At 44.3% G+C, this 135,000-nt stretch overlaps 9 protein-coding genes across 24 annotated transcripts; 3 read left to right on the top strand and 6 right to left on the bottom strand.

The window, feature by feature from the left end:
* Window positions 1-1,017: 1,017 nt before the first annotated feature.
* On the bottom strand, window positions 1,018-16,989 carry gata2a (GATA binding protein 2a). 4 transcript variants are annotated; one of them, XM_027020494.2, is made up of 6 exons: window positions 16,811-16,989; window positions 10,932-11,407; window positions 9,162-9,734; window positions 6,132-6,289; window positions 3,246-3,371; window positions 1,018-2,351 (listed from the first exon to the last, which is right to left on the bottom strand). In XM_027020494.2, the coding sequence occupies exons 2-6, from the start codon at window positions 11,155-11,157 to the stop codon at window positions 2,049-2,051; spliced, it is 1,386 nt and encodes a 461-aa protein (XP_026876295.1). In that variant the 5' UTR covers window positions 11,158-11,407; window positions 16,811-16,989; the 3' UTR covers window positions 1,018-2,048. The 4 variants fall into 4 exon arrangements, with proteins under 4 accessions (XP_026876295.1, XP_026876294.1, XP_026876296.1 ...); XM_027020493.2 differs by lacking the exon at window positions 16,811-16,989 and adding an exon at window positions 11,629-11,826; XM_027020495.2 differs by lacking the exon at window positions 16,811-16,989 and adding an exon at window positions 11,629-11,826 and having other exon boundaries at window positions 6,132-6,277.
* A 12,726-nt stretch (window positions 16,990-29,715) lies between these two features.
* Window positions 29,716-35,381, bottom strand: rpn1 (ribophorin I). Its single transcript, XM_027020515.2, has 10 exons — window positions 35,006-35,381; window positions 34,230-34,294; window positions 33,525-33,831; window positions 32,939-33,148; window positions 32,431-32,623; window positions 32,081-32,180; window positions 31,713-31,851; window positions 31,302-31,421; window positions 30,459-30,704; window positions 29,716-30,021 (listed from the first exon to the last, which is right to left on the bottom strand). Exons 1-10 carry the CDS (start codon window positions 35,249-35,251, stop codon window positions 29,839-29,841), a joined length of 1,809 nt encoding a protein of 602 aa, XP_026876316.2. The 5' UTR covers window positions 35,252-35,381; the 3' UTR covers window positions 29,716-29,838.
* A 117-nt stretch (window positions 35,382-35,498) lies between these two features.
* pbrm1 (polybromo 1) lies at window positions 35,499-50,768 on the bottom strand. 3 transcript variants are annotated; one of them, XM_027020497.2, is made up of 30 exons: window positions 50,685-50,768; window positions 49,760-49,908; window positions 49,385-49,482; window positions 48,901-49,048; window positions 48,664-48,813; window positions 48,412-48,522; window positions 48,260-48,328; window positions 48,077-48,175; window positions 47,912-47,997; window positions 47,302-47,393; window positions 46,598-46,814; window positions 46,196-46,337; window positions 45,920-46,014; window positions 45,386-45,665; window positions 45,026-45,128; window positions 43,966-44,605; window positions 43,525-43,736; window positions 42,813-42,998; window positions 42,280-42,437; window positions 41,811-42,065; window positions 41,308-41,453; window positions 41,003-41,160; window positions 40,465-40,648; window positions 39,810-40,014; window positions 39,091-39,292; window positions 38,510-38,665; window positions 37,906-38,043; window positions 37,274-37,323; window positions 36,391-36,604; window positions 35,499-36,299 (listed from the first exon to the last, which is right to left on the bottom strand). In XM_027020497.2, exons 2-30 carry the CDS (start codon window positions 49,895-49,897, stop codon window positions 36,127-36,129), a joined length of 4,905 nt encoding a protein of 1,634 aa, XP_026876298.2. In that variant the 5' UTR covers window positions 49,898-49,908; window positions 50,685-50,768; the 3' UTR covers window positions 35,499-36,126. The 3 variants fall into 3 exon arrangements, with proteins under 3 accessions (XP_026876298.2, XP_026876299.2, XP_026876300.2); XM_027020498.2 differs by lacking the exon at window positions 37,906-38,043; XM_027020499.2 differs by lacking the exon at window positions 37,906-38,043 and having other exon boundaries at window positions 38,594-38,665.
* Window positions 50,769-50,796: 28 nt separating this feature from the next.
* Window positions 50,797-56,877, top strand: gnl3 (guanine nucleotide binding protein-like 3 (nucleolar)). 2 transcript variants are annotated; one of them, XM_027020502.2, is made up of 15 exons: window positions 50,797-50,869; window positions 51,100-51,158; window positions 51,302-51,442; window positions 51,541-51,660; window positions 51,743-51,832; window positions 51,990-52,125; window positions 52,227-52,330; window positions 52,608-52,737; window positions 53,720-53,807; window positions 54,183-54,360; window positions 54,831-54,973; window positions 55,112-55,248; window positions 55,361-55,512; window positions 55,908-55,968; window positions 56,137-56,877. In XM_027020502.2, exons 1-15 carry the CDS (start codon window positions 50,857-50,859, stop codon window positions 56,241-56,243), a joined length of 1,659 nt encoding a protein of 552 aa, XP_026876303.2. In that variant the 5' UTR covers window positions 50,797-50,856; the 3' UTR covers window positions 56,244-56,877. The 2 variants fall into 2 exon arrangements, with proteins under 2 accessions (XP_026876303.2, XP_026876302.2); XM_027020501.2 differs by having other exon boundaries at window positions 52,593-52,737.
* Window positions 56,652-60,591, bottom strand: glt8d1 (glycosyltransferase 8 domain containing 1). 6 transcript variants are annotated; one of them, XM_027020505.2, is made up of 11 exons: window positions 60,574-60,591; window positions 60,360-60,446; window positions 60,010-60,093; window positions 59,777-59,875; window positions 59,471-59,678; window positions 59,186-59,294; window positions 59,015-59,099; window positions 58,806-58,918; window positions 58,456-58,622; window positions 57,918-58,030; window positions 56,652-57,641 (listed from the first exon to the last, which is right to left on the bottom strand). In XM_027020505.2, the coding sequence occupies exons 3-11, from the start codon at window positions 60,023-60,025 to the stop codon at window positions 57,457-57,459; spliced, it is 1,095 nt and encodes a 364-aa protein (XP_026876306.1). In that variant the 5' UTR covers window positions 60,026-60,093; window positions 60,360-60,446; window positions 60,574-60,591; the 3' UTR covers window positions 56,652-57,456. The 6 variants fall into 6 exon arrangements, with proteins under 6 accessions (XP_026876306.1, XP_026876305.1, XP_026876309.1 ...); XM_027020504.2 differs by lacking the exon at window positions 60,574-60,591 and having other exon boundaries at window positions 60,360-60,553; XM_027020508.2 differs by lacking the exon at window positions 60,574-60,591 and having other exon boundaries at window positions 60,010-60,088; window positions 60,360-60,553.
* A 79-nt stretch (window positions 60,592-60,670) lies between these two features.
* On the top strand, window positions 60,671-62,096 carry spcs1 (signal peptidase complex subunit 1). The gene is made up of 4 exons (XM_027020510.2): window positions 60,671-60,973; window positions 61,286-61,345; window positions 61,435-61,521; window positions 61,843-62,096. The coding sequence occupies exons 1-4, from the start codon at window positions 60,938-60,940 to the stop codon at window positions 61,966-61,968; spliced, it is 309 nt and encodes a 102-aa protein (XP_026876311.1). The 5' UTR covers window positions 60,671-60,937; the 3' UTR covers window positions 61,969-62,096.
* A 249-nt stretch (window positions 62,097-62,345) lies between these two features.
* Window positions 62,346-69,191, bottom strand: nek4 (NIMA-related kinase 4). Its single transcript, XM_027020500.2, has 16 exons — window positions 68,891-69,191; window positions 68,268-68,534; window positions 67,867-68,064; window positions 67,474-67,581; window positions 67,216-67,370; window positions 66,903-67,035; window positions 66,030-66,536; window positions 65,855-65,908; window positions 65,541-65,684; window positions 65,273-65,431; window positions 64,736-64,802; window positions 64,168-64,277; window positions 63,842-63,933; window positions 63,268-63,470; window positions 62,816-62,949; window positions 62,346-62,587 (listed from the first exon to the last, which is right to left on the bottom strand). Exons 1-16 carry the CDS (start codon window positions 68,975-68,977, stop codon window positions 62,489-62,491), a joined length of 2,517 nt encoding a protein of 838 aa, XP_026876301.2. The 5' UTR covers window positions 68,978-69,191; the 3' UTR covers window positions 62,346-62,488.
* Window positions 69,192-69,698: 507 nt separating this feature from the next.
* On the top strand, window positions 69,699-102,794 carry camk1b (calcium/calmodulin-dependent protein kinase Ib). 4 transcript variants are annotated; one of them, XM_035520408.1, is made up of 13 exons: window positions 69,700-69,826; window positions 75,230-75,334; window positions 88,798-88,929; window positions 93,166-93,240; window positions 95,224-95,362; window positions 96,230-96,356; window positions 97,132-97,207; window positions 97,632-97,649; window positions 98,011-98,123; window positions 98,511-98,589; window positions 99,045-99,132; window positions 99,849-100,005; window positions 100,287-100,649. In XM_035520408.1, the coding sequence occupies exons 2-13, from the start codon at window positions 75,249-75,251 to the stop codon at window positions 100,418-100,420; spliced, it is 1,224 nt and encodes a 407-aa protein (XP_035376301.1). In that variant the 5' UTR covers window positions 69,700-69,826; window positions 75,230-75,248; the 3' UTR covers window positions 100,421-100,649. The 4 variants fall into 4 exon arrangements, with proteins under 4 accessions (XP_026876312.2, XP_035376301.1, XP_035376303.1 ...); XM_035520410.1 differs by having other exon boundaries at window positions 69,701-69,826; window positions 100,562-102,794; XM_027020511.2 differs by lacking the exon at window positions 93,166-93,240 and having other exon boundaries at window positions 69,699-69,826.
* A 5,907-nt stretch (window positions 102,795-108,701) lies between these two features.
* Window positions 108,702-129,203, bottom strand: ccdc3b (coiled-coil domain containing 3b). Of its 2 annotated transcripts, XM_027020528.2 has the most exons (4): window positions 128,522-129,203; window positions 121,549-121,723; window positions 108,915-109,023; window positions 108,702-108,771 (listed from the first exon to the last, which is right to left on the bottom strand). In XM_027020528.2, the coding sequence occupies exons 1-4, from the start codon at window positions 128,875-128,877 to the stop codon at window positions 108,725-108,727; spliced, it is 687 nt and encodes a 228-aa protein (XP_026876329.1). In that variant the 5' UTR covers window positions 128,878-129,203; the 3' UTR covers window positions 108,702-108,724. The 2 variants fall into 2 exon arrangements, with proteins under 2 accessions (XP_026876329.1, XP_026876328.2); XM_027020527.2 differs by lacking the exons at window positions 108,702-108,771; window positions 108,915-109,023 and adding an exon at window positions 115,825-117,252.
* Between the last annotated feature and the right edge of the window lie 5,797 nt (window positions 129,204-135,000).

Genomic DNA, 135,000 nt, shown 5'->3' with positions numbered 1-135,000 from the left:
AGTAGAATGTGCTGAGTGGTCTCCTGCTTCAAATTTGGTAGTCATCCCCTTTTGAAATCCCCAGATAAAACACAGACTAGCCTGCCATCAGTTTTCCATAACCATGGTAACCCAACAGCAGTTCTGAAACAGTGGCAGGAATTATCACTTTAAAGTCTCTCCGCCACTGCTAACGCAGTGCTCGGGGTCTGGCTGCGTGGCCTGTCGACAGGGGCAGACTGGCAGCTCTGACCCAGACCTGGCCCCGCTCCTCTCGGCCTCCTCATTAGTCGGCTGGCCTAGGCGGCACTTCCTTCGCTCCTCCGGGGTTGAGCACTCTCTAAATGAGAGCCAGTTAAGGGCTGTTTCCTGCAGCCTCCACTGCTAGAACATCTGGGAGAGGAGAGGGTCCAAACTGCCCCCCACGTGTTTGCTCACGGCTGGGCTGATTGCCTTTCCTTCCTCCCTCCCTCTCTCTCTCTCTCTCTCTCTCTCTTTCCCTTTTTCACTCGCTCTTACTTTGTCTCTCTCTGTCTTTCTCCCTCTCTCTGTCTCTCTCCAAATGTCTCTTTCTTCGTTCTCTCTCTGTCTCTCTTTTGCTCTGTCTCTATCTGTCTCTCTCTCTCTCTCTCTCTTGCTAAAGGCTCAGTGTCCTTCCTCTCACTTCTCTTTCTGGCTCCAGAAGAAAAAGAGGACTATGTCTAGTGGAGACTCAGGACTCAAGGACAACCGATTCATGTGTGCGTGTATGTACGGATGTGAGGTGATACGCATGTTGGTAGCGCATCCTCATGCATATGCTTGATTGCATGTGTTTGTCCATGTGTCTACTCTTGTCCGTGTGTGTGTGTGTGTGTGTGTGTGTGTGTGTGTGTGTGTGTGTGTGTAAGAGGGTGTGCAACTCATGGGTGTGTGCATCCACATCTCTATGATTTAAATTGCTCATTTGCATAAAGTGAAAATGAGTGTCAAATATAACTTTGATTTTCCATAGCATACATGAGACCTGCTAAGCAGAACAAAGAAAGTGAAGTATGATTAAGTATTAAAACTTTATTTCTTTATTTGTGTAATGGAAAATGATAAAAACGTACAGTTCAGCAATATCGCCTTGGCTAAGATAAGTCAGTGTTTTTTTGTTGTTTTTTTAATCATTTCTTTCATTTGATAATAATAACAATCAAATAATATTTATAATTATTACAATATACCAATATGGTTTTAAGGAGAGCAAAAAAAGAGAAAAGAAATAAAGTGTGAAAATAAATTATCATAATAACAATTATAACAATAACAATCAAGCTTTATAAACATCTGTTTGCTTGCTAGTCGTGTCCATAGAGTCTGTTCAGATGCAGTGTCTGTGCAGTGTGTACATCCCAGCATGTTACGGGTAGAATAAGCACTCTCTCTCTCTTTCTCTCTCTCTCTCTCTCTCTTTCTCTCTCTCTCTCTCTCTTTCTCTCTCTCTCTTTCTCCAGCTCTCTCTCTGTTTCAGAGTTCAACAGCCAGGCCTTTGCAAGCTTTGATCTGCATCTGTTGGGTTAACCAGTGGCAGTGGCTGATGGCATGCGTGCACACACACACACACGCGCACGCGCACACACACACACACACACACACACACACACGTACGCTCACACATGCACACAGTGACTCGGCTATAACACACATCCTCTCTTACCGGGCAGTACCAAAGTGACTCAGTACAAAATAAAGAAAGGGCAGAAGCATTGCGTGTACTGCTCCACCCACTGCACCACACTTCCAATACATCCATGTCCATAAATCCTGGGTGGTGGAGTGGTGTTTTCAGCAAACTAAATGTCCTCTATACCCCCCGGCCACTTAAAAAAAACACACATACACACACAAACTGTGACTCTTTCTGGTTGTTTGTGTGAACATATACCCCCGCCATATGTAGCGTCCAACCAGGAACGGCCTGGAAGCTGACCCCCTGGCCTTCGGTCCTCTCCCTTCCCCAACCCCCCCCGTGATGGGCAGGAGCGACGGGTGTGGAGGGGGCAGTTGCATCCAGGGATGAGGCTCGTGCCAAGCCGGGCAGCTTAATGAGGCTCGGGCCAGACGGGCGAGCGACCCGTGTGGTGGGGGTGGCTGAAGGTGGGATGGATGGGGGTCGGTGTGGGCAGCATGTGGCCTGAGTGGCTGAAGGGCCCCAGGTGACCCATGTGGGTCATGTGACCCGCCATGGCACCTGCGCCGGCGAACGCCGATGACGTCTTGTCCTGCATGCACTTGGACAGGTCGTCAAAGGCTTCGCCGGCACGCTTGCTCCGCTTGGACTTGCTGGACATCTTGCGGTTGCGTGTTTGGATCCCCTCTTTCTTCATGGTCAGCGGTCTGTTGACCTAGGGAAGGAGAGAGAGAGAGAGAGAGAGAGAGAGAGAAGAGAGAGAGAGAGAGACAGAGACAGAGAGAGAGAGAAGAGAGAGAGAGAGAGAAGAGAGAGAGAGAAGAGAGAGAGAAGAGAGAGAGAAGAGAGAGAGAGAGAGAGAGATGTTCATTTCTGTCTGTACTTGGGGAGCCATTGCATTTTCAATTCAGGTAAATTAAAGATAACTGTCTACGTTTTATCAGCAATGAAAAAATCTTTCGCGTATAACAAAGACATTTCTTGTTGGGGGAAATTAGCTGTATTTGACTGCTTTGTATGTAAGGGATTTTATTTAGCCGTTCATTTGAGGCTAAACCTTTCTCAGTTATAAAAAAAATAACCATGTAAATGTTGCACGTCGTAACTTATAATCTTTTTAACGATGAATTTCAAGCTCTGTCATGAATACAATCACTTAGCAAACGGCAATACTGCCATTGCCAAGATGACTTGAAAAGCCGTCGGCTAATAGTTTTCTATTGGGTGGTCACTTTGTTGCAGTTCGTCGCGCTTGTCTCATTAGAGTGAAAATTATTTATTCGTTGGACAAAGTACGTAATGGAAGCCAAGCTTAACATAAAAAGGTTGGTTTCAGACAGCACTGAATTGGTAAAACAGACGCCACGTCTTGAATGGCAGTTCCATCCTCCGGTCTCTCCGGGGAATACCGCCTCCCATTGAAACAAAGCTGGATTAATCAAAAGCAAAAAATAAATAAATAAATAAACAAACGGTCAGCGGGTTGTGCTTGACAGGAAAAGCCGGCTTTGCGTCCTGGGCTCTTTCCCCATCTCCTAAATCGATAGAAACTGTCCGCCCCCTTGAGCACTTCGGCTACGCAATCGGCCGCTCCTCGTTGGCTACTTACGTTGTGGAGTTTGTAGTAGAGGCCGCAGGCGTTGCACACTGGGTCGCCGTTGCCATTGCGCCTCCAAAGGGTGGTCGTGGTCGTCTGACAGTTCGCGCAGCAGGTGCCGGCTCGTCGCGCAGCGGACTGTGAAGAAACCGGCATGTAAACAGTGATTTTTAAAGTCCGATTTCATAAAGTTTCATTACACCCATATTTCGGGTTTTCGCGTCTTTTGGGGGCTTAGGGTAATATATTGTCCCTCTCCTGGTACCTACGTAGTCTTATAAGGGAAATGTCTGTATAGGTTCCTGGATATGTGTGTGTAATTTGGGCCCGTTAACTTTCACTTTGTTATTTTTCAGACGTTCCTTCATAACCGATTCAGTCCAGCCACAGCGCGAGTATCATATAAAGGTTCCGAGGCCTCGCTCTTAAGTCAACACTCCGGCTACGATAAAGATCTTTTGGAGCTGCTGGGGTGACGAATATTATGACTTTCCGTAGCTATGTGTACTCCAGTCCAGACAGCATTTCCAAACTACAACCAAATAACATCAAAGGCAGCATCGTCTAAACACACCAAATTGCTTACAGGCAGTCGCCTCTGTTGGCTTAATTGAATATATTCTGTGCATTTATTCGGGCTTAATTACATTTTCCAATTCGTGCCACGATTAGCGGAAAAAAACGCCGCGCCTGGTGAAATTTGCTGTTCCTGTATTTTACCAAATATCGGTAGCCTACATGCACGCTACCAGGTTATTAATCACGAGTTTATCCCGTCAGGCCGCGATTCATCCCCGGACGCAGAGAATGGAACGCGCGTCTGGGGGCGGGGCGTCCGCGCGGCCGGGTCGCCGCGTTGCTCTTTCCTTTGTGTCCATTACAGATCAATTTTTCACACATAATAAGAAACATTTACAGGCATACAATACAATCCCCCGCAGCCAAGTACGTGCGGGGTACGTGTTTTCTGTCCGTGCGCGGTTTACATAACAATTCCTTTTAGCCTAATGCAAAATTGAGCCTTTGGAAAAGGAGGGCGACCCTGCCCCTCGTTAAATTAAACAAAAAAAAAAAGGTAGACAACAACAAAAACACGCGCATTCCGATGTTTATGCTCAGTGCCAACCGAGCGTGACAAACAAGAGCGCGAGAGCATAAATCCATTTATTTTCCAATCCCCTACATCATCCCACTCCCCTCACACACAGCCGGGTCCTGCAGTGTTCTGGTAATCGCGTTACAGTATAGGCCTATGTGTCAGACGCGACCCTGCCGGGGCCATAGAAAATTCAGCGGGGTTTGTTGAAGACGGAAACACCCGGGAGCCTCGCTTCCTTATCGGTCCCGGGCAGATATCCGGATAGGAAACAACTGGATGGCCTTTGAACAGAGCTCTGAAAACACTTCATCTGAGAACGCATAAGCCTGCTGCCTGGCTCCATGGAAAACCTCGCGGAGTTTACATCTGGAGAGCACAACAGTCACTAAGTAACTAAAGTCAAAGATGCAGACTAATGTCTGGAAAGTTTTAATAATAATAATAATAATAATAATAATAATAATAATAATAATAATAATAATAATAATAATTTGTACTACTACTTTCATGCAAATAATTATTCATTTTGGAAACGACTCGATATTCCTTTTTGAATGCTGGTTACTCTTGAGGTATTTTTAATCTTACAAAGACCAACTCATGTAAAAACACCTTTAATTCGAGCGAAATTCAGAAATAAAGATTATCTCAGAGATATACATGGCAGACAGAACAAGGCTATACTAGGCTAACTTGGCTCCTGCCAATGTAGGCTATTCGCAATAATAATGGCGTGTGGTTTTTAAGGAATAATATAAAAATATGCTTCGATGAGTAAAAAAATAAGTTATTAAAACAACGATAAGAAGGCAGTACTACGCTTTTAGAATATGTGTAGTTTTGGGGTTCTAATTTTTTTATGGATATAAACGATTTAAGTGAATCCAAATGTCGTGAATGTACTAAATCTGTTCTATGGGTAACGCGAGAATTCGAATCTGGTGCTTTAGGTTGCTTGTGCGTGCGATTTTATTTGTAAAAGATACCGTGATAGGTTATAACTAAGATAACGTCTTATGGTACGTTCTGAAAAGAGCGGTACTCTTTATAAAATTCTAACCCTGTTTCCCTGCTTTCTATGGCACCTTTGTAAATTATTGCTTGTTTTTTATTATTTCGTGTTTGATAAATATAAAAATAACCTACTGACCAAAGAATTTGATAGGAAAAAAAAAAATAAAAAAAAAAAAAAATATATATATATATATATATATATATATGTGTGTGTGTGTGTGTGTGTGTGTGTGTGTGTGTGTGTGTGTGTGTGTGTGTATAGCACACGCAGTCACAATCGGTTCAAACTAATTCCTAAATTAAACCATTAATTTTAGTTACATGAACATCAACTGTACAAGTCTCAGTACTGGCTCACCAGTAAGGGTTGTGTTCCTTAATTTAAATTTAGAAATCCCTAAATGGAATCCGAAAATGCGAACTTAATGTGAGGGAATCTGTATCTCAAAGACGCCGCCATGGCCGCTAGTACACGATGAAGGCCGGATTATGTAGTTTGCCAACTAGCATGTTGTGGTGTTAATTAAGCCAATGTGGGCAATGGTATCAGGGACAGTATCAGGACTAGTAGCAATAATGATAGCAGTAACAATGGCAATGGTAGCAGTATTGTAACAGGCAGTGTAGGGGATCACCAGAGGGTGAGGGCGACAAACAATTACAGGAAGATCATAGGGAAAATATAACTTTCCTGGAATTGTGTTTATTCTCTCTGCTCTGGGCTCGTATTTAACCCTCTTTCTCACATGGGTGTGTGTGTGTGTGTGTGTTAATGAGCTACTCACCAGTCTGCGTTTGGGCTTGATAAGGGGCCGGTTCTGACCATTCATCTTATGGTACAGGCCGCAGGCATTGCAGAGGTAGTGGCCTGTTCCATCTCTCCTCCAGAGAGGGGTGGAGGTTGCACCGCAGTTCACACACTCGCGCCCCTCTGTGTAGAATTCAGGTGGCGGAAAAATCAAAGGGAAATTTATATAATTAAAAAGTTCACCTTCCTTCAAAAAAAAAATTTTAAATCTACAAGCTCCTACTGAAATCGAGGAACCAGGATGCACTCCACCACAGCAAAGACTCTGGGAGTCATTTTAAAACTTGATTTTATTGTACATGAGTGCATGGATCACAGAGGAGGAATCAGATCAAGTAAACCGTCCAAGTTAATTAGCTGATATGTGATCGGACCATTCGCATCCATAGTGCATTAAGCTGTAGCTCATGATATTAAATCTCTCTCTCTTAGCATGATTGGAACAATCCACATCCAAGCCTGGCTGATCGCAGGTGTGACTGACGGGAGGAGGGGCTCCATATAGACACTGACAATTCCATGAAAAATAATCCACTATAGCTAAGGAGCATAACCAAAACGCAAGGCCCCCGATTAGAAATGGCTTTACGTAATCGAACCCTGCAGTGACACTCTCTGTGAGTGTGTAAATGTTACAGAGACATGGCATGTCTCACCATGCACTCAGCATGTCATATGTTGAAATGAACCGGATGTACATGACTGCCTTTGCTCTTTGACAGGGTATCCTGGTTAGCTGCCTTTCACCCAAACATCCACTTTAAGATAATTAGGCACCTCATACAATTCTCGGTAGAAATTTGGTGTTTGTGTATTTTCAGTATCAACGTTACACACACTACCGAGCAGGTGTGACATGGCAAGGCCGCATGGAATCTTTCTGGGCTCCATTGCCCTACTGGATTATTCTACCATGCCCTCACTACTGCAGAAGACCGGAACCTGTTGGAGTAGGGTGCGGTGCTTTAAATTCATTCTTCCCTCCTCCCCTCTCTCCTCATGCCTGTCTCTCCCTGGAGCATCAACGTTATTCCCAGTCCAATGTGAGGGACTGCTTGTCCCACCCGAGCCAGAGAATGGAATCCACCCAGGACAATGGAGGTGGTCCTTTTGAAATGTATGATGTTTGGTAATTCAGTCGAGTCGCCTCCCTTTTCGTCTGTGTCACCGTTCCTGTCGAGCGTTAGATGAGGTATCGGTGTGTATAACATACCCCAACATTCTGGGATTATGAAGACATAAAGACCAGGAGCTACCGAGGCCCAGGGTTGGTATGGCGGACCCGGAGCCGCAGGCTAGCTCGGTAGACATGGCCTCTGTTGTTTAAAGACAACCAAACAGGAAACTGCATTGTACTAACCCTTGAAATGACTAGGATACCAGAATAGTTTTGCTTCACAGAGGTGAACAGAGTAAAGTCACCAGTAATGAGTTTACTTCTACAATGGCCATTTACATCATACTGTGCTCAACAAGACACAAACAAGCCCCTTAGGAGTTCATTGATCAAAGGGAATTTAGTGGATATACAGTCTTCTCTCATAAATGTAATATCAGCACTATTATACTGTTCCATTTGCTCATGAGCCTATAGCATAAAAGAAGACAATAGGAATTGAAGCAATTTTCCAACCCAAACACACTTTTTTGGGATGTTTCTGAAACTGGTTTTGCAATGATATTCTTTAGCCTGAAGGACACTCATGTGAAGACGTGAAGAGATTACGGGATTGTCAACGGTTAATGGTGATTGCACGTGGTGCTTTCTAAAGACGGCAGACTCCTAAATCAGCTTTGGTGTGTTCGACAGTGTTAAAGAGTTCACCTGTCCGCAGTGCCAAAATTGACCTTTTACAGCTGTTTATCATGGAAGGTAAATGTTACACGTGGCAACTTAGATCTTATCATAATAATAATAATAATAATAATAATAATAATAATAATAACTACTTATTAGTCGTTAGCGGTATGAGCAACAGACCGTTTAAAACACAAGAGCCAGACTCATGTCGGCTGTGACGGCGTGTCCCGTTGGGGCTTTGTTAGTGCAGGGACCGCGCAAGGGCGGGGGGAGTGTGTCGTGATTTGTTCAGGCAAAGGCGCACAGGATGTCGCAGGAGCCAGCGCGTCGTGACTCCTGCGTGTTTTTAAACGAAGCCCTTTTTTAAACGAAAACAACGCGAGAGGTTGAACGTCTGCATATCGAAACCAAGAGTTCAAAGTGTGTGCGCTTATTCATTATGAAAAATGTAATTAATCAAGACTACAATCTTGACTTGTTCTGACCTTGCAAGCTTCTTTTCGTAGTAAGTCTGTAATTATTTCGGATTCATATAAACCTGCTTTAGCAATATAGTTTGGGCATATTTGTATAATTATTGTTTAAACTCGTTGGAGCCCATTTAATATGCAACCTGATAACTTCATCGGTCTTTTTATGTTGGTTTAACCACCCTTTCACTTAAATTGTTTCTTTTAAGTAAAGGGTCATTTTAATGGTGACTAATTTTGAGTGGACACCAATACGAACTGTCAAGATTTGTCGTTTGGGACAAAGAAAAGTAAGGTCTAGAGACGCCTCAGGGAAAAACCAAAAAATGTCCCTGACCGCAAATATTCAACAGAAAGACCAATCATGGAAACACATGTCAGTGCTGTCTTAGAGATTGTCTACATTTACATTTACGGCATTTAGTTTGTCATTTAGTTTGTAGCTTATTTGGTATAAGTGCCTTTATGATAATAATAATGTGAATTTCAACAGTGTATTATTGCTGTGTGCGGGTTCGCAGCTGGGTTACCTAGCCAATAGCTTTTTTTTTTTTCAGGTTGACTGTTAATCAGATGCCTTTTGAAACAGCCTAACCCTTAAAGGTCTTTTTTGTTAATATTAACAACCCATTAAAAATAAATTAACTGGAGTTGTTAAATCTATCTCGAGGTCCAACATGGCGACAAAAAGAGCCCTCGGATTTGAACAGCTTTATCTGTAAATTCTGAAACTCACCTGAGGATGACCGGGTCTTGCTTTTGCATTTGGGTGTGAAACTGGACGAGGATCCACCGAGCAGACTGCCCGGGTGAAAGAGACTCGTGCCGTAGTCGTGCGGAGTGGGGAGGGAATACGTCGGGTAGGTCGGGATGGGGTGATGCGTGGACGGCGTCTGCGCGCTCATCGCGAGGCTGCTCCGCAGTGGACTGCACCCCTCCATTTTCATCCCATCCGCGATTGACACTTGATATTTAATGGACTCCTTCTCGTCCATCCTTGTGCTAGAGGACGTTGGGGAGGAAGGACCGGGGTCCGGGGACACGTCTTTCGGAGGCGTTGGGGGGAAATTGTAAAGGGGATGCGGGCTCGAGTGGGCCGCTGAAGCGAGCGAAGACACAGGAGCGGCGCTGGAGCCGCTGTTGGTCGGATAGCCGGTGCTGGCGGGGTGCAGGCCGGGCTTGCTGAAGTGGCTGACGGCCCACGCGTTGTGGTGCGCGGCAGAGAGCGCCGCCTTACCGCTGTCCAGCCACGGTATGCCGGGACTGTGGATGAGGTGTGGCCGACAGACCTGACTTCCCGTGAGGCGAGCTGTAAAACGGTTGATGTTTACATTAGTTCGTGATCAGTGCGAAGACTACAATAGCCTTCGTTAAAACCAAGAGTAGCTGTCAATTTGTAATTTGTAGCATCAGACTAAGAAGAATAGTTTTCAAAGGAGGCATTACGTTCCTACCTGTTGATTCAGTTTCCGAACAATGCAAACTCAACATCGAGTTCAAATCCAAAGTATCTGAATTACCATTTACGTAACTTTTGGCAGATCCACATAAAGTAAATGAGTCTACAGTGCAGTCGAACGCTAAGCCAACGCCTTCATAGATCTTTCTGTTCCATTTTTTTCCCCAATAAGACTTTATAAGTGTTCCATGAACGCGAAGACACAAAACTAACTTTTGTTTATTAAACTAATAAAGCATCTCATTATACAGCCATCTAATCACGGAGTTGTGCTCCTCGCACAAGTTACAGTACGAGCGTCAACTAAGAACGTTATCAGTGATTTTTCGTTTTGATTTTGTATCCGGGAAGTGCATCGCTCTCTCTCCTCTCCCTCTCCCTCTCCCTGCCGGGGGAACAAGTGACATGGACTTCCCTTTCCTCTCCATGTCATTTTCTAGACATTTTTTCCCTGTTTCTTCTAATTTTACATTTCAGCGCGTTTCTGTCCAGGTGACAATTCATAATAGCGCAGCCGATCGATTTGCTATCTAGACCGGCCAAATCTCTTTTCTAGCGAAGCCTATCATTTCACAATTTATCCCGTGAAAGAGGCTCCGATAATTATGTGACTGAGATTTATTGTGTCATCTATGTCAGGCGATGCACGTGTGGTTTTTAATAAACGTATATTCAGCGCGTGCAAGCACGGGCCACAGGACACCCGGTGCGTCTTTAGGCCCCAGTCCCCTCGATACTACTGGCTTTTTTTCGATTTCAAACGCAAGTATTTTTCTAGCACAAGTATGGCCTAATCTTCAGACTGACCCACAGCTTGCAGATATGTCACCAGGGTTACGTTTGTTTATTCTCTCTAACCCTTTCGTAGAGAAGAGCACACGATAAACAAACACGAACTCGAACTCCACAAAAATTAGCAATTCATTATACTGCTACTCGTACATGGAAAATAACACCCAACACAACAGTTTGTTTTTTAAACACTCTCTGCAGCCGTAGAAATGCTTTGGTCTTGTCACGAGCGGATGTCACGAAACTGCTTCTTACCGTGCGCTTGGCTGTAGGACACTCGCGCGCGGGAGTTGGGGTAGTAAGGGTTGCCCTGCGAGTCCAAGTGATTCAAAAACACATCCACTTCGTCCGGTGGCAAAAGAGGTGCCATAGGTTCCATATAGTTATGTGTGAGGCCGTGGTGATGAGACTCCGGGTGCTGGCCGTTGAGGACTGCATGGTGATGCGCCATCCACCGAGACTGGTCGGCCGCAACCTCCATGTCTAAAGCGTCCGTGGATTTGTGAGAAAAATACAACTTTTTCTGGATTTTTACGGACAATGTGAGAGGTGTTTTCGGAGAACTGAGATCATGTATATTTCCCCAAATGTACCGAAGAGTAATTATGATTACTATACAGGAAAAAAGAGGAAAAAATATATATATATACACTGGTTGGCAATGTCTTTTTCACTTTGTGCACAGTATTTGTCTGACGGAGAGATGGAGTCCCTTGTTTACAGGAGTTCACCTGGAAAATAAAAACACACGATACATGAGCTTACACGTACTTACGCGTCATTAGAAAATACAGACAGCACGAAAGGATGTATCTTTGTGAAAGCAGTTCGGTTTACTGCCTCAGTAACTTCAAATGGATAGCCTAACATTTCAAACGCGAATTAAATCATGACATTTTTAGGAGTTCAGCGATCGAGACGCGATCAGTAAAATACACATCGACAGACTTACGGTGCGCGACGTTTGATTTCTCCTTAGCACTGTTTATCCTGTCTTAGTCCGTTTCAAAGAATGGTAATCCTCAAACCGCCTGTTGACATTTGCGTTTCGGAGCTGCGCTTGGATGTTCTGTTGCGCCGTTGTTAAACATAGTCTAGGCGTTGCTGCGTTCTGAGGCGCTACGTATTTCGGTGTAGGCTCATTAATGAATTGTGCCTGTGCTCTGTCGGACCTGGCGCCAGTAAATTCCATATCATGCGAACAAGGGCGGAGTCCCGAGCTGGCAGTGACCTCCCGCTAACCAATGGCAGGTCGCGTCCATTGCAATTGGCTCGTGCTTGTGCCTCGCGAACTATCGGTCTACAGTGCTGCTCACCGAGAGAGCGGAGAGACACATCAATCAGCGGAACAATTTATTGAGATCTTTTAAGCGTTCTTACAGCTCCATGGTCCGCATTGATAATGTCTTCCTTTTGCGCACCGGCCAAAAGTCCCCTATCGCGCAAACAGAGCGGTAGGGGGTGAAATTCATTTCTTGCATTTTGTGTATGAGAGCATAACGACGTTCATGCGTATATTTCACGACATTTAGGAAGTCCGCGAGTTTGTTGTTTGTAATCTAATATTACCTGATTTCTGTTACAATTTTGTTACAATTTTGATCCGATCTTGACTTGTAGTCTACTTGATCTCGGCTCAAAAATCCCAAGTTTTTTGGGACAAACGTTAGCGATGCTATAAATAAAATAATCATTATTCTAATATTAGTGAGCAGGAATCTGTATGCGTTCATTAGGATGTGCTAAAAATAACCAAAACTACAAATGTTGATTTTTCACACACAACTGTAACACAAACAAAACACAAATCCTTACACCTCGGGCACTGACTGGGGAGGAGCGCTTTATGGTGCCTAAAGTGGAGCTATTGTTTGGCGAGTCTAATTGTTTTTAATTAGTAGTCATCACATTCTTCTTGTGAAAACATTGTTTTTGTATGCGATTTTGAGCGATCAAACGTCTCTTTACATATCAATAGCAGGGGCTCTCTTTTTTTTAGTGGTGCCGACAGGTCGCATGGGTTTGCCCAGAAGGAGCCAATTGGTGGCCATTAGCGAGAATTCGTTAATTCTCGAAACACGCAGGGCTACCCACCGCAGGCACGAAGACAGAGCGACGCCAATTATCTTGATAAGTACGTAGATAAACCGTGGAGGTCATTTGAAGACCTGGTCAACGTCTCACAGGCTATTATGGATTTCTCCCTTGAAATATAAATTGGGTTACAATTTATGACATCTTTAATAATCTTACATATCTTTTTTATTTCTTTTATTGGTATTGTTTTTGTTTGTTTGTTTTACCTCTAGTGTTTTAAATGGGGGCGAGAATATATTTTCTAGAAAACCGGACGAACCTTTGACTTGCATGACGTAATTGTTTTCAGTTCTTTTCTTTTCTTTAACGTTCAGAAATGTCAGTGCTGCGTTCCAGCACACCTGTGTATAGGTTAAGACATCAGACCACCTAACTAGTTTCATTATGGCGTACTCCTGATATGCATCGCCGCACCATTTGCAATTCTGCGGTCTCTGACATCTTGTACTAACACTTTGTGTTTATTAATTATTTATTTTAGTCGTCTGTCTGTCCTAAAACGAGACTTTAAAACGCTTTGCACAGCACAGGATAAACTCGCTTGGCGTGCGGTTACGAATGAACGGTTCAACTTAGTTTACTTGAGCTTTCCTGTGTTATTGAAAATTTAATTCGCATGTAAATGGCCCACTTACAAAGGCCTATCGAGGTTAATAGGATAAAGTCTGTATGTCTTTGGTCTGTCGATGTTAGGAATCAGGCTTTATTAATACAGATACAAACTGAAGGCAAGATAATTGTCCTGTCTATGGTTTGGATTCAATTCCACTTTCGGAACAGTGGCATTTTGGCTGACTTAAAGGTATGGGGTCATAGTTCGCGCGGTTCATCTAAAAAAAAGATTGACAGATAATAATTGAAGGTAGCTCCGAGCCCAGACCGGCAGCCACACTGACGCCTCCACCTGACGTCACTGAATCGGAGCAAGCAAAGGAAGAGATATATATATATATATATATATATATATATATATATATATATATATATATATATATATATATATATATATATATCTTCATTATATATTACATTATATATATATCTATATATCTATATATATCTATATCTATATCTATATCTATATCTATATCTATATATATATATATATATATATATATATATATATATATATATATATGTGTGTGTGTGTGTGTGTGTGTGTAATAAGGTTATTTCACTTATATTAGGTTGTAAATTGCACGTTTTATGTGTTTCTTTCAGTCTTTTTTTTCGATGTCCTTGAAGTTTCTATTGCCTTTGCATCGTTTTCATTTAAAATGCTTGTTAGGCTGCGCTACAATTAGGCCTTTTGCACAGTTCAAATGTATGCTATTGTAATTTTCCGTGTTGACATCGTCTTGTCACTCACGGCGCGCCTTGCAGAGTTGTGTGATGCATGTGAATGCACACGTAGAATGAAGCATGCATGGTCGCGTGTGTACGCCTTTGCATCTGCAGGTCCAGTAGCTGATCTATAGCCGTGTATCGCGTGCCTACATCCTTTGCTTTCCTGGCAACTGTCCAGAGGTGTACAAAGCTCACTAAAACTAACAAATTAGAGTGTATTGATTATTAAGGTGCTTGGCTTCCCTGCGTTATCATACAATCTATTTAGACTCACGCGAAATTAGGCGAATTACCAGAGTATATGCAACCAGACGCCTGCAGAGATAACACATACTTTGAGCACCACTGCCATTAGGGAATAAATGTTTGTAATTTGGGATTGGTGGACAAATTATAAATCAGCGTTAAAACACAAGTCACCAAAATGGATCTCGGTGACGCTGTACCAACCGCTCTCTGCTCTGTTTATCCTTTTTTGAGATTTTTCTCACTCTCTTTTGGAGCACTGAGTTCCTTCCCTTAAAAATGTTAGTTTATATAGTACTTTCCCAAAAGTACCAATAATAATGGCTATTAAAGTATAGTAATTACTGACTTATTATAGCTGTACAACTACTTTATAAAGCGGTTGCTTTTTTGGCCATGTTGAGTGATTACAGTAAATGTCCACGTGCTGAAGTCCTGTGTTCCTCCCCTCAGCAAGCAGGGATGCTAATGGCTCCCCCAGGCAGGTCACTTTGAAATGTACCTGTGCTAAATGCCTGTGGTAATCCAGCAGGTATCACCGCTGGAACAAAGGGGGAGTTTTTGTGAAAACCTCGGAAGCTGTCCTTCACAGGGGGAGGGCGAGCTCAAGAGCACTTTTACGCAGCCAAGGGCTCTAACGCGCTGGGCAATAGGCTAAGAGCCTCTCCTGGCAAAAGCGCGTGAGCCCCGGCGTGCGCGTGCCTCTGCGTATCATTCGCGCTAGTGTTGATTTCCGATGATTAGTGCATCATCTCTGACGAAGCACGATGCAAATAGTTATCTGCCAACCGCGATGATGATGCCATCAAACTTCTGTACTTTCCCATCTCGGGACAAATTAATTGCCTCAGAATACGCACGCTGGCTTATTGCTTAAGTCGGTGGAAACAAGCCTCTGCTACTACGGTTCGCAATCGCTCCCATAATTAACAGGTGCCGTGAAATGGGTTTGCCTCTCTCGGCCCGCTCGTCCCCTTCGTCGCGCGTTTATCATTCTCCGCGGGGTTAACGGGGGGAGGGCGCGAGCCCTAGCGCGCCACAGAAGGGTTTGTGAAGATAAGCAGACGCGGGGATGGGGGAATGACACAGAGCAGCTGAAGCAGTATTGTCCTTTACTCACGGGTAATTAGATTGTGACAGGGCACTGGGGGCCAGTCACAAGCACGGCAAAGTCACCAAGCCTCCGCTTGCCCTCCCCTGCAGCACGGGCGGCGTGGGTGCCTGCGAGACGCGTCCCCTTGTTTTCACCTCAGTGGACGTCCACAATTAGAGGCGCGTAACTGAGGAACCCTCTCCTTCATAAGTTAACATAAACGTGTCGGTCATTTTCCGATCAAATGCGATTGCTGCAAGTGTCTGTCAACAAGGAGCGAGGTGCGAGGCACGCTCTGCAAGCCACTTGAAAGTTTTCTTTAGAGTCAGAGTGTGACTTCTATCAGCAATTGATCCCGCAGCGGTCATAAATCTCCATAGTGATGACAGCGGGGACCCCCCCCCCCTCTTTTTGACAGAACTTTGAGTACCCTGTTTCGAAATGGTGGCGAGGAAGGCTGGAAACCTTCGGCATTCAAATCGTAGCCTGCTGCAGTGAATTCGTGTGCAGCGAGCAGTGCACGGAACGACGCTATTGTTCCCGAATAAGAGTGACTGTACTGACATATTTTATGCATTAAACTGAGATGTTTACCATTTGCTGATATAACCAGAATATTTGTTATGGCAAAGTAAAATGTGTTTTCAAATATATTTTAAATAGGCATATCTGGTTATTATAAAAGATCTTTGCCATTTCGAATTTCACGGAAATTTCTATTACACGACTCAAAAAAAACTGACGGATATTGGAGAATGATTCGTCATTATTCATTGTTTTAGAACAACGTTAATCATATCGATTGATTGATTTTCTAAAATTTCCTAACAATCGATAACAGCGACCTTTTATACCTTTTGCTCATGTCAATTTTTCGGGAACTGTTTATTATAATCACCCTCACAGTCACTAATCGAGCTTGACTTAATAAAAAAACATTTTAGGCCAAAGGATTTATGAAATTAGATGTTTGTGCCTCTAATTTCATAAATCATATCACTAAAATTTCCCATCTTACAATAATGATTATAATAAATAATAATTATTATTGTTGTTGTTGTTGTCGTCGTCATAATCATCATCATCATCATTGACATTGCAAATGGTTACAGTAACAATAACTAACAATACAAAATTGCATGTTTGGCAATGCACCATTTAAAAACCCAGCTTTATTAATATATAGCAATATTATAAAGCGCGTCTGAAGCACCGCGGGAAACATAATTATTCCAAAACGGCCGCCGCAGCCGGCGATCCTAGTAAATCAGTTTGCTGATGTGAACTAAACCGCTGTTGGAAGCTGTTTTGCAAATGTGTGTTTTCTGCCGACACATAAAACGCATCTTACCCGTGTTTATGGTTACGGTCTGTCTTCTCAAAATCTCGCAGTCAGGCGAAACCTGTCTTTGAGCCAAATCCGTGTCGCGCCGCCTGTGAGGGCAGTCGAGGAAACTCGCTTTGCGGGGGCCTCCTGCCCTTGGCACGATCTGCACCTCCTCTCCGAATCCGCCCGGGTGGTAGTGCCAAACTGACAACGGAGGCAGCGCGCTCACCGAGCTCCGCCGCCAAGAAATGAATAAAACAAACTGATGATCCGTCTCCAGTGGCTTGTGGTGGGGTGCTGTGTCCCTTCAGACAACTCTTCTCAGTTTCTCCGTTTGCTCTCTCTCTCTCTCTTTCTCTCTTTCTCTCTCTCTCTCTCTCTCTCTCTCTCTCTCTCTCTCTCTCTCTCTCTCTCTGGAAACTTGAGGCACAAAGTCGAGCTGCAGATACGTAGCCGCGCGTCAACCAATCTGGGTCCTCCATGGGTAGAACTGGGACGTTTGCTATGCGCTCACTAGTCTAATCAATCCCTCGAACCCCTTCGCCACAGAGACGGGAGTTGGCATTGGAAGTGACCATTGCTATGCATACATAAATAATACATTTAAATTGGGAAGGAAGGTCTAACAGATATGAACGTGATACATATTCGATATAATAATCTGAGACACGTTCGACTGCTTGTTGGACTTTGTTATTTTAGAGCTTATGCTGAGGTTATCTAAGTATCCTAGGAATAGGCCCATTTCTGAACAAAATCGCGACTGACGATAATGTACACTAATAGTATATCGTTAGTTTGATTCATCAACTTGTTGTCCTTTTCCTCCATCATCATGTGACGCACTCTTGCAGATGCGTCCTGGAGTATTTTGAATATGTATATCTGTGGCTACATTAGAAGACGCCCCTGAGCTAACCCACTTAATGAATTCTATCCCTGCCTGATCGTGTCGATAAAGTGATGAGGGTTGAAAAAAAGCGACTTTGCGGTCCCTGCCTCCTTTTTTTTTTTTTTTTTTTTTTTTTTTTTTTTAACTCACTCACACATAACACCAACTTTTAAAACATGCAAAGCCGCGGCAAATCTCTGGCACGAGACCATGGGCTCGTGTGCCGCTGCTGAGTCTAGGCAGGTGCAGGGCGCCTGAGCCGCTGCCTCTCGCGCCTGCGTCCCTATAGAGTGTGAGCGCACAAAGAGAGCAGAGGGTCGCGAGAAAGAAGATGTGAACTCTGACAGAATTAATTGAATTATATAGAATGCAGTAAATAAATAATGCTATGCTCAATGGGGACCATTGTTTTGCTTTCATCCAAGAGAGTCCACGGGCAGTAGAGAATCCAAATCAGTTGTCAACACTATAACAGGTCGTCATAACAGAATGGTGAGCTAGTTTGCCCAAGGATTACGATAAAAATCAGAATCCTCTGAAATCCTTGGTTCTCCTTTCTACCACTTCTCATCAATGAGAACGGAATGAAAGATAAAGAGATAGTCAATTATTCGGGCCCTCAATCGTGGAGATTTTGCCAAGTCCTTAAAACTTGCCTACTGCACAAGAATATCGAAGCTTATAGCCTCGTTACATAGAGTTCGTAGGCCTATATCATTTAGCGGGGTTATCGGTGTGTTGGGAGATCTTGTCAACACAGGCCATGCAGGGCCTGACCCATTTCCGCTCTCCTTTCAGCGGTTCCCTACAACCTTCAAAGTATTGACAATAATTAGCTACAATTTTAAGACAGTCTGTTGAAATGGGCACGCTATAGGTTTAAGCACTTGACAGCGTGTTATTTTGTACATATAAACAGTGGCCGCTGCGCAAATGCTGGTATAGCGAAAAGCTGGAATCAACAGTTCAAAACCTGGAAGCCATAGCGGCCTTCACTAAGTGTTCATCTTGTTGCCAGTTTCACTGGCTGCTGTACACTACTTGCATTCTGCCTTGTTTACACTATTACCCTGTTTTAACAGATGCACGCCATTGTCTGCCCCGCGCATCTTTTGCGCTGTGCGCGCAAGGAACGACGCCCCAGTCCAGTGGTTCCATAAGTGTTACCCCTGGATTAGATTCTAGTGATGAAGTCGTGGGTGAAATAGCTGAGATCAAAAACACCTCCAACAATCTGCGTCATATCCAGTTGATTTGACAGAAAACTAGTAGGTCAACATTATTATTATTAGTAGTAGTATTATTATTATTATTATTATTATTATTATTATTATTATTATTATTATTATTAGTATTAGTATTATTTTTGTTGTTAATAATAATACTACTAATAATAATAATGTTGTGGTGGTGGTGGTGGTGGTATTATTGTTATTATTATTATTCACCATATTTTTATACTATAGCATATATGACCAAACTAATTGTTTTCTGGCTTAATGTTTCTCATAATTTATTAACGATCTTATTAATGCACTCTTTGTCATGGTAAGGAGCTGAGACCAGCATGTGCTTGCTTCAGGACCGTATTGCGATTTGACCGGTCTAAGAGGCTCACTCGCGATGAGCGCGTGATAAAGGCTTATCTCCTGCAAGCTTGCATCTCCAGCGCATTAAAAAAAGAACACTCTAGTCCAATAGAAGCGCCCACTAACCTCGCACGCGCTTTCGCCTGCTCGTGCAGTTGCAGACACGTCATTTCCATTTTGCGTTGTTCATCAAAGACAGCAAAAATATATATAATCGCGGAATAAAAGTAAACTGTATGTCTTCCAAAATAAATAGTGAAGTGGTGGCACTTTTATTACCCGAGTGTGCCTTCATTTGGGCTTAATGTATCCCAGTGTTATCCCGTTATTTGTTTATTAAAATGTTCAAGTTCTCCGTAGTAACAACATTTTCGTCAGGCAACAGTTATTTACACAAGAAGGTGCATTACAAAATACGGTAGGAAGCAGTAATTTAACAAATATTGAAAAAAGCTTTTTATTTTTATTGGTATATTAGCTAGTATCAGTATATTATATACTTCATTTACAAGTCTATCTAATATGGGATTTATTATTATTACAATTTCATTTTTAAAATATTTATTTATCTCTCTATTTATTTATTTATTTGTTTGTTTGTTTGTTTGTTATTGATGTTGTTGTTTATTGCTAGATTTTATGTCGATATAATAGAATATCTTTTTCCCCTTTTGCCTGTGATTCCTTTTTCCTTCCTTTTGTATGAGGGCGTTCTAAGTTATTATTTATATATGCGCATGCATCAGATGCCAGAGCCCTTTTTATTATTACCGGTGGTAATATTTCATCGGCGCGAGGCAATCTTTGTTCTTCGTGAAGATAATAAATGGCCTAATCGTTATCAGCTTACCGCTGGAGGTGTCAGGACCGACTCAGACTGGAAACAGGGTCCAAAGTGCCGCTGAATAAATTGGTGTTCCTTATCTCACCCTCCCAGATTATCGCTGCCTTTTGAAACTGGCACAACAAATACATTCAATGCATCTAATGCATCATTTGAGGGGAAAGATCGCGCAGGTTGAAAAAGACAGACAGGCTGCCCATCGGAGGAATATTTACACATTTAACGCGCCCCAGTGCTCGGGCCAATATTAGCTTGTTTTGAGCTGGGTTATTGGATGGGCCATTGTACACACACTTACCATATCAATGCGGACAGTATCATTCATATCGGAGCCCAGTGATGATGGCTATCTGTGTGATTATTCTCGCTTGTCATTAGATTTGTAACATGTTGAATTAGTTGTGAAATTAGCCAGTTTCTTCCAAACACTTGTTTTCACTTGTTTATCCAGTTGATATCAGCGAATCATCGCCACGTTTGCCAGTTTCTTGCTTTTGTTCGCGTTCTTGTTCTGTGCTTGGCTTCATGTGACTGCTGTGTCGCTCGCGATGCTCCCTACGCGTCAAATTAAAGAGAAAATTCCTGTTAGTAACTATCGAATGTCATATGCGCGCGCGACTAGCATTTTGCGACCATTAACAAATTAACTAATGACTTCCTTTCAAAGTTTGTGACGCGCATTATCAGTATTTTTACTAGGTATTTGATATGGCCTTTTTGGATGGTTTGTGTCCGCAAACATTGATAATAATAATAATAATAATAATAATAATAATAATAATAATAATAATAATAATAATAATAATAATAATAATAATACAGGCTTCTGCATACGTGCGGCGTAAAGGCGCGCGGGATTCACATATTAATGGAGCAGAGTCATATAAAGCTACGGATGATTTTTCACACATTTCCTGTTGCCTACCACCTATCCACGGAATGGGCCCAGAGCACTAACCTGTTTAGTCCTCCATCATTAGTCAGGCCTTTATAAATCCGTTCGCTGAGTTCCGCAAGCACATCGAGTTAATTGGGCGACACATCACACTACATGGAGCTTATAAGCGATGGTATTTGTACCGTTAGTAAAAGACAGAACTGTTCTCTGGGCCATTTCTCCACACATGTTGTGGACCTCGTTTTTATCCAATTTAAACTTAATAATAATAATAATAATAATAATAATAATAATAATAATAATAATAATAATAATAATAATAATTGGTAGTAGTAGAAAGAATAGCCGTGAAAGCAATAGTAGAAAAGCAATGTTAAATATAACATTTTCTTTTTCGGTATCACCAGATGTCGGCCAATTTGCTAAAGCTAATTAATAGCTGGTAAGTTAATTAATGTAATATCATAGCTTTATCCTATGGTGGATATTGAGCCTTTGTGTTACGCAAATCGTTGATGATTTGTGTTAGTAGGCCCTTTCATTCTTAAGAAAACGGATTTCTTTGCTTAACTGTGCTCAGAACGGTTTTTTTTTTATGTTGGAAAGAAAACAGGTTTCTATTAATAATGGAACAGGTACCACTGTGCAGCCCTGAGTGACACTTATGACAAAAAACGCCTGCTCCAATATATACAAACTCCCCTTTTAATAACGCGGCATCTTCACCGGGACTGCTCTCTGATGGTCTCCAAGGCAACCCAGATAACGGCGCAGCAGTTTTCCATATCGGCACCAGAGTCTATTATATCCCGGGATTAGCTCGTTTTCCGAAAAGGTCAAACACAAAGTCATGAAACCTGGTAGTTTCACCCTTCCTGCAAGTCCTCGCGCATGCATACGCACAGAGCGCGACTTTGCCTCGTTTCATTTACTTTAATTTCATCAGAATAATTGCTTTTTGTGTGCAAGTCAGGCAACTGCATAATCAAAGATGGACGTAATACCCACCGGTTCTGTGTTGGGAAAAGCACCGCGCCGTGTGTGTAACGATGTTACCTAGATGACGAGATGACCGAAGTCGTTGAGCTTTTATGTTTTGTAATGTAGCGCCCTCTAGTGGAAACGGAGAAACGTGCTGAACCTATAAGTCACCGCACATCTCAAGAGGAACAAGAATTGTAAAAGCATGGAACAAACTGGAACAAACCTTTGATTCCCATAGGCCTACAAAATCTTTGTGTGTGTTTGTGTGTGTGTGTGTGTGTGTGTGTGTGTGTGTGTGTGTGTGTGTGTGTGTGTGTGTGTGTGTGTGTGTGTGTCTCAGAGAGAGACTGCATTTCATGGATGGAATGTCCCAGCAGGGATTCCTGATGGCTGCAGAGGAAGTGTGTTGAGTTCTGGCAGGAAGTGGATGCTGGGTGGGGCAGCCCTGGGTGGGGAGAAAAAAGGCATGGGTAGGGGTTTGGGTGGGGGTGTGGGTGGGGGTGCAGGGATTGTTTCCTGCTGCATGGTGTTCCTCTTAACAAGCTCCAGCTCCGTTGTTCTGGTTTTTCAGAAAGACCCATGTGATTAGGACGGTGACAGCATTCCTCTCTCTCTTGCTCTCTCTTTCCCCAAAACCCCTCCTTTCAAATCTCATTGTCCTTTCACCTCCCTGAAACCCCAGGTTCTCTCAAATTATTTTTCAAAATCAACCCAGTCCTGACAGAATCATTCTCCACACCTCCACAGTTTACATTTACATTTATAGCATTTGGCAGACGCTCTTATCCAGAGCGACTTACAAAAGTGCTTTGTCATTTACTCATAGAATACATCCTAGCCAGTAGATCAGTGCTTATGCCTAGAACTGCAAAACACGTATGAGCTCTATAAAAAACAACAATCAGTGCAATAAATAATAACCTACAATAGGTTTCATATACTCAACATACGTGCAGGATTAATGGTCATTTAAATATTTCACAAATAGATGGGTCTTTAGTCAGCATTTGAAGTTTAGTTGACAGCAGTGCTATGAATGTGGCCAGTGAAACCTGCGTTATTCACCTCTTACACCTTGTGGAAATTTTTTTGTCTGTGATTTTTGGATCTGGGTTAGGGTATCCCTAACCCTAACCCTAACCCCGATCCACTAACCCTAACCATAACCCCAAACCTAACTCCTAATCCTAACCATAATGCCTATCCACTAACCCTAACTCTAACCATAACCCTAATTCTCTTTAAGAGTTTCACGTATATGCAGTTTGCCATACTTGGTAAAACCATCATCTTGGTCCTCATTAGAGCACTGTGGAGATCTGTGGTGATGTTGGAATAGCAAGAAATGGCAATGATTAGATCTCCAACTGCAGCTGTTAAGGTGGCTGCAGCTGTTATAGGTGATTATAGGAGTTAAATGAAAAACTGCCTGTTGCACCGCTGATGCAAACATGTTTTGGTTTGGGGTTTTTTGAAGGTGTGATTCAGCCCAGTCCTGTCTGCTCAGTGTGGTAATGGCAGATATCAGCACTGCACCAACATCTCCACACACGTTTCTCATACATAAGAACATCTTTATAAGATACTTCAGGACCAACTACAGGAGTGACACCAGGATGTATCAGTGAACTTTGTGATGACAATTTACACAGTGTATTTAAAATTAAGCTTGTGCAGATAACCTGCTTTGCTTGTTTAGAAAGAAAACACAGTCAACCCTAGACTGCAGGAGCAGATGCTGTTAGCTATCCGTTGTAGTCGTGGAAGGGGTTATTATAGCCTGGCACTTGGCTAGCATCAATGAGGTCAGATATTAAAGGGTGGGGTCGTCTGGCAGGCCAGCTGGTCAAGAGGTAAACAGGAGAGACACACAGGAAGAAGCTATGACAGGAAGCTGCTTCCTGTCCGCCAGCTGAGCCCCCGACCCGGTGGTATCTGAGCGGAGCGATCGACGGCGCTATTGGAGCAGACTCCCGGCACACACGGCTCTGTCGCCGGACACTCCTCTCATGGGCAGAGGGCAAAGAGTTAACAGTGTGAGGAAGGATGGACAGAGTAGGCCAAAGGAAGAGAAAGGAGGAGTGAAAGTAAAAACAGAGAGAGATAGAGGGAGAGAGAGGGAGAGCGAGAGAGAGAGAGAGAGAGAATGTGGTGTTGCGGAAGACATGTGAAGGAAGAATCTCTTTGTCCGTGTTAAGCTCAGCAGACTATCTGAGTTTCCTATCAGCACGGGAAATTGGCTGCCCTGGAAATCACAGGGTTAGACTTGGTGGCCAATGGGAAGTGGCCCATCACTCTAATCAGGCTCACGAACGCGCATGCGCACGCATGTGTGTGCGTGCGTGTTTGTGTGTGTGTGTGCGCTTCCGTCTGTGTGTGAGTTGAAGTATGGTGCTGTAGCTTAGAAATCCTAAAAGACATGTAATAATGCATGTAGATCTGCACTTTTGTGAGTGTGTGTGTGTGCACAGCGTGCTCATGTGGGGAAGTGCTGATGGATAAATGGGGTATTTACCTCCGCATCTATACGTGGTAGTGGAGGGTAGGGGTGGATAGAGAAGCTGTGTTTTTTCTTATGTCAAATGGGTAAGACATAGCAAGGCTACTCTGACAGGAAGCTGGATGTGAATGCTATTTAGAGTCAAGCTGTGGCAAAGAATAACCTGCCTGCATTAAAAAAACATTAGGCCAAGATCTGACGCACACGCTTTCTCCAGAGATGGATCAGTGGAGGGAAGAGGCTCCCTGTAGCAGCCCCGAGCCCAGAGCCTTTGATGGGATGCCATGTGGTAGAGATCAGGGGGCTTAGCAGGAGCTCTGCACAGTAACACACAGAAGATGAAGTGCTAGTGCATTTGGACAAGCAGATTGGAGTGTGTGATGAACCCAAACCCAGCGATTTTCTTTGCATTCCTTATGGTTGCACGTGTAAAATGTACACACACACACACACACACACACACACACACACACACTCACTCACTCACACACACGGGGCTGTTGTCCTTCCTCTCTGTTTCTTCCTCTCATTCCTTTTGACCCCACCCCCCCACCAATTCCGTCTCTCGGCACCCAGGATCTGATGCCTCCGTTTGAAGTCTCAGTGTCGGGCTCTTCCTTCAACCTCCCGGTCTCCCTGTGTCCCCTCGTCCACGGCGGCCGTCTGTCTGTCAGCCATGCTCATCTCCGCCCCCTGCAGCTGCAGGAGTGGAACAGACCGGCCCTTTGTGTCTTCACGTCAGCCTCCGCCCTGATCACACCTGACACCTGCGTGCCCCCATCCCCCAACCCCCAACCTTTCATCTTTCTCTCCCTCTCCCACCTCTCTGCTTTTCTTTCTGTTTCTTTTCCCCTTCTCTCTGCCGTGTGGAGCTAAGGCGAGTGGTTGTCACTCTGGTATGGCAGGAAGACAGAGTTAGGGGAGGCTACTCTCACAGGGCCCATTGTAGCGCTTCCGGCCTTCACCTACGGACCGCCGTGCACACTCTTCATTGGCAGTGAGGCTGAATTACATGAGAGAGGGCGGGGGGTGGGTGGGTGGGTGGGGGGGTGCTAGGAGATGGAAAAGAAGAGAGAAGAGAGGAAAAGGAGGAAGGGATGAAGAAGACGAGAAAGCGGGTGAAGAGAGGAGAGGGTTGGCAGATCAGCTCAACGTGCAGAGGTCAAGGGGTAATGCAGTGTGTCCTCACACGATCAGATGAGTGATGTAGGTTGGATCATATCTGGGTGACCTACAGTGCAGGTGGAAGGCCTAACTGGGAGGTTTACAGGATCTAGTGTGCTTCCTGTCTAAACGAATACTGTGCACTACCAAAATAACATTATACTGCGCATTGTATAACTAGAAAATGTACTATACTAAATGTATATATTCTTATAAAATCTAAAAATATGAGGATACTTAATTTTGCATATTTATTAGCTGAAGATTCATTTCTGCCTTAGGTCAGTAACAACTACTCTGAGGTTTTTTGACAGTCTATGTGTGCAAGTGCATATGTGTATGTGTGTGTGCATATGTATGCATATCACCCGTGTGTGTATGTGTGTGTGCGTGTGTGATGGAGTGTGGACAGTAAGGGCGTTGTCTCTGTCACCGTGGTGATTTATGAGCGTGCTCTGTTGCGAGGTGCACAGTGCAGGATATTGTTCCCTGACACTGAGTGCTCTCTGCAGGCTGTCAGGGACCGTGTGTGTGTGTGTGTGTGTGTGTGTAGGGCCTGCAGGTGAGCCTTGGCTGGCACAATCAATCAGCACCAGGGCACGCTAGTGCAGAGGCCTGTGCCCAGTCCACACTATGCCTGCCAGTCTGGCTTCTCTATCACTAATTAACACCAGCCAGCCCGAGCCTCTGCTTTGTGTATTAGTCTGCTTTAGCGGCTGGAGCTTGGAGTCTGTGCTTTCAGAGACTGTCATTCAGCCTCACACACAGGAGGGTGTGTGTGTGTGTGTGTGTGTGTGTGTGTGTGTGTGTGTGTGTGTGTGTGACCACATGGTTCCGTCTAACCTGTAACCCCCACCTCCCCTTCGAACTTGCACACCCACACACATACACACACCTCTGTCTCTGCATCTCAGCTTTCAGGGTACACCACGCCAGGATACAGTGCTGCTTGTGGATTCCGGTTTAAACAGAATTTTAGCTCCGGTTTGGTCAACAGCTCAACCGCAACTCTGGCACAACTACCTGTCTGCAATCTCAATAGAACACAGCAAGAGAGGGTGAGAGAGAGAGAGAGAGAGAGAGAGAGAGAGAGAGAGAGAGAGAGAGAGAGAACAGCAGAGGGAATATAGAGAAGGAAAAACAGAGAGGGGGTGGGTGGGTAGAGAGAAAAAGGAGGAGAGGCCCAGAAGTATCCCCACTAACGAACTTCAGCCATCTCTCTCTACCAATCAGCTTATGTTGTAAATAAAGAACAAACGAACACACATAACTAGCATATACAGTATAAAGCAGGTTAAGAAAATAAGTTATAGCTAAATGAAAAAACTGAAATATTTTGAAACGCTAAAGAACCTTGTTGGGTTGGTTCTTATAATGTAATTTCATCTTTATCTAAATAATAATAATTAGGTTTTATTTAATGAGCCAAACACATATTTTCCCATATGATTATATTCTTATATCTTCATTGAAGAAATGGTTTAAACAGCTAAACAGGTAATTGATGGACAAAGTATGTGAACCTCCAGGATACTGAAATGAAAAGAGGGTAATTGGATTAATGTGTTCCGGTCAATTCAAGTGTAAATACATAATAAGATAACGATAAAATAAAATGTAAAGAATTGCACCATGGCACCAGAACAAAAAGTGAAGTCTGAAGTCTGTAGAGCTGGAAGGGATACAAAAGGATTTCTACAGACTTCCATTAGTCCACAGTTCCACGGAGGGAAGGATGCCTTACACAGATCGGAGCAAAGGGCCAAAGAACTCCGAGTTCAGGAAATTCTGCAGCAGAATATCGGCATGTCTGTGATTCACAGCCAAAATAAAATCAACCCGAGTGGCTAGAACAGAAGAAAATGTGTTTTAGAATCACCAAAACAGCAAGACTGCTGCAAAAGAAAGGTTACTAGAACTGAAACACTTCTGTGCATTGGAACGGACTGAATGAGAAAATTAACCCTCACAGACCACAACAGGTCTGACCACCAGCCACAGAAATCATTCTACCAATTAATTAATAAGAGTAATAATAAGAGTTCATCTGTGCCAACAGTTACCTTAATTGTACAAAAAGGCACGATAACATAAAACGTGTTTTTTGTTTTTTTTTGCTTGTTGAATAACACTATTATAATTATGACCTAGTTAACAGTTAGACATTTTAGAAGCCATTCATATGAAAATCCAGGTACTTCAAAAGGGATTTTATCCTCAGAGCAGTCTTAGATATCACATTGTCCTATATACCTTTTGTATTAATCAAGCATTTATGCGATTATACAATGACATTTGAATCAAATATGTTAACACAAAGAAAACGTTTAAAACCCTTTATAGAGCAGTGCATGGGGTCCGTGCTGGGTTTGGGATTTAAGACGTGGCAGCCCAGGCTGGAGAGCCGTCCGTCACGCGCGCCTGTCCCTTATCTGCTGTGCACCGAGTCGGGGACGCACGTGCGCGCAGCGCGCTGACAACATCCACTCCGACGTAACCCTTTAGCAGACGTAAGAGCAGGCACCCTTTACTCCTACCCAAGACAAAAAATAAACCCCAGCAGAACTACTCAGCACCAAAAGGTCGACTTTCACTACGCCCCAAAAGCATCGCCGCTCAGAGACGCTTCCACGCTCTCGGTATCGTCGTTGCACGGGACGCACAATGACGTGCACGGGTTCGTGTTACTCTGGTGCAGGAAACCGACTTGGCTGTGGCATCCGGCGACCCGGTAACCTCAGTCTGGCGCTTCTCTGCTGCAGACCAACCTGCTTTTCTCACGCAGCTGGAGACTTTAGACGCAATTACAGTCCCGCGTCGGTGCGAACGGCGCGGAGTGACAGGAACCGGGGGAAACACACATCTTTATTACCTTAAAGTGGATTTTACTGCGCGGAGATTAAGTGCATATCTGGACCAAATTACGCCTCTAATGGTAATATCTATAATCTCTCACTCAGGAACCGGCACGCAAGAATTAAAAGATAACGCAAGCATAAACAGGTTCCAGACAGAGTTCTTTCTACAGTTTGCTTGAAACGTCCAGAGCCAAAAATGCCTTTATTCAAAACTTAGTCTGACTTATAAGGAGCGGAGAATGTAGACATATAAGGGAGACCGAGCGATCTTGGGGGACATTTCTCAGCATGTTCTCGGGTAGATTTGGTAACACTAACACTTTCGCGCCCCCCAGTGGTTTGTGAGCGTTCCAGTAAACCCTAAGCTGAGATGCAGTTACACGCCACTACAGACCGGCACGACTGTCGTGAGAAAAGGTGCCAGTTATACAATTACAGGAACTTAGGATACAATAAAAGTGTATAGAAATTGAACTGATAGTTTGAGTTTGGGAGGATCCGATTGGTTCAACATGCAATAACAAATCAAGCTAGACAGCAGTTTATAACAACAGTTTAATTTGTAGTTCTAACTTGACACTGGAGGAATTCGTCAGTCTTTTTCCATTTTCAATTTTTTAAATCTGGACAGACACCAATCTCATGAATTCGGTCGCTAATCTCATAGCATTGAAAGCACAATTTACAAAAAGTGGAAATCATACAAATACGTAAGAAACATTTCAACAGAAAAAGGTGGTGGGGGGGTGGTTACCATGCCAATCAATGTCATATTGGACCTTCAGAAATTTGAGAGACCAAAGTACCAATGACACACGGTTATTATAAAAACAAAAACACTAAAGAAACAAAATAAAACCCTGGTACAAGCAACGGAGGTGAAAACCCACCCTCACCCAAACCAAACACCCCCCAAATGAAGAATACGCAGAACATGCTGGGAATGAAATGCATCCAAAACCAGACCTGCTACCTAATTACCAGGAAACCCCCCCCCCCCAACCCCCCAAAAAAAACCTCCAACTAACTCAAATCTCAAAGTCTGTGAACATCTTGACACTCTGAGAAACCTCTTCTCATGCAGTTTATAGATCTTAAAAGCACAATACAGACTTTGAGGTGTTGAGTGTACAAACGTGGACATGCTTGCAGACTACCTGCATGTGTGTGTGTGTGTGTGTGTGCGCGCGCGTGTGTGTGTATGAGAGAGTTTGTGTGTGAAAAAGGAAGGCTCGGATGTAGTTCTTCATGGCCTGACTAGTGATGACCACAAGACAAGACTACACTGTGTGCGCGCATTTGGATGCGTACATGCCATGTGCTTTACAGGGCGTCAAGCAGACCGTCGATGCGCGCAATGAGCTCCTGCCGCTTGCCAGCCAGCGTTTTCTCTGACGTGATGTACGTCTCCTTCTTCACCTTCCCAGCCACTAGTCGCTCCGACTCCTGACAGGACTGACACACCAGGTCCTTCACCTGGCCATCCAGCTTCTGTACCTCCCCCACCTGAGAGCGAGAGAGTCAGTCCTGGGTCAGCATCCTCATCTCATGGCATTGAAAGCACCAAAAAAATAAAAAATAAATAAATCAGACAAATATGGAAGCAACAAACTTGAACAGAAAACGGCGGAGGAGAGACCATTCTGGTGGTAACGTCAGCTCCTATTATACCAAAAAGCCCCCAGATATTAGCAGTGATTATTTACAACACCTGAAAGTAATTCTGCGTCACTTTCTCCCTACATACAATTTCAGGTCAATTCATCACGGGAACTGTCCTTCTCACTGAGCCGATTAACACATCTTTTAAATGTCCAGAATTACACGAGAGTGTCACTCATCAATTACTAGCTTTTGACAGCAATGCCCTGGAGACTTAAAAATCACCCTTCATCATTTGTGACCCACCACACCCCAGGCGGAAAAAGGAGGGAGGCGAGTACCTTTTCTGCCAGATCCGAGCCCTCGGCCTTGAGCCGAGCCTGCAGAGCAGTGATGTCATTTGTGAGGGCACGGTGCTCCGCCTCCAGCGTCTTCCGGGCGCTGTTGAGGGTGCCGGAGTCGCGCGACTGCTTGTAGCGGTTCACTGCGTCATCCATGTGCCGGTACAGGCCCAGACGCTTGTTGACCAGCGTCAGCACCTGCTCTGTGATAGAGGCCACCTTCATGCGGACCTCCGCCGCTGGATCCTGGGTCGTAGGAGACATGGGTGGGGTGGAGGGCGGAGAGAGAGATGCACGCGTGTTAACTTTTTCTGTGTGCCGGATACCTGCTGGAGGTTTTGTGTCATGGACCAGTAACTTACTGCAGCGGTTGCTAGTGTTTTGAGCAGTGAGTGCTGTTTGCAGCAAGGTTAGATCAGGGGCGATAACTACACCAGGTCTCCATCCTTGGAAGATATCGGCACTTGGTTTTTATCAGAGGGGATACAGCTTCTATATTAGCCGTTTCAGGCCAAGATGTCCAAATTAGGTTTATATCTGAAGTTTATTTAGATTCAGAGTGGGTGCAGTTGATCTGCTTTGAACGGGAGTATTTAAACTGCGTGGTGTTCTGAAGGGGAGTATTTAAACTACTTTTTTTTTTTTTTTTCTCTCTGAGGCAGGGGATACTGCAGGGATGCACATTTTTTTGTATCGTCTCCGCCAACACACCTGCACAGCAGAGCTGCATCAGAGGTGCTGGAGAATGACACACAAGCATGGGACTAAAGCCTGACTAAACACAGACTGCTGCAATTTTGGAGCACAAGGTTAGGGTTGTGTGTAAACATCTAGAGGTGTAACCTTGGTGATTGAGAAGTCCAGGCGAACGTAAACGATGACGGTGAAGAAGAGGATGTAGAACGCCCCGACCACGAGCAACGGCTCCTGCATCATCAGGATCTTGTTGAAGGTGTAGTGAACCTGGTACCCCCCCCACCACACACACAGTATATAAAATTCAAACATCTACCCTCATCGCCTACATTAATTCAATAAGCACCTCACAGGTGTGCGCTAATTGTGTAAACCATTAATATGTTGTGGGCAGTGGTCCTGAGGTCTGAAGCTGTCCAGTGATGTACAGTGATGGATCAAGCTGTGCATAGCAACAGATGGACTACACATCTGAAATTGTAAAAATCTGTAAAAAAAAAAAAAAAAAAGTACCTATAAAATTTGTTTACTTAAAATGTGGGCAGAGTCTAGCCTTACCACCATGTCCTGGATGTGATGCTCCACCAGGTTCTTCTTGGTGGCAACCAGCACAGGCCTGCCAAACGTGTCCAGGTAGGTGTAATGAAGCTGGTCGGGGCCACGCACGATGGGGTAGGGCGTTTCCAAGTGCACGTTTCTGTGCAAGAGAGACGCATGTGTGGACCGAGTATAAACAGGAGGGATACATGGTTATCTGAAGCGTAGTCCCCCCGCCTCCCAAACTCATTCTCCATTAACCCCTCGATAGTCCAAACTTTTTTGTTCACCATTTCAAAAGAACTGAGTCAGTACATCATGGGGGGGGGGGATGATAAAATAACAGCAGACCAGTGGCAGGGCCGGTTTAAGGTGCGAACGGCCGGTACCTGGCTCCCTCGGGGAGAATCAGTTTGACGGTGAGCTGGTCGATAACCTGGTCATCATAGACATGATCCACCAGACGCATTTTCAAGGCGTACTGGTCACCTGGGGAGCACGATTCACAGATGTACCATAAAACACAGCATTAAGCATTTTGGTTGTAATTAAACAAAAAAAGTCCCCTCAAACTTCGTAACGCCTCTACCGCCAAATACAACGAGCAACAAAATCTTACGGACACCGATTGGCATCACTCCGGTTAGAATGCCAACTGATAAAACACCAGGCCGCGAATACTGGAGACATTAACATTTCTAAGCATTTCCTCTAAAGCAAACCACACAGATGGACGCACCCAAGGTGTAGAGATACTCGTAGCTTGGCAGGTTGTAACCAATGATGTAGTGCGTCTTCCAGCCTCCGAAGAGTGGGAACCGGGGACGGACTTCGACCTCGACAGAGTCCTCCAGCACCTGCAGGTGGGAGGTGGAGATGTTGCCGATCTCATCGCGGTAGTACACGTCCTGAGCCGAGGCAGGGAGGATGGTCTGCGGAGACAGGAAATGAGGCGCATGAGCACACAGAAAGAAAAACAAAACCAAATCTCTGGCCTGCGACGACGCGTGGACTAGCAATAATGAAAACGGAACAGTGAAAACACAGATCAGCTTTCATGACACAAACGAAGCTTAGACCAATTTAATAATACAACTTAATACAAAATCATCGTGAATGTGAATCCAAAAAAATCCAGTTTAAACAACTTTAAACCAGGTGTTGAACCCAAACCCACAAATGAGCCCAGCTCAGCGATTAAATGCACTAGGCGCTGAGAGCTTCCCGTGTATGGACGCAGAGCGCACCTTGAACGACTTGACGGAGGAGATGCCGCTGTCAGCCTGTCGCTGGTAGTCGTAGCGGGAGAAGGGTCCCTTCAGCACCGCACCAGTGTGCCTCAGGTCAATGGTCTCCTCCACGGCGATGTTGCCCCAGTGGGAGACCTCGATTGTGCGAGTGATACTGCTGATGGTGAGGAACGGGCTGTTGTTCTCGTAGTGGATCTTCATAGCGTCCTACAGGAAATGCCAGCAGTGCTCCAACACGTCAGGCAACCATTAACGTACAAATGCATCGCATGGACTCCAGGGTTCCCTGACACAGCGCTAGACCTACAAACTGCATTTATTAGTTAAGCCTTCCTAACTGTAGGACTAAAATGCATGTGTGTCCATTAAAACTTAGTCCCATCATGCAACTTCCATGCAAAATATACTTAACTGCTGGTTAAAACCCTTTAAAAAGAACCATAGGTTGCATATAATTAAAATAACCTGCATCACAAGCAAAGTAAGAAATTTCAGCTGCAGATGCATGGCTGTTAATTACTTCATAGTGGTTCAAAATGACTAATCGGTCCAATCTCTCAACGTCACACCCCGTCTCGTTTACCTGGCTGAAAGCTGGGACATCCTTGAACGGGCCGTACTCGATCACCTCATCATTCTTGCTGGGGTTGCCCAGCTTGGTGTAGCTTTCCACAGTTTTGGAGGCCAGTCTGACCCGGGTGGTCTGGCTGCGGGTGGGGTACGGGGAGTACAGGTAGTGGTTGCCCTGAAACACCACCAGCTGCTTCTCCGCTTGGGTGATGTGGCTAGGGAACGGGTGGAGCACGTGTGTGAACACCGTCTCCACCTTGACACGCAGCTTCTCGCCCACGGCCAGTGCGGAGGGCAGCTGCACCTGGAAGAACGTACCACTGCAAGAATAGGAGAGGGGTGACAGAATAAGAAACTGCTCTCAATGCCAGTGTGCACAGTAAACCATAAACGATGGAAGAATGTACCACTGCAAATGGTACATCCTCAGAGAAAAGGATGAAATGTGCATCACTTCACCATAAGACCCACAGCATGCATAGTAATTCATATGCAGCATCACAGTAGACATGCCGTACGTACGTACACACACACACACACACACACACACACACACACACACACACACACACAGAGAGAGTCTTAAGATCATGTGTTGCAAGGGAATCTACTTCCAAAGCACAGAGCGGTGAAATGTCTCACACACTTTGCTTGTCAGTTTTCAGGTGGCTTATATCTGCATAAACTGTTCCTTCACCATCCCTGGAGCAGCACCCACCTGCGGCCTTGGATGGACGTCTCCTTCAACGCCAGGGAATTATCTTCCTCCTCGTCACCTTTCACCTGGTCATGACAGATGATTGGCAGGGCGACAGTTTTGTTTCGGAAATGCACATTGGAAACAAATCCACGTTATGTCTGTTTGCTATGATCGTGCGGTCTCTTGTGTAGCAAACTAACAGTTACATACAAGACAAAAGCAGCAAACATTGAAAATACATTATCCTGTTGTAGTTACATCTACACTATGTTTCTATGGTAGTTTCATTTAAGGCAGTTTGCAGATTGGTGGAATACACGGAAGTGACTCGCTCAAGCAGCGCTTACGTGTCACGCAGCCACTGACAAAGCGATGTGCACGCGGAAGTGCTGTGTAAAAGCACGAGCTAATATAGAAGTCCCAAAGCACGGAATAATCGCCATAACGATACAACTTACACCTTTATCCACCGGCGTATGCCGTTAAAGCCTTAGATCGTTACCGGTCGGACGCGGCCACCGGAAGGTTGTCTAGCTAGCAAGCTTGGCCTGCGCCAGCTGGCCAGTTAACGTTAACGCACAAGAAAGGTGGACGCTAGCAACTGAATAACTAACCAAACAGAAATAATCCACGCACGGCTCCTTGGCTCATGATCACGGTGTTATATTAACGTGCTCAACTGTCATGCACACCAAGCTAACGCTAAGGGGTTAATAGCTTTTAGCTCTCAGCTAGCTTCAAAACTAACTAGCCAGGCGTTTATGCGACTCGCAGCTCTTCCAGATGCTACTTACAGACGCTCCGATGTATGCGAGGTGCGGCGCAAGGTCGGACTCCAGCGCGAGGGTAAAGCTTTGCACGGCCGAGGCTCCGTGGTTCGCCACGAGCACCTCCGCCGACACCTTAGCGAGGTGCGTGCTGAGGTCGAGCGTGCGTCTCACCTCCTCGTTGACCAAACCGTCCGCCCGAACTGCACAGAGCAGCCAAGCGAGCCGCAGAAGGCAAGATGGCAAACGAAAACCGGTACCTCTGTTCTGCATGGCTGCAGACACCTATTGGAAAATTTGTGTTGAACGTTCTAATAAAATTTCCCCGATCGCTGGAGCGAGGCCCGTGCAGACGCGCGCTCTACTGTGGGAACGATGACGCTTCATTCAGTCCTGCGGTGACGTCGCATCAGGGCGGGCTGGAGCGCTCTCAACTCAACTATAAGCCACTTTTCCAGATTGAAAAAAAAAAATCTCTTGCATATCTATGGTGACATTTAAAAAAAACAAAAAACAAACATTCAAAATGTAATTGGAAACGGTTTATTGAAACATTGATTCAGCAGCAAATGTTATTTGCACCGAAATGAATTACAATTAATCAAAATAAGAAATTATGAAAATCACCCTTCATATGGCAACAAACCAAAAACAAACAAGCAAAACCATAAACAGCCCCACTCACCTCAGGTAGGTAACCATTTTACTGAACCAAGGATGATTTCAAAAGTGCCCAAAGACTTCAACTTTAAAGTTTTTAAAAAGTAATGGAGAAGAGAATCAACAATTGATGTTTTACAACATTTTATGAAAATGTTTGTCTATCTTAATAGCTACAGTTAATAACAAACTTAAGACACAAATGTGTTCAAAGTGCTATGAATCGAATTAACAATAAAAAGCCAACTGGCCAGACGTACATGTTTTACAAACCCACATATGAAAACTCTATTACAGAATGAACTTCTCTAGTACAGAATGAACAGAAATGGTTTAGACCACTGGTGCACCAGTCCAAGGTGGCAGAATTTAGTATTTTCTTGATTCAAAACAGCCGATTACACTAGCTTAACTTCACCAAAATCAGTCAAATCAGGTGTGTTAGAGCAAGGAAAATCCATCCGGTACTGACGCTGGATGTGTCAGAGTTAGATTTTGTGTATGTTGTGAGTGTGTCGAATGTTTAGGGTGTCTCGGAGCATGAGGTCCTGTAGCCGCCACAGAGCGTCGGCCATGGTGGTGTGGGCCCCCTTGCTTTTCAGCCAGTGAGTGGGAAGTCTGCTTTCTTGTTCTTTCGTGAGGCGTACATCTTTTCTTCGAGCTGAGGTGTCGCACGGACGCATTTTTTAATGTACACGACGTACTGTAAACTAGGGGATGTAAAAAGATGTTTTAAAAAATAAAGCACTCACCTGACAGAGTCTGGTCCCATTTGCTAACAGTGGACGATTCAGCATTGAGTCCCTCTATGTACCTCAGGTAGGCTTCAGAGTGAAGGAGTCGTTGTGGTTTGGGTGGAGGTGCCACAAATATAGGGGTGGATGGCTGCAGAAGGGCAGGCTGTCCCACATGCCCCTGCCCTGGGTAGGGTGGTGGTGCTTGCTGGCTAGGACCCATCCCACCCACCTACAGAGAAACATGTGACTGTGATTCAGAGGAGAGCTCCGAAACAGGGACCAGGCAAAGTGGTGTGGGAATGAAAAAGTTTACCATTCTAGGTTGGATTCCCACCAATCAAGATTACCGTTCTAGATTGGATTCCCACCAATCAAGATTACCGTTCTAGGTTGGAATCCCACCAATCAAGATTACCGTTCTAGGTTGGAATCCCACCAATCAAGATTACCGTTCTATGTTGGATTCCCACCAATCAAGATTACCGTTCTAGGTTGGAATCCCACCAATCAAGATTACCGTTCTAGGTTGGATTCCCACCAATCAAGATTACCGTTCTAGGTTGGATTCCCACCAATCAAGATTACCGTTCTAGGTTGGATTCCCACCAATCAAGATTACCGTTCTAGGTTGGATTCCCACCAATCAAGATTACCGTTCTAGGTTGGATTCCCACCAATCAAGATTACCGTTCTAGGTTAGATTCCCACTGATCAAGACCAAGTGGTTTTTTGTAAACGTGTACTTGTACTTACCCATTTTTTATGCTGAACTCATCTATAAAGACATACATATGACTTTATTTATGAATTTCTGCTTGGCACAAATCAATAGCACTTCTGATTCTTGAGTGTAGCTTGTACGAGCATTAGGAGGTATAGTGCTTCTATTCAGTATTACCTGAGATCCATAGGGGTTTCCTGTAGGCCCCGCGACCATGCCATTCACACCTGTGAAAGGTAATCGCAGCACATGTGCCAAATGAGATCGCTGGCTGAGGTCATGCCTGTTGGAAACTGGACTATAGAAACAACTGCAGCCTACTGACACACTCATGCCTCCGTACACTGCTGTCTGAGAGAAATTACCGCTAATAAAAGCACTGAAATCTTATTAACCCTTATTTACAAAATGTTAAGATGTGTAAAGATTTTTTAAAAAAAGTTACTGGAAAATATTGTTACTGGATAATATTATTGGGTATTATTGGGCAATATGATATAATACAGTTTACGTAAGGTTTGATTGCAGGTTAAGTAACTGCATGGTGATTGCAGGTTAAGTCCTCTAATGTGCCGTTACCTCCCACAACAAAGGAAAATGGGTTTTCCGTATCGCTAAATGAACACCACATTTCTTATTCGGTCCGGTTTGCATGGCTGGCTCATTCTGGGGAGAGGGAGCCCCGGAACCTTATGGGACAGGTAGCCCCTCCAGGTAGAGTTTGAGAGGCAGACAGGAAGCAACTGCAGAAGGGGTGGGTGGTAGTGGTTGTGAAGGTGGAGTTTGGGGGAGGGTGGAGCTGTCCTTACCCAGGTGCGGCATGCCCGGGAAGCTGGACATGCCCGGTGGGAAGTGGTGGGGTAACACAGGCACCCCCATATGATGTGACGGCATGCCAGCCACACTGACAATGCCATCAACGGGCGGCCGGAAACTACCCATCATGCCTTTGAGGAGCGAGAGGAGGGAAGATGGCAAAACAAGAGATCCATGCATCAGTAAAACATGCGGCCTAACTAGGATTAGGGAATTCATGCACGGTGCCTAGGAAAAGAGACAGGAAGCTTAGTGCATCAGAGACATGATGATGCAACGTTGTTTACTGCATGTGCAGTAAGAGTTACATGGACCGTTAATTCATGCACATGCACCTGATTGACTGAAAGGAAAAAACGAGATTTGGGGCTTTTAAGAAGACGACGGGAGGAATGCATTAAAAATCATAACTGTTTCAAGGTGTAAATGTAAGATGTTAAAAAAGTGACAGCCCTGGCATGAATCTGAAGCACACTGTTAAGGGTGAATGAGGAAGAAGAAGGAATGACTGGAGAAATGACCAGCAGCAGTTAGGCTTCTTATTGCAGCTCTGTGCGGCACCTGTGAGGTGTGTCCACCGTGTCTGGGAGGGGTTACCTGCCATAGGGGTCATGCTGGGGTTAAGCATCCCCATAGGGATCGGAGAGGCCACCACCCCCATGAGCGCCCCTACTGGGGTACCTGCTCTCGGGGAGTTCTGCTGATGGGACGCTCTCTCGCGCTCCTGCTGCTCGGCTACTTTGGCTGCCCGCTCTGAAACAAACAAACAAACACACACTGTTGACCTTGAATAACGACAGTGCAACAGGCTTCAGTATGTGTGGTTAAGGCACTTGACTGGTAAATCAGAAGGTTGCCAGTTCAAGTTACCACTGTTGGTCTCTTGAGCAAGACCTTTAAGGCTCAACTGCTCAAACTTTATTCAGTCATAACTGTAAGTCGCTTTGGATAAAAGCATCAGCTAAATGTGTGAAGTCCACGTTGTGATGAATTTTAAAGCAGTTTATGAGCATGAAAGCATGATCCAGTCAACTCAGTGAACAACCAGGCAGCCAACAGCTTCATCTTTGCGTCACAGTATCAGTATCAGTATCGTCATGCCATCACAGTGTCAGAGCTGAACTTCATGCATGTTCAGCTCTGACACTCACCGGACAGATGCGGCGTTCCGCTCTCACCTTCATACTCGGCTTTCTTGGCCGACTCCAGGTTCCGCCACTCGGTGCCGACGAGGCGACTCAGCTCCCCGAACGAGAAGTCTGGGTGCTGAGCCTTGATCACCGCCCGCATCTCGCTGCTGAACAGGATGTAGCCACTCATATTGATCTTCCTCTTCGAACCCTCCTTCTTCGACAGGCCCTTTATGGACTTGGGCAGGGACTTTGGGGCACAGAGAGTACAGATGAGCCGAGGGCAAACTCAAACTCCTTCTGAGCTTTCTACAGCCTAGCACAAAACTAAGCCCTCTGGGACACTAGGTTAAAACACAGGTGGTTCGTGTAAACTGTGGGCAGGGTTGTCCACGGGCGTGTGTGTGTGTGGTGTGGAGATTACACCAGGTGGCCCAGTCTTATATGTGAAGCATCCAGCTGGGTGGAGAGGTTTTTGTTCCAACCAAGCAGGAGAACACCAGCAGGTATCAGTTTTCAAATCATTCATTAGCTGTATTAGTTGTGTGGGTGTGTCAGGTGTGCTACTGTTTGGCTGGAACAAAAACCTGCAGCCGGTTCAGGCCTTTGAGGTTCAGACTGCCAACCCCTGCATTATTCTACATAAACACACTTGTGGCATTACATTATACTACAGGCTTATGTAAGCGGTCCATCCATGTGCCTGTGGGCATGCGGTGACGACTGTGGTCTAGGCGTGGCGGAAGCTGAGGGTGATCCCGGCTCACCTGCGTAGGAGCATACGGGATAATGTCCAGGTCGCTGGCCAGCGGCGTCTGCAGCTGTGGCATGCCCTGAGCATCAGAGCCTTCACCATCGTCGTCACCCAGGTCTTCCAGCTCCTCATCCGTCATGTCAGCAAACTTGGCCTCCAGCTCCTCGATTTTCTTATCCAGCAGGGGGGATGGCTCTTTTTGGGGCACCATCAGCTTCCTGTGGGAGCAGCAGCAGCTGAGTAACTATTACACTCTGACGGCCGGATGGGTTTCCCCGCAAGTTTAATAGCATTGACATCATCTCAGCTACTGGAGAAAGTGTTCGGATTAACTCTCATCCTCGCACTGTACAATGATATCTGGGCTATGACGCTTTTAGGAGACTCATCCATGTCTACTCACGACTGCCTTGTCTACTGGGTCTACTGGGACTATCTGAGTGTGATCTTTCTTAAGATGTTTACTCTGAACACTGCTTAGAGACAGGGGAAAAAAAACACACACACATACATACATATATACATATATATATATATATATATATATATATATATATATATATATATATATATATATATATATATATATACATATATGAGAGAGAGAGAGAGCGTCATAGATAGATAGATAGATAGATAGATAGATAAACAGCCATGAAGAACCTCACCTAAAATAATAGATTTCGTCCTCCACTACTTTGGCAGAGAGAGGGAAACGCTTCAAGCCTTTAAACTTCTTCATCTGCCTCTCGCTTTCGATGTAGCGGCTCTCACACAGCAGCACGTCCTCCTCCGGCACCTCAGTCGGACGGCACGACAAGTAGTCTTTGAACGAAGACACCACGCACTTGCCTGAGGAGCACACAAGCCAGGTGGAGGAGAGGGAACCACAGCGAGCTGTTACAAGCATTTACTGCACAGACTGGACTGATTCAAAATGCAGACTTGATTTCAAAACAAACAACTGAAGTAACATCCTTGAGAAAAAAGGATTTCCTATAAAGTAGTGTAATCAAGCTAGAAACAATGCAAAAACCTATATACAAGACCTCAATATCTAAAATATGAGAGATAGAGGAAAAGAGAAATAAATGTTAATCAAAACGTTCAGTCCTGTCACTTTTAATCAGCGTGTGCAGCACAGATCTCGGTGTGTGACATAAAGTACAGTTTGACGTTTAAGTCAGGTGGGGCTGTGAAGGACACCTGTAATGCAAGTCATGGGGCAGGCCTCTTCCAGGTTGCTAAGGAACACCTCCTTTTTGTAAAACATCTTGGTGGGCTCGTGTTCGGTCTCTTCCGGGTAGATGAAGATCGGTCCGAAAAAATAGGCGGCACCGTCGCGCACCCACATTTTCTCGATCCTGTTTCGAGTCATGCCAGATCAGCGGATGTTGGTCCATCGCAGTAACATACATCACATGCAAACGTTTCCAGTGAGCTTTTTTTTCAAGCCGAGTGTGAGCTAAATGACGAAGGAAGGTGCACAACGAAAAGTGCATTTGCTCTACCTGCCCACGCGGTGGCGCACTAGGCCGTGAGAGCGCACGTAGACACAGTCGCCTACTTTGAGCCAAAGGTCGTTGTAGCAGAGTTGCTCGTAGTACTGGCAGCCCGGCTCACCGTTGCTCACCTCCATCGGCACGTCTGCCTTCTCCTGCAGACGCAACGCTGCGGTTATAGCAGAGGCCCGACGCGAAGGACGGCACGTGGTTAAGTCATTGCTACAGGTAACGTGTGCTATCGAGCGAGAGGAATTTTAAATGTATGAGAATTCTAATGACTAGGTGTTTCATTAATTGTTAGGTGTTTAATTCATTAATAGGTGTTACTGTGATCTTGCTAAACACTGCCTGACTGACACAGTGATGAATACTTAGTTCCAGAGATTTCCTTTAAGTTTCTCTTGTGTTCTAAAAACACATAGATGCAAATTCTCTTAACCAGGCATTACCACCTCATCATTTTGAAGTTCTCGCTTTTTGAACAAATCATGTGGGTCTCTGATGATCACCTTATCAATAATGGAGGCAGTGGTTTTGTTGTCCTCTGTTGGTTCTGAGGTCTTCTCGCTGTCCTGCTTCGGGGCAAACATAGAGGCCACCCGCACCACGGGCAAAGGTGTGTCGCGAGGGAAGAATTTCACAGAGCTCAGGGGCATGGTCCACATCTTGATCTTCTTGAAGGACTTGGTCTTGGCCGAGTAACGGGACTCGCAGACAAAAACATCGTCGGCTCTGAAGCCCTCTGGGCTCAGCTTGAAGTACTCCTGCCAAGGAACCGCAATGGTCGTCAAACTAAACTTTACAAAGATTTGGAAAACGACGGCACTGTAGTAAGGCTAATGTTAAAAATGATGCTTGCTCTACCATATAACGCAGAATGCGGTTTTGCGCCACTTTGTGGTTCTGCCAACCCCAATCAAAATTTGATAAATACTTCATGAAAATACCCATCTACCAGACGCTGCAGGGAAACTGTACCTTAACAAACATGACGACGCATTTGCCCAGAATTTTGCTGACGGGGACTTTGTTGTAGTAGTCACTTTTGAAAACCTCTTTCTCCAGGAATTTGCGTGTGGCCAGATGAAAGGTCTCGTTTGGTCTGTAGAACCAGCAGCCGTAAAGCCACTTCTCCCCTGCAGCACAGACAGACACGCCTGGTGTGAACGCCACAAAACACTAAGTGTTTTCTGGGTATTGAAATGAAGAGTTTTGCGGGAGCACTCCTACAGATAAGCATGTTCCAAGGGCAGTTAATTACAGCGTAATCTAGTTTAGGACTACGCTTATTCGGTCTTCCAGAAACCCCCTCCTACACAGGTTACATCCTCTTCACCAGTGACCCGTAATCCCCTTTGGAGTTTTTAGAACATCAATTTTTTCACTTTGCCAGTCCTAAAACCTTCAAGCCCTTCAGTGTTTCAGCGCTGATGAAGATCAGTACCGATCTTTGCGTCTTAAGATATTCCATAAAACCACACAGAACTGCACAAACGCTGTCAGTGTAATACCTGCGTCGTCCTGCCAGAGGCGCTCTATGCACACAATGTGGGGCTGCAGATTGGCTTCGGCGGGCTCTACATAGACGTAGTCTCCTACGTGGTACATCCGGTCACGGAAACTGCAGTCCTGACTGTACGTACGCTGGAGACATCCCTGGCCCATCCCACCAGACGAGTCCTCACTCCTCTCTGCTTCTGGTTTGAGGTTGCCCGAGCAACAATAAATAATAATAACAACAACAACAACAACAACAATAAATAATAACAACAATAGTAATAATAATACAAGAGAAATTAGTATTTGACATCTAGTGCTAATATTTTCATGTATTACTAGCATATAATCAATATGTAACTAATTGTTTAATTAAATTAAGATATATCCTAAAATCAAAAGTAACGTTAGTACCCTTAAATCCTTATATATTCAGTGTGCGTTGTATTGGTTATCGGATTTTATTTACGCTTCAGGTGTGATGAGAGGACTGTCATGACATGATTAGTCCTGAGCCAGTTCTGAATCCTCGCTCAGCACCGCCGAACCCTTGCATCAAGACTTCTTCTTAGAGTTTAATACACACTAGAAGGGCTTATCAACAGGCTTCCATAGTAGGAGGGCTTACGTTTTATTGGTCTCCAGGAATTCAGAAAACAAACAAACAAACAAACAAACAAACATGCGAGGTTGCCTCCAAGCGACGCTCAGCACGTTTCCACTGACCTTTTTTCTCCTCCTCCCTCTTCAGCTTGTCCTCCTCCAGCTCCTTGGGGAGTTTCTCCTTCTTCTCCTTGTCCACGTCGCTGTGCAGGTGTTTGGAGGTGTAGCTGAGGGCCGGGCTCAGGAGAATCTCGCCATTCTTGCACAGCTCATCTCTGATCCGTATGAAGAACTGCTGCAGCTCCACCGCGTCCTCGTAGATCTCCGAGTCAGTCCTGTCACGAGACAGGGGACGCCACGAGACACAGCCGCTCTACATTTCTCTACGGTAACTGACTGAGCCAATATTATACGCATATGACCGTGTTGGCTGAAGACAAAATTCACCTGCGTGGAATCATATCTACAATCGTATGTCCGGTCTAAATTTCTTTTTTACCCATTCCAGCTTCCGACGCGTGTAAGCGGAGGATGGAGGACTCGGGGACTGGGACAGGGCCTTACCTGTACATGCGCCTGGCCTTCTCTAGCACCTCAAACATGTGGTCCTGGAAGACGTCCAGGCGCTTGTAACGCCCCTTGTCCACGTTGGCGCGTATGATCTCGAAGTTCAGCTTAGGCCTGTCGGGATGGCTGGGGTCTTCGGCCGCGATCTCCGCCAGCGAGTCGCTGTAGCAGCGGCCTTCGTCGTCCTGGTGACCCAGCACGGACACGAAGAGGCTGCGGATCATGTCCTGCAAGAGGCGGGGCACGTCGGGGACGTGGGCGTCGTCACTGCCCTCCAAGTCCCGCCTGGTCCCCAGGAGGACCTTGTGCAGCACAAGCGCGTCCTTGTAGATGAGTGACTCGGGCTCGTTGTAGGTACACGCGTTGTTGAACATCAGCACCAGGTCTTCCACCAGCGCATCCACATCCTGGTACTTATTGGCCAGCATGTGACTCTTCACCCGCTCCATGTCTATTGGCCTCTTGATGGCCACGTAGTAGTCCGGGAGCTCCGCCCGCGAGGGCAGCCGCAGGAAGATGGTGCTGAGGCGTCTGCCACGCTTGTCCGTGTAGTTCTTCACCGCCTCGTACAGCTCGCTCAACTTCTGCTGCAGAGGGGTCAAGTACTTGGACTTCTTCGGTGAAATGCCACTCTTCCCTGTCATTGGGAGGTGGAGGAGATGTTAGCAGCTAACATTTTTTGCACTTCTAGGTGTCAGCACTGATCCCTGTATTTCAACAGTATTCTAGTTCAGTGGTGTCTTGGACTGTCACCTACTGGACTGGCTAGGATGTATTCTATGAGTAAATGACAAAGCACTTTTGTAAGTCGCTCTGAATAAAATGCCATCAATGTAAATGTAAACATGGTTAATAGTGAGTGTGGGCTAATAAGCCTGATCTAATTTGCATAATGCTATAGGGCTATCATTTGTTATTAGCAATGGTAGCACCGTTGGGTGATGACTATTCCTTTAAGCAATATCCCCAATTCATGCTGTGTCTTAATCTGAGCTTTTCTTGTGTCTGCGTATTTGTGGTAGTGTGTAGATTTTATTTACTCATATAAGTGACATACTTATTTTGATTTTTGGAGAGACGATGTCGTCGTCGGGCGGGGGCCCGAGCTCCCTCCGTTTCTCTCTCATGATCTTCTCCAGGGTGTTGGCGTCGTTGTACACCTGGAGCAAAGCCACATGTGATCTCAGCATTCAAGTATGATGGCCAAGCATGAACGCAGTACCAGCTCATACTGTCCACAGTCTTCTCGGCGACACTATTTGGACTGCATCACTGACGGTTATTTCTGTGTCTAAAGTGATTTACATTAGTGACTTCCCAGTCAACTTTCCACATGAATAATCACAAGGATTCCCAATAACTATGCAGCCAGATCCCTGTCTCTGGAAATACACAAAGTCTATTTTATAGCACCCACCTGGGAGCCCTCTTCATTGTAATGCCTGGCGTTGCGAAACATCAGCTTCAAGTCCTCCACCATGATGTCCTCATTGGCGTACTTGTCCGCGCGGATGTTGTGGTCGACAGTGCGCAGGTCCATGGGCTCCAGGATGATCTTGTAGTAGTCGGGATAGTCCTTCTTGGAGGGTTTAACCATGAAAAGGTCACAGAGTCGGCGGCCAGTGCCCAGCACGCGAGCCTCAGTCACTGCCTGGAACAGAACCTTCATGCGGTTCTTCTTGGTATTCTTCTTATGACTGATGTTCAAATAAAAAAGAAAAGAAAAGAAACAACAAAAAAGAGACTCTAAATTTTTCAGTAAACAAAGCTTCATAGGAAATTTTGTCTAGATGAGCTGCGATGCAGGTGAGAATAAACCTCAGATCGCAATCAAGACATGCAAAGAAAAGTTTGAAATGAACCGCAGAGATGGAGTTTTTGAAGTTTAGTCTAGTTGTTTGACTGAGATGTGAGGAGCAGTGTTGAACAGCAGTTGTCCGACAGACTTTACCTTTTACGTTTGGTGCAACCACCGTCTGACAGCGTGGATGAGAGCATACTATCACCATCCTCCTCCTCTCTCCGCAATAGGTCCTTCCTCTTCAGCTAAAGACACACACACACACGGCCTTACTGCAGTGGGAGAACTCGACAACTGAAGTTTAATATGACTCAAAACCATGTTCATATCTTGTCACAACTTTGAAACTAATCGCTTTTCAGTTTATGGTATACAGGTTTACTGTTCTAGCTTTGATGGAACCCTCTTCCTGAACGTCAAGCTCACCTGCAGGAGATGCTGTAGCTTGAGGGCCCGCTTGTAAACACGCGAGTTGGGCGTGTTGTACCGCTTGGCGTTCTCAAACATCAGGTTCAGTTCGCTGTCCATCTGCTCCACACTCTCATATTCGTTGTTCTTCATCTTATCTCTGAAGTCATGAGACAACACACTTTAACCAGCCTACATTTTAAAAAACATGTAACCGAGAAACTATTGCCTACGCTTGGCAGTACACACGAACAGCGGCCATGAATGACATGAGTGATGTTGAAGATATTCTATTTTGTTGTACAGAAATGAACCTCAGGAAATTAACATGCTGCGCATGGATGTCCATTGCCAACTTGTGTTCTGCATAAATAAGGTTACGTCAAGTGTCGTGTAGCTTTTGGTGTCGCCGCTGCCTACCGGATCTGTTGCAAGGAGATGGGCTGGCTGATCTGCTGGTAGTAGCCAGGGTAGTCCTTCCTGGAGGGAAGCTGGAAGAAAGGCTCAGCTATGAGCTGTCCTTGGCTGTTCCTGCCCCCTCGCACGACCTCGTACATCTGGAAGATGGGATTGGACATGTCCATGTTGGAGTGGATGCTCTCGGCCTCTGACTCGCCCTCGTCGTAGTGCACCGAGCCTAGGGCGAAGAGAGGGAGAGGTGTCAGGGACCTGCTGGGAAACACGCACCGTGGTCCTACAGGCACACGGGTCGCTTTTCTTTTATTTTGTGTGCACGATCCCAATTCTTGTTCAAAAATAGTAAGGCATGAGGCAAGGACAGAGGGCAGAGATATTCTTAAACTAGTTCAGATGATTGGAAGATGCATTCATGTTTGGTTTGTATTTTCCCCCCCATCCGCTCCCGTTAATGTATGTAACAGTCTATTCCACAGTCTATTCCATTCTATTATAAGTTTTCCGTCTGGAAACGGGTACCAGACACATCAGACGTTACCTGTGTTGTGTGCAGAAAACTATCGAGCAAAGGCTAGCAGTGCGTAGTGAGTAGTGCCAAAATAAATTCAGAAATCAAAATGCTACGTTTGGTCAGCTGACTAGACTGTACAACAGCAACAGCCCCAGCTCTGATATGCCAGCACTGTGTAGGTATGCGGGAGGACTACCTGCTAGAACGCTGTCTTCATCGCTCTCCGAGCCGTACTGCAGTGCCGTGGTGATGGAGGACAGACGCTCTCCATGAGCGGACCTCCTGTTCCTGTTCAAACACCAACCGAACCCAAACACTGTATTCTGCATTTGTCTGTGTAAACCGCACTGTAAATGCCATGTGTTATTGCAGTGTAGATGCAAGGAGTTGTTGCTGTGAAGTATCTCAGAGATTTTCTTCATTTCATTTTTCTCCCAGCTAATACCTTCATTGTATATCCTACACAGGACCACCTAGGACATGCAGGATGGGGGGCAGGGGTAACTAGGACACGCGGGACAGGGCAGCTAGGACAGGCGGGACCGGGGCAGCAAGGACGCGTGGCACGGGGCAGCCGGGACATGCGGGACAGGGGCAGCTAGGACACATGGGACAGGGGCAGATAGGACATGCGGGACGGGGGCAGCTAGGACACATGGGACAGGGGCAGATAGGACATGCGGGACGGGGGCAGATAGGACATGCGGGACGGGGCAGATAGGACATGCGGGACGGGGGCAGATAGGACATGCGGGACGGGGGCAGATAGGACATGCGGGACGGGGGCAGATGGCAGGGGGACGCACCGGATTCGGATACTGCTTTTAACAGGCTCAGTGTGCTCCAGTTCCATCTTCCTCTGGGCAAAGATCTTTTTGATGTTGTTGGCATCCTGTAAGTTCAGTAAAATGCTGGCTTGTACAAAAGAGCATCCAAAGTAGAGATTTACTAGGCATTTCATTACAATTTACCTTGAACACCTGTGATCCAGGTTCATTGTACGTTTTGGCATTTCTGACTAAGAGGTCAATGTCCTTGGCCATGTGATTCACACTTTTGTAGTAGCCAATCTAAGAGGATAAAAATATTCCATGTTTCAATGAAAACAAGGGAAATATTTCATAGTGAAAGTCTGAGACACATTTTATACACACCTGTATCCGTTGAGCAATGGTCTTAAGATCGATTGGATCTTTGATGATAGCATAATAATCTGGGTATTGCTGTCGAAAAGAGAATCGTGAATTGTGAAGGAAAATGTCAACAGTGAATTTGTGGATATGATAGTGCTCAGTATACTCAATACAATTTTAGAAGGAAGCCTCTGGAAGAGTTCACTGATGAGTCTGCCATGTTCGGTGAATGTTAACACAGTGTCCAGCAGCTGTTCCAAGACCTCCCGAAGACTGGACACAGGCTGAGGAAAAGCGAAGGAGACGCCGAAGTGAGGAAGATGAGGTTTACTTCCATATCAATAAAGAAAGAAAGAAAGAAAGAAAGAAAGAAAGAAAGAAAGAAAGAAAGAAAGAATGGGTAGATGTGTTATATCCCCTCTCACCTCGTCCTCCGTTGAACCTCCGGGATTGTCCTGGGAGTCGTCCACGTCATCATCATCTTCCTCATAGTCGCCTCGCTGCACAAACTCATTTTTGGTGCGGATGTAGAGGTCCCATAACTTACACGCAGCCCGGTATTCCGGAGTTTCGGGCTGCAGGACGAGGGAGAGTAGGGGAGTGGGTTATTTTACTGCCCCGTCGCCGAGCTGTTCAGATCCATGTGCATCATGACGCCTTACTTTGTAGTAAGCCTTAGTGTTGTTGAAGAGGAGCTGGAAGTCGACCGTCAGCTGCTCCACGTCATCGTACTCCTCCATCTTCAGCTTCTGCTGGATTTTCATCATGTCGATAGGCTGCGACACCACATCGTAGTAGTCGGGCTGGTTCCTTTTGGGGAGCGCGGGATCAGTAAACAGCTCTTTGCAACACAACCGTCCAGCCTATCATTGACTGTCGACAGCACCTACTCAAAACCTATTCAGATCCACAGACTCAGTCTGGGACTGATACTGGGATTGATCAAGTATGATTAGACTACCACCAGGGATGGATAAAATGTAAGAATTCAGGTCTCTCTAAAGTAGATGGTCTAAAACACAAAGCATTTGAAATGCCAGGCCAAGGTGCATTGCTGGTATTCAAAATTTATTCCAACAAACCCCACCCCATGTAAAATGTAAAATGTAAAATGTAAAAAAAGTGAGAAATAGCCCAGCAGCTCACCTCCTCTTCGGAGCCCGAATGAAGAGCTCACACAGCATCCTCCCCTGATCATCCTTATAGTCTCTGATTGTGTTGTAAAGCTCATGGCACACAGCAATCTGAGAGGTTAAAGGTGGATGGTATTAAATCAACCAATGCCTATTTTTCATGAACTAAAAGAATACGACACCATCTGATTACTTTATTAGGTAAACATACACTTAACAACTGTAGGCTGCCATACATTTTACAGTCTAATTCACAACTCCACTACTAGTATGTGAACAGACTATACCTGAGTATAATGTTAGCTTTATTGGCTAGGCTACAGCTACGGTGCAGATGTATTGGCGGGGGGCGGGGGTTAAAGGAAAGGTATAATGTGATAGGACTCACTGGATCAACTGTAGGAATGTTGGCGGTTCTTCTTCTCTTGCGACTGGTTGAGGGTAGCGATGCCGGCTGGCTGTCTTCAAAGTCTCCGCCGCTCACACTGCTGGACGGGGATGTAGTCCTCTTCCGTTTAGACCCCATTACAAAGGATTCTTTTAAAGGAAAAAAAAAACCTACATTTTAACAAACAAATAATCTCTGGATTATAACACCGAGGGCGACTAATTACTACGGTCGGAACGTTTTGTCTGACGCTTGGGCAAAAATATTAGAATTCAGATTTCACTGTTGTGGTAAATGAAGGCAAATCTCTTTAATGACGAGCCTAATCCCGGTTTACTGAGTGGAGGTTTTCATTCTCTTTGATCGTGCAGTCTTGACTTCAGCATCACAGTACGAACAATGTCATTAAATGGTCATTTAAAAGAGTCGAATTGCTGTACTGCTGCAAATGTGTTACTGCTTATGGTAAATATCCCTGACGCATTGTAGATCTTAATTGTTTACTCCGTATTATCACGTTGCCAGACATTTCTGAGGCGCACGGCTAGACGTGGATCAAAGCTCGGGCTTCATTAAAAAAATAAATGTAAAAGAAAAGAAAACAACGTCCACAATATGCAGCAGATTTTATTTGCGATATGCACAATTCTCATGCGTTTCGCAAATGCGTAACATTCGCGAATGCATACAAAAATAAGAAACCCACACGCATATATAATTCGGATATAATTGCAGACAGCGACCGTAGGAGTGTTGTGCAGTGTACAGTTGAAGTGGTGCAGGAATGACAGCTCGCGTCGGTACGGTGCACGCACACAAAGCCTCGCGCTGGATGCAACGTCGTTCTTCGTCGATGACGGGCGGACTAACTCAACGTGGATCAAATGTTTAATGGCTAAACGCTTTGGTGGTAGCCGAGGCTTACCTTCTGTTCCTTTTCGGGCTTCTTTGCGAGTGCGAGGGGAGCAAATGTTCGAAAAGCCCGATTGATTTATTAGAGGAAAAAAAATTAACCATTTCGGGTCAGCAAACGGAACCGGAAACAGAACGTCGTTCGCGCAGGGTCCACGTGCGGTGGAAGTGCGTCGTTGCGAGCCATGAAGCGTCCAAGTAATTATGCCGTTATATGTCAAATTATAGTGTTCATATTGGGACGTTTGTTAGTTTCAAGTATTTTATGGTTTACAGTTGACTTAAAGCGAGTAATTTCTGTGAAATAGTTGAGGTGTAGCAGTAGAGTATGAGCTAACTAGCTGGCTAAGTTAGCTAACCTAGCGTTATCTGACTAGACTATCTCAGGTAAAGTCGCGTTCAAATGTTTTAACTTTATTTCTTTTTAGAGCTAAAAAAGGCAAGCAAGCGCCTGTCCTGCGCAAAACGTTTCAAAATTCTGAAAAAGGTAAGAGTTCGTGTGCGTTTACATCGGATTGTGAGTTAACTCACGCTACAGTTACTGCATGTTGCAGTAGTGCCGCGTTGCTAGCCTAGCTTAGCTGTTGAGATATGTTGGTTTATTTTCTGCATTTGTTTTTGGTCTGCTAGGTCCGGGAACATCACAGAAAAGTACGAAAAGAGGCGAAGAAGAGCGGAATACGAAGGAAAGCCAAGAAGGATATTGGCGTTCCTAACAGTGCCCCTTTTAAGGAGGAAGTTCTCAGAGAAGCTGAGCAGAAGAAGCAGGAGGTGCAGTTGAACGTCATGCAGGGTCACCATGCCAGGTGTTGCATTAGCGATCGCTAGCGTTTTACATAGGAAACCTGTTTGCATTCGCGCCCCGACAGCTAGAAGAGCTGAGAGAGAAGAACCGACTCGCCAAGCAGAAGGAGCGAGCCGAAAAGAGGAAGCAGGAGACGGACGGAACCGCTGCAGACGCCGAGCCCAAATCCAAGAAGGCTAAAAAGGTAGAGTGGTGAACATGATGGCGGTGGTACAGCTGCAGGGCCCTCCTTCTTCTGTTTAAGTCGGACATTGTCGATTCCCCAGGAGGAGAAGGCAAAGGCGCAGAAGCAAGCGAGGGCGGCGGTTGCGAAGAAGAAAAGCACCAAGAAATTCAGATGCAGCGAACTGAATAAGGTGAAACTTTTAATGTTTTAAACACTTTTATTAAAAAAAAAAAAAAAAAAAGGTACCTTGATATTTTGGTCAGAATAACTCAGGACACAGTAGCTAATATGACTGGCTATGAGACTGAAATGTATATTCCATGCTCACCAAGTGACGTCATGTCCAGGTAATTGAGGCTGCTGACGTGATAGTGGAGGTGCTGGACGCCAGGGATCCTCTGGGCTGTCGATGTCCTCAGCTGGAGGAAGCCGTGTTGAAGCACGGCGGCAAGAAAAGACTGTTGCTCGTACTGAACAAGATCGGTACTGTCATGGTTTTCTCAGTCTGGTTCTGACGTGATGAGAGCTGAAAACATTTTACACATTTGATTTTTTTTTTTTGCGGTATCATTCTTGTCCTTTAGATCTTGTGCCCAAAGACAATCTTGAGAAGTGGCTTGAATATCTTCAGGTCGAGTGCCCGACACTTGTCTTCAAGTCTACCACATGCCTACAGGACAGGACTGTGGTATGTGTAAAGCACTCGTTCTTAATTTGGGTTTCAAGAGAGTCCAGCCTGGCCAAGTTTGTGGTTTTCTCTTCTCCAAGAGAATATTCTCTGATTCAAATGTTCAGGCCCTGTGAATAATCATCAGAAGTAAGTATGTTGTGTCTGGGCACACCACAACTCTCCGGTGTTGTAAAGTGTGTGGCCGTTCAGTCCCCGGTCATGGGAGTGTTAGCTGTTATGTAGATGATGACCGGTGCAACCCCGTGTGGGATTGTTGCAGCTGGAAAAGAAGCAGAGGGATGCCAGTGGCCTCATGGATCACAGCCGAGCAGGACTCACCTTTGGCCGTGACTCTCTGATGCAGACGCTCAACGACTTGGCCAGCAAGGAGTGCAGCGACGGAATGCTCAAAGTTGGCGTTGTCGGTAAGACGGGGTAATGCATGGTTGAGCCTACCAGGCTCTCATTTTGTAGCTTTGCTGAGGTATTTAAAACTGCATGGACATTTATGGACATGTTAATCTAGTTGAAAGATTAATAAAGTGGGTGCAGTGGCGTAAGTGGGGATGTAACATTTAAAATCTAGCCTGTTCTAGCTTTAAACTACGCTTGTGCTTCCGGCTCCTTTGACCTGATCTTACCGCAAGTGCAGGTGCAACACGGCATTGTACTCACTCGAAGCAGTCCCAACATTTCACAAAGGGATTTTGACCATGGACATCATCAAACAAAAATACATCTCCCAGTTATTGAGTGAATAGAGCGGATCTAATTATCAACACGATAGTTGTATTTCTTAAGGAAAAACAATTCCGTGGCGGCTTTTAAATGTGAATCGGGACAGTTAGTCATTTAAATGTTGAAACGTATATCATTTAAATAGTTATCACAATTATGTAAATATTAATCTTATTCTCATCACAGTGGACAACCATGATATGTATTATTAACGAGTGCCATATATTTTTGTCATGGTGAGATTGTACTTCCCTGCCAAGATGTTTTCTTATCTGTTCATTTTTTTGGGTGCTGCCTTTCCTGCATGTTTGCTGCACCGTGTTGCTGGCTCAGCTCTGCTTTTATAGGGAATGTGAGGAGTTAATCTGATTGGATATTGAGGCGGCACACAAGAACATACCTGTTGATTGTGTGAAACGGCTAACCCCACCTCTTTGTACCAGTACCAGATTAGTGCCTCTGCCACCAGCCTTGAAAAGGGCAGACAGCGTGTCTGCTGCAGCCACACGTGTATGCCGTGTTCTTCCGCCTCATTTCAGGCACTTGCGCTGGGTCCACAAAAATAGAGCTCACAATGACACGACTTGTTTCACACGTCTTTCGCGTCCGATGCTGGTTGTGCATTCTGTGATGCGTTCTGTGACGTGTGCTTCTACTTGGCCTTTTCAGGTTTTCCTAACGTGGGAAAGAGCAGCATCATCAACAGCCTCAAAGGCATCCGAGTGTGCTGCGCTGGCGTACAGCGAGGAATGACCAGGTGCGTTCATCTTGGAAACCTGCTGGACCCCCTGAGCTTCCTAGTCCAGTCCAAACACAGTCAGAATCCTGTTTGATCCCTCATAATTTCTAATACTCCTCAGCTGGCTAATCAGGTCTGGTTTGTTGGCATCCACATAAGACCCAAAATATATGAGATTGTTCAGTCAGAAAGAACTGGACTGGGAACTTGGGCCTCTGGCTGGTACCGTGGGCGACTTTTGAAACGTGATGAACTGTGCTGATCTGACAAAGACCATGGAGTCTGCGTTCAATCCAACCCTGACCTTCAAGGTGCCGTGTCACGGGTACCTTTTGATTACCGTTCGCGAAGAAACCTGCCCGTCTTTAAGTGTCTCGCCTCTTCCCTGTCCAGATGTATGCAGGAAGTGCACATCTCCAAGAAGGTGAAGATGATTGACAGCCCGGCCATAGTGGCGGCTCCATCCAACTCTGGAGAGAAGCTCGCCTTGAGGAGCCTGCGGGTGGAGGAGGAAGAGGAGAGTCCGGCGGAGGCAGCCAGGGTCCTGCTGAAACAGTGCACCCAGGAGCATGTGCGTACGGCCCGCGGAGACACGTCTTTGCTTGAGCCCTTTGCTGCACTCACGACTTCAGTGTCGTAACTCTGTGCATTCTGTTTAATTGCCGGCTCTGTTGAAGGCTGCTCGTGAGCGCTGTTTTCTTTAGCAATTGTCACGTTGTTAGTTTGCATGTTTATATAAAATTTTGTAATGGCAAATGCAAGAAAGAAGCAAGTCTCGTTCACGGGGCGCATCTGGATGGATGATTTGTCATCTGTAGCAGTAGGAGCAAATGCTTCGCAGAGTCCCTTTTCCTAAAATTGCTTTTCATGTATTTCCATGACTTTTCTTGGAATGCGGCCACTATGTTCTGACAGTTGGTCTGCCATAGTAACGGAAAGATTCATCCCCCAACAGAAGGAGTCATCAGCATTTGAATGGTGCTTGCAATCCTAATAAATTGCATTTGCACACTTAACGTTTACCATGTTTGTGCTCTGCAGATCATGCTGCAGTACAATGTCCCAGACTACCGAAACTCTCTGGAGTTTCTGACATTCTTGGCCAAGAAGCGTGGTTACCTACAGAAAGGCGCGCTGCCCAACGTGGAGCAGGCTGCAGCCGTGTTCCTCGGTGACTGGACAGGGTAGGGCGGAATGGACCTGATTTCATATTAAAATCTGCGCTATGCCATCTTTCTTACATCGGTGACCTAAAGGATGCGTTGAGATTTTTGTTTGTTAGCAATGGGAATTACAGTAAAGGTTTGTGTGTAATTTGTCAGGGCTAAACTGAGCTACTACAACAAAACTCCAGAGAGGCGGGGCCTCCCTCCCCACCTCACCAATGCCATGGTAACGGAGATGCACAGGGGTTTGAACATGGGAAGAATCCACATGGCCAACGAGCAGATCATCAAACGTACGTTCTGCCACACCTTCCACCTGGGACATCCTTTTATCTACAAGATCGCGTGAAAATGAGATTGTATGTAACTAAAGTGCATTTAACGATGTTTTCCTCTTTTTTTTAGGAGTACGATGCCCTAATCAGGCTTTCAGCATCTGTTTCAGCTCAAAGGGTCTGACTGCTGGGCTTCTGAGAGTCAGTGAGATTCCAGAAGAGAAAGTGGTGACTGAGGAGGACATCTCTGAGCAAACGCAGGACATGGAGGGAACTAAAGAGGTATTTTAACACGTCCCCAGATTCACCTCTAAATCTGTCGTCGCAAACTTGGGGTCTTCTAACCAACAATTAATCCCTGAACTGGATTAACATCCTCTGCAAGTTAAACCCTGTATTGAAGACCTAGTTTAGTTCGCTGTTGAAGTGACTCTGTAGGTTTTCCTTCTGGTTTCATCTGATGAGTCATGATGAGACCATGTGTCACATACACCTCTGATGACATTCTAATCCAACTCTGAACTCATCACAGAGAATCCTCTTCCCTAGCCTGTGACCACTTTTAGTCCTAAAGATTAAAACTGGTGGCATTTGCATGGTTTTGTAGCATTTTTCTCATACGGTGGTGTTTAGTGGTGCATATTTACCAATCTTTCACTGTTAAACTGCCTTTTTAGGTCAAGACCCCTGACTCGGAAAGAACACTGCCTCAGCAAACAGTGCAACAGGAGAGCATGTGTAAGCAAGTTCCTCAGGCTTTCCTTACTACAGCATTCAGACCTTGAGTGTTTGTGCCTACTGCCCCTGCTTTAGCTCAGCATGTGAAAATGCCCCGTAGGTGCCTCTCTCAGCTGTGATGATAGAAACGACGCACTTAGTGTGCTTAACATACTTCTGTCTCCATAGGTAAACAAATAAAAGGAATGGCGCAACCTGTCTCTGTAAACACAGATCTGTTGGAGGCACAGCGGAACAACGATGATGCATATGACTTCAGCACAGATTTTGTATGAAATGTCCTGCCCACATCGAGAACAGATTCCATTGGTGTGTGTGATCCTGTTTCCTCCCTTGACTGATATGGATATGGGAGCAAAATAGGACCTGTTGTACATATAGATCATTAAACAAAGACTTTAATACTGTGTTGTGGTTTTTAGAAACCTTTGAATAGGGACCTGATGGATCTGCACATCTGATTTGAATCAGATAGGAACTGAGACGAGAGCCTGTGGTCTGATTCCAAAACCCAGCTTTATGGCATTGTTGACCTACATTACCCATGCAGGTGTTCTCATACCTTTTCACTGACCGTGACCGTTGGATGCAAAACCAGAATGACCTATTTGGTAAACTTGAAGTGGTTAATGTGTAATGTGATTGCATGTTTCAGAAGAGTGAACAAAAGAAAACTGGTCAGATACAAATGATTATTGACTTTACTCAGTGATGTTCAATACAGAAACAATTAATAGCTTCTCTGTATATAAAACGGCCCAGTTCTTAACAGGAGTATCAACTGATACTGTAGTGGGAATGCTGCTGCTGTGGGCTTTAACTTGCATTTAATAATTACAGAATGACATGCATGCATACTTTCACTTTACACTGTAAGCAAATCAATATTTAGTGCAAAAAAAAAAAAAAGCAATCAATGTGACAGATCTGCTGCAGTGGTTCCGTTCCATGTTTGGCAAGCCAGAAGAAGAAAAAAAAAAAAGGGGGGGGGGGGAATGCATCTCATTAACTTTCAATGAAACAGGTCGCAGTGTCAGCATTGTATGGGGAAATATCACCAAAATAAATGAACACTGGGAGAACCTAGTGTAATAAAGTATTGTCCTTAAAGAGGAGAAGCTGGACCATTCCTCATTAAATGTACAGGAGACGGCTGAGGTAGTGTTTTACTGGAGATTGTGTCGTGTGCACAAATCTAAGCACTAGTGTAATTGATTGAAGGGAAAAATCATTCCTAAATATTCAGCATTGTGTTTTGTTTTTTTTTCCCCTCCAAAGATACATTCCTCAGAAAGGACGTGACGGAAGCAGCCGCATTAATTGAATCCCTGACTACCCTTAAAACACCATTTGCAGAATTGCAAAATTACAGCACTGCACCTGTGTTCTGATAGTCTGATTATAGCACCGCACCCATGTTCTGACAACGTCACAGGCTGTCCGAGCGTGAGGCAGTAGCTGTGCGTTGTTCAGATCTTGATTCCGACCCTACTTGTCCCCAGGGTGTCTTCTGATTGGATGAAATTTACCAGTGGGGTCTGGAATGTACCACTTGTCCCAAATGTCAGAAAAGGAGGCGGCTCTCCCCCATGGCTTATAATGTCCGTTCCAGTGGAGAAGTTTGGCAGCTCTCACAAACTGTGGAGAGTAGCGATTTCCAGCTCCAACAGCTCCTGAAAACGTTTCCATATCAAAAAGAACAGACTCTCAATCTATTTATGCTTAATACACAGACCAAGATTTACTTGGTATCAAAGGAGAACATCAGTCAGTTTAAGTGTATCAATCCTGACCATAGGTCAGGAAAGACAAATAATTCTTGTTATATGGACCTTAGGTTCTCTGATTCACCAAGTTTAAAACTTGGAAAACAGGACCTAGATCTCTTCACAGTGCTAAAGTTTTAAATGACTGGAATCGAGTGAAAGGCAAAAAACGCTTAATCTCACCGAGGTGTCGGACATGCCACATAGGGTCCAGGCTGGAGTGGTGCTTGTAGAACACAATAAGTAAGGGAGGGGTGGTGAAGCTGTCTGCTAGGGTTCTGCTGTAGAGGTCTTCCCTGCTCAGACAGATGGGACATAGGAGCTGGACTTGTCAGTGATGGAAACAGGTAATGAAGGTGTGAAAAATGCTCCACTTCAATGCTTAAGCATTCAACTTGCGTAATGAAATCAGCTTGACACAAGCATTGTGGTCCTACCAGTTGATCTTGAGCTGTATTGTGTAATCATGTTACTGGGACTTTATAGGCATGCAACACCTTTTAGGATCCAATAATGCTTGCCTGTTGCAGATTTAACATGGATCTCAAGTCATAATGTGCAATGACAAATAAGATGCATGCCTCAATAAGAGTCTTAATTATACAATCTATATAAAATCCAGCCTTGAAAGGTTTCTGTTCTTTGCCTTGCAAAAATATCACATTGCAACATAACATTTCCACACTTCCTGGGACAGGCCTGGCCCACAACTGCCTCTCACCTGACGTTCAGCTGCATCCACTGCTCGAGTTGCCTTGTAATATTCTGGTGTTTCCACTCAGTTAGGTTTGCCACGATAACGCCAGGGTTGAAAGAGCATGTGTTTGCTTTCATTCCAAGTTTCTTTATGGCATCTTTTTTGAAATCCAAAAAGCCAATGTAATTGTTCTGTAAAAGGGAAGCGCAAAACTAGTGTATGCAGTCATGTTGCTGTGTAAACCTACGCAGAATATAAGATCTGGATATAGTAATTTTGTCATCAGTGTTCGGTGCGTTTCTTTTGGTATGTCATTAGTTTCCTGAGTGAAATTGAACCTTTTATTCTCTGGTGCTGATGTGACCGATACTTGCCTGGTTTCCCGCTCCTCTAACAAAGCCTTTGGAGGACGCAGAGTCGCAGTCGTCAGAAAACGCAGCGGCATGTCCAGCCTTCAGGCTCGTCTCAAAAAGCTCCCGGATATCACCTGCAACAGAGAGATCGCATTTTCAATGTAGCTAAATCACGAATGACCAGAACAACCCGTTCTTGGGGTTGGGCATCCATATCCTTTTATACGTACCTTGTACAATAACATCATCATCCAGGTAAATCACTTTTTCTGCATCGGGGATGAACAATGGCATGTAGAATCTAGCAAAGGTCAGCTAAGAAACAAACATGCTCAAAATGGAGAATTCATGTTCCCATAACACACAAAGTCCAACATGTTATAACAGGTGCACATGGTTACCGGTTTCACCAAATCTGCCTTCTGAGGGTCATTGGAAATCTTCCCTTCAAGGATCTTTGGCTCAAATGTAATGATTTTATGTTTGATGTCGGTCTTCGTCAACCAAGCCCTGGTTAGAGATAGACACGTTAGACTTACACTTATAAACCCGGTAGGAGTGTCACCAAACCCCAAAATGACCTTTTTTGGGGGCCTTTTACGTACTTAAGCAGGCAGTTATGCAGACAGAGAACTGATCCTAGGCCAGCAGTCTCAGTTCCAAAGACCATGCAGCCAGACTCTTACCTGAGATGTGCCACAGATTCGTTAAGTGTCACAATGTTGAAAACCACGTTGGCGCCAGTATTTCGGTTGATGCTGTTCATGGCAGCTACCACTGCCCCCAGCCTCTCCTCTGCGGCGGTGATCACTACCGGGATCTCCTCTCCTGTTCGGATCTTATGATCAGCAAAGAATCCAGATTCAAAGGGCAGTATCATGCCTGCTGCTGCATCTGAGATGGACAGATGGAATTTAAGACCCACATGAAAACACAGAAGAAAATAAGCATTTGAGAAGAACAAAAACAGCAGAGACATGAGGGATCATTACCTGAATCCTCTTGCTTTAGGAAGTCACTGAGATTGAGCAGATTCCGATGCAAAATTATTAAAAAGGCTATTGAAAGCAGCACGAGGATGAGCACGTTCACTGAAACAGACGTGTGATAAAGCGTACTTTAATCCCACCCGAGGTTAAACAGGACATTTTATAGAGAGTAGGATCTACATATTCCAGTAGAACAATCAAAGAGAGAGAGAGAGCCATCCAGCCATCCTACTTACCTCTACGCAGGGTCATCTCGCTTACTGTTGTCTTTTCTTATTTCAGAGATACTGCATCACCTCTTTAGCAGTGGCAGAGCTGTTCTGGAAACAGAAATCATTTTATTGTGCACATGTCTGAGGAAAGTAACGTTAACGGTCGACTGGTCAATCATCAGAAATAATGCCAGATAGCATTAGCTAGTTAGCTGGTTGCAACACACATGAGAGATATATAGCTACCTTCTCGCTTCAGTTAGTGCATAACGTGATTTGAAACGGTAAAAATACCAGAGCATGCATTTCCAAAGATACAAATAAAACAGAAATCCGTAAGGAAGGACACACAGGGTGCTATCCAGCTAACTTACCTACCGCGCAACTATATTTGGAGTCTCATCCAAAATGCCAACTCAACATCAACAAATCGCAAACGAAGAATAGCGCATGTTAATTTTCTGTAGGACGAAATGAAACGCCGCATTTAACATTCACAGACCGGCAAACAATATTCCACAAAGCCGACACTAAACGTGAGGCTTTCCGCGTGTCCGTACAATTTATAAATCAGTGAAGGTAACTGACCATCCTTGTATCTGCCCACCTCTTTACTTCCTCGAAGGCACTAAAGAGGTGTCCAGCTTGCTGCCAGATTTTTAAAAAGGTTTCTTGCTTGGTTTGTTTGAGCTCACGAAAACGTTTAGTCTTACATATAATCTGTTTAAATATGCGGTGTACGTTTTTGGTAAGCACAAATCCCATTTTCAAAAGCGTACATAACGGACTCAAATGCGGATTTAAAGTACGCAGGCCCATGCTGCGTAAATGGAGTGCACCTCAAACCGCTTGATGTTTTGGTCCGGGTCCTTCAAAAATCTACGTGCGCTTTTGAAACAGGAAATCTTAAATTTATAGCGATTTCTTGTTTGAAAATTCTGTTAATTTCAAAATGCTGTCTATGTTTAAATCCATACCAGCTCACATGGTAAGACGCATTGCCTTCTTTAATAATAAGCATTTCTTAGCATAACATGCATCCAGTGTTTAGCGCAAACGGTTATTATTATTTCGTTAACTCGCTAGCTAGCAAATCTAACGATAGCATTAACGGCGTTAAAATGAGCCATTATAAATTCTTTATATAATTAACTATCATAAAATCCTGGTATCCTCAATCGCCAATACTGAGTTATACACATTAAAAACCTCGGGACTGTAAAACACAAAACGATATGGTTAACATATGTTCATTGGCGCGGTTATTGAACATGAACATCTGACACGTTGGCTCGTTTAGGACTACAGAGGACAGAAACTTGCAGAACAGATCTTCCAAGGCGTTGTCCTCGTCTCAGCGGTGAGTACGGGCCCTCCCTGCATCTCAGAGCCTCCTTCCCTCTCTGCATCCCACACCATCTTTCATTCAGTCCCTTGTTCCTTTTTCAGGTCATCGGATTCATTTATGGTCTCATTATTGAGCAGTTTGGATGGACTGTTTACATAATGATAGCTGGATTTGCAATCTCCTGTTTGGTGAGCAGATGATATTTTTCAGCATTAGTTAATGTATTAACGTGTCCAACCAGGTGCACCGTAATTTATGCAAATAAATGCATATTTATCTATTAACTAAAATGGCGTGAAAATGTAAGTTTCAAAAATAATTTCTTTCACAAACGTGCATATGAACAATATGAATTTATAAAATATGATAAATATAAGCATGATTTTTCCTTTGAATGCAGATAGCGCAGCACTTATTGGTTACAGGTTTTCAGACCTTCTGCTTGCTTTTGTGTGCATGGTGAGAATTGAGTAGCTCTGTCTCTCTCACACATCTTTGCTCTGCTGCAGCTCACGCTACCGCCATGGCCTATGTACAGACGACACCCGCTCACCTGGCAGCCCGCCCTACCAGAGACACCGGCAGAAAACCGCGAAAAACCTCAGGAGAACTTAAAGAAGAAAAAACATAAGTAGAGTGTCTTCCGGTTTCCCACGGAACCCTTTCATTAGCACCCCTGCGAACTTTGCGGCTGGACATATTTCACTCATTCATGTCATTGTTTCATGTAAAATCAAACGTGTAATAAAAACGTTCAACATTATATTCATCTTTGTACAATATTATCTAAATCGATGGCCCTACATTTGTACCCATAGCAATATAATGTGCATTGTACAGATTATAGAAAAACAACTAACTTTAACATCTATCATGGTTTCAAGTTTGCTATGTAAAACCAATTTAAAGTTTATGATCATGTACACATTTTAAAAGAAAAAGGAATGTGGAATAATTGGGTTATGTACACAACATAGACCAATGGAACAGTAATGTAGATGGACTGCATATGTAGTGTCATCATTGCATATCTATTTTCAACAGCATCAAAACGTATTGTTCGTAATAAATTTGAACTGGCTGTCAAAACTCTGGCGAAAGTAGTTCATTAGTGGTGGCCTGTTGAGCTGTGACAGATCTGTATATCAGATGTATTTAGTCCCTAAAAGTAACATCCTCAAAGAATTTTAGCTGTCGCACCATTACAGCATATAACTTGTATTTTTCCTCCCCCATCTGCTGCCGAAGAAGAACCTGCAAGAAAAAGTTTGATGAAATGGTTATAATCTTGCTTTGCCTGTGTCCAGTACTTTAAAAGGTGTTCTTTAAAAAAAGTGTTCTTTAAACTCTTCTTTAAAGATACCAACAGTGTCAAAGCAGCCTAAATCTGTAGCTGGAGCATGCTGAGCTATCCCCCGAACATCAGAAGGTTGAGTTCTACTTAACGGTCCATGTTGGGCTAGGAAACTACAACTGAATCACCTCTCTCCGGTCCTCGTCCTCTTCCTGCATGATGTCCAGGACTTTGTTGAGCAGCTTCACTCCGAGTCCTTTAAGCACGTCTGTGCGCAGGTGCTCGATGGCTCTCCGGATCTTGGCTTGCCCTGAAGAGTCGTCTGAACAGAGAGGAAAGAAGGCCTTAACCAAACTCTGCCTATGAATGCAAGTCGAGGGGATAGAGTTTCCCCAAGACGTCAGAGCACACATCTCACAGTGACACAGCAGGACAAACTGCTTTGAGCTCTCTGTGCCAGAAAATCTTTAATGGTAAGATCTTTTTGGAAAAGCTGCTTCAAATTCACCTAAATTCCATAAAAAAGCTAAACTTATATTTTTAAGTCATAGTTTACACAAAGTACTATGTACATCACAGTCACATGAACTGGCAGCATGGATGTTCATTGGAAGGCCATTGTGGAATGAGAGAACCAGACCTGAGGGGAAGTTGGCCTCTCCCTCTTGAGCCTTCCCATGAAGCATCAGGGTGTCTCTGTATTTCCTGTTTAGTCTGAACTCAGGAAGTGTGTCAGAGTGGCAGTGCGAGTCCTCTTGCTCGCATGACACGTCTCTGGCATCCATTCTTAATGTCTGCGTCATCATCTGGACCAGGTCTTGCATCTCATTGGTCTCGCTTTTTCTGTAATGCAACAGAGACACTTTTGCTTTTTAACAAACAGATATGATGGAAATTACCTGGGCAATTATACATTTTATTATATGGGGAACTATTGACTGAAAGTGTTTAGTTTTGGTTTGGGCTCAGTGTGTGCTTAGTAAACTGACTGTTAAATAAGTCTGTTGTATATATAAACCAGTTTTACTTTTCCTTAATTAAATAAATACATTTAATTATAAGTACATCAATAAATACTCTATTATATACACAAGATGCAACAAGTATAATTGTTTTTCATTTTTCCTGTTTAATAATAGATTGCTAGTCCATGGATCAGGATCAGACCATGTTTCCAGAAGTGTGTGTGTGTGTGTGTGTGAGAAGCCTCTCACCCTTCTCTGTAGTCTCCCTCCCAGCGCTCTGTGGAGCTGGTTGAGGAACTGCACTCCTCTTCGTCTGACTCCTGCCATGACGACTTCTGCTCCTGTTTCAAGACAGAATACTTCTATATCTAATTCCACCAAAATGCTGCATAAATCAACACCCCCCACCCCCCTTCCCATTTGAATATACCTGATTTAACTTATCAGGTAGTTATTAAATCCACATTTGAACCGATCAATAGAATGACATCATGGGCACTAAACTGTAGAGTAAGAGAGAAATTGGACTCTTAACACTTTGTCTAGACAATCGATCACCTTGTAGTCCATCCTACCTTGTGCGTTACCGCAACTACGCTGGCAGGTCTGGAGAAGTCTGGCTGGTCAGTGTGCTTGGAGACTAACGAGGGAACATCACATGATGCCCTCTGGATGGCAGGAGCCGCTTCAAAGGGAAGGAGAAGCTTTAACGAGAGGCCGCAGAGTGCAACACACAATAAGCCCTTTCATATCGCAAACACCTGCCCACTTTGATCACGGAGGAGCGGTGAGGATTCTCCAAATTCATGAATTCATATTGTCACTGTCTGAAGAAAATCTTTCATCTCCACAATGTCAAGTCAGCATGAGATTAATAATAATCAGGATTTTGAGTCTAAGATCTGTTCAGTTAATCCCGTAACAACTTTCAACCTAAGCAGACAAATTAAAAAATAAAAATAGAAAAACAATTTTCGCAGTGACAATCTATACCTACAGGAATGTCTTGATTTTATCAGTCTAGAATATTCCAACATGTTCACATACCCATTCTGGAATATCCCAGCATGTGCACATACCCACTGTAGAATAATACAGCATGTTCACATGCCCATTCTAGAATAATCCAACATGTTCATATACCCAGTTCCGTCTGGTTCTCCTTTGACTGTCTCAGTCTTCTCCTCTCTCGTGCTGAGAGCAGCCGATTCTGGATGGAAAGCACAGTTTAGAATGCAGATTTAAAAACTGGGACATCTCTCTGTGAGAAAGTCCAAATCTCCTCTTTAGGAGTGAAGAGTTTCAGGCTAACAAGAAGTGATCAGCTATGTAGCACAAACACTTTGGGTGACTGAGGCATTTACAGTACAGCATTATGCAAGATATGGTTAGTTTTTTTTTATAGAATTTACATTTATGATATAGAAGAAAATGCTCTTTTTTGACTCCTGGTGTTCTCTGCACATCATTTCCTTGTCCTTGCTCCAACACACCTGAATCGGCTGATTTACAAGCCTGGAACGTTAGAGCAGCACTTGGAAAAACTGTTCTAAATATTCCTATTTTCCTATCTGCTGAATTTTTTGTTGGTAGCTGGGTCCACCTTTCCTTTCCTTTATCTTTTTAAAAAACCTGCACATTTACGTTAAACGGCCCTTGCTCGGCCCAGGTGGGCCATACCTGTGATGCAGGGTCCTCCTTGTGTGAAGCACGGTGGGCTGTGGCAGAGACCGCAGTTGAATTAGCGTTCTCTCCATCCCCCGTGATTCGCTCCTTTGCATTCCCCGTCAGGACGCCCTCCCGGAGTGGAGGCAACGGTCTCAGGTTGGCTGCTTTTACCTGCCGAGATACAAGAAACACAGAGGTTCCCAATAACCCCCTTTTCTCCAGAGCGATATGAAACTTTTAATTAGCAAATGAAAGAATTTGGTCATCTGGTTTCACCCACTCTGCTTGGACACTCTTGGGCTTCCTGCCTCTTTCTCTGCCTGCGTTGATGAGACGTGGATGGCTCAGACGAAGAGGAGAGAGGATGAAGAGGTGGTGTGCTGTGATGTGAGGGGACGGCAGGTGCCTGTTGGTTGTTTACCTCCTAAATGCAGACACAAGAATCACATTATATAATGGAACAAACTGGGGTGACCACGTCATTACTAAAGTGCAGATGGAACATTCAGAAAATACTATTTAGTAGGTATGCATCAATTGCAAAATAATTGTATGTAAAATGTGTATGATGCAGGCCAGGGTATCTCTTCTTACCTCTAGTGTTACAGGAATAAATGGCTGAAGTAGCTTTTCTGTGGACCCTAGGCTCTATAAAGTACAGTGAAACAGAAGATTGTTCATTTTGGCAAACGTACTATTAAAAAAACAACAACAAAAAAAGAACTGGCATGCATTTCGTGGCTGGGTTTAACTAGTTTTCTATAGGGACCTCCTTCAAGGCAGCCTCTGCTAGGCTCAAGTTCTCCGTCTTTAGATCAGTGAAGGGTGTGTGCCGGGGGCCGGGGGCATCGTCTTCTACAGGCCCCTGCCGCAGCAGCGTCAATGTGTCCTCCTCCATGGCCACGCCTACACCAGGAGCCACACCCTTTTTTAAAAATCCAGTCCGGTCTATGAGATCCGGCGGCTCCTGCGTGCTTGGATTCTTGGAAGGGAACGCGCTCTCTCCCTCTCCGCTGCAGACCCCCGACAGCTGCTTCGGCATGGGGGTGCCGCCCTCCTCACGCTCTCTCTGCTCAGGCGCTGAATGAGGCTTGGAGGCAGGTTTGGGGCGGGGTGGTTTTGCTTCCTTTAGCTTGCCCTTGGGCTGGATGGCGACATCTATGTTGCTGATGGTTACTACTGACTGGCCTGTTGAGTTAAAGATGTCCTCCCTCAGGCTTTTAGGGGGTAGCAGTGAGTCTGGTGAAATAACATCTCTTACACCGTTGCACAGCTTCTGTTCATGGAAACAGAAAAGCTTCTGTTTAGTTTTTATCTGACTGTGGGAAAAATCAAACAAATATATATTTGTGGTTATAATAAAACATTCAAATAATTACTTATATCTTTCGTAAAATAAATACATTTCAAAACTCCAGTGGCTTTAAAGTAGGTAAGAAGATGTCAAACTAACTCCCATACTGAACATGATAAAGTTCAGTATGGGAATAAAGAATGAATAAAGACCTCTACAATACTTGAAATAGAAAGAATAACGTGATTTTTCTGGGACTTTCTTTTAGACAGCACAGGTACAATATCCCACTTGGTTGAGAACGTATTCTGCATTTCTGTGTCTCCAGTGATGTGCAGGACCCATTACCCTTTTCCCGTGGCTTTCTGGCTCAGAGGGGACACACTGCAACGGAACACCCAGCTGGTGATTGGCCGGCACACTCGGACCAGCACTGTTCGCTCGGCTGTTCGGTGCCTTTTTTCGGGATTTGGCGGTTTTCCTGTCAAAACAGCAGCATTTATTACAGAGGCTCGGTATGCACATCGTACCATTACGGCAAAGACAAACGGCACACTACATAGTTTTGGCTTGCTAATTATTGTAGGCTTCTTTCCTTAAATACAGAAATAAATAACTAAATACAAAGCTCAAGTTTGTAAAGTATAGCTGGTGGGAGTACTCTTTGGTGGCCTCCAGAAAAATGGAGATTTGCTGTTTGATGTAGGGCTGTCGGAGAATGTGCTTGACGTCGGGCCTGTCCTCGGGTCTCTTACACAGCATCCGTTTGATCAGCTCCCCGAGCTGAGGAGCATACCTGCCCGGCATCTGCGGCAACTGCGCAAATCGGCGCAAAACAAAAGCACACGTCACCGCCCCGAAAACTCCCACCGGAACCTACAGGCACGCGTCACGTCAGCAGAGCAAGGCGGCGCGTTACCTTCCCCTCAACGATGCGGTACACGAGAGAGTTCATGTCCTTGGCGTTGAAGGCATGCTTCAGGGTGGCCATCTCATACACACAGCAGCCCAGAGCCCAAACGTCCGACTGGGCAGAGAGAATTGCACGACTAAAAGTGACCGCTTAGAAAGGAAGGCAAAATGTACTCAAAAAAGAATCGACTTCCTGAGCTTTTACTAAAACAAGTCTGTTACTACACAGCTTGGATTTTTTTTAAAGCAACTTGTGTTATTGTAAACCATTTGCATTAAAATGCAGACAGAGCAGATTCCTAACACAGACTAGTGACTTTATCCATAACATAAATCGTGATTCTCAGTCTTAATTAGGAATTGTAAATAAAACAGAAGTTAAGTCAAGTATACTGTGTACCTTGTAGTTGTACGGCTTGTTGGAGAAGAGTTCGGGGCTCATGTAGTAAGGCGTCCCAATCAGGGTGCTCGCCATGTCGTACTGATTCTCCAGCACACGTGCAATACCCAGGTCACCCACTTTGATTATGTTGGTTTTAGTTAAGAATATGTTCTGTGTTTTCAGATCTCGGTGCAAGATGTGTTTCTCATGCAAGTACTAAAAAATAAAAAAAATAAAAGATCACCATTACGCACTGAAAAGCCTGTACAATGAAGTAACGTTAGAGCAACGACGCAAAGTGGAGAAGCACCACAAGCGCGCATTTGCCAATGACGCCACCATTTGTGCAAAGAACGCACGTCAAGTGTCTGCCACAATTCTATGTCTTTCTGTTTGGAGTCCCGGCGGCTGGAACTCACCTGGAGGGCCATGGCGATCTGCACAAACCACTCCACCACCTGCCTCTCAGGAAGCAAGTCTCCTTTCTGCTGCTTCAGCCTGTGGTAGAGGTCTCCACCCTCGCAGAAACCCATGACGATGTAAAGCTGGCAGTCTTCCCCCTCCCAGGACTCCCGGTAGGTGACGATGTTGGGGTGCTTGAGCTGCGAGAGGAGCTGGGCCTCCTGCTCGGCCGCACGCCGCTCGCGCTTGGACGACGTCCTCAGGTTCAGCTTCTTGATGACATACTGGTGTGGGTTGTTTGAATGAGAACAGGGACTTTAGGGAGGACACCCGGCCTGCTCTACAATGTGTGACCCGACACTGCTTTTTCTCTTCTGCTGAGAGCAGAGGCAGAAAGCATAACGGGAACGCAAAACCCCTTTCATCCCCCGTGTCCGCTGCATACATCCTGTTGAGCTATGAACACAGTCCCCAGTTTGGCTCGTGAGCCCGAGGAAATCAGCTCGCAAACTAGATCGCATCAGGAAAGTTAAGTAACTAAAAATGACGGTAAAAAGAACCGTCTTCACCCACAGTTACTCGCAACACAAAGCACACGGAAGACGAACCCTGACGTGGGCTGGATCTCGCCGGAACTTACCTGTTTTCGGTCGGATTTGTGCTTCACGAGATTCACCTCTCCATAGCTGCCCTTCCCCACCACTCTGACGAAGAGGTAGCTCTCCATCTCCGTGCAGCGGATCACGGAGTCACATCGCGGCCAGTCCGAGGGGCGGCCAGTTAACACGACATCGGTTATCTTAAACCGTTGGCGGAGATTTCCCCGACGTTAAACTTATTCGGAGATAACGACGCTGCAGGAAACGGTCAGCGTTAGCTTCTTCGTCACCAGGCAACTGCCCACATTAACACCGTAGACGCCGCGAGGGAACCCGCCGCATGCTGGCACCCCCCGGGGTTGGTTCATAGCGCCCCGCAGCGGTCTGGCATGGGCAATGCAGGTCAGACACTTTAAGCTCTGTAAACACTCAGTGAAAACAGTGACGACGTAAAACTGGCTGCCGGACACGGTGTTATGAAAGACCGTTGCCTTCTATTCAGTGCCAATCTTAATAAGAAAAGCAAGTTGTGGATATATTTGTGCAGGTTCAAAGCAACATCGGAATTGTACCTTAATCTTCCATTTTCTAATGTGGTGGCGAGTGTTAAACTGTTACAGAGCTTCAGTGTTATATCAAGACTATATGGACTATATCAGAACCGAACATCAGCCATTAACCATTTGCTGGAAGTATTTTAGTTATTCCTCTTACGGACCGCTTGCCGATTAAAAAGAGCTGAGAATATCAGCCAATGAAAACAACGCCTTGATTACCTGAGGCGCTACGCTGTGTTTGATTGGTTAAGAGCTGGGCGAAACCCTGCCCCCAGCCCTCCAACCCCGCCCCCCTTCATCGACCGCCTTGACGCTCAGGCGTGCGCTCCTTTTGGCTTTATCGAAGGCACCAGTTCCTACACCGACCTAAACCGCACCGCTAGCCGGCTGAGAACGCATCTGCTCCTCTCCAAGGTTTCGGTAAGAGCGGCGTTTGTAACACTCTTGTTTGACGTGGAAGATGCAACCCGGAAATATGCGGACACTTTTACTGCTGTTGCTTGCAAGTTACAAACCCACCTTGCTGTAGACTGCGTGGAGACGATGGTGTCCCTTCATTTGAGTCCTGTAGCCCAAACGACACGGTGAAGACTTTCGACACAAACGTGTAGGATGAGTGATTCAATGTAGCTTCTTTCTTAGACTACTGTTCTGCTATCGCCGGAACCGATTGGGTTTGCAGCCGGCTTGGGTGAAGCCTGTACTGTGTCTGAAGTAGGTCGTAACGTGCGTTAATGTAATCTATAATCTATAGTGAGGCGCAGGTAACGTTCATCTGATATGAACCATCATAGACGCAGGTAGCCTTATCTTAACCACAATCGACTGAATAAAAGCTACTACGAATGGAGTGAACATGGTTCAGCATGGTCTACGGTGACTAGGGGAAATGGAGGTTTCACAAAAAGGCAAGAAAACAAATGCTTAACACGAGGTCTGATGGCAGTAAAGCTGTTGGACTGTAAAGGGAGAACTCGAAGTACGGGGGGTTGATGCTTTGGTTTAAAAAAGGTTTCCTGTTTCACAAAACTCCATAAAAGGTAAAAAAAAACTTAAGATGGCCTAACTGCGTGCAGTAAACATTTTGCTTCAAGTTAATCAAAATGTAGGATCTGTGATTTCTTTCTCAGATTGCTCTCTCTCTCTCTGTTTCTCTATGAAATATTGTTCTGCTACTTTTATGTGCATTTTCAGACAGTCCTCTGTGGTTTTATGTTCCTGGTCCTTTCATTTGCTTGGACCCATTTAAATTGTCTGTCAGTTTGCAGATCATAATTTGATAGCCGTGAGTGGGTCCCTCTCTATCTATCTATCCAAAGGCATTGAGCTCATTCTTGTTCACTGCTGTAGTGAAACCCACATCACAGACAGATACAGAAGTCAGGCTTCCTCCTCAGACCCTTGTGACATTTACACCGGTCTCTGAACCTGTGCAGACCTCACCGCTGCTACAGGCTTGCTTCATATTTTAACATGAGTGTGTTGAAAGTATCTAAAAACCAGGAACAGATGGCTGTGTGATACTGATAACCCAGTATCATAAACCAGGCAGCAACGAACCATTGCTTCCTCACAGCATAACATCTTCATGTCATTAGCAGCACAAAATGCTCATTATGGTGACCCTCAGTCAGTTTAGAACTGTGTGTATAAATAAATGTTTGTATACAGTATATAATGCTGACAGACAGAACTCTTCCTTGCATTGACACGGTCAGTGAAGGAAATGATAATCCATTTATGACCTGCGACTTGATTTGTCCAGCCTTCTTTGTCTGATCATACTTCAGGCACTTAAAAGAGAGTCTGGTTTACTTGTAGAAGAAATGGATGTGAAACAGCATTACTTGTTGGGCCTGATGAGTGATGTGTTGTGTGCTGTAACAGATAAGGTCTTGAGTGGGATCAGTATAGTTGCTTCTGGACCTGGCACAGCAGCAATAAGGGAGGGGAAATGCAACGGTCATGCAACGGCCCTGCTTTGCATACTATTTGACCAAAGGCAGCCGTGTGCTCTGAGCACATCACATGGGCCATGGTGGGAACAGAGGTTTTTGGCTTCCTGGGTGTAAGTGAATGCACCTGAAAGGAGAGAGCAGAACACGGAGACATGAAGACAGACCTTTGCTTCAGTCGCGAGCGACTATATCGCTGTTATGTAAATTTAAAACTTGAAGTCATTACTAGCACTCTTGTGCTGGTAAAGGATTCCTTGTGATGTCATAGTTTTCATGTCTTCTGAGCAGCCATGGGAAACCAGTGTGTACCTACGTCTTCTGTCTGTGATGAACTCTAAATATTATGAACGCAGTATGCTGGAGTCGACTGCAACAATGTGTCTGAATAGGTTAGCCAGTCGTCTTTTTTTACCGTCCTGCACGTTTTGGCTTAGTCTCTCTGGTCGCTTCCGTTTCCTTGGTTCATACCAACCTGTGGCACCCTGAACCCTTAGGATCGTTCATCCTGCGTGCACGCCCTCAGGACTGTCTTAGCGAGTCCAGTCCTTTTCTGCATATACCTCACATGTGCTGTACTGAAGTCTCAGCTCTGAAAGATGTGATGTTCTAATAGAAAATGCATTTGTCACTGCAAAGGGCAATGCCATTGTTATCATGCTTTTAGAGGTTTAGAGTTCTAGCTCGTTGCGTTCTTTGCTGTCCTGGTTAGTAAGATGGCTGTCTTAAGCTTTCCACGTGTAAGGCTACTTGGGAAGCATATTCTCCCCAAGACAGTTTTGTGAGATGTTAGGAGATCGATCATCTGATTTGTTTGAATTTGAAGACCGTAGCTTGTTCTAATGAGTACCATATCTGGTCCATATTGTTTGAATTTGAGACCGTCCAGTTATTCTTATAAGAGAAAGCTGTCAAAATAATTTCCATGACTCCAAGCGACAGCGTAATTAGACTTAATACAGTGCATTCATTCAGTACATTCAAATCTCGAATAACGTTTTGAAATCTGTTTATTGAACCAGCTCTGATGTTTCCTTGATGACAGATGGATGAAAACTCCGGGATTTTAATTGAAACTAAGCACAGTACATTAATGTCCACAGCAGAATAGCCAAGTGAGGCTACGTATTTCAGTTCTGTTTCAAGTGCACTTGATGCTAAACAGCACTCATGCAGCTAAATGTACTGTCACTTACCAATTGTTACCACAGCAACTTGTAAAGGTTAGTCTGACAATAGACAACATATCAGGCTTTTATTTTCAGCCACTGTGAGGGAAGTGAAACTTCACGTCTTGCGGTCAGCTGCCACTCAGAAGAGTAGCACTCTGTTTTAATTCCACTCTCTGCCAAGCTGCAGGCGAGCTTTGCTATGGCAGCATGACTGCCTCTGTCACTTCGGCCTACCACCTTCACCGGCGTTTATTTTGGGTCCACGTAGAGAAGCCGCTCCTTGGTATCCATGGAGACCTTCTCAGAACTGGCGCCATGGGAAATGAATATAGTGGACCGCTGGTGGCATTTGGGATTTGCTTGCTGCTGTTCTTCTGCCAGAGGAAGGGAACTGAAAGTGAAATTATTGGAGGTGATGTTTCAATCTGGCAGAGGGGACCAAACACATCTGCAGAAAACTTAATGTGTTTTTGCAGTGGGTGTTTAAATTCGATACTTTTAAATCACAGGCTATTAACAATCAGTTGAGAGGCTAAGTGCTCCAGCCAAGGACAAGAAACATCAGTTAGCAGTATAGGGGCAGCCTACCCTCAGTTTTCAAAATCAGTTCACAGTAAGATTTCACGGCAGATCCACCATCACCACTGGGAGGAATATTAAGATTCAATCGGAAACATTGTAGTTAATGTGTAGGTTAGGAGGTAGGTCATTCATAGCTTATGAATGTACATCATTAAATCTAAAGTCAGTCAAAACTGTCGGTGATATCTTTCAAAGAATCCATCATTAGGTCTAGACTAAGTTAGTCTGCCAGTGGAGACTCAAGGAAAGCAGTGTTTGGCAGAGCACCCACCTCTATCTATAGGGTCCCAGAATATGGGCTGTTATTAGTGGGCTATTTTGGTGCGAGAAGCCCTTCGATTAATGCCTTTCAAAGGCCCCGTGTGCGATGGCTGATGTCGTTGTTCATTGTCTGCAGTGGTGTTGCCATGGTTCCTAAAAATAGCCACAGTGCGCATACCCCCGACATGGCAGGGCACTGAGCTGCTGCCCCACCCTGTGTACTAGTCTGCTACTGACAAATGGCCCTGGCATAAGGGGCTACAAGGAAAAGGGACTAATTCATACCCTTCTTTAAGATTAAAGACCTGCTTGACACGTTTGTTTGACTGCGTTTGAAATGCTGGGATATCCCTGTGCAGAGGGACTTGTCAACCTTATCAGAAGCTGAGTGGTATAGCACTTCTTCGTTTCAGATATCTAGAGCTGAGTTTTGGAGTAATGTAAAGAAAGACAGACCCATGTGTCATCTTTGACTGATGGGAGTATCTCTGAACCCCGGAGTTGGTTTCAAAGCAGCTGACGAGCTCATCTGTGGAGCTCGCGAGGGGGTCATCACTCTGAGACGGGGAGGAAGGCGTCGCCTGCGTGGAGAGAGTGCCGCCAGTGTGGCTGTCCTTTAGCTCATTGATCGCCTCCTTATTGATCATAGCTGCACAATGGTACGGCCCATAAATTCGATTGGTCAGTGCGTTTTGTGGCTTGGTTCCTGCTGAAAACGTTTAATGGTTGCTTTTGATAACAGCAATTGTCCTCAGAACGTTGAGTGACCGTGATAACGTTGATCAGCTCGAGCAATGATTAGTTAATTTCTGCCATATTAACCACTGCTTGGTTGCTAGGAGCAGGAGGAAACACTTCAGCATTCAGCATTCCTCCCTGCTACTAGTGTACATGATCAAATTATACAATGATATGTATTCAGATAATCAATTGGATAATCAATATGAACATTACATACCATCATTGGATATCATCTTAAATATGGACTGGGCTTATATTCCTCTTCAGTTCTGTTTATGACCTGGTTTTGAGGGACATTATAAATCCACCATAAAGGGGCCTTTTATTGGTAGTGTTGAATGTATTACCAACATGAGTCCTGGCCTGCATGCACTTCAACCCTCTTTACTACACATTAACAAATTACATACAGGAAACTAAACACTACAAAAAAACCAAAAAAAAAAATCCCTCCTTTTGCAAGTCCTCTTCCAGTTAGCTCAAGCTGCATTTTAAAAAGTCTTGGGACAGTGCAGTGGGCAGTGTTTCCTCGTGACTGAATCGGACCCTACATTTGTCTCCACCAAAAATCCATGAAGTAGTCACATGCCCATGGAGGACTAACATGACTTTAACCATATGGGGGTTAAATATAAGTTTGTGGTGAGGCACCCACTCACCACTTGATCTGATTTGTTGGTGTTCTTCTGGCGCCTGAGACTGGTTGGTAATGGGCTTAATGGTTTTCTGGCAGATGGGCTGCTACATTGACCTCACTGCCTCTGTGTGGCAAGACGGAGCCTAGGAATCCTACCTTTTCCTACTTCGTGTGTGTGTGTGAGACACAGGCAGGCTGCACTAATAGACAAAAGCCTTGTATATGCTGATGTTCCCTTTTTGCTCACTAAAAGACTTTATGGAACATATGGTAAAGCAGGTAAGTGTGTCTACAGATTAGTACAAATTTTTTTTTCTGAAGCTTGAATACAGCCCCAAATCTAATATTTTCAGCATTGCATTAACCTATTTAAAATGAGGCCACCATTGTTGGGGGAAGGAGGGGGTATTGTCTAGCCCACATGACTGAAATATGCTTGAAATGTGACTGAAATCTCTCTTTCTGTCTCTGTCAGAATATTCGACCGTTACAAAATGCCCTTGGGTGAGGACGGACACTCTTGGAAGAAGAAGACATCCGACATCAAGGAGATCTATGACTTCAAAGATGTTTTGGGCACGTAAGTCTTAGCCCCAGTATAAAGGACACTGACGATGCACAGCTAGTGGATTTGTGCTAACCCTAACCCACAGCATTGCTTCAGCGAACGTGCAGTGCAGTGAGACATAAATACGGCCAGGAATGAGCACTCTTCTTCTACAAAATGATATTATTCTAAATTGTATTATGCTTGTATTAATAGTGTGATCTTGGGAGTGAGAAGTACAGGCAGGATACATTGAGCTGCTGTTAAATTTGCTATTGAAGGTACTTTATTTACTAAGTAATTGCCAAATTCTACACTGGGACATGATGCTATGATAAAGACTCTGTAAAAAATTGCCAAATAGTGGGACATTAACCGAGAATTAGCTGCAGATTTTATCAGGGTATTTAAATGTGCAGTTTAATGCATGTGATCAAACTTCATTTTAGCCCATTTTTGGTGTGGTCAAAATCTGCCCTGCCCTTTGGAATATTAAATTGTTGTGGCATTCATTTGCTGGTATTTGATGTTTTCCAGTTAATCCACAAAAAAGGTAATGGATGCGGAGCAGAGGATAATGCAGTTGTTTTGTTTCCGCTTTCTCATTTGGTGTTCCCCATTTCCTTTTAATTGTTATGGCTGGTTTGCTCAACACAATTAGGCCTTATTGTGTTAAAATGCAGTGGCAAACATTGGGGTTGGCTTACTTCCGTCTCTGTTTACTATTTGCCCAGGCCTTGAACAGGGATTGTATTTAATGTGCGGTTTAATGATGTTTTTCTTTTTCTGAGGGGGGGGGGGGGGGTGAGAGAGAGGGGGAGAGAGAGAGGAAGAAGGAACAGAAACCCCATTTCATGAAAGGCAATTCACCAGGATGTACTCCAATACAGGAACCACAAGGCTAAACTTGGGTACTGTGTGCCTGACCTTTCTGTCAGCCAATATAAAAACTACCCTCCCCCCCCATCTCTCAAGGGGTTTATCAACCACTTCCACCATATGTTGCCAGTCTTTGGTGACCTTGTCCCGGTTGGTGTGTGGATGTGTGACCTGACCTCTGGGGTCAGCTAGGGATTTGTAGGCCTAGTTTTCCCAAGCTGAGCTTTCTGGAGTGGAGCAAAGTCTCCAGGGCCCTCGGTGAGTTATCAGACAGTAGTCCGAGGTCCTGCTTTGCTTGGTGGGATGGGGGTGGGGGGTCCTGGGAGAGGGCAGGCAAGGGGAGAGAGCGCTTAAGCCTGTGTTCTGGAAAATAGCAGCTTCCCTGTAGTGACTTCAGCTGTTCAAGCCTGTATTTATGAAGTGTGAACTGTATGATTTTTGCAGCGTTTTATGTCATAAACACTCTAGCCAGGATCATCTGACCTTGTAGGGTTAAGTTTGCAGTTGCATACTTTTTAGACCTGAAATTAATTTTCAGTGTGAAGGCTACTGCTGATATACTGTTAGTTCAGCAGGCTAACCTGTGCTCAGGAAAACAAATGGTCTGTGGTTACTGCATCGGTCCGGGCTGCCGAGTAGGAAGGCGGCATTTAAGCCCCACAGGCCTTCAGTGGGTTTCTCTGGAAGTGTTCTTTCTGCTTGTGGAAAAGCGCGCAGGTCAGGCAGAGTCATGGATGTGAGTTTCAGCTCCGTCTTTTGTCCAGGCTCGGCTGGGGAAAGATCACTCGCTCTCTGCATTGCTTAGCTATGAGTTCACTGTGGGTTGGTTGTCTTGGAAACAGCAGCAGACACTTTCCATATGGACTACAACAGTTGCTATGGAAACAAAGTTTTTATTTTTTTTATTTTCTATTAATAATCTGGCTAGCGAACATATGAGCATTTGTGAAGCTCAGTTTAATCTGGCTGAAATTATTATTTTTTTTAATCAAGGTTTTTTCATCCATGTATGGTGAAGGCAGTTACCTGGGAAAGCCCTTCTTCACATGGACATTCACAAGCGGACAGTTTTCCACATTCATCAAAACCTTTACAGTTGATGCTGATATTCTGCTTTTACTGTTACTTCTCCTTTTTGTCCGAAAACCATTATTTGTATGAGAGACAGGAAATGGTCAATTCAAAGGCAGCAGATTTAATTGAGGGCCTAGAATAAGTTTCCAGGACTCTTGGAACTTCAGTTTTCAAATGCAGTTGTGCAGGAGATTCTGGAATTTACATTTTATTTTATTCCATTAAATCTGTTCTGTCCTCTTCCCTCCTTTCTCAACAACAGATAACTCGATGGAACTTAACAGTTCCAGGCTTTCTGTCACTTTCCAATTCATTTGAATGAGGAGCACAACGCCTCGACACCTTCATTAAATTTCAATTGGAGTTTCATTCGTCCCACATTGATTTTCCTTACAAGGAGAAAAAATTGCTTTTAGGTGATATGACTGACTGAACACAAAGCTTTCCTTCTATAAAGTGGTGTGTGTGTGTGTGTGTGTGTGTGTGGTTTGAGCAGTCTTTAGTAGTGTGATGGGCAACATAAATCTAGCTTTAAGTGACTGAGAAAATGGAAGTGGAACTGGAAAAATCAATGGCCCTTTTTCTTGTGCCGGGCTATGTCACAGGACACAGTATCCCTTCACTTCCCTCCAAATCACATTCACCACACTACGCACTCTGTCCATCCTGTTCATAGGCAGGGCCAGTGGCATTGCATCCTGTTAAAACACTCTTGGATAAACTCTGACTAGATCGTCAAATGTAAATAGACTCAAGGCTGATAAGTGTTGTTTTCCTTAAAGATCCCCTCCTCTGACAGCTATCATGCCATTAATCTGCCAGCTTCGTTTATCAAGAGGCCAATAAGTGTCTTGGGTAAATATCTGGTTAAGTAAACTACTGTGGATGCTCTTGCGTAAATTAGACAGACGTTCTTTGTGGAGGATGCATTTTTTCCCCTCTAGAGAGAGAAAAGAGAAAAATATTACCCAACAAATTCTTTTCTAGTTCTTCAGGGACAGCAGTGTACAAAGATAGTGGTGTGTGAATACTTGTTTCTGTAGTTCAGTTTCTTGACTAATTAAAAGAGGAAAAAAAATCCCCCATACTGTTTTACTGACATCATAATCTCTGTCTGCTGGTTGGTTTATCTTCTAATAGTTTTCCTTGCAGTTTCATACCTCGGCTCTTGGATGGTATGAGGCAGTCTCTTCAGCTTTTGAGTCGTGCCTAGTTATTGGGAGGCAGCCGGGACCCAACATGACTTGCTGGCCAATTTTGACCTCATCTGACTGCATCCGTGTTTTCCTGCGGTTATTCACAAAGCTTGGAAATGGAGTATTACATTTTGACTGTGATTTTTAACATGACCGTAGCAGGGTTCCTTTAGTCCAAAATATACTTTAAAGCTGCAGTTGGGAAGATTGTAATGAGTGTACTTGATGATTCAAGAGACTACACTTCCAGCCCCATAACCAGGACAGGAGGCTGCTGTGCACGTTATATAAAATGTCACTGCTGGTCAACAAGCAAGCATAAGTAAGTCTTTACATTTATCTGCCGCTTTTATCTAAAGCGACTTGCAATTATGACTAAGAACTTGAGCAATTCAGGGTTAAGGGCCTTGCTCAGGGGCTCAACAGTGGTAACTTCACAGTGGTGGGAATTGAACTGGCAACCTTCCTATTACATATCAAGTACCTTAACCACTGTGCTAGCCCCGCCCCATGTCTTTTAGACATGAAAATTAATTTACAATATATATTCAGTAAAAGGTCTAATAGAAACGCTCGTGAATAGTTTTAAATAAGCAACAAACATTTAGCCGGCTAGCTCTTGGAGCACAGGTACATACTTCAGCACCAACACCAAACCAATCCGAAGACATTTTGGCAACTTTCCAATAAAATAATAACCATTAGCCTTAATGTCAGAAGCAAGCTAACGTTAGTCCAACTGTAACGTCACAGTGAAATGAGAAATGCGCTAAGGAGAGTTACTGTAACCATTAACTACCATCTTAGCTTTTGATTTTTGTAAGAAAAAAAAATCACAATTAATACAGCTAGTTGTAATTAGCCAGCTAGCGGCTAAGCTACCCGTCACGTAGCACTGTTGCTAATGTTGCTAACTCTCGGTTTTGACGCTCCGGTGTTTTATCTCGGGCTCGGTCTGATTTTCTTTTTTTGAATGATTTTTGTTCATTTGTCCTAGTTTTGCTTGTCTTTGCCGTGTAAGATGCTGCTGGCACAGGAGGGAACAGCATCTTTCTCACCAACGGTGTTTGGCTGTCCGCTTCTGAAGCTGCTCACTGATCGTTTGATCGCGCGAGAGAAGGCACTCGCAGGCAGCGCGTGACCCTACGTCACACTCTTTCATGCCTCTGATTTTGGACTAGGTGGGACATGAAGAGCCAATTATCTGTCTGATGTACTACTGTCAGGACATAGTGACCGCTTTAGAAAATATGACAGTTGTTTATACAGGTTACCTACTGCTGCTTTAAAAGGCTTCGTTGTGATAAATAGGATCAAAGGTGACTGATTGGACATGCGCAACTTGAGCTGGAATATTCCTGCAAGACCCTATGAAAAGGCTGGCCATTTGTTATTATAGGAATCCTTTTTCTGTATGGTCTGCTCAAAGTAGTGCTGTCCGTCATGCAGAGTTGGGCAGTTGGGTTGGCACACCCATCCATGGCTTTGGTCTATGGAACGCATTTGGTTTGCGAGATCGCCATCCTGCTTTTGGTGCAGAGAATCATGCCAGTATGTGCCAGCTCACAACCTCCTCTGCATAGTCATGCCACCTGTGGCCAGTCCCAGCATGCTTTGCAGGAGGACAGGGCAGAGGTATGAACAACAACCTGGGTATTAGGTTTTGTACTTTGGTATGTTGGTATGTATTATATTAGCAGCAATACAGTGAGAAATTCCACGTTTGATATATATCATTTGTTTTGCACAACAGGAGGTGTGTGCGTGTGGGGGGGGGGGGGGGGGAATGGATAAATAATACATCGATACACACCTCCCAGTGTTTAACAGGCTGCTCCCGTTTCTCACACACACCTACATCCTGCTCACACTTTCCCTTGCATACAACAAATTAAAACTACTGTAAAGCTTCACACCACAAACGCACCGTTTTGGGTACTTGTACGTACAAAAGTGATGGACATTCACTCTAACTGACACCAGGCCCTTCATCTTTCTGATGTCATCCACACTACCACGTTTCCTGTCACACTAGCTGAGATGTCTGTGTTCAGATGGCCGCACGCAAAGCCTCTTCAAAAGCTGTTAAAATACGATCCATAAGCCTGATCTCAAGTAAGCCACTTGGACCTTTTGTCCTCTCCCTCCCCTGCCTCCTGTCAGGTTGGTGTGTGATGTGGCCATGCTGATATGGGGCTGCGACCCCAGTCCCTCGCTGACCACTAGTATGTCACACTGCTAAACATCTGCTTACGACCCTGTCTAGGATGGGAGGCCGAACATGGGGTTTGATTGCAACAGCTATAATATAGAGTCATGGAATGCAAACCAGACAAACGGGTTCAGATACAGAAATGTACAAGAAACTGGTGCAATAGCTTCAGTGTTCAGTGTCTGTCCCTCATATCAGCGAATCAGCAAACGATAGAAGGGGATCCTCTGAGATGCAGTGTCGATTGTGCAACCCACTGCTGTGCAGGGGTGCACGATTCATTATTTACAAAGGCCAGTCTTGCGTGTCCTGCCCCTGTGATGTTTTCATGTGGTTGTTCCTGAGGTGCTCATTAGCACTTTGAGGTTGTTGCATAGAAATTACAGCTGGGACTGAGACTATGGGAGGGATTGAGTCTGGCCTCCCAGGTCCTTATCTTGTACAAACTGACTTTAGTCTGTGGTATCAGGCCTGACATCGCTTCTGTATTTCCGCCTACAGTCCGCTTGGGGATCGGTCCTTTGTAGGTGGAAGATGGCAGTTTGACTAATGAAATGTTTACAGGAATAAGTGAAGCAAAAAGTTGATTTTTATTTTTAAAAAGTATTTATTTATTTATTTATTGTGCATGACTCACTGTAGAGAGGGTTTACTACACCGGGAGTGAACCTGCTCTGGCTCCCCATCAAAAAATTAGCATTCATGTCGTAGTTAACACAGACAGATGTAGAGGGATCTTAAAAAGTGGGTAATGCTCAGCAGTAGGTGATGGAACAGATTGGTAGATTGGGTTTGACTTAGTATGTCTGTTCACATGATTGTTCTGATGTCAGTTTTGGTTTTGTAACAATTCTTGGGAATCGATCTTAACGGTTGTGTAGGTGTGCGAGATTAGTTACATTCCAAACCCACGTGGAAATGAGGACGATGACGATGATGATAAAAGTTCTATGAATTGGGTAATGAATCCAGTTTCCTACTTCTTGGTTCTGGCTTGTGGGGTTGGCTAGATAAAGATCAGATCAAGGTGGTGTCTGATGACACCCTCTCTACTTTTTAATTTCTCTTTAGCAACTGTGCCTGAACCATAAACAGAATCATCTCTATGTATGCACAGATACATGCATGCATGCATGCATGCATGCGTACATACACACAAACACATATATATTAATTATATTTTTTTAATATATATATATATATATATATATATATATATATATATATATATATACATTATATTATATATATATATAATATATGCATGCATGCATGCATACACACACACACACACACACACACACACACACACACACACACACACACACACACACATACATACATACATACATACATACATACATACATACATACATACATACATACATACATACATACATACATACATACATACATACATGGATGGATACATACATACATACATACATACATGGATGGATGGATGGATGGATACAGATTTCATTCACAGTCACAGTGGTGGTGCATTATAGTTTGTTCCTTCATGTCTTTGTGTCTATTTCATGAAGGTATAGAAAAGAGTGAAACCAACAACACTTGACACTTTTTCAACCATTACGTTTCAGCATGCAGGTCTTCATCCAGGATGAAGGGAATAATGGTTAAATTGCTTAAATGGACCAAATAAAACCCCAAAAAGGACAGTAATTTGGTTGTTTTTAATCACAAGACTTCTAGGCCTGCGGTAATAGACTGCTTTCGTAATCAAGTATTCTATCTATTAGTCCATCGATTATTCAAGTAATGGGATAAGGAATCATTTTGCTTCATAAAAGATCAGTAGTAAATGTACAACAGAGAATATAAGACAGGTCTCTAAAAATGAGCAACTAATTTTTTTCTATTTTAACAAAAATCAATATTTGTTGCTTACATTGCATACAGTGTCTGTCATCTAAACCTATTTTTAGTGTATTTGCCATATTTAAATTCTGAGTTTTAAATAAAACATTCTCTGAAGTGCATTCTCTGAATTATTTTTGGTACACTGCCACATTGAAAACAGTAGCTAGATTTCTCAGAACGTGGGGCAGTTTATGCGTCCACATTATACAAAAGCTGATTCCCTTAAGGGATATTTGTTTATTCATTAAATTCATTAATTTATTCGAGTACGATTGTATATAAGTCCGTTTACTGTAATGCCTACTGCATATATCCAAAAATGTCAAATTCGACGTGTCTGCCAAAAAACATGACTATTAATCTCACGTAGTTAGCGGACTGGCTACTCTGCCAACCAATCTTCTGTAAAACTGCAGTGGCATCACTGTTCTATGGATTATAAGAAGCATCAACAATTTTTAGTAGTGGAGAAAATCGACAATTTTAGTAGTTTAATTTTTGAGGAATCGAGAATGTTCTCTGTACTTTCACTTGTTCTGACTGGATGAAGTTACAGAGCTACAGGGAGCTTACATAACTGAAATGAACAACATTTCAGCTGTTTCTTAGCCCACATAAAATCAGATTTGAATATTTTTTTTTTTTTAAACTCAGTGAAGCATTTGAAAGACTGAAAATGAAAACAGGTTGTAAATGTGAAATATGTAAAACTGACATAACTTCTAGTTTCTGTTCAGTATATCGACAGCAAACAACAACTAGAATGGCATTGCTCCATAACTCCAGAGGGTTAAAAATAATGGTGTATAAGTTTTGGTTAATTGATTCCGAAATTGGTTAGTGTTTCCATCTGAATGGAGAGAGAACAAGAGACGGGGGAAGAAAAAGGTGAAATCTTTTGGGCGGCGATGACTGAGAGAGGGGGAGTAATGTGCAAATGTTCGTGGCACGGTCCCTGTGTCTGAACGTGTTGTGACCCGGAATGACTGCAAGTCTGAACAACGACGCTCCGGCACACGGGCCCTGTCTGGAGAATGATGGCAAATGCATGTGATCTGGTGCCAAGTATTTTTGGTTTAGTTGTTTTTTTGTTTTTTGTTTTTTGTGTGTGTGTGTGTGTGTGTTGCAACCCACAGCAGCTCATGACGAGCTGTGCGAGTAACACAGAAGAAACGAAAGAAGGGTGACGAAGGTCTAGGCCAGCACGGAGGGCACATTTTTGAGTTATGTTACGGTACGTTGTGTTCATGTAAGAGAAGTATGAGCAGTGTAAACAGCTTCTAGGTTGTTGTTGTTTTTTTGTTTTTGTTTTAAGTTCAAACGAATACGCCAAGAATGGGCGAGGATCCAACGTGGATGGTGCCAAAGAAAAGGAAGAAAGATAACAAAATTGACTCGTCTTTTATATTAATCCGCATAGACGACTACTAGAGAATCAAAAAGCAAAAATATGACTCATCTTCAAGATTCCAAATGGGCATCAGCCTGCAGACCTGTGTTTAGACCAGTGTCCTACATGTGAATGGAGCAGGTACCCCAGTCTTAACTGTTGGTCTCCCCAGTATACAATACATAAATATATGCATCAGTGGTGCAGGTTGGCCTACTTCAAATACATGTAGAGACAAATACAAGAAAATGCCTAACAAAACATGTAACCAAGACAACGCACATAGCCAATCGACTTTAGACAGGGACCAGAGTCAGCAGTCACATTCCCCCAGAGATTCCTTTCTCCCTCTTTCAGGGTAAATTCGGACCCAATCTATGGCATTGTGTATGTTTTTACTAGCATAGCTCCTCACTCCCCCGCGTCGTCAGGCAGCGAAGACCCGTAAAACAGTCACAGAACCAAAGCTAGAGAAACACTCTGCTGTCTTCATCTGGCTTCACAGTCGTGTGTGTGTGTGTGTGTGTGTGTGTGTGTGTGTGTGTGTGTGTGTGTGTGTGTGTGTGTGTGTGTGTGTGTGTGTGTGTGTGTGTGTGTGTGTGTCTCAAATTGTCTCAAACTAATCTGCCTGTAGAGTGTGAATTAACATTTAGTCCAAATCTATGATAGACTCTGCTGATGAAAATTGTAGATCTCGGAGCCATTTGAGAACAGGGATTCTGGGTAGGAGGTGTCTGCATTCTGGGCTCTCAGGTCCAATAAGCCTCTAGTGTGTGCCTGGAGACAGCCCATTCAGACTGGTCCCTGATCTGCAGAGTGGTCCAGCCACCCGGTTGAGAAATGGCCCCGTGTGTCAAAGGAGCCACAGAGAGGAGCAACCAGGATAAGTGTTTTTTGTTCCAGAGGCAAGGGTCTGATCCACTTCACTCCGAGAGGTTGCTGCACGTGTGTTTTTGTTATCCAAACAGACGATTCTGACTGCGAGTTCTGAACACAACTTTAGGGTTAAGCAACTGAGGGTTAACGGCCTTGTTCAGGGGCCCAACAGTGGCTGCTTGACCATGGTGGCGCTTAAAGCAGCAACCTTCTGATTACTAGTCAAGTACCTTAATCACTGAGCTATACGGTGGCATCTTCATGTACATGCATGTGAATACAGTTGACTGCTTTATCCTACACAACAGCCTGGGGAAGCAAAAGGGGGCATGGAGTTGGTCCCTGTAGAGGTGAATTAAATTAAAGTGCAGGGTATATGCATCTTGATGGGACTTTTTCAGGAAACTCCCATGTGTGTGTGTGGCCCAGGTGCAGCGTTAATGTGTGCGCGTGTGCCGACCCTGTGGCTGGTGCTGTCACTGCTGAAGGAAGAAGGAAGTGGAAATGAGTTTGCATATTAATCCTGATAGAAGACAAATGATCAGTTCTGACTAACAAAGCGTCCTGTCTTGGGTAAATGTGGTGACTTATTAACAAATATTGGACAGGTAGAACGCTGAATGGTGGAGATGACAGTAAGGAAGCTCAGCCATCAGCAGAAAGCCGTTTAACAGCATTGGCGCCAAAGAGATTGGCCTTGTGTGCGTTTGTCTTATTTAATCATTAGGTGTTCATGATCTAATTATTAACCAATAACAGAATAGTATATGGTTGCCAGTTTAAACCCCACCACTGCCAGGTTACCACTGTTGGGGCCCCTGAACAAGGCCCTTAGCTCTCAATTCCTCAAGTTATATACAGTTATAATTGTAAGTCGCTTTGGAAAAAGCATCAGATAAATGATGTAAATAATTATAAACCATTCATAAACCCTTTATAAGGGTGATTTTTTTTTTTTGTTGTTGTTGTAAAGTGATACTGCTGGTCCTGCCACAGACCTGCATGCATACAGACGGCTTTTCGCGATGTCCGTTTAGGACTGTCACAGGAGTCTCTAGGGTCAGAAAAGGGAATGGTTGGTTAGAGCTTTTCTAATTCAACTTTGCACATTGGGTAGTGACCAATCAGTGTTTGTCTACAAGTTGCATTTGCATATGAAACTCTCCCCCACTGTGATAAACGTTCTGCATGAGGACAGGGGCATGATGACCTCAGATTGGAAAGGAGCCTCTTTGGGCTTTAGGTGTTTTGTCATTTAACCACCAGTGATTTTCTTGTACGTTATGATCTTCATCCAAAAAGTGTTTCCAGTAGCTCCACTCTGTATGCTAGTAGATGACTTGGTGTTCACTTGTAAAACCACAGCTTGAATCCACTGAAGTTTCCCTGTCACACTTTTACAAGTAGGGTGACAAAGATGAGCTTCTGGAAGGCCACTGAAGCTGCCCAGATTCCCAGAGTTCTCTTTTGCATTATTACATTGGCCGCTCAGAGGTTAATTAAAGTTGTGGTCGGCGCCTGCGTGCCGTGCTGTTTTGGCTTCTATGCTTAAAGTAGCACTATGGAGATGGTTGCCAATTAAAAGTGATGGATGAACTGTTATATCCTTATAGCCCTGCTGCCAAGTAGATGAGCTCCTTGACACGTCACAGAAGTTTCTGTTGATCTTTGAGAGCGATCCGACCAATCCCAGTTGTTTTCGTCAAATGGTCTGGGAACAGCCTGACGAACAGCAGATTCCAAGGCAGATTTGTGATATCCAGGCATTTCCTAGGAGACTGGACACCATGCAATGCTTTCCCTTACATAATGCTGCAGTTACTGCAGACTGTGTATGCCATTGCATCTGCCCATTTGCTGTGTTTAGTCTCTTGTCATCATGCATTGTCAATATCTTGTCAGCATGCGTGAGCGTGTGTGCGCGTGTCCACGGGCGTGTGCCTGCGCCAAACAGCCATCGATGTGCAGCAGCTCATTTTGAGAGGTAATCGGAGTGCATCTTGTTCACTGGAGGTTGCCATTAGCAACTGGGTCTGGACATGAACTCTCCACAGAAATAGACATTAACCTTTTAAATTGAAAGTGTGTGGGTTGTGGGGTGTTTTTTACTTTTTGCCTTGTTCTCCTCTCGTAGGGTTTCACCACCCTGCTTCTGCGCTTGCCCCTCTCAGGCCGCTTAGACGGCGTGGCTAAAGGGAGCTTCTCTAGGGATTCCTCCCAAGCTCTTCCAAATGTGCCAGTCCCTGGCAAGGCTTTCTCCGAAGTTCACATAGCTCACGTCCCTGGCCATGGGATCCCAACACTTCCTCGTTACTGCAGGCTGTGCTTGCCTGACTGGACTGTCAGCTCGACTGTGCCAGTGTAGCTGTCTGTTCCCTGTATGTAGACCAGTCTCACACCAGAGTTTTAGCACTACTGTTAGTGATTGAATTTTTTTTTGTGTGTGTGTGTGTGTTTTGTGTGTGTCTAAATATGCATTCTTGGAGACCTAAATGTATACTGTATTGCTCTACATTCCAGACTTGGTCATCCCTAGAACTTAAACAGAGTATTTTCCTCCCCTCTCCTTTGATGTATAGTTTCCACTCACGATATGAGTTATACCACTTGATTGGCCTGGCTAAAACACACACACACACACACACACACCCCCCCCCCACACACACACATATATATACACTCAAGCTGGCGGATGTTCCTGTGTTTACTCTTTGCAGTAGAGTCTGATGCCAGTTCTCCGCTCTGATCTCTGTCTGCCTGTAAATGTGATCTTTCTCTTGCATGTACTTTCTCTCCTTTATAGTCTGGCATCTCTCTTTCTCTCTCCCAATCCCTTTGCTGATGCTATCAGGATGTTTGGATACACTTTATCTTAGGGGGTGTTAAGTGAGTGCACTGGCTGGTGTTTAGGTTTGTGTTCAGCTCCCAGTCTCACTGGTATGAGGAGAAACTGAACATTTTGAATGATCAGATGTCTAAATGCCAACAGTAGTATGTTCTGTTTTATAAGTCATGCATAACTTTGTAGAAAATGGCTGAGGATTCACTGTTATATTTTAGAAGTTTCTCTGCTTTGCTGAGAGTTAATATCACACAATCATCTGCAACCAGATATACAGTATAAGAGAACCACAGATCAACTACAACCAGATATGCAGTGTAGCCCAAGTTTTTTTAGCGGGTAAGAATGTATCCCAGTGATATCTTGGTATGGGCATGCACGTATGTTTGTGTGTGAGAGAGGGAGAGGGAGAAGGTGACCCCTTTACTGCTTTCCTGATATGTGGCTATAAGCACCTAATGAACTTCAGGCACCTCCAGCCGTGTGTTCTGATAGGCTGTGAACAGAGCCTAGCCATGTCTGCTGATGCACTTGTGCATTGCGTGTAAATGCCATTATGGGTTAGAGTGGGGAGCAGGCCTGCACATCACACGTCTAACTCCTTGAGTAGGTTAAAGGTGTTTAGTAGTCATCACTAGTATGAGTCTTTACTCACCATACAGCAGCCTCTACATACACACGTGCGCACACACACACTCTCGTACATGTACGCACGCAAAGACAAACCCATACATATAAAGTAGTTTACCTACTACTTAATGTGCAAGCAGAACTCCAACAGACCTCTTGTTTCTAAAGAACCACTCTGGTGCTTCTCATGGAGAGTGAAGACTTTGTGGTTGTGGTTTTAGTGGGCAGATGGACAGCGACTCTTCCTGAGTACACGCAACAGATCTGCTGTGCTGTGGTGTTTAGCTTCAACTTTTTCTGCTGGTGCAAACAGCTGCTTCTGTCCGTCACCATACAGACACTTAATCCTCTGACAAAAAAAACTGTTTGACAGAATTATTTTTTTATTTTTATTTTTTTCATTGTTTCATTGTTCAATGTTCATTTGAATCTTTCATTGGTTACTCATTTGTCAGACTAAAAGTAAGCGCGCGTGTGTGTGTGTGTGTGTGTGTGTGTGTTTGTGTTTTGCAGTGGGGCATTCTCTGAGGTGGTGCTTGCAGAGGAGAAGAGAACGAGGAAGTTGGTGGCGATAAAGTGTATTCCCAAGAAAGCACTGGAAGGAAAAGAGAACAGCATTGAAAATGAGATTGCCGTTCTGCACAAGTGAGCCTGCACTCATCTGCTGTTTACTGCATGCATACACACCACACACTCATGCATATGCATTCATACGTTTTTCTCACACATACACTAGGACTCGTGCAGAATTTTACACATACTCACACTCCTGCACACATGTGCACACAGACGCACACACGTGCATACACACACGCCACCATATGCCTTAAACAGATGTATATACAGAATCTGGCCAACAGAATACATTTACTAGGAGATGTGTGTGCAAGTGCAAAAACGCGCGCGCGCACACACACACACACACACACACACACACATTCTCACATATGCAAACTTTGTCACATTCACACATATGGGAGTGTGTGAGTGGGTCTTTTAACTATTCATTTTTTTGTTGTTTCTCTTATGCTTACAGCAGTACCCTAACTTGCTCTGGCCTGATTATGTGCCAAGAGTTAGTGTGTTTGCAACATGAAGCCTTGTACACTTCACCAAACTATAGTGGTTTAAATTCTAACGTGTTTGTTGGCTAAAAGGAAGCTGCATCCATGTCTCTACCCCTCCCCAGTCTGCCTGACTCCGCCCCAACCTGCCTCTTTTGATTTTAAACTAAGTGCGGCCTAACCTATTTCACAGGCCTGCATTCTGGGTGATTTTTCCTGACTTTTGCAGGTTGTGACAGATGTCTCCTCATGTATATTTAATCTTTGTGCAGTCTTGTTGCATCTTGCACATTGATGGAAGTAAGGTATTGCATCACCTAAAAAGGAGAGAAGATGGAGCTTATTTTTTGCTTAATGGTTGAAATGTTATCTCAGAGGGTGATGGCGTTGTGATCTCCTAAGTAATCTTCAGATAAATTTGTCATTTCGTTTACGTCGTTTGGCAGACACTCTTATCCAGAACCTCTTTTGATCTATTTAGCAGTATGGCACTTACATACACACACGTACTCCATATACACCCCACATACACGGTGTATGATATTCTTACACTTGGACAGTCTAAACAAATGTACATTTAGACCAAGATATTCTTTCTGTTGAGTTTTGGATTACATTGGATTATAGGCTGGAAACATAAACAGTGCCAGATTTTTGGATTAATTCATTCAGACACCCGGACTCAGTCATAAGCTTTTAAATAAACATTCTTTGGAGTGGTAGATCTCTTGCCAAAATGTAGAGGTACTCTAGAGCTTTGTGGAGAGACATTCATGAGATTTCTAGAACCTGTCTGGTTGGCATCTGACCACCAACACATTACTGCGTTATGACATCAAGTTCTGTGTGGGACGCTTAAGGCGCAACACATTCCACAAAACATCTTCAGAGCAGACTGGAAATGGCGAGATGAACCACCTCCATTCCTGAAGCTTGCTAGACCATGATGGTCTGGTTATGATCTTTAAGGAAGTGAAAGAACCAGCCCAAGAGCCCTTGGTTAATCTTCTCGTGTGGTTTGTTCAAGCTCCCAGAGCCATGAATGACCTGTCACGGAGCAGAACAAACATACTTGAACAAGCGTTGTTCTCCTCACCACCCCATTCTGCTTCTTCATGTCTGTTATCTCTAAAATCTGCTATCCAGGAAATGTCACTTTAGAGCGAATCAGGATCCGCCTGAGCTCTATGTACAGAGAAGACAGTTTGAAGCTTTTATTTGTTAAGGGCACTAACTTGCTCTTTTTCCTCTCATTCTTTTACACTTTTTTTTTTTTTTTTTTTTTTTAACGATGGGTAGAGGGTTACCGTCTGGGAGTGTGGGGCGTAGCGGTGTAGTGTCTCGGGGAGGTGGGGATACCTGTCAAACAGCTTGTGCCAGTAAGGGCCATTATTCCTTTCTGCTCCAGTGGCTGCCTCCTGTGTAGTGCTGTCCAGGGAGGGGTGGGGGTGGAGGTGGAGGAGGGACCGTGAAGGAGGTGAAGACGTGGGCAAGTGGCACCAAGGTCAGTGTCTTGTGCGGGAGGCGACCGCAGCTTTGATGGCAGGGGATGTCCGAGAGCGAGTCAGAGCAAGTGAACAGGGAATGAATCACTTCAGCATCTCAATCGTGTGTGTGTGTGTGTGGGAATCCACCACGCAGCCCAGTTAGAGCCCACGCATGTCTTTCTCACTCTCGCTTGCTCACACATGCACTCACATACTAGCAGGTGAATAGGAGGCCCAGAAAGGAGGGGGGTCTATTGACAGGAGAGGAACGGAGGAGGGGGATGACGTCATACAGGAACCCAGATCACTCGAACATTCTGTTCGAGTCCCCATTCACTGAATAAAGGAGGAACTTGACTGCATGTGAAGCGGTTTAAATGACTTTTTTTAGAATGGTGTCTTCTTGTAGGTCAGTGTTTCCTCAACGCCTCACCGTGAACCCAGTGCCCTCTACAGATGTTTTCAGTGCTTAAACACACTCGATCCAGTTCACAAATGGTAGAGGTAATTGGTTTGTAATTAGAGTGTGTCGAACCCGGGAAAGCAGTAGACGGAGGAATGGATCCTCAGGACCAGGCCTCCTGCCCTGGTCTCCTCCTGCTCTCGACAGTCTCCGACTGGTCCTTGCTATGACCATCGTGATTACAGAGCTGCCTCTGCATCCCAAAGCTATTCTGTCCAGCCTGGTGCCTTTTTTGCACAGGTATGATGGCAAACACTCAAAACTGGTTGTTAGAAAATTGACTGGAACGTTTGGGTATGGTAGGTGCCAGACTACCTTTGTTTTACCCCAATTTCTTGTCTCTGTTCTTACCTATTATAGTGTGAGCTGTACAGGCACACGGTTGGACACTGGTTTGTCAGATCCGTTAGGACCCTTTGCTGTCAGAGCTAGCTACCCTCAGCCGTTCGTTTTAAGAACTCAGAACAAAGATCAGTACTAAAACAATACTCACTCAGTACTCCCAGCATTTCAATACTCCTACATGTTAACCTTCTAGTCATTGTTTTAATTTGAGTCTCAGTGCTGAATATAAAAACCTCAGTTATTTTAATACTGCTCCATCTCACCACATTTGGGAGAACCGTGTCATTAGTTCAGGCTCCATAATACTAGATGACGGTCTAAAGGTGAGTCTCGGTTTTGTGTTCTAGTCTAAAGGTCGTTTACATCCTGTTGTCTGCTGCTGTTATTTCTCAATATGAGGACCAGAAATGTCACAGCTGCAGTTTTGCTAACAAACACATAAAAAAGCCTCTTTGGGGGACAAAGTCTTGGGGAGAGATGAAATAAAAATTAACGTGTGTGTGTGTGTGAGAGAGAGATTGGTGGGGGAGGGCTTCTGCTGTGGAGCACTATGTGTGCCGTCTAGTAGAACTTGTTTGTTGCTCTTTTTCTGATTACATCATCAGGAAGAGAAGGCTGAACTGTGAAGTTCACCAGAGTGTTCTGACCAGCCCACTGCCTCCACGCTCAGCGCAGGGTGTTCCAGCTCCCCACAAGATGATGATGGTGGAGTTCTCAGGGCTTTAAAGTAGAGTGTTCTTGGCAGGGTGAATCGGCTGGGCATGAATCTTACTTACTGAAGACGAGGCTTGGGGGGGGGGAAATAACCCCTGAAAGAAGCAGAAAAGCAGACAGCCGAGAACAGCTGCGTTCCAGATGCGGCAGAGCATGAGGGAGTTGGTACCTAAACATCATGACCACTTTATCAGGCTGTAAACCTTTCCAATCATTAACATCCCCCTGATATTGTGTGGTTGGATTGGGGGGGGGGAGCACAGGGAGCATTGATTAATATGTTTGTTCTAACACAGATGTAAATACCATTATAGTAAACCATGTTTCATCTTATTTTTTTTTATTTCAAATACTGTATGAAGGGCTAATTCATAACAAATTTTTTTTTAAAGCCTCAGTGCAATTACTCGGAGACTGTGTGTTTGAGTCCCAGTTTAAAAAAACAATTCTCTCAAGGTGTTTACAAACACAAATAAATTGGTGAACCAAACTGGAGTTGTTTGCTGTATGTAATGGTTGAGCCTGCATGAGTGTTCGGTCATGTTTACTGAGAGAGGTGCTCCTTTTGGCCGTTTTTTTTTTTTTTTTTTTATTTGTTTTTTTTTTTTATTTTTTTTTTTTTTTTTTTTTTTTTTTTCTAAATTTCCTTAATGTTGGAGGTACTTTCTGAAGACATGACTCTCCATGAAGCCGCGTGCGTGCGTGCGTGCGTGCGTGTGCGTGCATGTGTGCGTGTGTGTGTGTGTGTGTGTGCGTGTGTGTGCGCACCGGTGTTGACACAAGTCTTTCCTTCCCTCTTTCTTTTTAGGATTAAACATGCCAACATCGTTTCGCTGGAGGACATCTATGAGAGTAAATCACACCTCTACCTTGTCATGCAGCTGTAAGTGACTGACGTCTTTGAGCCAGAGACAGAGGGTGCCCATGTCAGTCTTCTGAAGAACACACACTCATGTCATGATCTAGTTCAGTAGCTTCTTTTAGCCCCCTGTTTCAAACCACATTTATCATCTCAATCTTGATGGCATTTGTTACAGAAGGCTGAGGTGTGTGTGTGGGTGTGTGTAATTGTCATGGTGCATAATGGGGAAAATCCCAAGATAAGGAAAATGAGACCTGTGGTCTGTGGTGAGGGGTCCTGATCCAGACTTTTGAAGGTTTTTGTCGCTACTCAGCACTGAGTGCCTGGTGATTAGGAGATGTGGTGTGTGGGAAGCAAGAAGGGCTCGTAACCTGGAGGAGACTGGATACGGAACCTGTGACCTAAGCCTCTCTCTTTAAAGATACATTCTGTGACGGACACCGCTGGGATGCCGCTGACCTGCAGCAGGAAATGCCTACCACAGAGCTGACTTCCGTCCAATCCAGAGTCTCCCAACTCACTGTCCAGTGCTTTCATGTCTAAAGTAAATAAATTGTCAGGCTGGCGCGACGCCGAAGCCCGGCGCTGTTCCCCCCCCCACCCCCGGGACCCCCTTCATCCCATTATGTGGAAGCTGGTATCTTCTGCTCCATTGTGGAAGAGGGCCAGCACAGGCTTACAGCAGTAGTCTGAATATGGGCTGCAGATGTACTTTGTTTGGCAGTGGAAGCACAACAGTTCAGGTACTGGACTGGTAATCAGAAGGTTGTTGGTTGTTCAGACCTCACCATCACAAGGTTGCCACTGTTGAATCCCTGAGCAAGGCCCTTAACCCTCAAATGTTCGAGTTGTACTTGGTCACAATTGTAAGCGGCTTCAGATAAAAGCGTCTGCTAAATGCCGTAAATGTAAACGTCTGCTTTCACAACCGTCTGGCATGCATGTCTGTCACTTCCTACCGTGTGTGTGTGTGTGTGTGTGTGTGTGTGTGTGTGTGTGTGTGTGTGTGTGTCAGTATATAGGACACAGGAAATAGTATAGAAGGGAATGACTGTCAAGTTCCTTTAATTACACACACACCTCAGAGACTCGCTATTAACCCGTCCGCTGAGAAATCAAGGCGCAGGCACACGTGCAGGTGGCCCACTGAGCAAAAATTGGGGAATATGTTCACACCTGCATCTTCCCACCCATCAGCTGAAGGAGAGGGAGAGAGATTGTTCCTCTTTATTAGTCCAGGCTGCCCTGAAGCCCTGGTCTTCCCTGGTTTAGCAGGATGTTCTCAGAGCTTTAGATGGGGGTGCAGGCCAGGCCTGGAAAGACACCCAGGAGCTGGTGGTCGTGCCGCTGTGTGGAGGAATGGAGCTGTTGTGAGAGTGGGAAGTATTCCCAGTGGGAAGCCACGGTGTCCAGAGAGACGGGTGGCATGAGAGATGGAGGAGAAGAGACCGAGGAAGAGAGAGAGAGGTGTGGAGAAAATGACAGGTGGATACTGCCGTGCGAGCTGTGTAGTATTTAGCCTGCCAGGCTTTTTATCTCCATGTGTTATCTCCCCAGTTCCAGACCTCCTGGTTAATACACACTCCACAGTAAGTGGTGTATGTGTTGTACATTTGGTTTCACGTTACCATCTAAATAATTTTAGAGCCTTATTTCACAAGAACAGATTGTAAATGTAATGACATTAAGTTTCCAAATAACACAAAGCAAATTGTGTAAAACAGAATTATGATGCTTCACACTCTGGAGTTTGGTCCATGCCAAATATGTTTGTGGGTAGTAGGTGGCAGATCTTTTGCAGAAAATGTGTAGAGCTCCACCTGGTGGTGAACTAGGGATGGAACAGCACCAGCTGGCTTTGAGGTGCATGCTGTGAGGCAGTCTGTCTAGAGAAAGTGTAAAGTGTGTGTGTGTGTGTGTGTGTGTGTGTGTGTGTGTGTGTGTGTGTGTGTGTGTCAGGGTGTAGGAGAGGGCAGCTTTGATAACATATTTTCCTGTTTGCAGGGTGTCTGGTGGAGAGCTCTTTGACAGGATTGTGGAAAAAGGATTTTATACGGAGAAAGACGCCAGCAAGCTCATCCGGCAAATCTTGGATGCAGTGAAATACCTGCATGACATGGGCATTGTACACCGAGACCTGAAGGTGAGCTCTGGAAAGGGGGCGTGGCTGTGTGGGTGAATGAAGGTGTGAAATTGTGAGCACAAGACAAAACCACCCATATTACACCCACATATACCCACAGAGCCACACCCCCTCACACCCACTGAGGCTGTGTGGGTGAATGGGGTTATGAGGGGACATGGATTTGTAGGTAAATAAAGGGTGTGATGGGGCGTGGCTCAGTGGGTGTGAGGGGGTGTGGCTCTGTGGGTAAATGTGGGTGTAATATGGGGGGTTTTGTCTTGTGCTGACGGTTTTTAAAAAAAAAAGTCATCATGATAAATAAACAGGCCTAAATAAATGTGACTCTGTGGCTTGAGTATATCGGTCTGGAATCTTGGGATTTCATTCCATTGTCACTCTATCCTGAAAAGATTAGAATCTAGAAAGATTACAAGCGTATTTCCAGAGCCCCCAATAGTAGGCCATACTTCCTCGCAGCATAGAATAGTGGTTGCCACGGGTAACGGATTGTTTCACGTGTGATTCAGTACCGTTGTGGAAGAGTGAACTACGAATGGAATTTTACTCTGAAGATCCAGACAGAACGAGGGGTTGCACCGACGCTCTGAGCCAGCTCCCGGTTCTCTGTACCGATGCAACATCTGTTAGTTTGTAATGGTCTTCCCCTTTCTCTCCCAGCGTACCGCTGCCTGTGGTAACTAATGAGCTTGCTGCCTGTTTTCCTCCCCTGTTTCTGAGGTCACAGTTATTAGTCTCGTTAGTCTCCGGGCTTAACGAGCTCATTTGTTTACAGGCACTGAAGTGAAGGCTGTACAGATTAATCTTCGTGCATGGTGGAGCTAATTAAGTGTCTCGCCAAACTGTGTGCGTGTGTGCGTGTGGCAGCCAGAGAACCTGCTTTACTACAGCATGGATGAGGACTCCAAGATCATGATAAGTGATTTCGGCCTGTCCAAGATCGAGGGCTCAGGTAGCGTGATGAGCACGGCATGCGGTACACCTGGATACGTAGGTAAGCTGTGCCCACAAACAGGTAAACGTGGCTCCGTCCCTCGAGTAGAGGCCATACAAGTCAAATGTGGTTAATGCTACATTTACACTGCAGCAAATCAAAACACTTGTCGCCCCCTGCTGGCAGATTTACATCAAGCCCATGATTGTAAACAAATTTGCCTGCTCAGCTGGTTAATTATCCAGTAGCACCCTTATCATATGTAATTTAAAAAAAAAATGTTCAGAGCAGAGCTTAATTAGAAAATATAAAACAAATGTTAGTACGGAGACATATTCCAAAAGAAACCCCCCAAAGCATCCCAGATGGGGTCTGAAGTAGTTGGCACTGCTGGTGGGTTTTAAGTCACTCAAAAAATTCCAGGATAACCTGACACAGCAATAATAATCCCCTCCTCCGTCTTCTCACAACACCGATTTCAGCTCATGACATGATGAAACTGAGTGCCGTCCTGTGAAACTCGCTTCATGTTTGCATAACGCTCAGAGAACCTCAGAAGCTATCGACTCTCCACTTGTTTTGCAACACACACTTTTCTCAGAGTTCCCCCTGCCTCTGTGGAGTGGTGGAGGCAAATTGTCCTTCATAAGGCTGCAGTGTTCATAAGGCATGTTCACAAAACGTGTGTCCCCAAAGTTTTGACTGCTAGCGTAGGCGAATTGAGACCGTGTGCATTCTCAAATGTGGTGAAGAGATAGAGAGAGAGATGCCGTGGGCAGCGGTGGGTGTTTTGAGTGGGTAGGGGCACTAATCATACTGTTGTGATGGTTGGCAGCTCCTGAGGTGTTGGCACAGAAGCCCTACAGCAAGGCAGTGGACTGCTGGTCTATCGGCGTCATCGCGTATATACTGTGAGTAACGCCCACGTCATCGCACATGCGCTGTAAGGGCAGCCTGTCTCATCACGTACACACAGTAACGTAAAACCACATCTGTTGCGTGCACTGTGAGTGCATTGCCATATATGCACTAATACACACCGTCACGTACACACTGTGTGTGCAGCCTGCGTCATTGAGTACTTATTACATACCAGGCCACTGCCGTCCTTAATAAATTCTAATTCTGCTTGACCTTTTTAAAGCATAAAAAAAAAGTGAGTAGAAAAGCTTTTCTGCTCCATTTCTGAACATTTTAGTCCAGTATTAGAGCTAATGTGGCCCTCCTTTCTGTTTTTTTTACACTCTCTTCTTTTGTTTTTACACTCTCTTTTTTCCTTGCTTTTTTTCCCTCGTTTTCCTCATGTTCTTTCAATGTTCTCTCTCTGCTCTAAAGGTCACTGGATGCTTTTAGGTGACAGTGACACTCACTCAAACTCCAGAATCACTGCAGTGCTTCTCAAACTCCTGACAGCACAACATAGATGACCGTGTCAGTCCCGTGTCGAGAATGGCCCGTTAGCCATGAATACCTGGTCTAGTGGTGAACAGGGTAGAGGGTGTTTGGAGAAACAGTACAGAAAGACACGGAGTGTATCGTGTCTACAAGAGCATCCTGATATTATATTATATTATACTATACTACGAACTACTCTGTTAACATCAAAATATCTTGTTCCTTTTTTAAGTTTATATATTTATTTACAATATGATCAAGCATCTTGCATCCTCAAATTCTCAGATCCTCCCTCCCTCCCTCTCTCTCTCTCTCTCAGTTTGTGTGGCTACCCGCCATTTTACGATGAGAACGATGCCAAGCTCTTCGAGCAGATCCTGAAGGCGGAGTATGAATTTGACTCCCCGTACTGGGATGACATCTCCGACTCGGGTAGGCCGCCTCCCCTCTATCTGCTGTGACTCCGCCCCCTGTCTGCCTCTGCTGTATCTGTGCAGCTGTCATCTCCAAGCTCAGCTTGGCTGCTGTTGCCTTCCAGAGAAAGATGTTCCTTCTGAAGTCAATCTGTCCATTAATAGTAACAAGAACAACAACAATAATGCGTCCCCAAGCCGATGGATCAGATTTAGACTGATTCTTTTTTTTGTGCTGGCTCTGAGTCTGTTCAGTGTTCGGAGCTCTGAGCCCTTACTAGCCCACCTGGTCCTGCTATGTGGGGTCTTCTGAACCACTGTCTGGCCAGTCTGCGGTGGACAGGCACACCAGCTGCCGGGTTGGAGAGTCTGTGGGCTGTGTTCTAACTCTGCTTGTGTTCCTCAGCTAAAGACTTCATCGTGCATCTGATGGAGCGTGACCCAAAACTGCGCTACACATGTGAGCAGGCGCTGCAGCATCCCTGGTGAGATGCGTAGGACACGCACCACATCTCACACTGGCATGCTAACGCCAACCTTGGCATTGTGTACCATAAAGTACATTGTAAATAAATGCAGTTATACATGAAATGGTAAAAGACTCTTGGAACAGTTGCATTTAACATTATTGTGATTCCTGTGTAAGATTCCTCTGGTTTTTGTTTTTTTTTTGTGTGGAAATGTATCATTTTTGGAAACACATGCTTGAGAACACACTGCCTGGAGGCTTTGAAGAAGCTCTTATTATCTAGAACTTGAGCTTTTCTCTGAGTAGAAATTCTGACTGAGATGGATCTAATCCCGTATTTCCGATGTACGCCGGCTAGTCTGAAGCGACTCCTTAAATGTAGCTCACAACGGCAGAAATGCAGCCAGACGGCTGACCCTGACCACTATGGAGGGTGAACCGGGTGAACTAGTGTCACTTTTGTCTCACCAGGATCGCAGGAGACACCGCGTTGGACAAGAACATCCATGAGTCCGTGAGCGCCCAGATCAGGAAGAACTTTGCCAAGAGCAAGTGGAAGGTTGGTGCCCGACTCTATTCTGCTGGGCATCTGTTTAGCATACAGCGCTGGGAAAAATCTCCAAGTCGCTTAAATCAGCGTCTCTGCGTGTACGGCAGCCATTTCGCTCCAGAGTGTGTTGAATTCCAGCACATGCACACCTTATTCTATTTAACGAGACACTGATGTGATCTCTTGATCCAGATCTTACTCAGTGAACACTGTGACAGACTGACGGATAGCATGCCAAAAGACAAGGAAGCTGTGATTGAAAATCCACCAATTATTGATTTCTGAATTCTTCCCAAGTTAAAACATTAGTATTGAATTATTTAAAAATGAATATGAACTTGTTTTCTTTGCATTGTTTGAGGTCTGAAAACACTGCATCGTTTTTGTTCTTTTGACCAGTTGTCATCATCTGCAAATAAACACTTTAAATGTGACCGTATTCTTATTTCAAATTAAATGAAGGAGAAATGTTGTCTAATAGATTAAACCAAAATGTTCATTTTACTCAAATACATGCCTGTAAGTACTAAAATATAATTGTACAGTGGTCGCTTTCATTTTTTTCCAGAGCTGTAGACAGACGAGTGTGATTTTAATACAGGTGGTCCACTGTGATTTCACCACTCTGTCTGAACAAAGACTCTGCTGACAGTACATATTCATATCTTTCTCTCTCTCTCTCTTCCTGTCTTTCTTCCCTTCTACCTATACCCTTTCTCTCTCAGCAAGCGTTCAACGCCACTGCTGTGGTCCGGCACATGCGGCGTCTGCAGCTGGGCACCAGTCAGGAGGGCCAGACGCAGCCTTCGCCCCAAAGCCCCCGTCACGGGCGCCTCCTGCTGCCCGAGGACCCTGAGGAAGAAGAGGAGGAAGAAAAGAGCAGTTAGTCCCTCTGCACCACAGCTTGCTCCATTTTTAAGCTGCAGGCCAGACCTCGCAGGGGTCTCCAGGGGGCATCGTAAACATGCCACTACTGCCTACAGTCCATCAGGAATCATACAGACAGCTAAAACTGGAGCAGATTTCTGGAAGCTTCTCTCCCCTGACTCAGTGTGCCAATGCATTGTGGTCTTTTCATCAACGTTTTGACTCTGACACCTTTTGACCTGAAGCATATCCATCCATTCACACAGAGAACATCTCTTTTGTTTTCCGGTGTCAAGTTCCCTCATTTCAGGACGATCACAGTGAGCCCGGGACAATTATGCTCATTTGGAGGTTAATGTGCATTTCAGTTACACAGCATACCTGTTTCCTTTGCCAGGCGTGCAGTCGCTCACTTAAATGGTGTCCCTGAGACCTCTGCTGTGTGCTAACCTTTCCCAGAATGCATACCTACGGAATAATGACGCAGCCAAGTGTGTGGAGTTCTGCGTTAACTTGCTTTATCCAAAACTGCAGGTTTGAAATATTATTATTTTTATCTCTCTCTCTCTAGCCTCTCAGAGGGACAGTAGTGGGTGTTCTGAAATTGCCGGAGAGGGGGCGGAGCGAGACAACATCCAGAACTGTGCCTACCGACTCCACCCAGCCAGCCGGGTCTGAGCACCTGTCAATCAACCTGCTGCAACCAATGACTTGATTGTACTGTGTTTCCACTGGAGCCCTGCCACACCCCCAGTCTGGCCAGGAATACTGAGTAATTCCAGCGTTTTGCCATTAGGCGGCGCTGCAATGTAAAGAATCCAGGAGGTAACGGGGTTACTATGCCAATGGAATTCTATTTATGGAGAGGTGACTGGTGGAGGAGAAAGAGGAGAGGGGTATGCGTTAGCTGCATTGTGGGTAATGTAGGCTATAGTGAGAGCTGGATCAGATTGGACAGTGTTTTAGCTCCTCTTTTAAAACTACATCTTTCATCTCTCTATCCTTGAACATGGAGTACAGAGGTTTTAGGTCCATTTTAGTTCTAAAGTGAGTTTAAGATGTTTTGCCTCAAGACTTTTAGCCTGTGCACTACAAACAGTTAATTACACACACACACACACACACACACACACACACACACACACACTTAATGGCGCTCTTATTAATGCTGACCAAAGGTTAAGCTGAAATTCTCCACCAGAGTAAGTCATGCAGGACTGGGGGGCATGAAACATAACAGTGCACATGTAAACAAACACACACTCCACACCGACACCTCCAGACACACACACCTCCAGTTAGAGACACACACACACACACTGTTAGCATGACACTTTGTTTCGTTCGCAGTCTACTTCAGTTCAAAGCATTACATTTGTACATATGTGTTCTCTCCGTTTTATTTTTGACTTTATCCAGTGAAATGTCCTGTTTCGTCGCGCTGCACCTAACCCAGTCTGCATGTTGTACATTTTCTGTTTCTCGGGGCCTTGTTTCCATCACGTCGGACATCCTCTGCAGTGCCTTCATGGTTGCAGTATCAACAGCATCATCTTGTCCTCTTCATCTCTGCTTCTTTTGTGACAGTGAGGCTGTGGTGACAGTCGCTCCTCTGCATCCTTTCAGTTCCTTTTTAACCTTTATGGGCTCTGAATGCTTTAAACGTGTGGACAGTCGTGTACCGTAGTACCACCCACATGGCGTAGCCCCACACTCCAGCAATGCAGCGCTGGTGGAGGAACACCTGCAACGCCCTGCGTTCTCGTAAACGTTTTATTCCCGTGTTTTATATGACACTCTTTCTTAGGGGGACAAAAAAAAAGACCGTTTTACTCAGGGGAGGATATTGCGTTAAAGAATTCTGGGATTGTAAAGGGTAGTACAGTTACGTTGCGAAATGCCGTATGCTGTATATGCCACAGACAATTCCGATATTTACACATGGGCGTGTCGTCAGAGGGAAGCCGGAGGGTCTCTCCAGACATAACCTTTTCCCTTGACATGCCTTCTGTTGTAATATTTCAAACATTCACGTTGCTTTGTACCGTCGAATCTGTACGAAAGTGACATGAATTAAAGAAATTTGTTGTACATGATGCGTCCCATTTGACTTGTGTCCATGTGGCTTCCTGTGCGAGTGCTTTTGGTGAACACTATATTTAAAGCATTCTGAATAGATCACAGACTTTTTGTAGGACCACCCAAACTGCTTCTCTGGCCAGCTTTCCATCTTCTGTTTGGGTTTTGCAGTTTTGGTTTGTTTGTTTGGGTTTTTTTTGGGGGGGGGGGGGGGTTGCTTCTACTTTTAAGTTTTTTCACTTAGTATTTGTTACACATGCGATAACATGACTCGTTCTGTTGCAAGAATTTATGAAGCTCAGCTGAGACACGAAACTAAAGCAAAACAAGGATCAAACTATAGAAACTCACCAGGGAGGGTTGAAATAAAGCAACTTTTTAAATGTTTATTTTGATATAATTCAGTTTCTTGCCTCATTAGTTGGAATGAGTGTGTACTTTTAAGATGTCTCCCATTAAGAAGAATGCTAATGTCCCACTGGTATGGCAGGGGACATGCTGGTTTTCTCTGTAAGACCAGACTCCTTTGGGAAGCCCAGTACCACTGAGCCGTCATCGAGGCTCCATATTCTGGGTCAGACTGGGTGCACTAGAACCTCTCCTGGGTTCTCTGCATGCATCAATATGCCAAACAAAACGTAAGATTGTAAAAGAGTCTTTATATTGAATTGTGAAATGTTGTTCGTATTTTGTTTTATTAAAGAAAAACAAAAAAGTCAATTTAATTATTTATTTTGCTTAATCAGTTTTTTTTTCTCAGATATAAATTTTATGTAAACCCTTTTGCTTGCCTTTGCAATGACCAGTGAGTTTGTAGGAAATTTAAGAGTTTCTTTATGGCTAAATCTACAGACAGTCACCAGTGTAGACTGCAGTGTCGCTTTGCAAATGGCTCCATGTATTGAACAGACTTCCATCGTGGCTTGATGGATAGGAAGGAGAATGACATCTAATTGATTAACTGCTTTTGTGGCGACTGTGTTGTACCTGGTCTTTTACAAAATAACGATTGTAAACTGTGTAGACAATAAGCTATACAATGTCTGTTTGAAAGTTGTACTGATTCAAATGGGGGGGGGGAGATTATATTTTATATATATATATATATTATATATATATATAATATATATTAATAATATATTATATTTTATATATATATATATATATATATATATATATATATATATATATATATATATATATAATATAGATTATATATATATATATTATAATCTAATATAATTTATTGTTTGCCAGCTTTGAAGGGGTCAGTCTTGGACCAAAATTGTTTGTGAGCAAACATTTGAACATGTTTTGACCTGTTTGACATGTTGAAAGTGATATGAGAACCTCAGTGTTCAACAGCTAGAGAGTAGAAATTGGTGCCAGTGTTTAGTCTTCTGTATGCTTCTTGAGTTTATGCTGGTCTGCTTTTCACCATACTAGATGTAAAAGTTGTTCGAGGCTTTGCTATGCGTGTGGACGATGGCGCAGTGATAGATATATGACGAGCTAAGACTTTACCTGAATAACCTCCATTTTGCAAATTACCATGTTTATCATAGAATGTTAAGTGAGCATTCTTCTTAACTTTTAAAACTGAGTGGATTAGTGGATTATTTCTCAATATTATTAGTATTTAATCCATATTGTATGAAAAACTGAATGGGAAAGTGAGGTGTGTGTGTACTCTGCCAGACGGCAGAAGTGTGCCGGCTTTCATCCGAACCATTTCTGCCGCCTCCCTACACGTCTTCGTTGCGTAACGGCAGTGGCGTGATGGCTACCTCGAAGCTCCTCTGCCCCGCGTACACCCCGCACTCGCCAAGGCTCTCCTGTGTGCAAGTGGGCACGAAAAGAAATCCGAACATTTAATTATTTGCATAGCGACTCAGGACAGTGACGAGGTCGACGTTGGCGATGTGTAAGCATCAACCTAAAAGTGTTCATGGGGCATGTCCTTAACTAGAGAAAGCAGCTTTACACACCCCAAACGATGTTATTGGCATTTTAAGAGCAGGAATCCTATATGCAAAATGAATCTGAAGGGCTTTCCAGTATCAGTGCTGTAAAGAATTCCTTGATTTGACCGTTTTCTTCTGCAAAATTCAATATTGTCTTTAAATTGCTTTAAAGATCCCGTCTTGTTTTGGATTAATTGTAATGGGAATGTTGGCAGTATGATTGAAAATACATATTGCCGCTGAAAATGTTGATCTCTCTTTGTAAGACTTGTACAAGCTGTTTTGAGCTATTTTACTTGTATGGATGCAATGCATCATGAGTACTTAATGGATATTATTATGCGTAATGGAGTAAAGCTCAGTATTCAAGCCAACAATTTGTACTTTAAAAGAGATTTGTAAATGTAAAGCGTATTAAACTCTCTTGTCTATGCATTCTGTGTGTGTGTGTGTGTGTGTGTGTGTGTGTGTGTGTGTGTGTGTGTTAATGAAGTTGCGGACAGAGTCCGAGAGGAAGAATGAGAATGACGACCTGGGAAGAAGAGGATAATGGCTGGTTTGGGTTTTGCTGGGAGAGGAGGCTTTGGCTGGGCTTTTGGGATATTTGCTGCGCTACTGCGCTGTGGTTTATTGTGAAACCGCATGGACCAGTCTGGTCCTCCGGGCCTGCAAGAAAGGCCGGGGTCTAGCTGTGTCACGGGAACAGCGCTAATCTGGCTTCAGCCCCCATCTGTATATAGTACAGCGTCTATCAAGAAATAAAACTGAGTCAGAAAAGCAAACAACTGTGACTTTATAAATATGACTTATGGACTCAGACTGATTGAAACTCACGCAAGGCTGCACTGGATTCCAGTTGGAAGTGCCGTGATTCTCCGTTTCCTGGACGTTTTCTCTTCTTCAGATGAAGAATCATTTCCAAGCTCAGTTTTTCTTGCAAATACAAAGACTACAAAGCCTACTGAAGCAAAGGTTGATGGTGTGACTCCAGTGTGGTGTGCCCACTCTGCCCGTGATGAGCACTGTTGAGGCCATTTCAGTAGGTTGAAGAAAAGAAGGCAGGACGGCAATGGGAGTGGTGCCGTTTCTCTCCCAGAACAAAAAGAAAGGCAAATCATAAACAAAGAAAATAAATGAAGGACAAGAGAACCCCAAAAGCAACTGCACCATGTGTGCAAAGGTTGGCTAAACCAGAACTGGCCCGGTTACAAGTTTATACCATGGTCCCTCCTGGAACTGGCAATCTCATATAGGCCGCAGTCTTGCCTTTGGACTGTACCAATATGAAAAAAGGAAATCAATGTAGAAACACAAAATATATTTTTGCACAAGTCAAAACACTTTCTATTCATCCAAGAAAACACAAAGGAAAAATAATTAGATCTACCTGCCTTAACCCTGCTTCCCTTATACACAGTCCTCAAATGGTAGAGTCCTGCTAGCCCCCACTCTATAAATATAGTAGTCCCTCTATATTGCCAGTTTGGATGGATCACTACATGGGACTCCCATGGCAGTACTTAACAACTTTATGCTTTAAGTATGTTGTATATGTATATGCTAGCGTGGTGTTGCATATTCTCCTACTTTAAATATTACTGTTTACCAGTAGGCCTTACCTGATATCAGTCATACAATATAAACAAACACGTTCATAATGATTCAGGTTTTTTTCTTTTAGCCTAATATGTCTCATTCTTGCAGCTTCATTTAGTCATCACAAAGAAAATCCTCCACCTCCAAATGTCCTTGTTGAGCTCAAGTAACCTGGAGACAAGGCTTCCTGACTCTAACCACAACCTGGCAGGAAGGTGGGGTCACCATGGAGACCATGGTGACTTGACTACGGCCAGCGGTGAACGAGTCTTTGGCAGGTTTCTAGGCTTCCTCAGTAGGCCTCCTGAGTGCGTCCCTCTCCCCGAGTGGTGGCTGTGCTTGACCAAAGCCCTGTGTGCCTGTCGGGACCCGTCACCACATGCCTGGTGGACCTCTTCATAACTCTCGTGCTTTCTCTCTCCTCTCTTTCTTGCTTGCACTCTCTCACTTTTTCTTGCTCTCCTCCCTCTTTCACACTCGCTCTCTCACTCTTTCTCTATCACTCTCACAGGCACTCTATCTCTCCTTTCTTTCTCGCTTGCGCTTTCTCTTTCATGCGCTCTCTCTCTCTCTCTCGCTTACGCTCTCCTCCTTCTCTCTCACATGTGCTCCTCACTGAATAACTACAATAGCTCGAGCAGCCTGATTGGAGACCCCCTAGTCCATTTCTTTTCTCCTCTCACGGTCATCCACATTCTCTCTCCCTCCTCTCTGCTTGCTTCGTGCTTTTTGGTTTGAATTTCACATCAGATTATAGAAGCCTTCCTCACCACCATCACTGGTATCATTGTCACTGATATTGTCATAAATCATCATCATCATGAAAATGTATACTGTGGCATCTTTTTCTCTCTCTCTCTCTCTCTCTCTCTCTCCTTTCCCAACTAGCGGGTGTCTGGTTCGTGTCTAGACTAAACAAGCTATGTCCTGAGCCCTCTGTTTCTCTGCTAGTGGGTTGTGTGTGGTGGCTGGACACACAGTGCCAGGTCTCCAAATCCTGGCCTCCCCATTCCAAAGCTTTCCTCATTGGCTGCTGCGGTGTCAGAAACGTGCAACCCGAATTACGGGTTTTGGCTTTATAATTTGGCTTTTTACATTTTTTTTCCCCCCTACTTCAGGCATTTACCATAAAAATGTTGAGATGTTTTACATGAAGCTGTGCATAATTGTAGCATGAATTTACTTAGTTCAGCCACACATGGGTGCATGTGATTGCTTTTTTGCGTTTGCAAAGAAAATTAGACTGTCAAATGCACACTGTCGCATCTCACCCAGCTAAAGCAAATATTTGCCTCCTTACAGCCGCTTTGCTCTTTGCTCTCTAACCTCGTTAATTCATTTCATAAGTTCACATTAAAATATAATTTTAATACATATATTTATGTATTATATATTATGATGTATATTTATTTAATATAATACATAATTTCATAAGTGCATATTTAAAAAAAAAAAATAGAGCAATGTGTGAATAATAACTGAATGCTTGCAAAGGTAATATAACCCAATATACCAGATGCATGTAAGACATTCAAGAGAATCATAGAAGAAATCCTTAAGGAACAATTTTGATCAGCTGGTCACTGTAATATAGTTAGAACTTGTGTGTGTGTGTGTGTGTGTGTGTGTGTGTGTGTGTGTGAGAGAGAGAGAGAGACCTTCACAGGTGTTCTTTTCATTATATTCTGCCATCACAGAACTCAGCCATCATGATTCCAAGAGCACATTGTCATCACTATTAAAAATAAATAAATAAATAAATATGTTTTAGACACCCGCATGCACGTGTGCATATATACGAGTTCTCACGCACACATACACACCCGCACACCCCTACATCCCTTTAGACCTTAGTGATTACGTTAATGGTCTGGACATGGGTCCCACCTCAATGGGGCACTATGGGACAAGTCCCCCACCCACTCTGCACAGACATAGAGGACTCTTCCAGAGTATGGTTGTGATCAGCTTCCGAAGAAATCCAGAGCACTCGAAGTAAAAGTGAGCCTTCCAGCGGAAAGTGGGAACTGGATGACGGGAGGATGTCCTGTCCTGGAGGGTCTCGGGAACCACAGGCAGCTGGACTCCGTTGTTCTGCTGGACGTTAGCGCATGTTAGGACGTTACGGTGCATTCGAATCTCACAGGGTGTCGTCTGACAAACTCTGTTAGAACCATAGCCCACTTTACTGACGGGAGGAAGGGTACAAACACAGAGAGGTCTTTCCCTTCGTCGCATCATGAGGGGTCTGAGTAGCCAGACTGCGTTTTGATCCCGCTGTCAGCTTCAGACAATGCTGATCTTGGGTTAGGGTCACGATGTGGATGGCTCCTGTTGATTCCCACCCCCTGGCATGCCGTATTGATGCTGCACAGTGTGGAGGAAACCCTGTAAATGAATCCCCTTTACGTGGAGTTATTGGTTGCAGTATGATTCCCAGTACGTAGCAATTGAATCACGTTTAGCTTCTGAGCCTGCTGTCTGTGCTCCGCTGTGTGAGGAAACGCCCTTTTTCTCAGCGTTTCAAAAAAACTGAAAGAGAAGGAAAGGGAAGGAAATGTGGTTCCTCGAGAAAGGAAAAGTTTGCTCACGGCCATGCCTGTCTTCTGAAGCATTTCTGTCGGGTCACAGCCAAATCCAAACCAAACTCGCTGCCATTACGAGCCCCTCCACGCGGGCCCTGGGGACCGGATTTTACACAGAAAATGCACTGGCTCTGGGTGCCTGTATTTGATTCTGTGTCCATCCATCTGTGTAGTCATCTGTCTGTCCTTTTATTCATCCTTCCATTAATCCATTCATCATTGTTTCTTTTTCATCCTGTTTCTTTGTGAGTGGTGGTTTGGGTGCCTCTGGTGTTTGCAACCCAAAGGCACTGAAACATGCGTTGGTCTGTCTTTTTGCTTCTAAAGAGCTTTGGCCCACAGCTGAACCAGCTACAGCTTGATGTATACTAAGGAAACTACAAAGAATGACCAACAGATGGAGTGAAAAGGTAGACAGAACCCAGAGTCCCTGTCCATTCAACAGTCACACTATTAACCTCATTAAATAGTATTTATTGAGTCATATGTCAGTAGATTTATAAAGTCTGTTCAAAACAGTGTTGTGCAGGAGACCATCAAACAATCTGCTCCAAGGGCTGTTGAAAGAGAAGGTCAGAAAATCAAGGGCATTTGTTAGAAAATAACATCAGAACATATCCAGCTGTGTGTTGTATGCTTTCTCCCTGGGTTTATTACATGACAGGTTAAATGGCCTATTCCAATAGCACTCTTCTCTCACCTTTCATCTCTCCCAAAGGCCACTTCCTGATCAGTGGATATGATGGGTACTCTGCACTATCAGCGCTTTCCTGGCCTCTGTGGTACAGGTGGAAAACACCAGCATCAACCTGGAATGAAATTACACAGTCTTCTGCCACTACAAATACAGACAGTGCAACAGGAGATCCATGACTTAATGTGATGAGATGATAAACTTCATATGTGAGACTGTTTGACCAAACTATGGAAGGTCTCTCACTTTCTCTCATCACGCCTCCATCTCTGGCCCTTATGCGATCTATCTCCGAACCTCTCTCTCCCTGATCTATTTCCTTGCATGGACATATGGTGTGAACATAGGGAATTTAAAGTTTAAGTCACTTTTACATTGAGTACAACCAAATGTTATCGCGTTTACCCGACACAACCTCATCAAATGGTTCTTTCCTTTTGTTTAGTGACTCACTGAATTCTCCAATCAACCACAGGCCATAAACACGCGCACAGTAACAGTGTGCACACTGATTTCCTTTTAAATGATTGTTTCCTCTGGGTTTTTTGGCCTGTCCACCTACAAGCAGCCCAGCACTTCAGAGAGTGTGAGCTGCTGCCGGAGGCTGAGACGGACAGGGCTCCACAGAAGACCAAGCCCAACATTTCACTCTTCTTCTGCTTTGATTTCGCACCCTTGCTCACTCGCAGCTGAGTGAACCACATGACCTTGAGGAGGAAAATCCTGCGAGGTTTTTCTGATCAGCACAGTTCCTGTGTGTTTGTGTTTGTGTGTGTGTGTGTTTACAATATTCTCTGTGGCAACTAAATGTACCCCTGATGATTGGTGAACATGACAGGTCTAACATTTTTGAAGACATTTTATTCTTCTTGTTAGTATAGCCATGATGGAGAACCCTCATAAATATACTCTGTGTGTGTGTGTGTGTGCGTTCGTTTGTGTGTTCGTGTGTGTGCACACACATTCAGTCTTTCATTCTCAGTGGGATGTGCTAAGTAATGACCTCATCTTTCTCTGGTGACCCCAGGTTGACCAAGAGGCCAACCTCTAAGCTACTCCAGATGGGTGTGCAAGACCTTAAATCTGTACTGCAATCAGCTCTCAAATGGGGGGGGTAGATGGAGGATACACACCCTGAAGTGATAATAAAATTTCGCCATTTGCTGGACAGATGGAGTCTCTGATGTGAGCGTAGTTTGATGGTGTCTTTTTGATGCTTTTGTTTAGGCTTTAGTTTGGGGAGATTGGGCTGGGATCAGTTGAAAACTAAGAATGTGAGTCTGTGTACACAATCCTCACCTACAGTTTGACCTCCAAAAAAACGATCACCTTTTCCCCACAGCCTTGGAGAAAGCAAAGCTAAAAATAGAGCCATTTTCCAAAGCTAAAAAAGTTTATACCCCCTGTGACCTGTGACCCTACAAATAAAGCTAATGTTTCGGGAATCCCCAGTTGCTAGAAACGTCAATGAATCCTTTAAAAAATACCATTGTCATTCATCCTCCAACTTTTACAGAATTAATTCATTAACATATAGCCTGATGGATGTTTTGGGGTAACGTGTTTTGTATGTATGTTGGTGTTCGGTTACTTCCATGAAGAGATCATGCCAGTTACATTTGTAAAAACAGCACCGAGCTGTTTTTAACTGATGTTAAAGGATACCAGATGGGTCATAATTGCTTGATGATGTTTGAAGTTTGGATGCGACTGGACATCTGAGAACATTAATAATCTGTCTTGCCCAAAATTCATCAGGAACGTCTTTCATGTTTAAGCCAGAGTTGTGCTCCAGTGCAGCTCGCATGACGGTCCAGGGGTCCAGAACCGAGGAGAATGGAAAGCATCAAAAAGTAAATAACATTTTGTATGAGTCAGCGAATAAGTTTGAGCTACAAATTATGCACCACTAACAACAAGCACATGAAATCACAGTGCTGGTCCAACAGCTGCCAACAGCCCACATCTGACACACAGATAGAATGCCATAAAAAGTGAGCGTGAGAGTGAGAGTGATTGGGGGTCTTAGGGGTCTGGGATTTTGGAGATTTGCCTCAATTATGACAACATATAGCTGCCCCATTACAAACCCAGAGATGGTAATCTAAGAGGTAGGAAAATTGCAGCAAATATGGGGTATATTTTTCTGCCAGGTGTTATCTTTGATGGTATGTATTCCTTCTAAGGCTCAGTGCTACCTTTCAAATTAATCTTAGAGATAGGACTTGACTCTTGGCAGTGGGTGGAGAAGTGGATTCTGCAGTTCAGTTGAATTGCTGCTGGGACATGATTGTGTTTTCATGGTTGCTATGAACCTCATGCCCTTGACCTTGAAAAAAGAGGGCTTTGCTGAATACGATTCCATACAAGCTCCACCACCTACATAATGCCTGAAAAATGGATCCATCTATCCGCTGTATCCATCTATCTGCTGTATCCATCCATCTACTAGATCTATATATCTGCTGTATCCATTTATATACTGGATCCATCTATCTGGCGCATCCATCTATATACTGGGTCCGTCTATATGTTGTATCCATCTATCTGCTGTAGCCATCCACATACTGGATCCATCTATCTACTGGATCCTTCGTTGCATCAGTGAATTTCAGTTTCATTCATCGCTAGTTGACTTCTTGAAAAATCTTTGTTCAATCAAATGTCAATGAGATCCACAGTCCAAAACCTTTCGAGTGTTTTTTTTTTAAATCTTAAAGTTATTTTTTTAACGATGGCCTCAAAATTTGACAAATAATTAACATAGCCCAGAAAGATCCTTTCACAGAAAATATGCTCTTATCTTAACTGAAGATTGGATGTGTTCCTAAAGCCCTTGGAGATCCTGAAGTTGTGTTGGTCTCCAAACAAAAGGATCTGAAGCTGTACCTGTGGTTGGAGGTTCTCAGTAAATATGACTGCTGATCTTCCAAAGCAATCAAAATGCCATTTAGAAAAAAAGAAAAGCCCAAAGCAACTGAACAAAAAAATGTTTCAGTGAGCATGAGATATTTATTCTGCCTAATCCATGTCATTTTCTATTGGTTGCATGAAATTTGAGGTTCTTATGCTTCCTCTGAGTATTGCTACAATATTAATGGCTCAAACTATAAAATCATGGTTATGGTCAATGAAATGGATAAGACGGTGGTGTTAGGAGTGCCCCTGCTAGTCAATCCTCCCCTCGCTATTAACTTTAATGTGTGTAACTTTAAAACATCACCGAAAGGACTGTCTTGACCGTGTTTCTGAATGGCTGTGTGGTGGCATGTGTTATTTTAGTTAGCATAGCCTGTGAAGGAGTTTAGGCTTGCCATTTACTTAATGGGCACTGTGGTTAAGCTGTTAACATTTGAGGCCTGTGGAATCCAGCCAGCTAATGTACAGCCATCTCTGGAAAGTACAAATGATCCCTGCAGAGTTGCTGAATATGCAGAGTTGCTGCCCATCGTGACTTGTGCATCAGAGACGCTTCAGAAGAGTTACCGACACCAAGGTTCCCTGGCATTTGTTGAGAAGAGCTTTGCTCCCACACAGTGCTTATGCAACTATGAATGTGATCCGTGTGTTTCACAATGCATGTCTTAATATTACGATGAACAAAACCAGAATTGCAGTGTAGGCAAGGGATGCATCTAACTTTAAAAAAACACATTGCAGCTTATATAAACCTGATGGAACCGCAGAGCTAGGCTACCAGCCGTGGATTCTCGGTGATAACTGATGACCACATGCAATCTGGAGGAGACTTATTAAATCATGACCTAAGAGTGAAGTCTGTTAGTTTCATTAGCCATCAACAGACTGCATAACACTGCTTGGCCTCTAGAGATGCCTGAGGCATTTTGAACTAAGAAGCATTTGGGAATGCCAAGATCTCAACATGTGTACACACACACACACACAGTGCATTGCACCTCAGCAGACGTGCAACAGATCTGCAGTGTCTTTGAGTTATCTTTAATTATCTCGATGCCATGTTTCATCTTGCTTTCTCTACAGCTCTGCATTTAAAAGATGGCTTGTTTTAATGCTTTTTTTGGCAGTTGTGTTCCTTTATTGTCTGTTGCATAGAGAAGTAGGGGCCTGGGGGTTGCCAGAGTGTGTTTATTCAAATCCCACCTCTCCCAGACCCACACCCGCAAATCTCCAAACAGCTTTTAATTACCCTGCGATGCATTCAGGCGCTCTGCACAATCGTTGCCAAATGGACTCGGCACTGCAGTTTCGGGATCGTACTACCACAAAGCCTTTTTAAACTGCTTTCACACGGCTTTTTCATGGGAAAGCTCCAGAACCATGAGTCACAAGGAAGAGAATCACGACGGGAGGGCAGGCGGAACCTGAGATCTCGTTTGTTGGGAAACTGCTGCTGTGTTTGATAAAACCTGTGACATGTTTATCAGTTTGGATTCCCACTGCAAGTTTGGATTCCCGAGTAGAGACATGAAATTCACAGTGAAATTATGCACTAAATTCTAGAAGTGCAGAGTTTGTGTGTCTGGCGTCTTGCTCTGCCTCGATCTTCAGCTCCACCTGCTCCACCTGTTAAAATTCCAGTGAAACCTGTTCCAATCACTGTGGCCCAGTTAGATTGGAACAGTCATTCAGGAACACCTGGAGCAACTGCCCTTACCCAATGAGACAGCGATTGCTTCCACTGAAATGATCACCTCAAGTGAGTGCCTCTCTCCTGCTTTAGAGAGACACAGATGGACGTTTCTTGGCACAGAAAGACCGAGACTCCCTCCCCCCTCTTTCAAGGGATCACTGGATTCACAATGTCGGAGAGAGATGGAATAGTCATTAAGGTACCTCTGGAACAACTGCATGCTGCTGTCTACAAAAAAGCACTGACAGAACTTATACCAAGACTGCTGAAACCCATAAAACAGGCTCGAGGCCCTTAGGGAACCATTCAGAGTAAAATGCAAGTTTAGAAGCAAAAATGCATCAGAACAACCAGTGAAATGGTGATTTTCTCCTACTCGTGAAATGAATAAGTACTATTCTTCTGCCTTTTGTCATATGCATTCATCATTAAATGTCTCGCAGTCTCGCCATGACTCATTTACTGATCCATAAAAACTCACCGTAAAAAGAAAAAACAGTTAGTTTGGAGCTAGCTTGTGTCCTGGAAGGCAGAAAGATTGCTATGGCCACTCCGAAACAGACACCGAAGCAATTCCAGCTTTTACAGGGCTTGGATTAATCAGAGCAATGTGAAGGAGCAAGGGATCCTCTTCAGAGGAGGAAGCCCCAGATGCTGTATGGAATTATGGGTAATTAGAGTTGGAGACAGATGGGGAGCCACAGCCTTCAGTCTATCCCACTAGATGAAAAACTAAAGAACTAATCTGGTGGGCATCATCAAATTTAGCCTTGCTGGACAGGCTTCGATTTTTGCTTAAGTGTAGCTGGACAACACTGGTGATGTTGACCAAAAGATACAAATAAAACCATGTATACAACTCTCTTTGGAGAAGCACCACATGGAGGACAGTGGCCACATCTGGTTCGCAGTTTGCCTGCATGCATTGTGTTTACTCTGAGTAGGCCCAGTGTTTATCGTCTTTGGCACGTGTCCACAGAGCTGAGTTGCAATCCTGTTTGGTGCTTGGCATGGTGTAATGTTTTGAGAACAGAAAGGAGTGTATTATACACCCTAACCCCTCTCCCCATGGTGGGGGTCATACTTCGTCCATCGTGGTCACAAGTTTCTGTCATGTTTTGCTTTTCCGTCTCAGATCGAGGAAGAGAACACACTGGAAAGATGTTTCAGTGTCAACCATTTAAAAATACAGTTTCCCCTCCTGCATGTTGGACATATGGAAAAGATTGGGTTTATCTGCCCAGGAAACTGGGCAGAGGGAAATAACCAGAGCTCATAGCCTGCCAAGTGAATTTCAGAACAGAAAGTGCCGTTTCTGAGATATTCAACAGCCTGTGACTGGAAACGTTGTGCTGTGCTATTCATTCTGCTCTTAGCAGTTTGTCATGTTGCCAGAGTTATAGATGCTAAGACGTGGGTCCCCTCTTTCTCCATCAGGAAAGAATTATACAGGCTCATGGAAATCTGTGTGTTGTTTGATTTATGTAATAAAATGATTTACTGCACTTTAGCCCCCTGCTATTCAGTCCTTGTTCTTCGAATGCAAATTTCTGCAGATCCCTGCCCTGCCCTTGCCCAGGCGCCAGGTGTAATGACACAGCAACCCATTAGTATCGATTGCTACAAAAATCTGGGTCAAATTTAGATTCAGGCACAAAGCGTTAGATATTGAAATCTGTCCTGAAACCGAAAACATTTTTAACTGTGTACCCCCTTTTAAAAAGAAATACGTTATTTCCTTCCCACGACCACAGGGCCAGGTCTTAAGATAACAAAGGAATACCAGGGCTGTCAGTTGTATGTATCTCCTCTAGGTGAACGCCCTAGGACAAAACCAATTCCACTCCGCTGCAAAATGAAACTGCGCTGGCTTCATATATCACTATAGAACTCATAACCGTGTTAATGGAGACCACAAATAGTGACCCTCAAAAAATGACGGAGTTGGCAGATGTCCCAGTACTGATATGAAGCAGAGAGGGAAGCATTTCTGCTCAAAAGCAATGTGGAACTAATTGCATTTGATCTATGTGATGATGGCCGGCCAATATGCAGTATCAATAAATCTGCGTCATGTTGTTGCTTTGGGACGAGGTGTTAATCTGAGGATGAGTTTCATTTTGTGGGCTCTTTATCTTGGATCAACTGCCTCTGGTAGGCTTGGTGGTACAAAGGCAGGGAGTTAGCAATCAGTCCAATTCTGAACATGCAGTTCGAATTGAATTTTACAGCTTTCATAAAAATGATCGTCTCACTGAAGAACAAGTGTTGATATGTATGAGAAACTGTAAACATATATAGATAGCACAGTTCAGTAAAAGTTTATTTCATTATTTAATGGAATAATTGTAAATATGTTAAACATACAAGAAACCATATAACCACATTTCATAATTTTAATAAAATTACCAGCTTTAACGTAACAAGTCCTCATCAGAAAAAGCATCACTGAGTAATGGTTCTGTTTACTGGGCGCTCAGCACCCTTTTTGCAAATATAAAAATCATTTCAGTCCATATAAGTACACTCACACAGCGTGGAATCTTAACATAGAAGTAGAAAAAATGACAGGAATTGATGTCAGCTGGCTCTATATCTGCATAAACCCTCAAGAATAAAGACATGTTTTCCTTTATCATCCATAAATGGTGAAATACTGTGCACTTCTCCCTCGAAACTGCAGCTTTAGTTCTGGGGTATGTCCAGTACTGGGGAATCACTGTTTCATCACATATTTCACTGGAACTGACTTCTACTGCAGGTTTAGCTAAAATGGTTCCCACATTTGAAATTCACATATATCTGATTATATAGGGCATAGGATGTAAGTATTGTAGACTCACTCTAGTGCATTATAAGTCAGCATGCAGCATTTGTCTGGATGGGAGTATGTGTTCAGTAGAGCTGAAAGCAGCTGTTTGAACCCTCTATAGCAGAAACGGCTTACACCCTTGTAAGTGTGTCACTGATTAATTTTCTCTTTGCCATCTGATGACATGCAACTAGAAACTTTCTTTTCAACCATTACTTAACAATCTGAGCCATTTACATCGTTACAACAACCCTAAAGGACAGATCTAACTAACAGGAATCCGCAGTGCTCCTATGATGATGTGTACAGTATTGCTGTTGCATTTGTGAAAATATGTCTGCTATGTGAAACTGGTAGCAATAGTTATTTCTTTGAAATATTCATACTAAGACACTACATGACATGAACAGCGTAAACAAGTATACTAGCCTGATGACTACACCTGTGGTGGGGCGGGATTCCTTGGCTCCTTAATGCTAGGTGGAAGACTAGTATTACATACTACATTAGAACTATTTTATTTCTAGACTACCTTTATAGATGTACAGGCCCACAGCTTTTGGCAATGACCTGCTAAAGTTCCTATGTGCAGTCATTTTGACTCCCTGGCAGTAACTGGGCTTGGTTGCCTAGTTTTTCAACTTTCTGGGTGGGGTTTTCTTGTGAGTAGGTTTTTGGTCCTGAGTGTCTTGCTGTGGGTGCGGGAGCTCAGAACGCTCTGGTTCAGGCCCATGAAGCTGCTTCAGGACACCTGGCTGGTCCTTGGTGTCGCGTTTGGCCTGCCTGAGCATACGTTTCATGTTCTTCACTTTGTCCCTCAAATGGTTGTTGGCTTTCTCCAGCATCTTCACCTTCTGGGAAAGAGTTTTCACCTTCTCCTCTTCCTCAAAGAGGGCTTTCTGCACCATGGAGCACAGTAGCTGTGGGACAGGAAGTGGAAAGAATTTAAACAGAAAGAATATAGGAGGCTGGTAAAAAGCAGACAAGACAAGCCCTATGATCACAGTGCATAGGAATGGTAGAGTCACTTTCCAATGATTTACCACACAAAAGAAATTTGACGATTAATAAATGCAGACATATTTGGATTTACATTAGGCAATAATTACATTTAAGCTCATGATCAAAATATGAAGGTAAAAGTATGAGTAGGTAATAAAACTGGATGAATATATATATATATATATATATATATATATATATATATATATATATATATATATATATATATAAGAATTTGATGCTTATTGGTTGATCTGAGTTAAGATAAGATTGTGAAATGGTATTGATTGTGAAATGGTATGGTGGAATTCTTCATACTTTAGGGAGATCTGCAACAATGTTGTCACTCATGCCAGAATGTTCAGGCCTGTTAACTTAACTTGAAAATACCCATTTCCATAATAGCTCATTTTAGAAGCTATTTTAGTCTGTCAGGTGCTATATATACATGTATATATAATTTTGTCCTTCAGAAGTTGTAGCAATGTGTTTTTGAAGTTAGTTCTTGGAGGCTTAAATCATTAATTCCTTTGGGTTCTAAAGTTCTGAGGGTGTAGACCCAATCTTTTTCCTACTGAGATACAATAGACTACTCTTTGCAATGATGCATGCGCAGAAATGACTGATGATAATTGATTCATTAGGGCTGGTTATTTTAATGGCTGAATTAATAAATTTGCATGTACCACATTTAGCGTGATTTCAGGCTACTGTACCACAGTTATTTGAATCATAATTTCATCAAAAGGATGCGGTCTGCATTTTCCTGGAGGATTCTGAATTGTTTATGTATAATATTAGCCACTGTTTTAACTGTACGATAATAAGTAAACACCAAAGGAATTCTTGTTGTCTTAGCAGTGGACTGTTGATGGGTCAGCGTTGTCCTGCCATGGCAACTCCTCTGCTTCCATGGTGACAACGTCCCCCCACCCTTCTGTCTGAGTCCCCCATTCTCCAGGTTATCCTTGGGGGCCACTGCTTGGATGTATTCAAGGATGTTCCATGTCTCACCCTAGACAGCGGAGCTTACACTTTAATCCTTTGTATCTTATAAAGTATCTTCTGACTGGCCTACAGCCTTTAGTTGTTCTTGGCTGATGACCTTGGTAGATGATCTTTAGTTTCTTTATCCAGTTGGCATTCATCGTGTCGGGGCCAATTGCTGCCCAGTTGTAGGATGTCTGCTGTTGCAGTCCTGTCTGGTTCCTGCTGTGAGAGATTCTGGTGTAATGCGATGGTTCATTCTCCTGTATTCTCTTCCAGTGTTGTTCAGTTTCAGCTCTGGCTGGATCCTCAGTCAGGGTTCTGCTGATTGTAAGTGAGAGTACACTTTAGATGGCTCTGTGGTGAAGAAGGCTTTCATTGTTTTGACTTCTGCTTCTTTCATGCATATCTGCATGTCTAGCTTCCAGTGTTATTAACCTTTGCTCAGCTCCAGGGCCTCACCTATGAGCCGCTGTTGTATTTCTTCAGTAGCCAGACACAATATTTGATGTATATACCCTTCTGATGCTCTTTCTGACTTCCATCTGGTTTCCAGCCTTTTTTCAAAGTGGGTGCTGGGGGCGGCCTGTGGCTTGTACGTTGCAGCCTAGGGTTAAAGCATAACTAACTATGCCACTTGTTTGTATCATGCTTATATTTGCACAAACCCTCTGGTGGTGGCTTGTCACTAAGTCAGGAAAGCCTACAGTGGTGGCTATCAGTAGAAGTCATGGTTATCTTTTCCTTACCACAGCTGAGCCACACCATGTGTCCACTGTAACTCTGGTATTCCTGGATTCCTTTAGCAATTCTGACTGTTGTGTTTCAGATGCAGCAGGCGGTTTATTTGGGGCAATGCCATATCCCATTTATCTCATCCATCTCTGGCTGCGATAGGGGACTTCATTTTCTGTTGCTGAAGGCAGGGTAAGCAATAGCTTGTCTGTGAGTGTGGATGAAGGCCTCCTCCTCATCCACAGTTCCCTTATGCACTTCCTGTGGCCTCTTCCTTTGGGCTTTCTGCTGTAGTAGCCTCCCAACAGCCCCGTGTGGTCCGGTCTTATCATCTAATCATCTGTTAGAGTTGTTGCAGTATCCCACATACAACACACCTTGTTTCATGCTGTGTATATATAATGAGAATTGGCTTTGGCTTAAGTGTCTTTTTCGAGAGCATCTTGAATGTGAAAATTAGTCTCAGTTGACACAGTGATCATGGCCATTTTTCTAAGCAGATTTTTCCTGAATGCTCCTTTACCTTTATGACCTGAGCTACTGTGAAACATGCAAAGCAGGTGAACACCATGACATATTAGAGTGTGCTTTCACCAATATGACTAACAGAAGGTGCATTCAGATTACACAACACTGTATTGTACATAAATAGACACAGAAGATGACAGAAAACTACATGCACACAGAGGGTAAATGCCCCCGCACACCTGCACACCTAGTGGGCAAGACAGTCACAGGGGTCATCTATGAGCATCTAACCATCTGTTTCTCACAGTTTTGATGATGTCCACTGTACTCGACACGAGGCCTCTTTTAACAAACATACCTTGCTGTGCGTAGCAAAAACCGCCACTCTGTTTCCTGTTTCTTGTTTCTTGCTCAAGCTGTCAACACCCCCGTGACTTCCCGCTTCACAGGTAAGTAAACACTGCCAAGTGATTACGTTCAGTAGGAAGCCAATTCAGCTCTCTGGCATCTTTTCCGCCTGTGTTCTCCATGTTCCATCCTTCTTTGCTCCTGAGATGTCAGATCCCACTGGGAAATGTCGTCATGGTAACACTCAGTTTCTGAACTTGGTCGTTATTGCTTTTTAATTATAGCAGTTAAGACCTCCGGGGTGGTAGTTTAAAAGCGGGGGGGGGGGGGGGGGGCATGTAAGGGGTGGGTTTGGGAATGAATATCTCTCTTACTTTAGCGGTAATCTGAATGCAATTGAGAGAGGGAATGACATCTGCTGTTCCTTCGCTTAACCTTCTGACTACTGATGTGAATTGAAACTAGCTCATTAATGAAACATAAACCATCCATGCTGCTTCGCTGTGACAGAAAGCTTTCAGGACCCGATTGAAAGTAGCTCTCCAGACAGATATTTCGTGGTCATTGAAAAGAATGCAAGGAGCGCACTATGATTTATAAATGTCTGTTTTAAAAAAAAGGGAAAAAAAATGCAAAAGCCAGCAGGGTTTTGCAGCATGTGGGCTGGTGTTAACAGCAACGTGACATTAGTGGGTCTCCAACTCTGGCAGAGTCGTGCAGAAATGTACAAGCCTGGTCAGCCATAACAAGAATCTCATTAGAAAAACAGTAACACAGGGTTTAAAAATACACCCACGATTTATGAGAATCATGTGCTCCTGAGAGAACAAAAGCACTAAAACTAAAGAAACAAAGTCACCCAGTTCAGTGCTCCCAATGCTCCGGAGACCTTGACCCACACAGAAACTGTGCCCACAATGCTTTGCTTTTATAGTGTGGTATAGATTTGAAAACCACACTTGTTTGGAACCTGTGACTGATATGGACCTCATGGAATATCCCCACTGCATTTGCACTGAGTCTAAGGCTGAATGAGTCGAGTCTGAAGGCAGTTACAGGCAAAAAATCTGCAGCACGCAAGATGTCTCCACAATACCCTTCCCTGGTTTTCTCATACTCTTATTTCTCAGTTGCTGGAATACATTCCCACAGGAGGATGGCATCTCTCTTTCTCACTCACACAAAATCAGTGAGAAATCATTTACAGCTGATGCTTTTATACAAAGCAACTTACAATTCTGACTGAACGCAACTTGAGAGTTAAGGGCTTTGCTTAGGGATCCAACAGTGGCAACGTGGCTGTGGTGGGGCTTAAACTGGCAAACCTCTGATGACTGGTCAAGTTCCTTAACCACTGAGCTACCACTGCACTCTGAATCAGCTTTTCACAGTTTGCTCTGTTTCTACTGCAGGGCACATATGAGTCTTTTGAGGATTTTGCAGATGCTCCTTACTGCCACTTTTGGCCGTCACTTTAAAAATGGTAACATCCTGAACAACTTTCATATGGTCATATCTGTGGCAATAGTTCATGTTCTGCACTCATTAAATATGGGCCTGGCTAAGGCCATCTTAAGTGTAGAGAGAGAGTGTGTGTTCAGAGTGAGTTATGGTGATCGGACTGGCAGGTCCATGGCGCGTGTCCTGTAAGCGGCAGGGTGGGGGCGAGGGCTCACCCGGCTGTCCTCCTGGGCCTCCCACTCGGGCGTGTACATGTGGACCTGCGTCCCCGCTGTGCAGTTGGAGAACTGGAAGAGGTTGGCGAACATGCGGTGGTTGTCGGGCGTATCGGGGAAGATGGGGTCCTGGAAGTTCACTCCGTGAGGAATGATGCTGTAGTTTTCATCCATCCTTGGAGGTAATAATTTAAATAATTAATAAATCATTTATATAATTGCATCATGTCACACCATAGGAAATGCAACCAAGGGTATAAAACCCTAATAAAAAAAAACAAACAAACATCACATTGTTCTCTTTCTGCTACAATAAATGTATATAAACCTGGGAAGGAAGCCATAACAAAGCTCATACATTATTGAACAGACATGTCCAGAAAGATTATACCTGCAGTAAAACGTGTGTGTGTGTGTGTGTGTGTGTGTGTGTGTGTGTGTGCGTGCGTGTGCGTTTGTGTGTGTGTGCACGCATGTGTCTGATCCTGTTTCTTGACAAGAAACTGGTAGATACCATTTCTTTAATAATGAAAACAATGGTGAGATAAATCTAAAGATTGTGTATGATCGGCATTAATTCACAGGCAATTCGATTTTTTCTCCCTCAGGCTCAGATGGATTTAGAAGAAGATAAGTCATGATTGGCAGTCTCTTGCTGTTCCTACCACACACACACACACACACACACACACACACACACACATATATACATACATATATATACATATATTTATTCTCTTTCCAAGCAGTGAGAGAATAAGCAAAGCCTGAATCAAAGTTCTGATGGCAGCTGGTGAAATATTAATACCAAAACCATGGTTACACTGCAACACGGCAGAAAAACGAGAAGCTTGTTTTTTGTTTTTTTTTTGCCTTCTGATTAAGGCCAGACTCTTTTTTTTCTTCCTGTGAGTCTTGGCTGGCAGCCATGAACAGCCAGAGGAAAGATGGCCCTGCATTTTGACTCCAGATTCGTGTTTGAACTCCCTGACAACAGCACAGCACACGCTGAAGGTGTTGTGCTTCCTGAGAGCACTCATTACAAAGCAGCCAAAAGGAAGGATTCATGTCAGTTATTTGTTAATATCTGAAAACGGCAAACGTAATGGTGTGCGTCATTGCATTGGGCAGGAAAGCGCTCAGGCTCTATACAAACGATATGCTAATGGGTGCTGGGCAGGCAGCGCGCTTATGTTTGTGTTCTTTTGCATGAACTGTTCTTTCTGCAATTATTTCAGTGTTTGCTTTGTGTCCTTAGTGGGCGATGCCACACAGCAGCTGCGGGTGGCGAGAAACACAGTGACCCCTTGTGTTTTCGGAGAATATGATTGCTGGATGGGATATCAGCATCTGTGTTCTTGTGTTGAGGAACACGAGAATACAGTGTTCTGTTTCTTGATGGCTGAAACACTTCAGTATATTGTCAAAAGTAAAAATATATATATATAAATAAATTTTTAAAAAGCTTTAATCTTTCCTGATGCTCCGGTTTGGTTGACTCGTAAATGAGGCGTGTTATTTTAGATGAAAACAGTACAGTCTTAAGAGCTAAAGGGTGACTCTCCAGTCAGTTCACCTGGATTTTATCTGAACCCCCCCCCCAATCTCTCTCTATCTATCTTATTCACTCTCTCTCTCTCTCTCTCTGGTTGCATGTAAACGTGTATTTTGTGGAAGTGTTGGGTTTGGAGCCTGCAAGACCACAGTTCATCCATCCGGATCCCCTTGCAGCTCTCTATGGGAGCATCAAAAACTCCAGAGAGTTGTGCCGCTTAAATCCAGCAATGCCCAGCCTGCCTGATGGAAATTCAGGACAAATTCCAAACACCTCCCAACAGTCATTTAGTGCCCTAGATAGCTTAGAGCTGGTGTACGCTACACTATAGGAAGCTGTTTTGCCAGTTGATCTCAAATTCTGGAATACTCTAGTGCAATCTGGAGTTCATTAAGTGAAATTTACAATAAGTACATATTACTTATGCCTAAATAAGGGTGTTATTAAAGATAAAAAATATGTTCAGTCTTGTACGGGTGGATGAATTTCGCGAATATTTGCTATTTGGCATCAGAAACATCCCACAGAGGCTTCCACTCTCCTTGGTATCGATTTTCCACAGTCCTACACGTAGCCGTATGAGTGTAATCGCTTCTTAACTATTTGTTCTAAGTGGACAGCTAAAAGCAAGTTGGTAGATCATGTCTGCTAAATGCCAAACATGTAGATGTGAATATAATGAGTAAAAAACAAAAAAACTGAATTCATATTTTGATTCAGCGTGCAAAAATACCTAATAAACAGGTGTTTTTTGTTGCTCTGGCCTGTCCTACTTAGTTCGTGTGTTAAGTTTAAGCTGCACGAGGTTTTTCATATCGGCTAAATATCGTTTAATGAGAGAGCCGAACGGGGACTGATGGAAAGCAAAGCAATGGAGGAAAGGAGGAAGGAAGAGGAGAACGTTGTTTGGGGAGTTCAGTAGGTTTATGAAGGTCAGTGTCACTTTGCTGTGTACTAAGTCATTGTGGGTAAATATTTAGCAAGCATGTATGATTACTGTCTGAAAGTTAAGAGCCATCTTAAATTTTAGGGTTAGACCAGTTGCAAAATGGTTTTGGACCAATTTAGTTTTGGATAAGATGTGAAGAGTCACTTAGGAGCGTCTTTTTGCTGTGTGGTTTTGTATGGTCATCATCTGTTATTCATGTCCTGTAAAATAGGATAACACAAAGTTCTGCTTGACAAATTTAATGCATTCCTCCCTCTTTTGTACTGCCAGTGTCTACCAGTCACAATTTCACTGACTGTACTTGGTAAGCCTTTGTGTTTTTGGATGTCTTTTTATCAGAAAGTAATGTGTATTCTCTGTGGCATCTGGGGGATTTTATCTCATCTCATGGCCAGCGTACCTCCTCAAATTCTGGTTGACCTCATGTTCTGGCACATTTTTCATATATCATTTAATGTATAAACAAATAAAACAAACAAATAACAAACAAAAAAAACCCACCACACTCATATCTGACGCCTGTCTGGAAAAGTCTGGAGTGTGTATATTTTTACCCAATAGTCCATGCCGTTCTGATGAATGTTTCTGTGCTGGGCCTCTCTGGTTTCTCAGCTTTTTGATGGTTTGAATGAGATTTGTCCTGCCAAACTGGAACCAGCTGTAAGAATGGTTCAGGGTTTGGGTTTGTAATTCTTTACCTTTCTCTCTCTCTCAATCTCTCTCTCTCACTCTCATGCATGCATTCACATACACACACTCACGCATGCACATACAGAAGTGCGCGCACACACATACTCGCGCACACACAGACACGCATGCATGCACACACACGCACACACACAGACACAAGCAAACAGGATGTTCAATTCACATCATTCTAGTCTGATAGTCTAGTGACTGTCAGCAGATATAATGTAGTCCATCGGTAACTGGGCTGTGACTCAAATTTTATTGTTTCAACTCTTTCACATACTAGATTCAAAATGAGTGTTAGACACCATGTGGACCAAAGACATGTGGATGTCAGTAAAGCAGACCATCTAGCACAGACCATCTAGACCATCTAGAACAGACCATGTAGAACAGACCATCTAAAGCAAACCAACTAAAACAGACCATCTAGACCATCTAAAGCATTTTTTATAGAGTGCCCTGCATATCACATCATCAACATCTATGCTGCCAGCTGTTCTGGATAGTAAACAGTAACTCAAAGATCAAACTTTAAAAAATGAATAAACATGTGCTGAGAGTACTGCAAATTCAGTGATCATGAGGAGAAAAGCTTCCTTCCCCTCAGTTTGTAGAGCTCAGAGTTCACACATCACACATTTGAGTAGAAACTCAACACTCTGTTCTTCGGTAAAGGCAGAGTAGAAGAGTTTAGTGTTTCACACCAAACCCATAGCTGAGCTGAACACATGTCTCTTTCTTGTTTTCTCTCTCTCTCTCTCCCTCTCTCTCTCTCTCCCTCTCTATCTCCCTCTCTCTCTCCCATCTCGGGTGCTGTCTGGGGATCAGGGCTGGTGATTGATTGATGGTGGGTTTCGTTGAGTGTCGTTTCGTGCATTTCACAGGAAATGTGGAAACTCACCAGGGAGAGAGCGGGAGGGAGGAGGGAGAGAGAGATGGAAACGTTTCAACACGTCTTTGCTGATTTGGCACGTGAGCCCTCGGCGGTGTGATATGATGAGAGCATTGTGCTCTACCATGCTACAGACCTTCCTCGCATAACACTCACCTGGGGCATGGGGTGTTGTTCGGGGCATTCAAACAAGGGCATGGTTTCTAGATAAGGATGGGATTTTTTCCTTCCCCCATCTCCCATAAGACAACAGGCACCTCTTTGGAATGCTGTGGGTATTGCTATCTGATTTCTTACATCAGGTGACCCTTTCACCTCTGGGAAGGTTCGCGTCTTACGAACAGAAGCGTTTTGAGGAATACTACACCCGTACCCAATTACTCTGAGGCACACTCAGAGCAAAAGGTATCCTGATGACATCAGAATCATTGTCTGCTTTTGAATATGGATCAGGGGTTCAGGTGCATTTTTTTTCCCCAATCAAAAGCTTTGTTCCTTGGTGACATGCATCTGTGTTTTCCAGGTATTCCCATGTCTCTCAGGGCTGACCTAGGATGCCATTTGGATCAAGAACGTGGTGCAGTAGAATACCTCAGTCTGGGACCTGTCTGGGTCAAGCTCTGGGCAGGGGGCGAACTCTATGGACCTTCACTTCAACGAAACAGTGAGAAAAGCATCTGTCACCTCAGTCTTCTCTGAGCACCACCTCCGTCTGCTCCACCCTTACCCCTCAGCACTGAGTATTGTGCGTGGCTCCAGACCTCTGGGTGATCATCCAGAGCTGCTGTGGTTTGGAATGCCTTTGAAGGATATTCGCCTGGAGGGTGACGAAAACGGAGCGAGGGATGGGGTGGGCGGGGCTCGGCCTGAACCTGTCCTTTCTCGTACTGATTGGCTTATAGACTCTTGAGGACATAATGACTGTTGGTACGTGCTGCAGCAGACACTGATTTAAACTGTAGGGCCACATTTATGCCTTTAAAGTAATCGGTGCCCGCTAGCCATTCTTGAATCTGTTACCCCCTGTGTTAAATTCTGGCCGTCTACGGACATCTGGAAGTGGTGCAATTATGCCATAAATCTGAACTAATCTAACTAATCTAATCTAAATCATACCTTGACCTCCTGGTTGTAGTTAATTGGATTTGCTGTTCAAATTTGTTTCTGGGTAAAAAAAATTGGAGGGATTTTTTAAAAATGTTTTGCAAAATACGTGGCACTGTGAGCTATGATTTGATAAAGACGTTTTTTCCTATGATTCTGAAAGCTTGATGGCTGTGTTAACATCATGCAACAATTTTCAACTTAATTCAAGACATCATTCAATGTTCCAATGGAAAAGGTCATATTCTTTCTCTCTCTCTCTCTCTCTCTCTCTCTCTCTCTCTCTCTCTCTCTCTCTCTCTCTCTCTCTGCGCCTGACCCTGCTAGCTTTAAAGCTGTGGTTTCTCATTAAATACATTGGAATGTCTGAAATGTTTGTACTGTTCTCCTGGTAATAATGAAAGGATGTGTGTCAACATGTCCCTTAGTCCAGGCAGGTCCACTTAGCATTGTACTGTAGTAGAGGCAACTGAACTGTGGGGTTGGTGTCAGCAACCTCTCCCGGCCAAAGAGCTACCAATTCAGGACATGCTGTGGAACATAGACAAACCAAACCAAACCCAAGTATACACTTTCACAGACCCCTAGTCATTACAGGTGAAGGAACAGGTGCTCAGCGTGGAAGGAACCTGACAACAGCACTAGTTTATCTGCTCCGGTTACATGCAACCGACCTGGTGTACCTGGAAACCGCTTCGCCTGTCTTAAGCCGAAGACGACGTCATAAACCTCCCAGAAACAATTGATTTTCTCTTCTTATGAAAATAGAATTTCATCTACAGACATTTTCCATGCATCTGCTACGATAAAACAAAGATGCATTTGGGATCGTTACAATAAAACAGCTGATTTGCGAATACTTCCCTAACGCTACCCTCCCCCTTAGCAATAGCAGGCAGCGTGGAAAGGCACAGAGCACTTATGTGGACTTATGTGGACACAGAGCAGACGTACACGTAGGAGGAGACCACCGCTCACTTTTCGCCGGCTGGGCTGTGGGGGTAACGTGGTGAACACAAGTACAACCGTCTACTTTTCCAGAGATACAAGGCTTCCACTATCTCTACAACAACTGCGGTCCGGCCAACCTGTGCAAACAGAATTACTATGAAAAGAAAAGACACATGAAGAAAGTTTGTGTCTTGTTGTTTCTCTGTTATATGAGCACAATGGACCTGTTGCTCTCTCTGCCTGTGTCTTCTGGTTATCACCACAAACTTACACTTCCCATTAAAAGACACATATTTCCAGTACCACACACAAAGAGCAGTACCCACTTTACTCACACATGTGCCTGCTCTTCTCTCCTTGTCTCCGTTTCTCTCCCCCTCTCTTTCTCTCCCCCTCTCTCTATCTCTCTTTCCCTCCTCTGTCTCCCTCTCTTTCCCTTTCCCCAGAATGAGGGTTAATGGTCACACTCCCACACATCTGTTTCAGGTTAGCATCTTCAGGTCCTGTCAGTTTCCTGGCCAGCTGGATCATAGTTTCCCTCAAACATAGAAACAAAGACCCAGGGAGGTCAGACACGTGAAGTAATAAAGAGCGTTTAATTCTCTTCATATACACATTTAGATATATTCACTTTTGAACTGTGTTCCGATTAAAACTGCAAGCTGGACACGTGACTTCACATTGACTATAGTGACCAATACATCGCAAAGTGAAATGCGCTAATTTAGTAGGCTTGGGGATTTATTATTAGTTACCATTTATTATTATTATTTTACTGGATACAGTTGGAACGAGTATTTGTTTGCACAGAGCAGCCACTCAGCCATACCTCAGGAAGATGTAATAGGAGTTGTTCTCCACCACGCTGTAGGAGTAGCAGGGGAAGTACCCGAGTCCGGTGACGTTGAACCTGGAGCCGGCTGGCACCTCCAACATGCTGCCCCACGCCTGGTCACACAGTAGCTCGATCTCCGCAGAGAAGAACAGATCGGTGTCATATTGCCACGGCAGGTAGTTGTACACGCTGTAAGATTCCTTGTAGATGGCGAGGACTTTGGCGAAAACTATGATCTCCGCCAGTTCAGCCCGGCACGATTCGGTTTGAGGTCTCCAGTCGTGGGGGAGCTGGCACCCCCACGCCGCACTTAGGTGGGACGCTAGAATTAATAGCAGGAGAGCACCCATCACAGGAAACGATGCACCTCCAGCTAAAAGTAACCATGTGCAGCGCGCGCTATTGTCCTTGCAAACCCCCCCACTTACTTTCCGCGACCAACTCCGCTCAGAACGCGCAGCATCTATGCGTAAACCTCCAGAAAACGCAAACGTGGTAATAACACAAACGTTACGGCAAAGATGTCAGGATACCCGGGTTTTATATCCGGCAGCGCGTAAATCAGTGCATGCCTCTGGACCGTTTAACCGCTCGTCTTTACGCCATCCTCATCTGCGCGCTCCGCGAGGCGATGATCTAATATTACGCGCGGCTCGCGGACTTGGGTGGCTCTAAGGCGCGCGGGCGACGACTAAGTGCCTCTACTTCTCCAATTTGGCAGCCTAAACCTTCACAAACTTCCCGTGAACCGCAGTAAGGACATTCCCTTCTTTAACACTACAGGACATTTTTATACATTAATACCAGTGAGAGAAAGAGCGAGAGAGAGAGAGAGAATTAAGTAATTAAAGAAAGATAGAAAGAAAGTAAGAAAATAATTTAACTTACCATTGTGAAAGCACCAAATAAAACTTATTGTGAGGTTGTTAGACACTGAGGAATAACCGAAACAATAATACTGCAACCCGCGAGATGCGTTCAAAAAACATACATGAATGTTGTTATAAACTCACCGCTAGAATAATTACGCTGGAAATGGATCAACAAACACATGAATGAATGAATGAATGAATGGCTAGCGTGTCAGATATAGGGCACACACACACAGAGTAGGGCTGATCCGAACACACCTAAGAGCCACTTTTTGGCAAACAGTGGTTTCAGTAGCACACTGTTGTTTTGGGGCATAGAAGAGACATGGAAAAGACAGAAGAAAAGAAAACCTGAAGGCATCTTCGAAAATAAAGCATTTAAATAGAAGATTTTCAATCCCTGTTCAGACACGGTTTTTTTTTTTTTATTATTCTCTGCTCAGTCTGTTCTTTTGTGAATCGGGCGTACAAGATCAGCATGAGATCTTGAACTTAAAACCGAGAGTTAAGCTATAACAACGCCCTGACTCCGGCTATATTGTCCATTCCATGTTTGCACATGCACTTCTGCCATCGTTAACTCGCTCTGCTTCTTTTACTTGAGAAAGCTGCAGGAGATTTAGGATGTTTGCAGGGTGTTATCGCGCCACCCAGCGCCGTTGCTTTGTCTCATCGTTAGGGAACAATATCGGTTTGGGTTGTTTATTTTAAATGCATAAACATGGATTTTGTTTATAGATGGCAAAAGAGCGGTTATCTTTCTTAGTCTAAAAGTTGCATTCCTTTGTGAATGCGTAAAGACAAACGTAGTTTAGCATCGTTTTTGCGCAGTGTGTGCACGTTTTGCGTGCGTGCGAGTGTGCAGTCTTGTGTATAAAGTCGATGAATTTCTCTCCCCACTTAAATTAAACAGAAGAAACTGTCTCTATATCTTGAATGAATTGCATTCGCATTAACAGTTACTTAGTTACGTGAATCAGTGTGAGTCGATTCCATGGTTTGATGAATTGACCAGTGAATCTACATGGATTGAAACCGTAGGCCTATATGTTTAAACTATTCTGTCAGGAAAATGTAGGTTACATCACAGCGTAAAACCGTTTATGCTATGGTGCGTGTATTCAGTATGCATTCACTGTTATATTTGAAAAGATAATAGCTGAACATGCTTACTAATACTTTGTGTAAATACGCGTAAATTTCACACCCGTCAACGCATGGTTTCTCAAAGCCAGTTACTGAGTAAAATTTACATTTACGGCATTTAGCTGACGCTTTTATCCAAAGCGACTTACAATTATGACTGAGTACAACTTGAGCAACTGAGGGTTAAGGGTCTTGCTCAGGGGCCCAACAGTGGCAACTTGGCAGTGGTGGAACTTGAACCAGCAACCGTACGATTACAAGTCAAGTACCTTAATCATTGAGCTACCACTGTAAATTGAACTATAAAATCAAATCGTAAAATCAAACCCCTCACTCGACAATGCGCTGACAGCGTGCGTTTCCATCTGCTTGCATGTTTTCATAGCTCAGAGAGAATATTCTACCAAAGGACTAAACTCCCCCTGGGCTCTGAGCTCGGCTCGCACCGATGCACTGAGGCGAGTCTGCTCCCACGGTGTGGCTGTCACCCTTCTATACCGCCGCATCTCCTAGCAACCCGTCGCTAGGGACCGCGCGCACAGCGGCGGAACGGGGTGTCGGTGTACGGGCGCTCCCGACGGTCATCCCCGCAAACGAGCAAACGCTACCCGTGCCGTCGGCATCCTCTCGCTCAACTCGAGCGAGACCGCTGTCGAAACAACGCAGGCGCGTTCGTTCCGCAACCGAAACTTTAGCAGCTAGGCGGATGTTTTCGCGTTTCCCTCATCGCGCGACCTCCAGTCGTTGGAACGTGAGGTTTGAACGACGCGCAATGCAGGCGGCAGGTGGCTGCACACTCCAGCTAACGCGTTCATACCGTCACTGCCAGGCTGGAGCAGCAACCAGTACAGAGACTCCAGTACAGTCACTGAGTGGTTGTTCAGTACCAGGAAAACTCGAAAGCAATGCACTTCTAGAAACGTGCTTCGGTGCGCTGTTGTGTTGCCTTGTTATAGTATACAGATGTTTTCAAGTCTTTTAAAGGTGAAAACAAATTTAACATAGAAATAAGAAACTCATTAGAAAGATATACGAATACCCAGAAGTATTGTGGATAAAAAATGTTCAGAGGAAACTATTATTATATTTCTTCGCTTAATGTTTAATTCAGTAGTAAGAATAAAATGGAATTGCTTTTATCAATACAGAATGTAATACACACATATTAGTTAGTCTTGTGTAATGGTGCATCATATAGGATTGTTTACTGCACATACTAAAATAAGTCAGTATATTTTAATACATTTTATGATTATTTTAATCCACTGACGTTCACAATGCAGGGCGAGGCAAGTCGCAGGTGAAGTTGCGTGGGATCTATATGAATAATGCTGGTTTGCTTTAATATATTTTGGGCATCGTCACTCTACTGCGCAGATACAGGGATACAGTCAGCAGCATTAGTCTGACAAAGCTCCAAGGCTGGCAGCACCTCTGTGTCAACATGAGAATCTGGCAGAGCTAAACTTTTCTAGCACATCAGAATTAATTTCATAGACTGATTACACATATACCTCAGGCGAACGGGCAGGAATTATTTCTAACAGACAAACTTCCAGTTATAATTTTGTTTATCAAAAGCAGTTTGGGATGAGCTTTGTTCCGTGCCCTTTTTGTGATAAAGTAGTTTTGACCCCTGTGAGCTTCACTGGTGTATGCCGATATTCCGGTATTCCACGTGGAGTTGTGATCCGTGTATCCAGTGGTGTAAAGCCGGCATGGAGATTCCCCCTGGCAATGTCTGTCTCCCCCGCTGTGCAGACACACAGGCACACTAGCCTGCAGCCTTCTACCCTAGGGCTACATACCTGAACCCTCCTGTCTGGTTTCCCCAACAGGGACCTGGAGGAGAGTGAGAGAGAGAGAGAGAGAGAGAGAGAGAGAGAGAGAGAGAGAGAGAGAGAGAGAGAGAGAGAGAGAGAGAGAGAGAGAGCGAGCGAGAGAGAGAGTGAGAGGGTATTATGTGAGTGTAGGAGTAATTTAATGATTTAGTTAGTGTGTTATTGAAAGAGAGAATTAGACAGTTATCTAATTATTTATGTGCATGTGTGTGTGTGTGTGTGTGTGTGTGTGTGTGTGTGTGTGTGTGTGTGTGTGTGTGGGTGATAGAAGGAGATCGACAGACTGAGGAAGCAGGAGACAGAGAAGCAGCACTAGTACACGGAAAGCCCAGGGGAAGGATCTGGTTACAGGCGGGGGTGTCCAAGCGAACAGACAGCTTCCTGCTCTAACCTTTCGCAGCACTGAGCGCGCTCAGTTCCGCAATGAAAACATTAGCAATTACAACCCATCACGTCTCATCACGGTCCAGAACGGAACAAACAGATGCTGATCAACACAGCACAGGACCGTTTCACGACTTGCAACGACATCTTGGGACAACCATAAGCCAGCGGCGTGACCGTGTCTTTATACCCACAGAAAAGCTGCTCAGAGTAGCAGGCACGCAGTGTCTTACCTTCAGTAATCCTGCTGGAGACCCACCGGTGAAGAACATCTTTGAGTTGTCCTCCTCCTAAAAAAGTGAAACATCCCAAAAACCAACATCATTTAGATGTTTGTAAATGTTTACTCCACATGAAGAAAAGATGCATAACAATGGAGAGCTAAAACTCTTTCCATAAGCTGTAATTTAAGATATTGATTGAAGGCAAAGTCAGTCATGTATTTTCACTCGTTTAAGTGACTGATGCTGTGGAAATATTAGCATTTCATCTCAACAGGAATGCTGAGACTACCAGGCTTTCCTGAGCTTTTAAGTGCAACTAAGCAGGGTAGCATTTCCCAAAAGCACTGTAACACAAAGATCATTGTTAAATGGTAGTGCGAGTATCATGCTGAACACTTTCTCTCTCATTTAAGATGATCTGAACACTATGATGCGTTTGGGGAAAAAGGAGCTCAGACTGTTTAAATGAGCATGTTGCTTCATGTTGAAGTGCTGGATTACAGAAGTGCTCAAGACCGGAATAGAATCGAAAGTAAAGTAGGTGCATAGCAGCAGCTCATAGCAAGCCTTGGTTTTGTGCCCAGTGCTGTGAGATACGCTGGCAGGCAGGTGGCTGGCGAAGCCCGCAAGCGCACGCCTGCTGTTGGAAAACACACTCACATAGTCCGGGAGCTCCTCTGCCTCGCTGTCCTCCGAGCTGCAGCTGGCACCCGGACACCGGCCGAGTCTCCTGTCCCGGCCCAATCTCAGGAAGTCCGCCGCGGACGACCTCCTCAGTAGAGCTAGGGCGACACAAACAAGCTTCGTCTACGCCAGGGGTTTAAACCGCCATGGTACTGGCATTCTTCTTGGGGAAGACGAGAGAGGAGCACCCATAAAGCACGCCGTGGTTCTTGGGTGTCTTTGGGCGTGTTCTGGCTGTTACTCCATTATCCTTAGTGGTCTTTGCTCTCTCTCAGTATTATAGTAATTGCTATGTAGTGATTAAAATGAAGCTCCTCCAGCCGCTTAATTATTTACTGTTATTAAGTTATTTGAAATTCTTATTTAACAGTACTCAAGAAAATTAAGATCAAGAGTACAGCCAAGTGATGTCTAATTAAGAGAAACCTCATCGAGTCATAATCCTTGGCCAACCGGGGTCATCTTTCACAAAAAAACCACACTCTCCATTATTCTGAACGGAGGACAAAGCGACACCTAAAAGCTGCTTTTACCTGCTTCACAGATATAAGCCATCAGTGCCAAGCTGAGCAGAGCCACAGTCAGGCCTCTCCACTGCCTCATCCTTCCCTCTCGCTTGGAGCGGCTGAGCGCCGTCGCTTTGTAGCCTGTGGAGGTGGGCTCCTCCCACCCACCTGTACACAGAGTCCGTGGCCTTCCGGAGGGGTGTGGTCTCATGGCCTCCGCCCCAGGTGGGAGCAGGGTCCAGCATTTGCATAACCCAGGCCCGGTCCGAGGCTTGCGGCGCTACCCTTCTGGATATTTGATGCAGCGGTTAGAAGACACCGCATGCTGGGGGGACGTTAGTTGAGTTCTCGTAATGGAGTAGTCACTGGATAGGTTTGTGTCTTGCCCCTAAATATCTGGTTTTGGGCCGTTTCTGAAGCCCACTCAGGCAGGAGGACGAGCTCAAGTAGCGTGAGGCTGCCGGATGCTGGCGCCTGGCAGGTCGCCGGTGACTCTTGAGCAGGTGTGAGTAAGCACACCTGTTTAAGGTGAAGAGGGAGTCGTAGTGGATGCCTTTCAGCATCCATTCCTCTTCAGAGCGGCTCTGTCTGCCTCCCACCAGGTCTGCAGCAAAGTGGCTGTGGGGCTCAGTTACCTGGACACGCTCAGGCGTGCTGGAGCAGGTGTGTATTCAGTTCAGGTTCAGCACTGTCCCGCCTCAAAACAATTTAGCCCTTGTTTACTAGCGCGCAACAAATCAGATCCCCCAGATTCTTTGGGATTATACAGATTGGAGGTGGATGGAATGGCCCGGCAGACAAAGGGCCTTGTGAAGC

This window comes from Electrophorus electricus, chromosome 20 (genome assembly GCF_013358815.1).
Source record: "Electrophorus electricus isolate fEleEle1 chromosome 20, fEleEle1.pri, whole genome shotgun sequence".
NCBI lineage: Eukaryota > Metazoa > Chordata > Actinopteri > Gymnotiformes > Gymnotidae > Electrophorus > Electrophorus electricus.
Note: the sequence above shows the minus strand (reverse complement) of the source record. Positions and strands in the feature narration are given on the sequence as shown.

What these genes read in the sequence shown, in the direction of transcription:
- spcs1 (XM_027020510.2), top strand. Translation starts at nt 60,938, where the DNA reads ATGCTGTCTATGTTTAAATCCATACCAGCTCACATG. An exon ending in AATCCATACCAGCTCACATG is followed by an intron (nt 60,974 to 61,285) that starts GTAAGACGCATT and finishes TGGCTCGTTTAG; the next exon opens with GACTACAGAGGACAGAAACT. An exon ending in GCGTTGTCCTCGTCTCAGCG is followed by an intron (nt 61,346 to 61,434) that starts GTGAGTACGGGC and finishes TTCCTTTTTCAG; the next exon opens with GTCATCGGATTCATTTATGG.
- gnl3 (XM_027020501.2), top strand. An exon ending in AACAGTGCACCCAGGAGCAT is followed by an intron (nt 54,361 to 54,830) that starts GTGCGTACGGCC and finishes TGTGCTCTGCAG; the next exon opens with ATCATGCTGCAGTACAATGT. An exon ending in TTCCTCGGTGACTGGACAGG is followed by an intron (nt 54,974 to 55,111) that starts GTAGGGCGGAAT and finishes GTAATTTGTCAG; the next exon opens with GGCTAAACTGAGCTACTACA.
- glt8d1 (XM_027020505.2), bottom strand. An exon ending in TGATGATGTTATTGTACAAG is followed by an intron (nt 58,919 to 59,014) that starts GTACGTATAAAA and finishes TCTCTGTTGCAG; the next exon opens with GTGATATCCGGGAGCTTTTT. An exon ending in GTGGCATGTCCGACACCTCG is followed by an intron (nt 57,642 to 57,917) that starts GTGAGATTAAGC and finishes AAACGTTTTCAG; the next exon opens with GAGCTGTTGGAGCTGGAAAT.
- camk1b (XM_035520408.1), top strand. Translation starts at nt 75,249, where the DNA reads ATGCCCTTGGGTGAGGACGGACACTCTTGGAAGAAGAAGACATCCGAC. An exon ending in TTCAAAGATGTTTTGGGCAC is followed by an intron (nt 75,335 to 88,797) that starts GTAAGTCTTAGC and finishes TGTGTTTTGCAG; the next exon opens with TGGGGCATTCTCTGAGGTGG. An exon ending in CAGGCGCTGCAGCATCCCTG is followed by an intron (nt 98,590 to 99,044) that starts GTGAGATGCGTA and finishes TTGTCTCACCAG; the next exon opens with GATCGCAGGAGACACCGCGT.
- ccdc3b (XM_027020527.2), bottom strand. Translation starts at nt 128,877, where the DNA reads ATGGGTGCTCTCCTGCTATTAATTCTAGCGTCCCACCTAAGTGCGGCG. An exon ending in TCCTATTACATCTTCCTGAG is followed by an intron (nt 121,724 to 128,521) that starts GTATGGCTGAGT and finishes ATTACCTCCAAG; the next exon opens with GATGGATGAAAACTACAGCA. An exon ending in AGGCCCAGGAGGACAGCCGG is followed by an intron (nt 117,253 to 121,548) that starts GTGAGCCCTCGC and finishes CCTGTCCCACAG; the next exon opens with CTACTGTGCTCCATGGTGCA.
- rpn1 (XM_027020515.2), bottom strand. Translation starts at nt 35,251, where the DNA reads ATGCAGAACAGAGGTACCGGTTTTCGTTTGCCATCTTGCCTTCTGCGG. An exon ending in CCTCCGTCAAGTCGTTCAAG is followed by an intron (nt 32,624 to 32,938) that starts GTGCGCTCTGCG and finishes CTGTCTCCGCAG; the next exon opens with ACCATCCTCCCTGCCTCGGC. An exon ending in CGAGTATCTCTACACCTTGG is followed by an intron (nt 32,181 to 32,430) that starts GTGCGTCCATCT and finishes CGTGCTCCCCAG; the next exon opens with GTGACCAGTACGCCTTGAAA.
- gata2a (XM_027020494.2), bottom strand. Translation starts at nt 11,157, where the DNA reads ATGGAGGTTGCGGCCGACCAGTCTCGGTGGATGGCGCATCACCATGCA. An exon ending in TCAAGCCCAAACGCAGACTG is followed by an intron (nt 3,372 to 6,131) that starts GTGAGTAGCTCA and finishes GTTTCTTCACAG; the next exon opens with TCCGCTGCGCGACGAGCCGG. An exon ending in TCTACTACAAACTCCACAAC is followed by an intron (nt 2,352 to 3,245) that starts GTAAGTAGCCAA and finishes CTCCTTCCCTAG; the next exon opens with GTCAACAGACCGCTGACCAT.
- nek4 (XM_027020500.2), bottom strand. Translation starts at nt 68,977, where the DNA reads ATGGAGAGCTACCTCTTCGTCAGAGTGGTGGGGAAGGGCAGCTATGGA. An exon ending in AGATCGCCATGGCCCTCCAG is followed by an intron (nt 68,065 to 68,267) that starts GTGAGTTCCAGC and finishes TTTATTTTTTAG; the next exon opens with TACTTGCATGAGAAACACAT. An exon ending in CAGAGGCTGCCTTGAAGGAG is followed by an intron (nt 65,909 to 66,029) that starts GTCCCTATAGAA and finishes TGTACTTTATAG; the next exon opens with AGCCTAGGGTCCACAGAAAA.
- pbrm1 (XM_027020497.2), bottom strand. Translation starts at nt 49,897, where the DNA reads ATGGGGTCTAAACGGAAGAGGACTACATCCCCGTCCAGCAGTGTGAGC. An exon ending in TGAAGACAGCGTTCTAGCAG is followed by an intron (nt 46,815 to 47,301) that starts GTAGTCCTCCCG and finishes TCTTCGCCCTAG; the next exon opens with GCTCGGTGCACTACGACGAG. An exon ending in GAGGGAGGAGGAGAAAAAAG is followed by an intron (nt 42,999 to 43,524) that starts GTCAGTGGAAAC and finishes ACCTCAAACCAG; the next exon opens with AAGCAGAGAGGAGTGAGGAC.